This window comes from Quercus robur, chromosome 7 (assembly GCF_932294415.1).
Source record: "Quercus robur chromosome 7, dhQueRobu3.1, whole genome shotgun sequence".
NCBI classification, from domain to species: domain Eukaryota; kingdom Viridiplantae; phylum Streptophyta; class Magnoliopsida; order Fagales; family Fagaceae; genus Quercus; species Quercus robur.
In genome coordinates this window covers 26549374-26693552 of record NC_065540.1, presented here as the reverse complement: position 1 = coordinate 26693552, position 144179 = coordinate 26549374, and the positions used below count along the sequence as shown (strand labels likewise).

Genomic DNA, 144179 nt, shown 5'->3' with positions numbered 1-144179 from the left:
GGCAAAAGCCCAATATTCCTGTAATTCATTTATGCTATATTTTGACTTCATCATGAAAATTTTTAGATCTTTAATTTGCATCATGTGATAATTTATGTAACTTTTCATCTATATTTTGACTTCATCATGAAAAATTTTAGGTCTTAATTTGCATCATGTGATAATTTATGTAACTATTCATCAATGAATTACAATTATATATAAAATAAAAAAAAATAAAAAAGTAAGAAAACTAAATAAATAAAAAGAATCATCTAGTGCATGCATAGGTCTCTAGGTTTCATGAAGGTTAGAAATTAAAGAAAACAAAGGACATAAAGTGTCCCAACAATTCATGGATGAATAGTTACATCAGTACATTTCTAAAGTGGCAAGCTAATACCATGGTATAGGCAACTAGAAATACTATAGGTTTCATGAATAACTAAAAATGTACTGATAAAGTGGCAAGCTAATACTATGTATAATTTTCCAAATGACATAAAGTGGCAAGCTAATACCATGTATAGTGTGTGTGTATATATATAAATATTGTGGGGGTGAAAGGCCAGGGAGCCCATATCTATGTATATATCGGGCCAAGGGCCCAATTCGAGGACGTTAAACAATGCGAGGACGGGTAAACACTTTCAAAAGGGTCTGTGTTAGTAAGTGAAGAAATGAAATCCGATCAGAGCCACCCTGGGGGTGGTCCGAGGAAGAACCCCTCCTCGGCTGGGCAAGGCCGAGGATAGAGAGTATGGTCTACCATCAAGAGCAACATTCCAGACCATTCCATGGAAGAGGATAGATATTAAGAAGGAACTGGACAAAGGAAAGCCTTGAAATATCTAAGAAAAAGCTGCTATCATTACATTGAATGCTCTACAGCTACCTGAATCGTGCTTTTCAGCCTTACAACTACTCCCAAAGACTTTAGAGAGGGGCTGATGGGACAAGTATCAACACTATCAATCTAAATCTACACATGGACGATGGAAATGAAAGAAGGAGGATAGTATAAAATAGAGGAGAAACCCTGATAGTAGAGAATCGAACAATAAAAGAGAAAAGCACCATAGCAACCTGGGGACCAGACCTGTAACAAAGCTTTAAGAGTAATATTTAAGAATCAGTCTCCTCGGACTCGGCTGTGGACGTTTTTCCTTAGTAAACTTCTGTTATCTTTCTCTCTTTGTCATCAAAATCTATTGGTCTGTTATTTGATTCACTAAAGCCCAGTTTTCCAACCCATTCTCTACAAATTTATTGTTTTGGGCTTTTTTGGGCTTAAGTCCATATACCTATTGGGCTAGGAGCTTAAATTAGGTCCTTACATATATAATAAGAAACTATTACATAATTTAGAAATGTATGTTTTAAAAAAAGTGTAAGCTAATATCATGTATAATTTGAACATCTTCTAAAAAAGTATAATCTAAATTGTATAATTGTAATTATTTATACCATTACATATACACGGAGCTACACACTAGTTGGAATAATAAAACACATGCTTTGAACTAGTTTTTAATAAATCTATTGCTTAGGTATTAGACCCATAAATCTAGGTTATTCTATTGATCTAGGTTTATTGCGATTAAGGATTTCTTACATTGAATAACATGTGCATGCATCGTTAAAACGAATTCCAGCATATGTTAGCATTTGTACATCTCATTAAACTCATGAAAAATAAAATGAAAATCTAGTCCATGTCATGAAGAATCACGTTCATGCTTATTGATGCTCATTTTGGCAAAAGGGCCTAATGACAAGAAGAAGCCCAACAATATAAAAAGGGTGAAGGAAGAAGAATTAGCAAAGTAAGAAAAAATTATTAAACTCGAATGGTAGGAATAATGGTCCACAAGCCTATTAAATAGTAAAAAGACTCCAAAGAAAGCAAATGGGCCCAAGGGAACCCTAGAGAAAGAAGTAGTAAGCCCATAGGAATCATAAGAAGTAGAAAGCAAACAAAGATGGACTGAAGGAGCCCAAAGAAAGGAATTAGTAAGTGGAATTAGTTCAAATGCCAACAAACCACAAAAGTAAAGGATATGATAATCGGGCCAGGGAAGCTCGAGAGATTTAGTAAAAGTCCAAGGGAATGTAAGAATGAGAGGGACCAAGGATGCCTCAAGGAATGAAACGGGCCAAGGATGCCCAAAAGAATGAAACGGGCCAAGGATGCCTAAAGTTATAGAATGGGCCAAGGAAGCCCAAGATGATATGAGAACTGACCCAGCAGAAATACTAGGCAATGTGAACTAAGGGAAGGAATAATACATGGCAGGCCCAATAGAGGCCCAGCAAGCACAAGTTAAGCAATATCATGGCAGAAGCAATGCAATGGCGTGGCAGGAATACCAATTGACCCACAAACCGAAAGTAAAAGGAGACAAGGGCTGGATTAAAGAAGAAAAGGCCCATGCCCAAGCAATACCCAACTTAAAGAAGAAACGAGATGAAAAGAATGAAGACCCAATGACTCATCCAAGCCACAAAGAGTTAAAACGAGCAGCAGAATACACAGAAGGACCAGACAAACCTGCAGACAATGGCTAATGCATGAACACGAAACAAGCCATGGACTCATGTGCGAGTGAAGCACGAACAAGGCTCAGGCACCACCCACTTGTACCCAGCCAATACAGGGGTAGTGGACCATGGGTTAGAGGTAAGAAAGGATATGCTCTGGTGGTGGAGAGAAGGGGGAAGTCTATTCTGGAATTCCCGCTCAAACTCTTTTGGGGGAAATGTCTTGTCAGGATGACATAAAATCCAAAAGAAGGAAAGATGAGCTGGAATGAGTAAGTGCATGCCATAGGAGTTAGTAAGAGAGAATACATAATCCTTATTTGGATGGGAATGCCATGGAAAGCAAGAAAATAAAACAAAACTCCCTTTGCCTGGGAATGGAACGTGGCGCAACCAGCACAGGGTAGTGATGGTGGTTGGGCGGCCAGTAGACTAGTGGGTGGTTTGGGAAAGACACCCATAACAAGCCAAAAGTAGTTGAGGAGTAAAACGGTAAATCTTATCATGACAAGCAGTATAAAAAGGCCTTAGCCATGCACAGTAAAAAACAAGGAGGAACGGCAGGAAACATAAAAGAAAGAAGAGAGAAATAGAAAACAAAAAAGAGAGAAGAAAAAAAAGAGAGTAAAGAAATTATTAAAAAAAAAAAAAGGAGAAAAACAAAATTGTGAGGAGTGATAGAGCATGCACCAATAGGCTACCCACTTCTCTTCATCTCAATAGCCTACTCTTTAACAAGTTAAAGAATCTGAGATTAAGCCACTTAGGCCCATTTCTCCAAAGTAGGCAATTCCATGGCAGGATCTCCCTGTAAGATTGCCCACATTGGAGATTGGTTCCCTTCTTGGACTTAAACCTGCTAAGGAACCAAGTTTAGCAGACTAATTCCCTTCCTTTCTTTTATCATGATTGTTTAAGTATTAATGTTATTATTCTTGTTACTAACTTATTTATGCCATACTCATATTATCGTGTTTTCCTGTTGCAAAATTGTTTAAATGTTATCTTTGGTTGGCAGCAAGCGCTTTAGTTAGAGTATCTTTTTTATTATCTTGTTATATTATGTTTCTCATGCCATAACGTTTTTATTACAACGTCCCCTGCCACGGGCACGTGACCAAGATCTCTGCAGAAGGGTCCTAGCTTGTGCATAAACTGACTTAAGGTGAGTTTCAATTCAACCAGTCCTGACTCTCCTACCCCAGAATTATTGGGCCACAGTACGGCAAGAGCAGTCCAGCCCGGGATACAAAAAGGCCCACCACAATGCTCATGCAACATCTATAAATCTATGATTAACATATGGGGTTTGCATCTTGGTATTTCCACATGCTCATGCATTCTAACATGATTACATCAATAATATTGCATTTCATATTCATGTTATTTATTCTCTTTTTTTACTAACTTGCTGTAAATTTGGTTCAAGAAAAAAAAAATTAAAAGCCCCTTTAATCATGTGAATTGGGGTAACCGAGTTATTCTCCCTCTCAATTTGTGTTTTGATTTTTTTTTCTTTGTCTAATTATATGATGGGATATAAAGTGAACTATTTATATTTTCTATTATACCGTGGGAATCCAACTTAGGCTGAGCAAGATGGAGCTTAACACTTTGTCAGCTCCTACTTAATAACTTAGCCTTCGAACTTACTCTTTAAAATGTAGATTAGAATTTTCTATATAATGCATTTCTTTTAAGGAAAGGTCTTACTACATACTAGTATGCAACAATTGCTGCATAATGGTTTATGTAGCAGCAAAAAGAAAGTAAAATATGTCTAAAAGTCATGTGTAATACACATGATTAGATGGGCCCTTAAACACATGTTGCATTCTTTAATGGACATGACATAAATGTAAAATAGTGGTCTAAATGATTGTAAAATGTAACTAACAAACAACATGAAAAGGTGGCCATGAAAGGCCACCTCTTACTCTACCTTTTGGACTCTCATTCACCTATTTACGTCCCCTTCCCCCCCACAACACACACAGTTTCTCTTTTCTTTTTCTTTTCTTTTTTCCTTTTTGAAAAGAAGTCTGTCATTCATTCATCAACATAGAAAAGGAAATACAACAGAGGTGAGCTAAAGAGCTTAAGAAGTACAAAGCTTAAGAGGGGGGGGGGGGGTCTGGGGAAAGCAGAGAGTGGGGCAATGAAGGAAGAGTTCCTTTCCAGACTTGAGCTAGGCCCGTAGCTTTGCAAGTTGGGCAAGCTCATGAGCTGCTCTATTGTGATCCCATTTCAGATGATGGAGGCTCCAGCTACTGAATTGGAGGAGAGAGCTATGGATTCCACAAAAAATATGGCCAAGGGGTCCGCCTATTTTCTTTGCAATAACTGACTGCACAGTGGAGAGGGAGTCTGACTCAATGACAACACGGGAGATATTCATCTCATGGGCTAAAATGATATCGTTTTCCAGGGCAATGGCTTCAAATGCATCAGGAGGGTAGTAGGCTGGCAGGGGTTTACTTAGCGCCACGGTAATATGACCAATTGAGTCCCAAATAATCACCCCGATGCTTGAAGTTGTACCATCAGGGCTTGTGGCTCCATCCATATTTACTTTATGGAAACCAGATAGGGGGAGAGATCAGTGTGAGGCTTGGTAGCCTTGCTACTGAACTGTGGGTGCCAAGGCACCTTTGAAATCTTTTGCAAGCCGCAAAGTAGAATCCCAAATCTGACCTGGGGGGAGGGAGGTGGATCAAAAACTACCTAGTTTTGATTGAACCAAATATACCAAGTAGTGACAAAAAAAGTCTTAAGGACCTGGGAAGTGCCATTACTGATGACTTAAAGAGTCATATCAACAATGTCCATTTGTCTGTTTTATAGTATGGCAGGCCTACCCGACCAGAAACTCCAAATAGACCTAGGCGTGTCCCAATCAAAAAGGACATGCGAGGTATTTTCAATGCATTGATCACACATGGGATACCTGCCTTCTGTATTGACCCCTCTAGTCCTTAGGTTCAGCATTGTAGGCAGTGAATTCATGCATGCTTGCCATGCAAAAATACAAATCTTTGTAGGCAGGTTGAGATGCCACACCTTCTTCCAAAGTGGAGTTTGTGGGTCACCATTTGAACTTTTGCCTTCATGGTTGGACTCAACAATTGTAAGGGCAACATAATATGCACTTCTAAACGAAAAATCTCCCTTCTTGTTCCCAGTCCATATAAGGTCCATATGTGCATGTCTTCTAGGAGGGAGTAGCTGAGAGGGATGCCAAGTATGGTGTCAGCTTCAAAAGGAAGGAATGTTCTTCTAACGAGGTCAGCTTTCCAACTCTGTCTCTTGGTCAATGAGGGTAGAGACCATAGGGAAATCATTAAAGTCTCGGGGTGGGCTGATTGCTTTGTATGTTGTGGGTGTTGGGAGCCATTTTTCCTCCCATATGTGGATCGTTTTACCATTACCAACCCGCCATCTTGTACCTTGGCAAATCACTTCTAGGCTGCGATGGATACTACATCAAGCATATGATGGATTGCACCCCAATTGGGCATTGAGGACATCGAAGTATGGGAAGTATCTCACCTTGTATATTCTTGAGATCAATGAGTCCGGTCTGGTGAGTAGTCTCCAAGCTTGTTTAGCAAGCATGGCCAAATTGAAAGCTTGGAGGTTTCAAAACCCCATTCCATCGTGTAGCTTAGACTTGCACATTTTCTTCCAAGCAACGCAAGCAATGTTTTACTCTTAATGACGCTACCCCCACCAAAAATTACGCATCATGCCTTCAAGATCATCACATAATCATTTTGGAAGAAGAAAACAGCTCATTGTGTATGTAGGCACGGCTTGAGCAACTGCCTTTATAAGGACTTCTTTACCACCCATGGAGAGCATTTTTTCCTTCCAACCCGAGAGCTTCCTTCTCACTTTCTCCTTTATTTCCGCAAAGACCTCATTCTTGGACTTACCAATAATGGAAGGGAGGTCGAGATACTTGGAGTGCCTAGAGTCTTGCATTGGACTGAGGATATCCAGAACCTCATTCTTTGTTTCTTGGGCTATGTTGAGGCTAAACAATACGGATGATTTATCTGTGTTAATTTTTTAACCCGATGCAGTTTCGTATCTAGTGAAGATATTGGTTAGCTTGTGGCATTCCGTGCTGCTTGCTCTATAGAATAGCAAGCTGTCGTTAGCAAAAAAAAGGTGGCTCACTTAGGGGCACCCTCGGCTAATGGAGATGTCGTTTAGCTCCCTGGTCTGTGTAGCCTGGTTAATAAGGGAGGAGAGGCCTTCGACACAAAGAATTAAGAGGTAAGGGGAGAAGGGGTCTCCTTGCCGTAGACCTTGTGAGGGAGTTATACATCCATAGGCCGTACCATTTATGAGGATAGAGTACGAGAATGTGGTAATGCAGTGTATGATGAGACTAATCCATCGCTCATGAAACCCAAGCTTCTTCATTACAGCCTCAATGAAACCCCACTCAACACGGTCAAAGGCTTTGCTCATATCCAATTTTACGGTCATAAGGCTTTCCTTTCCCTCTCTCTTGTTGTTGAGGTAATGCATAACTTTAAATGCAACCAGGATGTTGTCGGTAATGAGGCGTTCAGAGAGGAAAGCGCTTTGGTTCTCTGTGATAATGTGGGGCAGAATAGCCTTAAGCCTATTGGAGAGGATTTTTGCAATGATTTTATATGTGACGTTGCTTAGGCTGATCAGCCTAAATTCAATCATTTTGGTGGGGGAATTTTTCTTTGGGACAAGAGCAATGTTAGTTCTATTAATCTCAGCAATAGGCATATGAAAGTTAAGAACATTGAAAGCCATATTAGTGACACTAGTGCCAACAATATCCCAGTATTTTTGGAAAAAAATTGCTAACATACCGTCGGGTCCGGGTGCCTTGGTTGGGTGCATTTGCTTGAGGGTAGAGAGGACTTCATCCTTGGTGAACTCTTTGATTAGCTCCACATTCATCTCATTGGTTACCCGAGAAGGAATTGCACTTATCACATCATCAAAACTGCCAGGTTGGGATGAGGTATAAATATCCTTGAAATATTGAATAGCTACTCCTGCAATAGTTTCATTTATGTCATGCCAAGTCCTATTTTCATCTCGAATTCCCAGGATAGTGTTCTTTTTCCTCCTTTCAGATGCCCGATGGTGGAAAATTTTTGTATTACGATCCCTTTACTTAAGCCATTGGACTCTTGATCTTGATTACAAAAAAATCTCCTCACTGTCTAGAAGATCATTAAGATCCTTCCTTAGGCGATTTATTTCGGCCCCATGTCTACCATCAGTGTCTTGAAGGAAAAGGGAATGGAGGGCTTTCCTTTTAGTTTTGATCTGTTTTGGAATATGTCCAAAGATTGAATGGCTCCAACTCGAGAGGTCAGCTATACAATGCTTAAGAGCAAGACCCCCAGGTGTGTTTGTGTCACGGCATGTAATCCAAGCATTTTGGATAATATTTTTGCATTCCTCCTTATGTACCCACATTGCTTCAAAGTGGAACTGTCGCTTCTAGGGGAGTTGTGCATTCACTATATTAGAGATAAGCAAGGCACAGTGATCAGAGGTAGAATTGATGAGGTGGTGGACTCTTGAATTTTGAAAATGGCTTCTCTATTCATCGGTGGCAAGAGCACGATCTAAGGGCATATATATTCTGTCGAACCTCTCTCTCATGTTACACCATGTAAATTCAGAACCATTATAGCCCAAGTCTCTGAAGTTGCAATAGTTTATTGCATTTCTAAAGCCGTCCATTTGATGTTGGGACCTTTGGACCCCTTCCCATTTCTCCCCCATTAAGATGATCTCATTAAAATCCTTGAGGCAAAGCCAAGGGAGTTGAAATTGATGGTGAAGAGAGGTAAGGAGCTTCCATGAGTCATTACTTTTATGAGTATCCGAGTGCCCATAAAAACCTGTGATTCTTCATCTGAAGCAAGAGCTCAATTCAATGACAATGGCGTCAATGTGATGTGGACTGTAGGTTACGATGTCAAGCTTGATATCCTTTTTCCAAATCATTGCAAGGCCACCACTCTGGCTTTTGCTTGGAACAAATAAACAATTTAGGTGGGACATTGACCTTCTTTTCTTTTCCGCTTCTTTTTTATTTAGTTTTGTCTCCGCGAGGAAGACAAATGTAGGATTCCAATGCTGCATAAATTCACACAGCACCCTAACTGTTTAGGGGTTCCCAAGCCCCTGACAGTTTCGTCTAAGGGCGATCATTACTCTCGGCAGTGCTACCACCACCGATATACCATTAGGAGAGGGGGAGGGGGAGGGAGAGGGCCGAGGGGGGGGGGGGGGACATGGAAGAGGCGTTTTTGGACTCTATTTTCTTCGGACTCTAAAGATTCAAAAGTACCTGGTCTTTTAGAACCCACTTCAGTCTTAGGAGCTAGCAACTCGGTGTCTTAGGCCTGGCTATCATCTTGGGCTTTTTGTCCAGCTATTTTCTTAGATTAATCTTTTTTTTTTTTTTTTGGCTGGGTGCTATTGGGTGGGTCGTGCCCCAAGGTGTTGGCATCAGATTTCTATCTGCGTTCTAATTTTGGCCTTAATGGGCTTGTCACTTCTAAGGCTTCAAAGTTGGATGATTGCGGTTGACCCATTCTAGAGTCCAAATCCCTTTTATCTTTTTTAAGGTCCTGGGTGTTGCCAAAGATCACCTTTCCTTGCGAATCACAAGAGTTTCCTTTTCCTTTCTGGTTACGTTTCAAATTTTCTGCCTTGTCCCATCCATCCTAATTTTTCGCCACTTGCAGAAGCAAAGCAATTTGGTTTGTCGCTATGCTTGCCTCTGGAACATTCCCCAACGCTGGATTTTCCTTAGAGATATTGTTTTCCCCAAGACCAACTGACTCGGGTATGCTTGAGTTGTCAGAGGGTACACGATATCCAACGTTTCCGGTTTCCATCTCCGTCGTTGTTTGGGCTTCGCTGCTAGTGATTCGAGTTCTGCTTTGCTCGCCCTTTGAGTTCCAACCAGCCCTTATCCATTCCCCATACTGTTTTTCTATCTCTTGCCCGTTGGTGGTTTCTAAACAGTGCTTAATATCGTGACCGATTCTTCCGCACATAGAACAGAGTGTTGGTAGCCTTTCATATTTGAAAGCTACCCAGTGATTGACACCCTTAGGGCTGGATACATAGCCTCCTCTTTGTAGAGGATTTTTTATGTGAACATCAACTCTTATATTCATAAACTTTGCCTGGTTGGATTGCCAAGAGCATTTGTCAACTTCTAAGAGATTGCCGATTGTGCCTCTAATGTCTTTACCTACCTCTTCATTCATGAACTCAAATGGCAGACCCCAGACTTGGACCCAAAAAGGGGTATGCATGAATACTATGTTTGTAGAAGATAGACCTTTTTTCCAGCGACACAGGAAGAGGAGGTTGTTTTCAAAGTTCCACGGACCGCTCTTTTCAACCCATTCCATTTGATATCTAGATCTGAACTTGAACTGCAGAATATCATTGCCTACCTCGACTATTCTTAGATCAGACCCTAGCTTCCAAGCCGTTTTGAGTGTGTTCTTAAGGGCGCGAACATTCTGTTGACGATCTGAAAGCAATTTTCCGAAAAGGCTTATAAGCATTCTTCAAGGAGAGTGACTAGATTGGTGTTTGTGATTCGTATCTCTTCCCGTTTTTCTTTGGTTAACTTGAGGTTTGGAGGTCATTCGAGACTGTTTCTTCCATAGCAGAGGGGGTGTTGACTACTGCACATAGATTGGGTTTATGGTTGGCCAAGGAAAGACCCTAAAAGAGTAAGGGGAGGGAGTTCTCATTTAGGCCGAGAGGGAAGACTCCTATGAGGGAGAGAGCACAGTTTCTCATGTTTATCTTTTAGCCCTAACGAAGTCAAAATAACATTTTTAGTCCCTAATATTTCAAAAGGAGTGATATTGTGTATTCTTTTTAGTTTGGCTATGTCATCTAAAGGATTAAAAATGTATTCTAGTTAGTTCAATCAGTAAAATTTCTTATAATTGAACAAAAAAGTTAAGGTTCAAACTCCTCGCTTACATCAAAACTGATTAATCTGATAATAAAAAGTAATTATTATCATATAATAGATACTGATGGTTGAATTCCTATTCTAAATAATAATAATAGTAATAATAATAATAAATTTAAAAAAGAAATAGAAAAAGTAGTTGCCGACATATCAACGTGCATTTTAAATATTTCTATACGTTCGAGTTGCAACTGTGCAACAGTACGTTTATTGTTTTTCACTTCTATAATTATCGTTTGCCTCTTTAACCAAAAAAAGTATCATTTGCCTCACTAGTCCAAAATGAAATGTCAAGTAAGCATGGAATGGCGTGCGCAGGACAGATCTGATAATCTTAAATGAAAACAAAAGGGCAAAATTAAAGTGACCAATGAAAGTTGGAGCTTTACACAATGATCCAGAAAATAGTCTCATACTTAATCATACTCGAATTTTACTTGCTCCTCTATGTTATTTTAAATGATTGCTTTGTTTGTTTGCTTTGACGCCAAAAGACATTATATAGAGACTCTCAAAAAAAAAAAAAAAAAAACATTATATAGAGACGTGCAAAGTTGCTACACTAGTTAAAGTTGTCACTCTTTGACAATGATCTTTTCTCATTTCTCTATCCTAACTCATTCGGCCGTCTCTAAAAACATGAATGATCTCACTAGTTTTGGTTTTTGTACTATAGGAAGCAAAAACAAATTCAAAATCAGTTTTTGTATTTTGATGACCAGAAAATTGTACATACTATATTAATTGGCAGATAAAATGTGTGGCTCTAGAAAATGATCATTCTACGGAGCTAAATACCAATGATATGGGACAAAATAATGAAGGATTAATGTAACATATATAATTGGGTTTAAACTTTTGAGTTAAGTGGTGTCTCTAAATGTTATATTAACTACTTAATTGGAATCTCACATTTCACTTCATTAATTGTCTCTATCTAGGGGTAGCAAAATTGGACACGACCCGCAAACCCGACACAACACGACACGAAATTAGTAGGTTATGGGTTGGGGTTTAATGGATTCGTGTCATATTCAGGTTGACACGACTGACTCGTTTAATAAATGGGTTGGGTTAGTGTCCATCACATGAAACCTGTTTGACATGTTTGACCCGTTTATTAAATGACATTTTACCAATATACCCTTCAAACCCTAGATATATAGACTTATTAGTTGTTGTGGTTTATTTTATTTGACATATTATGATTAATTATTTGTGATATTAAGATATGCTTTAATTTTGAATGATTATTAGTAATTCAGTTACTCGTTAGTTTTGAATTCTATGTTAAAAATATTAATTTGTTTGATTTTTCATAATTCATCTCAATTTGGTTAATACTAAAATTAGTTTTTTTTTTTTTTTTTTTCATTTTGATAAAATCTGATAAACAGGTCGACACAACTAACCTGTTTATTAAATGAGTTGTGTTAGGGTTGAGGAATCATGACCCGTTTAATAAACATGTCGGGTTAAGGTTGACCCATATAATCAAATACTCATGAGTCGACATAACACGAATCCGACACGCAAACACAAATGGCCACTCCTATCTCTATCATTGTAGTTTTGTTTTGAAAAATCATTTTAAACATCTTTAATTAGCCCTAACACAAGAATTTAGTTGTTAGTCCCATTTGATCTAAAATATGTTTACTTCGAATCAATTTGATTTGGTGTTAGTGTGATAACTTATTAAGCTTAGTCATGTATATTGCGAAACCTTTGATTTGGTTTGCTAGGTTAGTCTTTGAATTAATCTATTTAAACTATATTTTAGTCTTTCAAGATCCAATGGCTTCAATAGTAACTTAGGCAGTGTTTGGATCCTTTTTTTTCATCACTCAATTTCCGTCACTCATCACTCATCACTCATTACTCATCACTCATCACTCAAAATATCCTACCCGTTTGGCACCATCACTCACTTGTTATCACTCAATATTTTTCACACTGTTTGTAGGCCCCATACCTGTCACTCGGTGCAGTTTTTTTTCTTTTCTTTTTTTCAGTATCACCGAACCCAGTGAAAAAAAAATCCAGATTAGATCATCGAACCTAGTGAAAGAAGAAGAAGAAGAAGAAGAAGAAGAAAAAAAAAAAAAAAAAACCCAAATCAAAAGGAAGAAGAAGAAGAAGCCACCTAGTGTGAAAGGAAAAAGAAAAAAAAGAAGATGAAGAAACGCACGCACCGAACCCAGTGAAGAAAGGAAGAAGAAAAAAAAAAAAAAAAAAAAGATAGTCAAAAGTTGCGGCTAAAGTCTGACAGTGGTTCTCTCCATGTAGTGTTATTTACGGAAATACCATTGAGTTATGAGTTATGGAAACTGAAAACAGTTAAAATGTGTTTTTAGTTTTCATAACTCAACTAAAAAATCAAAGAATTAAGTGATGGCAACAGAGTTATGGTGGTGCCAAACTGATTTCTAGTTATGGGTCCCATCATTTTTGAGTTATGAGTTATAAAAACAGAGATATGAGTTATGGAAATTGATGAACCAAACACCCCCTTAGAATTGAATCTTAGCACTCAATCAAATTTCAATTACATGTTTTTATTTTTCATTGCCACTTGTATTTTCTACAAGAAGTCTTTTTAAGTGAAGCATTTGGCAGTTAGATTCCATTTCAATCCAAATTTCACCTTCAACCATCACTTTGAATCACTTGCAATTAACATTAAAAAATTACTGAGTCTTAGGAAAATTTGTTTTTAACTCAAACAAGTTGGAAGAATAATAATCTCAATGAGTGCCTCTATTAATTAGTATTGTGAGGATTAGTTCCACTAAGATTTAATCTCTTTGAGGACACGTTGCCATTTTTTATTTGCAAAAATCAAATGTTCAAAGAGTGTATTAGGATTTGTATTTATTGATAATTAGCTTGTAATCCTATGCATATGCATAGATACACTTAAAAATCTATAATAAGATGCATAATATAATTCTTATATATATAATTTAAAAACTATTGATAGTCATTTTTATATTTTGTTAATTCTTTAAAAAATTTTGTAAGGATATTATTAGGTATAAAATGTAAATTGTCCATATTTTATTATTATTATTATCTTGAAGCACTTTTTTTTTTTTTTATTTATAATTCATTTATTCTAGACTTTTTAGGTTTTGTACTTAATAACCCACTTAGATGAATATTTATAATATGGTTTCATATTTGATTTTAAAATTAAGAAATAAAACTCTTTAAGAATAAATAATTTAGGACGCATAGCATAAAATTGGAATTCTAATTTAAAATACTTATTTGAGTTTCTCTCAATTTCAACTATTATTATTATTATTATTGTGGGGGCCCAAGAATCTACGGGCCCGGCTCGCTCACTTATAGGGAATCCACAGGCCCCCAAACTAAAGGAGGCCAGGTCCCAAGCCCGAAAGTAGTGAGCTCGATATGGCTCAAAGACACGTCCGAGGACCACTCCGTCCTCGGAAAGCCCAGAACCCCACTGATGAAAATGGGATACAGGCGAGCTTGAGAGGTCAGAAAATATCTCATGGAAATAGTCCTTAATACCCTTCCTTGACATAACACTGCCCCTAACAAAGCCGGGATCTTAGGCTTTATGGATCATCTACAGCAAATTTGGGACTAGACTGATGGGACAGATATCTGTCCCGGAAAGATCGACCCTACACGTGGACGAAGGACAACTAACGTAGGCTAGTATAAAAGAGAATATTATGTGACCAAAGGGGAGACTCCCATCTGGCTTCTGGAGAAAGACTTGATGAAAGTGAGGGTCTGGATAAGACACGCCGGACATCACCTAAAATCCCACCGATGGGTGACCGGGAACAGCGCCCTCACGCCTCGGATCATATCCGAGGAGCCAAATCCTCCTAGATACAAGATTGAAGGGCCTGAATATCCAGCCCGAAGCTCTTCCTCATGTCGGTATGCCTGTAGTCCGGCCCGAGATGCCGCCCCGCGACCCAACGCTGGCCTTTTGTTAAGCCCACTCTCTACAAATATCATTGTGAGGGATTTTCCTTGCGCGAGCCCAACAACGTTGATGGGCCGCTGAAGATTTTGTGTCCCTACAATTGGCGCCGTCTGTGGGGAAGGGCTTGCGCGTTGGCACGGGTGGCGCACGAGTCAGCTCTCCAGCAAACAGAGGCTCACGGGTTTTTCCCATTCCCGGCGACGTACGGTTGTTACTCCGCCATGAGCCACCGCTAGGAGCTGCGCCGTGCACTGCCAACGGAGTGGACAGCTCTAGGGGCTTGCGGCCTCGAGCCAACTCTTCCCTCTCTGGTCTAGGGGCTGACCTTCAAGGAATAAGTCAGTATAGAGAAAAGACTATCAACAACGAAGAACTCTTATAAGTAATGGACAGAACCAAGGCCTTGCATGGTCCTCGGACCCAAGCCTGTGGGGAAACCAAGTACAAAGAGGACATCTTATAAGTAATGGACAGAACCAAGGCCTTGCATGGTCCTCGGACCCAAGCCTGTGGGGAAACCAAGTACAACGAAGAACTCTTATAAGTAATGGACAGAACCAAGGCCTTGCATGGTCCTCGGACCCAAGCCTGTGGGGAAACCAAGTACAAAGAGGACATCTTAAAAGTAATGGACAGAACCAAGGCCTTGCATGGTCCTCGGACCCAAGCCTGTGGGGAAACCAAGTACAACGAAGAACTCTTATAAGTAATGGACAGAACCAAGGCCTTGCATGGTCCTCGGACCCAAGCCTGTGGGGAAACCAAGTACAAAGAGGACATCTTATAAGTAATGGACAGAACCAAGGCCTTGCATGGTCCTCGGACCCAAGCCTGTGGGGAAACCAAGTACAACGAAGAACTCTTATAAGTAATGGACAGAACCAAGGCCTTGCATGGTCCTCGGACCCAAGCCTGTGGGGAAACCAAGTACAAAGAGGACATCTTATAAGTAATGGACAGAACCAAGGCCTTGCATGGTCCTCGGACCCAAGCCTGTGGGGAAACCAAGTACAACGAAGAACTCTTATAAGTAATGGACAGAACCAAGGCCTTGCATGGTCCTCGGACCCAAGCCTGTGGGGAAACCAAGTACAAAGAGGACATCTTATAAGTAATGGACAGAACCAAGGCCTTGCATGGTCCTCGGACCCAAGCCTGTGGGGAAACCAAGTACAACGAAGAACTCTTATAAGTAATGGACAGAACCAAGGCCTTGCATGGTCCTCGGACCCAAGCCTGTGGGGAAACCAAGTACAAAGAGGACATCTTATAAGTAATGGACAGAACCAAGGCCTTGCATGGTCCTCGGACCCAAGCCTGTGGGGAAACCAAGTACAACGAAGAACTCTTATAAGTAATGGACAGAACCAAGGCCTTGCATGGTCCTCGGACCCAAGCCTGTGGGGAAACCAAGTACAAAGAGGACCTCTTATAAGTAATGGACAGAACCAAGGCCTTGCATGGTCCTCGGACCCAAGCCTGTGGGGAAACCAAGTACAACGAAGAACTCTTATAAGTAATGGACAGAACCAAGGCCTTGCATGGTCCTCGGACCCAAGCCTGTGGGGAAACCAAGTACAAAGAGGACATCTTATAAGTAATGGACAGAACCAAGGCCTTGCATGGTCCTCGGACCCAAGCCTGTGGGGAAACCAAGTACAACGAAGAACTCTTACAAGTAATGGACAGAACCAAGGCCTTGCATGGTCCTCGGACCCAAGCCTGTGGGGAAACCAAGTACAAAGAGGACATCTTAAAAGTAATGGACAGAACCAAGGCCTTGCATGGTCCTCGGACCCAAGCCTGTGGGGAAACCAAGTACAAAGAGGACATCTTAAAAGTAATGGACAGAACCAAGGCCTTGCATGGTCCTCGGACCCAAGCCTGTGGGGAAACCAAGTACAAAGAGGACATCTTAAAAGTAATGGACAGAACCAAGGCCTTGCATGGTCCTCGGACCGAAGCCTATGGGGAAACCGAATACAAGAAAGCGTCATCGGAGTCCCCTATGTCCCAGTCAATTGCTCAGATGGATTGCTTAGAAATCATCAGCCTTGGACGATATTCATGCGCTCATCACAGAATACACAACTGATATCTCGGTCAGTTTCCTAAGTTCGATTTATTACAAATTATCGATGTAATACCTGATAGTACTGGTAGATGAGAGTTGGTTAGATTATACTTCAAAATAGCTTTGTTACAAATATTTTCAAAACAACGCATACATAGAGCACATTCGTTCACAAAGTGGTATTGCCCAATAGATCAACGCTTAAAACATGTAAGTCAATTTCCATTTTTATTACAACGAAGAAATAGTACAGAGTACAATGAAAAGCTGGAATCAGCCTACGTCAAAGCTTACTACAGAAGCAAGAAAAAGAAAAATACAAGAAAGCTGGAGAAAGCCGAGGAGGTATGTCGGAGGAAAGGTTGGCTACAGCTCCGAGACCTTATTCTTCCCCCGCGCTCCTACATGCCCATAACTCAGGCAGCCAAAGAAACCCAACTTGAGCCTGGCACCGTTGAAGGAAAGATGCAGGGAGTGGGAAACTGAGGGGCTTTCTCTAAATATTCGCCTGCTGCTAAGCAGAGGCGCTGATGGCGGAGAATCTTTCTTCTGACATACCAAAGTGCTGGCATGAACAGAGCCTGCTTCGGATTTTGACTAAAAGAGGGAGAGACGCCGTTCCCCCTCGGTGGAGATGGAGTACTCTTCTGAACTTGTGCTTCCTGTGCCCATACCTTACTGTTATAAGCCTCATGAGGACACGGCGCTTCTGCGGCGGAGAAGGTTCTTTCTTCCCAACCCTCGCTTTCCACATGTTATGCCAAGAAAGGAGAGCTACGGATATGGGGAGCGTGATATGAGAGAAAAATAAAAGGATGGGTGTATATATAAAACAACCCTCTCTCCCTCCTATTTATTTGAAAAGACAAGATGATGGCAGTCAACTCACGCGGTGTCCCAAGGAACACTGCAGACAAAGTGGCTTTGGCTCAACTTCCAACGTCAACTGCAGTCTAGAGACTCAAGAAGCCTCGTGAAGGCGCGCCTCGATCCCTGGGGCGTCAGAGAAGTACTGCGTGGCCAGAGTTTGCAGAAATGTATCTTGATCCGCGGGTTCTTGGCGTGAAGGCCTAGGGACACCCTGTTTGGCACCTCGGGAAATGCTCAATGAAAGGGAAGATCTGAACTCAAAGTCTTGGACAGAACCTAAGGCTTGCATGGTCCTCGGACTCAAGCTAAAAGGGAAAACCAAGTACTGATGCAGACATTGGTCTCGGACAGAACCTAAGGCTTGCATGGTCCTCGGACTCAAGCTAAAAGGGAAAACCAAGTACTGATGCAGACATTGGTCTCGGACAGAACCTAAGGCTTGCATGGTCCCCGGACTCAAGCTAAAAGGGAAAACCAAGTGCTGATGCAGACATTGGTCTCGGACAGAACCTAAGGCTTGCATGGTCCTCGGACTCAAGCTAAAAGGGAAAACCAAGTGCTGATGCAGACATTGGTCTCGGACAGAACCTAAGGCTTGCATGGTCCTCGGACTCAAGCTAAAAGGGAAAACCAAGTGCTGATGCAGACATTGGTCTCGGACAGAACCTAAGGCTTGCATGGTCCCCGGACTCAAGCTAAAAGGGAAAACCAAGTGCTGATGCAGACATTGGTCTCGGACAGAACCTAAGGCTTGCATGGTCCTCGGACTCAAGCTAAAAGGGAAAACCAAGTGCTGATGCAGACATTGGTCTCGGACAGAACCTAAGGCTTGCATGGTCCTCGGACTCAAGCTAAAAGGGAAAACCAAGTGCTGATGCAGACATTGGTCTCGGACAGAACCTAAGGCTTGCATGGTCCTCGGACTCAAGCTAAAAGGGAAAACCAAGTGCTGATGCAGACATTGGTCTCGGACAGAATCTAAGGCTTGCATGGTCCTCGGACTCAAGCTAAAAGGGAAAACCAAGTACCGATAAAGACACAAGTATCGGACTCAAGCCAAAGGGAAAAATCAAGCACATAAGATAAAACGCATAAGTCATGGACAAAACCCAGGTCTTGCAAAGTCCTCGGACTCAGGCTTCGCGGGAAATCGACTGCCCGAATGAAGAAATTTCTCGGTTTAAACACTGGAAAAGGTTAAGGCTCGCATGTCAGGAAGATGGCAGGCCAACCTAATGATCGTCAACCTAAGGGGGCCATTCATCCGAGGGGTAACATGTCCTCGGAAAAATACTTCTCACACTTTATCGAGCATTCAACACCCATCACTGCTAACTTTAAGATAAGTCTCATTCTTCGCTGGTTGGATTGTTATGATGAATAGTAATCTCTTTAAAGTTATCGTGGCATCTTTTTATCAAGGATTGCTTTGGCCTTAGTTATTATAGATTGAAATGCTATACTATTATGCCGAGCAGCGCTTTCACACTTGTTAAAATATACAAATAAGACATAAGAAATAGAGTAACACTAACTTTTATTACTATGAAAATTTGTTACAACGTACAAAGAAGGGCTCAAACAAGCCTATATAAAAAAATTTTTTTACTGTTAAAACAGTAACAATATCCGTAATACAAATAAGTAAACCATCAGGTGCCTTCTGCATTCGTCTTCAAAGTCTTTCTGAAATCTATGCCTCGGTACTGCTCCTATCAGGGGAAGATCCTTATACAAAAATAATGAAGGAGAAGGAAGAAGAATTGGAACACATGGAAGCACTTCAGCAAGCTCTTGTTACTGAAGAATGCAAGGGCAAAAGAAAATGGAGGATATGAGCGGGAAGGAGGAGAAGAAGAGTGAAGCAATGAAAAGAAAATAAAAGGAGCAAAAGAGGGAGAAGGGGAGCCTTATTAGGTATGCTCGTGAGAGAGCAGATGGAGATGACAAGGGAAGTTTTCGACTCAGTCACACCAGAACTGGGGTGTGACGAGTCCCTGCTTCGGATTTTGGCTAAAAGAATAGGGAAGCCAGTCTTAAGCCTCCGCCATCCTTGCCCAGACCGAGCCATCTCGAGTTTTGTTGGGATATGGCGTTTCTGGGAAAAGAGGGATTTGTTCATGGTGGATTACTGAGAAATAAGTATTATAGAAGAGGGAGCAACCGGAAGGAGGAAATGGACTCTGGGAAGAACGTGAGGGATTCTGATATGAAAAGGTCACCCCCTGTTTTCTCTCTTTATATAGAGGACGAAGAAGAGGGTATGTGACACATTTGGACCCTCAAGGAAATCCAGAGTACGACGCGTCGCTTCGTTCTCCCACACCATCAGTAACCGTTACATCTGGAAGGTCTCGTAAATGGCAAGGGATTAAAGGCACGTTGCGGATAACCACGCGGCATAACGGCAGCGTACGTAAATCTAGGAAAAATGACTCGTAGACCGGCGCATTCCTCGGGGAGGTGAAGAGTCACCAACGTTGATCAAGGGCCGAAATTAAATGAGCCGCAGTTCAGGCTCGGAATTACCGAAACCCACCTCTCCAACCAGGACGTTGGACAGCAGGGTTTCGAGGGGCTATTGTGGGGGCCCAAGAATCTACGGGCCCGGCTCGCTCACTTATAGGGAATCCACAGGCCCCCAAACTAAAGGAGGCCAGGTCCCAAGCCCGAAAGTAGTGAGCTCGATATGGCTCAAAGACACGTCCGAGGACCACTCCGTCCTCGGAAAGCCCAGAACCCCACTGATGAAAATGGGATACAGGCGAGCTTGAGAGGTCAGAAAATATCTCATGGAAATAGTCCTTAATACCCTTCCTTGACATAACACTGCCCCTAACAAAGCCGGGATCTTAGGCTTTATGGATCATCTACAGCAAATTTGGGACTAGACTGATGGGACAGATATCTGTCCCGGAAAGATCGACCCTACACGTGGACGAAGGACAACTAACGTAGGCTAGTATAAAAGAGAATATTATGTGACCAAAGGGGAGACTCCCATCTGGCTTCTGGAGAAAGACTTGATGAAAGTGAGGGTCTGGATAAGACACGCCGGACATCACCTAAAATCCCACCGATGGGTGACCGGGAACAGCGCCCTCACGCCTCGGATCATATCCGAGGAGCCAAATCCTCCTAGATACAAGATTGAAGGGCCTGAATATCCAGCCCGAAGCTCTTCCTCATGTCGGTATGCCTGTAGTCCGGCCCGAGATGCCGCCCCGCGACCCAACGCTGGCCTTTTGTTAAGCCCACTCTCTACAAATATCATTGTGAGGGATTTTCCTTGCGCGAGCCCAACAACGTTGATGGGCCGCTGAAGATTTTGTGTCCCTACAATTATTATTATTATTATCTCTAATTTATTTTAGTTTATATATATATATATATGTCTGTGTGGCAACTGACATTATTATTATATATAGATTATCTCTAATTTATTTTAGTTTATATATATATATATATATATATATATGTCTGTGTGGCAAGTGACATGTCGCAATTTTTAATGTGACATCAGGGTATATGACACATGGTACAACGTGTACGTTTCTAAAATAAAGAAAATGGTACCACATATTCGATTTGATTTTCGCATCCAGTTGAATCGATTTTTACTGAGAGCATAAATTTAGAATTGTTAAATCTGATTGATGTGACAAACATATAAATGAATTTAGATTGTTAACTATGATTGACGTGACAATTTATAATTAGTTTTTTCTTTTTCCAACAATATCATTTTGTTGACATTAAATTGCATACTTTAACCCTTGAATGATGTCGCACATTGAACTATATTGAAATGTGATTTCTTCTAAAATATGTATGGGTTTTGCTAATGTGCGCCTTAAGGACACATAATAATTAATTATTTTTGAAAATATTTTTTAAAAAATTGAAAAAGTATTGACAACTTTTTTAATTCCCAAAAAAATGTTACCGAAAATAGATGACTTAATTGGACCCAATATATATATTTTTTGGAAGTTGGTGTTTGCGATTTCAAAGAAAGTTAATACCAACATCCGTATTCAAGCAGAGGCTAATGCCATTCAATTGGTTGTCCACATTGCTTTAAATTTCTCTTTTTGTAATTGCATTATAGAGAGTGATTGTAAAGTTTGTATAGATGTCATTAAAGCTGGTGGGAAGTTAATTCCCTAGAGACTTTTGAATTATGTGGACTCAGTTAAGAATGTAATTAGTGACTATAGCCATGTATGTTTTAACTGGGTTCATAGGGAGGCTAATCAGGTTGCGCATGTGCTAGCCAAGTGGTCTCTTAGTCAATTTTTTTTTTTTTTTTTTTTTTTTTTTTTTGTTTTGATATGGGATTTGGCCCTCCAAGTTTTGTTAATGTTATCTTGGCTAAGGCATCCCAGGATTCTGTATCTAATGTGGTTCAATACGATTTTAATTCAACAAATATATATATATATATATATATATAATTTTTTCGATATAGTGTCTATTTGGATACTGCTTATTGTTGAAAATTGAAAACACTATAGTAAAATAATTTTTAAATGTGTGAATAGTGCTATAAGACCCATTTTTAATAAAAATTTTGCTAAAAAAAGAGATTTGTGAGTCCTGTAAACAATGCATGGACTCACACACAAAACACTTGACTCTTGCCAATATCCAAACGTTCACATAAAATTGCAGACTAGTTCTAGAATGATGTCACGCATTGGACTACTAAAAATGAGATTATCCTAAACTTATTGTATTCCCTAAAAAGAATTTTTTTTTTTTAAATTAAATAACAATAAAAACCTACCGTATTCCTATTGCTAACAACAATGATATGATTTATAAGTAATACTAAAACTTGTATATATATATATATATATATAAAAGGGTAATACTAAAACTTTAATAGTTTTTTTTAGAGAGTTAATGAATGGATCATAAATTGTAAAATCTTACGATTTCCGCCCCTTCTAAAGAAGATATTAATCGTAGATAAAATGGAATTTTCACAATGACTACAAATCATTATGACGTCCACTCTTGATAATAACTTTTTATTATTAGACCAAAATACCAATCAGTTTTTGATATAGACGATGATTGAATCACAGATCTCTTATTTAACCATAAAAGGTTTTACTAGTCAAACTAACTAGAACTCACAACTTAAAAAGATAAAGATAAAGAAACCAAACTATCAAAGCCACAAAGAAATCATCATCAATCAAAATAGGTAAGAGAACAATATGCATCTTTTATTCATGTGTAAATAATTAAGTAGAATGACAATGCGTGTCATACTTTTGGAGTTAAAAAATTATAAATTTCTATACTATTGTTAACATAGGCGGCTATAACATTGCCATTAGTACCTGCAGAAATATAATGTCTATTTAAAAATAATTAATTTTAATTTTTTTTAAATATAATATTGAAAGTGTTTTAAGGTATACTTGTACTTTAAAAAAAAGATTTGAGATTTTAAAAAACTGACCACAAAGATTTGAGATTTTGGGCCTATTTGGCAAGTAAGTTCTAACACACATTTTCATATTTTAAACAACATTACACATATTTTTACATACTTTTTCACTCACATATATATCAAAAAACACACAAATAACATTACTTAAACTCATTTATCAACCGGACTTAAAAGGTAAATTAGCCTCATAAAAAAAATGTAAATTAGCAAACACACTTTTCTTTTTAGGGCCATAGTAATAAATCATGTTTACAAACAGTAATGATTTTAGAGAGAATTTTTTATTTTGCGAAAGGCCAACATTTAGTAAGAGAAGCAATTGTGCACGTCTGTTTCTTATATGATGGCTGATAAACGAAACAAACAGTCCAATCATTTAAGAGATAAACGAAACAAACAGTCCAATCATTTAAGACAGAGAAGAGAAAGTGAAAGTCAAGTTTGATACCGCCAAGTTGATCAGTGTCTTTTTTTTTTCTCAAAAAACAAAAAAAGTTGAATCTCTTTAAAGTTGGTTTGACGTGTGAGTGAGTGTGACATTTTTTTTTTTGCCATTGTTTGAAATTCCCAACCTTTTGTCAAGTCATTATTCGATCTATTCTTCACACTATCGCTCTCAAACAGGTGGCATCCACTCCTCATGAGACTTGAAGGGCAAGGAAGCAAGTCTCTCGTGCGGAAATAATTATTTCTTCACTTTTGGTTAGGATTGTAATTTGCAAATGAATTTAAATACTTAGAATAATTTGATCTTGGTTAAGGAAAAATTTCATTTGTTTTCTTTTACTAGTAAACAAGTTTTGGAGTTTAAACTCAATTATTAAATAATTCAAGTTCAAATTATATACTATATAATAAAAGTTGGACTTAAAAATTGTGGTTAGGCCAAATATATTCACTAAATTGCAAAAAAAAAATAAAAAAAAAGTTTAGAAGTAATAATTGTGTTACGTGGCTTCACTAAATTGCCTTTATTTTTTTTAGATTTTAAAAATTATATCTATAATATTTTTTTTTTTTTTATTCTTATCTTCTTCTCCTATAATTTATAAGTTTATAAAAATTTTAATTTAATTACAATCCAAATTCTTCATCTAATCCTTTTATTATTAATTTATCTATAATTTCTAAGTGATTTATTTAATTAGCAATTAGAAATCTACTTCATTTATGAGTTATAAGTTCTAGCATTCTAGGGAATTAGAATTTTTTTTTTTTGAGAAACTAGGGAATTAGAATTTTGGTTTCACACTAATTGTTCATATCAACGATAATTTTATATAATAAAAAAAATCATAGTACACGTATACAATTACTAATATCAACATTTAATTTAATTTTTTATTTTTTTAAAACACCTAATGGATAGATAAAAAATTATAATTATTCTTATCGACTTTCTATAAATCTCTATTAATTTTTTAGATAAATACAAAAATTTAGTTGTTGTCATCTTTTGTTTAAGTTACATATGATTCTTAATTAAATCGTGCATCACACGAGCATAACACTAGTTAAATAATATATTTGTGTATTATGAACATGATGCTCGATTTTAAATATTATATTATGAGATTAAATTCTATAAAGACATGGTGTAAAATGCATGTTTTACTTTTCCAATCCTAACATGCCACATCATCTTATCACATATTTAAGAATAAACACAATCGTACTCAATCAATTCTAATACCCATATATAAATCCAACCAAATTGGAAATCTATCGAGATGTTATTAGGTGTGGTAGGATGTATTGAATTTTAAGTAAAATGTTGATGTGGCAATCACTTATTGGATGGTGTAAAACATGGGTTTTATACCCCATTCTTATAGAATTTAATCTCTTATATTATATACTATATAGTAAAAAGTGGGTTTAGAAGTCGTGGTTGCACCAAGTAATTACTCTCACTAATTAGTAAATTAATTATGCATTTTACACAATACAACCCAACTACCTCTAATCTATAAAATTGCCATATATGTGCTACACTACATCATTATCAAATTCTTGGATTTTTTTTCCCCTTAAATTTTTGCCTCATTGTGTTTGCAACACTTAAAAAAAATTTACTTTTTTCCGATAATTAAACGAGATACAAATATCTAGAAGTAAAACTCATTGTTGCAATTCAATTGATTGATTTCAACAAATGGGACTTAGAAGCCGTGGTGCAACAAATTTAAATTCTATTCAAACTAAAAGTCTATTATAAAAAATTCCTAAACTTAAATTCCACACAACAACCCACATTTTCTTTCTAAATAAAAACAACTCACGTCTTGACTAAGGGATAAGATTTAACAATAATTTAAAACAAATTTAAATTATATTAAAACTAAAAGTCTATTATCAAATATTTCTAAACTTAAATCCCACACAACCCACTTTTTTTTCCCCTTAAGTTGCATGATTTAACATCATATCACATTGTGGGGCCCGAAATCTGAGGTTCCAGCCCACTTTGTATTCAGGACCCAAAGCCCAGGCCGAGGAACTTTACTGCCGAGGACGTATGATGAAAGCTCCTCAAAAGCCCAAGGATGTGGCCGAGGACGATCTCACGCTCAACACCTCACAAAACGCCTGAAGAAAATGACAAACTCAATACAAGAGCAGTACAAGGGAAAAAGCTGCTAACACCGTAATGTGGAGCCCTACGTCTGACAAGCCCATACTCCAGACCATGCTATTTAACTTTTCCCAACCACCCCCAACCACTCTGACGTATGGATTGATAGGACGAGTCAATACCCCAAAAAGGCAAAACTTACACGTGGACACTAAACGGGAAGTAAACACTAGTATAAAAGGGAAAGAGAGCTAAAGGGGAAGGGGATCCCCAAAAGATGGGGGAGAAAAGATCCTACAAAAAGAAGAATGGGAAGAATGTGACGCTCCTCGGACTAAGTCCGAGGACTCAAACCCTCCAAGCCACACCGATGCGAAGCCTAGCTATTCTGTCCAAACCTACCTTCGCATAAGCTTCCATGAAAATCATGACTAAACCGCCATCCAACGACCAAGGTCCAGCCTTTCTAGCCCACTCTCTATGAATTATATTGTTCGGGCCTTTTACATATGAGCCCAATGTCATTCTTGGGTCGTTAAAAATCGTGTCCCTACACACATCATATACTATATAATAAAAATTATAATTAGAAACCGTGGTTGCACCAAGTGGCTACTCTCACTAATTAGTAAATTAATTATATATATATTTTTTAGGATATATTTCCTCGATTAAGGGACAATATTTAAATTTTTTTAATTTAGGTAAACTTTATCATTTGAATTCTATTCAAACTAAAAGTTTATTATATATATATATATATAAACTTAAATCCAACACAACAACCTATATTTTCTTTCCATTAAAAAAAAAAAAAAAAAAAAAAAAAACCACGTTTTGACTAAGGGATAAGATTTAACAATAATTTAAAAAAAAAAAATTCTATTCAAACTAAAAATCTATTATCAAAAATTTATAAACTTAATTAAATCTCACACAACCCACATTTTTGTTTGTTTTTCCCCTCAAGTTGCATGATTTAATAATAATTTAAAACAAATTTAAATTCTGTTCAAACTAAAAGTCTATTATAAAAAAGAAATTTATAAACTTAAATCTCATGCAACTCACGTTTTTGTTTTTGTTTTTTTCCTCAAGTTGCATCTTATTAAATTAATATTTTATTAGGATATTAAGCTACAAAACTCTTAACTAAGTGATAAGATTTAACAATAATTTAATTTAGATAAAACTTTATCACCTAAGTTTTAAAATTTTAAATTCTACTCAAACTAAAAATATATTATCAAATTTTTTAGAACTTATATATATTCAACCATGACTTTTCGATATAATCTCTCTTAACCAATAAGTCATCCCTATAATAAAATCTCACTCAATACATCCCATGTTGTTGTATTTTTTTTTTTTTTTAAATGCAACCTACACTTATATTTTAATCTAATAAATTCATCATACTTATTGTTCTTTATGCCAAAGGAAGTTTACTATAAAAAAGAAAAAAATAGCGACACTCATTTAAAACTATGGACACTCATTTAAGTTCTTGGTTCTCTTATGTAAGTTTTTTTTTTTTTTTTTCTTCTCAATTTTTGAACTCTTTTGTATATGTTTCAAATTTTTGGTTTTGGTTATTGTATTTAACTTGTGAGTGTGTTGATTTTTTCAATTAGACAATTGCTAGGAAAAAAAATCAATATTAAGGAACTATTTTATTTATTACTGTTTATGCTGGTTAGGACATAGATTAAACATAACCCAAACAGGAATGATCAAATTCATTGCATATCTCTTTCTAAAAAAAAAAAAAATTCATTCTATATCTCAAATTAAGAAATTAGCACAAAGCACAAAGAGAATTTTAAAATATAAAAATCGATAAACACTAATAAAGTCTAAACTCTAAACAATCAAAATTTAAAGTATTTTTTTTATTAAATTTTTTTACTTATTTTATAAATTATTCTTAATTATTTTAAATTTTTGAGTTTACATATGAATCTTTATCAAGTCGTTCATTGCACGTGAATAATACTAATATTATATATTATATATTTATATGTATACATGTGTGTGTGTGTATAGACTTGATATTGGATTGTGGAAGTTTATAAATAAGTTTATAAGATATTAAATTATTATTTATAATTTATTAATAATATAAATAGTCCATTTTGCAATAAAAATTGTGTACAATTTTCAACAATACAGATCAGTGAATTTATTTTTTATAAGTTTGTAAACACAAATCATTCAATTTAATTAACTCAAACGATAGGTTTTAACTATAAATTAATTATTAATTATTAGCATAGATTTCTGAAAGAGTGAAAAATTGTAATTGTGGTTTTATTATATATGAAAAAGAATAAAATACTTAAGTAATTCAAAAAACTTTTGAGAAAAAAATGGGTGTGATCGTATAATCTAGGGTAATGCCAAAATTACAAAAAAAAAAAAAAAAAAAAAAAATTAAAAATATCCGGTTTGTTCCATATTCACAAAAGTTACTTAACACCATTTGAAAATTCTCTTTCTTCTCTATAATATTTTCCATCTAACTAATATTTATTTATCATTTGTTAACCAAATACTCTCTCACACATATAATTGTTATAATGCAGTCATTGTGAGATATGTACAATCAAGCCAAGCTATTGGAAGTAGAGAACTTAGAGGAAAGAACTTTCAAATTGTGTTTGTTTTTTATGCTTATAAGAAATTGAGTGCATGTTTGGTATTGTTGTTTAAACAACAGTTTTCGTTATTTAAACACTACAATACATATTTTTATAACACTTTTTCACTTATATATATATTTAGAATACTTAAATAACGTTATTATAAATCACTTCCCAAATGGGCTATAATATTTTTTACTACTAGGAATATATGGTATTAACCAATCTTTAGGGATACAGTGTTTTACTCAGAAATCTGATTTGCTGATGATTTGAGGAATATCCAACACGTGTTTAAAATAAGATGGAATATACAATATTGAGCTCGATTTCAAAGACTAGTATAAAGCAAAGTACCTTTTGTTTACTTTGCCTTTGTTTCTCTGCCCCACCTAGGCACATGTCGCTTTCTAGTACAGATGGGACAGCTGGATGGTGCTGGATAGCAATGGTCCTCAATTAGGTTTCTTTTTTAATTATTATTTTTTAATACCATTTTTGTCCTTATATTTTAACATTATTCTCATTTTAGTTCATACTTTAAAATTTTACCTCAGTTAGTCTTTATAATCAAAAAACATTCTTGTTTTTGTTTCTACCATTGTCTCACTGACGGAAATTGTCTACATGACAGATGAAGTGAATTGTTGGCATAGTAAATATTGATATAGTCATTAAAATAATATTCTAAAATTTTTATTTAAACATCTATGCCAGAATATAATTTAAAAAATTAATTTTTCAACTTAACAAAAGAAAAAAAAAAGGAAAAAAAATAATTAAAAACTAAAAACACATTAATTCAGATTTGAGTTCCTCTTTATCAAGAACACACAAGAATACAAACCCAAAAAATTCATAAAAACTTAGAAAATCAAACACAAGAGCACAATACAAACCTAGAACAAAACAAACCAAAAACAAACAAACCCATCTTAGGTCTTAAATTTCTCAACCAAACCAAACAACAAACAAACCCAGTTCAATCCTTTAACCATATCATTGGCAAACCCAACACATCCCCATATTTTAATAAACTCAAAATACCCAAACTAATAGATGCATATAGGCTAATACCCCCCCCCCCCCAATTAAAAAAAAATGGTATACAAAAAAAATTAAGATTTTCCCTTAAATATATATATATATATATATGTCTCTCCTCCTCTAAAATATTTAGATATTGACCTACAAGAAAAGAAATAAATAAATAAAATTCATGCCCCTTTAACTACAAAAAAAAAAAAAAAAAAAAAAATCTGGATTAAAAAAAATCGCGCACAAAATAAGAAACACTTATTTTGTATGTAGTATTTTGTTGAACATGAAATAGATGTTAGTTTTTATTTTCATAAATTTTTTTTGGTTTTAAGCTTTGCCCCCCCCCCCCCCCCCCGGTTCAAATCTTGGTTCCGTCCCTCACCACAACACCCACAATCTCTTCCTCCCTCTCTCCCACCACCATTACTACCAACCTTTGATTTGCAACCACCACATCCATTACCACCAATCTCTACTTCTGTTCCACCACAAAAAACCCACACCAAAGCTCCTCCAGCTTCAATCCTTTGTCGTTGACCACCACTGCCACGAATGGCAATGGGTCTTGGTTCTTTCACCTCAAGTTCTCCACCATCAAGGGCGTGGCTAGAAATTTTTGTTTTTGGGGGGGTGGGGGGGGGGGACTTATGATACTAATTTATTAGCTTATAGAAATTTTCATAAACATAAACAAACACATACATCTATACACACATATAATTTAGTATCCTTCATAGTGAATTCCTAAAGTTTTTATTTTTAATATAAGTTACCAAATTGTCTACCAAAGTAAGTAAAAAAATTTCAATTAAACTAATGAAGTATTCAAAAACATTAATGATCCAAAAATTTAACAGATATAAGAACACATTTTACAATAAAAAATAAATGTGAAGAAAAAAAAAGCATTTTCTATAACTACTAGATCAATTGGACAATTTTTTTAAGAGTATCATTAGATTAGATCAAATATTCAAGGGGGCCGAGTCCCATTTTTGTCTTCTAATAATTAAAATGTTAAATATTTATATATAGTATTAAAATATTTTAAAAATTTTTGGGGGGGTCATGGCCCCCCCACTCATACATGTAGCTCTGCCCCTATCTACCATTGTGATTGGGGTTTATCTAGGCTTGGTTTTTGGTTGATTTTTGAAAAGGTGTTGGTGTTTGTTTGATTTTGGTTTTGGTTTTTGGGTTTCTCATATCCAAAACCGCCAAATCTGAAGTGGCAATTCTTCCTCTCTAAGCCGCCTCTACCTCTGCCACTCTTTCTTCTTGCTTGTGTTCAACGTGGGTTGGGATCAAGCTCAATGGGTGGCAGTTCCTCCTCTCTTTTCCTCTCATCTCTCATGAGTGGGATCGGGCTCAATAACAGAGGAGAGGAAAGGAGAGAGACTGGACACCAGAGAGAGTGTGTGTGTTGGGTGGGTTTAATTTTTTAGGTCTGTGTGTTTATTTTTTAAGTAAAACAAATAGAAAATGTCAAATAAAGGAAAATACTCTTCTTGTGTTTGTGTTTAAATCTGGATTTGTGTTCTTATGTGTTATTGTTCAAGATAAACTCAGATCTCAATTCATGTGAGTTTTTATTTTTAATTTTATTTTTAATTTTTTTTTAGTTCAAAATTTTTAATTAATTTTTTAAATTTAGAATATGACGTGGATTTGACATGGCATTTTTAAATGTCAAATAATTTTTTTAAATATTATTTTAATGGTCACGTCAGCATTTACAATGCTAATAGTGCATTCCGTTTGTTATGTAGACAATTTTCGTTAGTGAAATGACAGTAGGGACAAAAACGAGATTGTTTTTCGATTTTAGGGGTTAAATGCGGTAAAATTAAAAAGTAGGGACCAAAATGGTATTTCCGACTTCTTTTTTTTTTTTCTTTTTTTTTTTTCTCTAAATAATGGTCCTCTATTAGTTTTTTATTTTGCTGAATACTGGCCTACAAATTAGTTGGAGTCTTGGAGACAAGAAAGGCTCTCCATTAAACTGTTAGGGTTTGTGCCCTAAAATCCAATTTAATGGTATGTTATAAATAATTAAATTGTTTAATCATATGAGACTATTTGTATATGAACTAACTGGACATTATCATAAAGTTTTTGAGATGTATTGTATGTGATTTAGTTACAGAAGATATAAACTTGTAAACTCAAAATGTAATTTGTAGTCGGTAATGAAATTAGACATTTCATCTGCGAAGACTATAACATGTCAACTATGATGGTTTGTCTTGATCATGGAAGTAGAGACTTCTAGTTGATGTGTTAGTGTGTCTTAAGTGTGTAAGACACATTGAACTGGAACTGTGAGATTAATTATTCAATTAACAACTGTCACCTAAATAATAAATTTCACGACTTTTATTTTCATAGACTTTCAATTCTTAGAGGATTGTGAACCTAATCATGAAATGTATGTTACTTTGATTTATCATGAGTGAGATCTAATATAACGGTCAAAATCTTAGTATGTTGGGTAATCGCACATAATGTTGAGGGAACACATATTTTCAATATGGAATCTATAATCTCTTTCTATAGAGACATAAAATATCCCCTTGAGATAAGTTTAATGGGAATTAGCTATTCAAGATGCTGGGACCAGCCACTTTAGTAAAGAGTTACTAAAGTTTATATTTAATGAAATAAGATTTTATAAAATATATAAATAACTAAAAGATTAAACCAGGTACTTAAAGAATAAAATAATGATTTACAAAGTGACAGTTTATTATGACTTTGTACAATATGGATGTTTCATGGAGGGTTCAAATATTAGAGTCTTGAGATATAATTTATTAATAAGGCTTAGAGTGCAATTATACCTTCATAGTGGTACTTGTTATATAATTAGTAGTAACTTTGGGCTTATCAAGAGTTGATGGAAACCCGCAGCCTACTGGAGATAGAGCCTTATTTGTCCCTTTGGTCCCATCTCAAGTCACATACTAAAACCCAATTGAGTTGGCCTAAAAGATTAACCCAATTAGATAATCAATTGTTTGTTTAATAAAAGTTATTAAATAAAGTAACTGTTTGGACAGTTAAAACATATGTACAATTAAAAGAAGAAAAAAATGTTTTCTCTTTGATTTCTTTTTGAACAAAAAACGGATGTAAGAACTGATTGAGAGATCACACATCTTGGGCACCATGTGGAATTGGGATGAAGATTGAAGGTTTTCTCAATTCTTGTTTTTGAATTTCACTACATCAAGGTATGCTTTCTATTATTTGTTTTAGGATTCAAGGTTGAATATTATCTCTTATGAATGAAGTAGATCTTTATGTTGCTTCCGCAGCTTATTTTGTTTCCACAGCTTGTTTTGTACGAGATGCAAAACTGGATTATCCAACATAGACAAGTATGGTCCAAATCTTTATAAATAGGAATCAAGCATGGTCCAAATCTTTATAGCATAGGAATGGCCTTGTATTAGTTATTTGGCATTAAAAAAAAAAAAAAAAGGTTCTCAGCAAAAATAAATAAATAAATATTTGGCAAAAAAAAAATGAAGAGGTAGGACCAGGTTTAATTTCCTCCTCTTTTTATTTTATATATATATGAAAACAAAACAATGACCCTATATAATGGAGAGTAGTTAGAATGTTCATGTTTTATCTTCAATATTACCAATAGCAGAATTCTTTGTTTGGGTTTTGTTATTTTACCTACTAAAATATCCTCATACAAATTATTAAACTCTCTAAAATATCCTTATCTTTTAGTTAAATAATTTTAAAATGAAAAACACCAAATGGTTTAAAAAATAATTTAATATTCCTAAGTTTTAGACCGATTAAAAGAGTAATTTATTATTTCTAAGTTTTAGGATAATTTCTTTCTCTTCTCCATTCTGCTTAAAAATTAGGACACTATCTATATCTCACTTTTAAATATTATTCCATGTTACCTTACCTCTTTCTTTTTAAAAAAAATACACATTGTTATTTATGAGTTTGGCTTACCTCAAGTATTTTTTTAATTGGAATCTTCTTTTATTTTAATGAGAAAATGTCATATAACCCACTAATTAAATAAAAGGTGGAGATTAAAACCCACTACCACTTGTTATTTTATATTTAAAATAAAAGGATATGTCCAGTTGAAAAAGTACTGGAGGTAAGTCAAATCCGTTATATATATATATATATATTAGAAAGATTACTTCTCCAATTTGAATTCCAATGCCTTTACATGAAAGTTGGAAAAAAATAATGAAGAGTTTCAATTTCAAATAATTTCTTCTATTCACATCAGCCACTAACTTACGTACAAATAAATAATTAGAAAAAAAAATCATATAGAGAAATACCTTAAGAATTAAGACACTATTTTTATCTCACTTTTAAATATTAGAACACTGAACCCAAAAAACAAGTAAATAAAAAAGAGTCTCATCGCACGTGCAAAGCGCATGTGATGAGGCTAGTGTAATATATATAACTAGTTTGGGTGGTACTTGCATGCTTCTTGAGTTAGAAAATTAAAATAGAACTTCTATTTGAAGAAATATGAAACTATATACTTTAACTTGGAATAACTAATTAACATATGAATAGTTATTTGCCATGATAGTTTCTTAGAATCCATTTGCCAAAGGTAATATCCATTCATTAAAAACTTAAAAGAAATGATGACGAATATTATCATTTGAACTTTGGAAACATAAAAAAGTGTCATTTAATTAAGCTACAAGACTTTTAGCCATAAAAGTCTTTACCTTACCATAAGTATGTTTTATAAGCCAATTTTACTTTAAATAAAACTATGTTACTAAACTTTCAAAAATAATAATTAAAAATTTATTACTGATAGAGCAGAGAAACTACATCAATGATTTATCCACCTTATCTCCTCTTCTCCACTAAGCTTCTCTCTCTCTTTCTCTCTCTCTCTCTCTCTCTCTCTCTCTCTCACACACACACACACACACACACACACACACACATTCCATGCTTGGGTGTCTACAAGGATTGGCTAGTTGGTGGCAGTCATGACACTTGTATTAGTCAAATTGCAGGTTTTGATAAAGGTGTCCACCTAAACTGTGGTCCTAACTCACCCACCCAAACCGTTTAGGCCAACTCAAAAATTGGCCGACCCAACGTCAGTGACGGTAAGCAATAGGTTTCTGCCTCCAGAAATTGAAACCAATGCGTAGGTCGGTTGGCAAGTCTTCACATGAAAACCTAATTCCAACAAGCCCGATCGATCTCTACATTGAAATCTCGTTGTTCTCTAGTCAGTTTTGGTCCAGTCTGATGAGATCCAGTAGGATCTCGTCAACCATCGTCCTCCCTCTCTCTCTTTTAGCCTCAAATCAGGCAAGATTCATGGACTTCTTTCTTTCATTCTTTTGTGCATAAAATTCAAAATTAGGATATATTTTTCCATTTGTCTCCAAATTACTCAAAAAGAAAAATATACTTGAGATATGCTTTTGTAAATGAAATTTTTGTTCATACTTTGAGATTATAAAAAGAATATTAATTATTTTCCATGTGAGGTAAACAGCAGGAAACTATTTCTTTATTGACTTAGTTCTATGATCACAACCACCCAAAAAAAAAAAAATCTAGAAAGTAAGTAAATTTTTTTAGAAACAAGTCATTTTATAAAAAATATTTTATATTAAAACAAATTAAACCATTATTTAACATTTTGTCCCGCAATGCCAACTCCAAAATTTATTTCATAAGTTTTTGACTCTTGTAACGTGTGCAGTCCGCCTGCAAAAAGTAAAATAATGGCGTACCATTCACAAGTTAACATTAATAGTGTGTGTTTGTATTCACGTCCACGTTTTTACTCTGCGTTTCTGTTCTTTTTTTTTTTTTTGGTTTTCGCGCGTTTTTGGAGTATTGCGGTTACTGTTCATTAAACAGTAACCGCAAATGCTGACTTTCTGCAGTGAACAGTGCACATGTGCACTGTTTATGGATCCACAAATTTCATTTTTTATCAATTTTTTCATTAAAAATGGGTCTCACAGCACTATTCACACATTTAAAAATTATTTTGCTACAGTGTTTTCAGTTTTCAGTTTTCAGTTTTAGCAAAATAAGTTCTATCCAAACACACCCAAGTCCACAGCCCGCTCTAACATATAAGCAAGAGAGGGAGTCGCCTAAGGCCTGAGTAAAAAAAGACCCCCTAATTTTGATTAATAGAGCTATTTTTTTTTTCATTTTAATATTATTAATTAAGCCTAAATATTAGTCAATAAATAAAATAGTATTTTTTTACGAAAGAGAAATTTTACGTTCACAATATTTTTCACAATACTTTCATAATAAATTTTAAGCAGCAGGATGTTACTGGCTGTTATTGGTGGTTAAAAAAGTAATTTCAGTGGTGGGTTCAAATTAGAATTAGTAACAATTTTTTTTTTGAGAAACTAGTAACAACTTAACACCTAGGATTTGATGTGAAAATGTCATGAATTTAGCACTTCTAAAAAAAAAAAAGAGCAACACACAAAAAATTTCACAAGATTTTTCACAACAATTGAGTTGGCAAACTTTTACTAGTTCTCATCTAGGTCCATCATTAATATCACTTTTTTACTTACCACTATTAATCTACTACATCAATAGGTGTGAAAAGTTTTGTCAAATTTTTTACGTCTATAGACATTTTCAAAAAAAAATTCTAGGTGGTTCATATTAATTAGTAATTTTGCATCTATCAAGAGAATACAGTTTAAGCTATATTTAAATTATTTTTTTAAAGTCATTTTTAAATATATAAAAGGCCTCAATTCATTTTTCGCCTTAGTCCCCTTAATACATCAAGCCGCTCCTGATTAAGTCATTAATACATAGTCTGAAATTAGATATGAGTTTATTTGAATGTGTCTCTATAGTTTTCTTCATATATAACAAGTGACCTCACAGTCATGCGTGATGCGTGACTCACATAATTTCTGAGAGAAAGATGCCTATGTTTTTATTTATTTATTTATTTATTTTTCAAAGACAAGAAAAAAATGCGTACATAATTTATGTCACAACTTATTAGAATCATGCGACTAGTTGTGAATAATAAAGATATCAGAGTTAGTTGCGTCACAAATTCCACATGGTTGTAAGTTACTCTTTTTTTGCGGCACAAGTTGCGGTATAACATTACTCTTCTTTTGATGAAAGGTTGTAAGATTTTTCGCTAACCTGAAAGGTTGTAAAATTACTCTTATAATATAATTTAAATGATAGATGCATGATCCAATAATATGATACGCGCGCTGTAAATTGCTGACCAGGCTCCTACTCTATTGCTTTACCTAACCATGTCTGCTTTGAATTGAAGCCTTCTGACAACTCCAGCTGTTTCACCATTTCATGCATCTGCTTTTGTATTGTTGTGTATGAATGAACGTGGCCTCTCAATAATCAATAACCTTAGTTGTGAGTTTCAAAAAAAAAAAACCTTAGTTGTGATCGCATTTGAATTGTCTTGGGAGTCGAAGTTGGCCCACTCTAAATGGTATTTCTAATAATGCAACCAATGGCCATTCATTGATTTCCACGGTTCCTAGCTTGCAACTTTCTTCATAGTTTTATATGCATATATGTACTATGATTATTAATTTATTATTATATGTACGATCTTTGTTACTATTCATCATCTTTCTCAAAAGCAAAAAAAAATTATTACGATGTTTTTAATGATGGAAACATCGTGTTCAAATTTTTTCTTGTTGCCTAGAAATATTTTACTGCTTTTTTTAATTCAGACCTTTAGTTTAAAGGGTGACGTTTACGAGAGCCGTATAACATTTTAAAATTTTCTATCTCGTTGTTTAGAAACATTTTATAGTATTTTTTAAATTAAGATATTTAGTTTAGAGGGTCACGTTAACTGGAGTCTTGGGGTATTTATTAATGACCAATTAATTTTTTTTTTGTTATTACTTTTATAAGAAATATAAAAATTTACAAAAGAATTAGTTGATTTTTTTCTCATAAAAAATATTTTATAAATCAATGACCTTAGAACATTTGTTATTTTTTAAAATTTTTTTTTTAGTTTAAACATTCCATCTCTTATTATAACTATCGAATTACACAAAAATAAAAGAGCAAAAATACCATTTTGTTTCCTAATTTAGGTTCATTGGTATTTTCATCCTTACGTTTTGGTCAATCAATTTGATCTATGTATACTTTTAACTTACAACTAATTTAATCCCTACCATTAATTCAATAATGAAATTTGACTACAAGTTGAGAACAACATAAACCAAATTAATTTCTATCTAAATATAAAGACTAAATTTATTGTGATCCCAAAATATAGAAACTTAAAATGGTATTTTTACTAAAAATAAACACATTATTGCGTGCTTCCTATTTTACTTAAGTAATCTTAGCATCACAACTCTTTGTACAATTACTTTGTCACAACTTGGATGAGATGAACTACCAGTTTTCATCTCACAACTTTTTATCAACCGCTTGTCATGTGTGCTAAACTGTGGCATAAAAAAATTGTGGCTGTAAATTTTCTCATATGGGTAGAATAATAAAATTGTGGTCATTATTACCAAATAGATTCGTCTGACGCATGCAATGATGCCAGTTGAAGCAGTCAATAAGATGGTTTCCACATTGTTCTTTAAGTTCAGTTTCTGTTTGGCAAAGGCAATTCATCACATTCTTGATTTATTGCTTCTGCTTCACAAACTCAATCCCAGCTTTCCAGGATTCTTGTTTCTTTTCGAGTTCATCAGAAGTAGAATTTCTTCTTACTCCACCAGGAAACTACTTCTTGATCATTTGTGTTTGCTGATCATTGGTGATAGCTGATAGGTTTGTGAGCAGAATATATATATATATATATATATATATATATATATATACCATAAACCAATATACCAATATTAAAAGGATCAAGTTTTGTAGCTGAAGTGGTTGCATATCAAGCTGAAACATCTTTTTGGCTCGGTTGAGAATGGCAGAGGAGTATAAAGAGAGTCTGTTGAAGAAGAAATACTATGAGAATTGTCCTGGTTGTAAGGTAGAGCAAAACAAAGCAGTGCAGAGAGGTATACCTTTCCGGGAGCTTATTTTTACATGGGTCATTGTGCTTTGCACTGGTAAGTACTCTCACCGCACGCTCTGTATATATTTGTATGGTTTTCACTCATGTTTCATTGTAGACCAAGATGTCTCTGCATTTACAATGTCTAAACTTTGTTTTTATGAAAGCAATTGCCCAGCTATCTTCCACAAAGCCACCTTCAAAAGCCACTCTTATGGAAGAGAGTTTTTTTTTTTGTTTGTTTGATTGTTTGTTCGTTTGTTTTTTTAATTAAATGTGAATGAAAAATAAAAACCAATATACACGAACTATTTTCTCAGATGTTCCTAAATTTTTCTACTACAGTGAGAACATTTTCAGACATGAATATTGTCAGAACTTATTAAAAAGAAAATTGCTGTAAAATTTAGTATATAAATTAGGGACATATGATTTACAGAACGTCAAAATTTTCCTTAAATTTCTACTAATGAAGAAAATATTCTTAGCTACATAAAAGTTAAAACAGCAATAGCGTGGAAAACAATATATATAAACTGTTCATATTTTCTATTTTTTGGAAGGAGGGCCACGAGTTACGGGATTAAAATGGTTCATTTTATTTATTTTTAGGATACCCTGTTTGGGTCAATTGAATTCTTGGGTGCCCTTCTTACAAATTTACCTTCTTACAAATTTACTAAAAGAAATTCCTAAATTTTACTAAATTTTGCTAAAATTTCTCTGCCTATGCAACAGCTTTTTTTTGTTTGTTTCAGGGTAAAATATTTTTAAATAAACAATATTTTGTATTTTATGATGTTTGGTACTTTGGTGCATTCGAAAATTTGTGGACAACAAACATCCACGCAAAATATTTTCTGACCAACTTATGCTTCCTGAGTTCCAAAATAGAGTCTTATTACACTCTTCACTTTGTGTCCCTACCATCACCTTCATCGACACCTCATAGACTAATTGTCTATCATTTATTTTTGTATTGTCTCTTTGGGTAAATGGAAATTATGGAATTCTTAAGGGCCTTCTTAAATATTTTTTTAAAAAAATCTTAGGGGCCATGTGTAATTTTAGGGGGGCTAAACTTTATATGTTGATATAAATATATTAAAAAGTAAAGTTGAGCGAGGGGGTTGTTGGGGACACACATAGGTCCCTACTTAAGCTGGCAATAAAAGGATGCCTTGATATAGATTTGGAAACCAATTGAGCTCCACTAAAGTTACTTTAGTATGACTAATGACTATGACACAAAAATGAAATTGAATTTTTTTTGCCTACTTTAGGAAAAAAACTAAAAGTTAGCTGAATATTAGTGGGATTCATGAATAATACCAAAAATGTAAAATGCAATAAGACCCCTAAATAATAGCAAAAAAAGCTAAAAATTCTTATAATCTAAGAAATTCATGGTCAATACCACTGTTTTCTACTTATTTCTGCATAAAATATTTTGTCAACAAATACATGTTTGGTGCAATAAAAGATTCAGCTTGTGTTTCATACACATTCTTGACCCCTTTCACTCCTTTGCATTTCCATTACTACCAATCTACCATGAACTCCCTCTCCCCAGTGCTTCACTACTTTTATGCTGCTGTTGCCACCTCCCTCCCCTTACTCCTTTGCATCGTTACTATACTCTTTGGTGTAAGTTGTATAGGTACATTGAAGCAGAATTAGTGTGGTTTGACTTGATGGCCTAGCTCCATAGCGAAAATCCCTAAGTGGCTACAACTTTGACATATAAAATTGTCTGTTTCAAGACCCTCATTGGGGGTATATATTTAGTGAGAGCCTAGGCTAATCATACACTAACCCTAAGATATTATACAAGTTAGAACGTGCAATATAAGTACTATTGTATATTAGTACAACTTGTAAATGGACATTGAACTTGGACTGATATCTCATACATTCTTAATTGTGATGCAAGCCTATCAATGATAAAGTATCACTTGTTCCAAAAGGTTAAATTGATAGGAAATAATGAATTTAATCACTTAATTATTATTCTTAAACTTCCCTTTATGTGTGTGCTCCAACTATCAATCACGTTGGGACTAGGCTTTTACATATTAAATAAAAATGTCAGACATTAAGGTAAAGAAACAAAAAAGAAAAGAAATTATCCATGTAACTGGATAAGGGATGCATTTTTTTAGTAGTTTTTAATTTGATTATATGTTTTGCATCACTCATATGAACTATCATAATTCATTGCTCGGCATGATTTATTTGCAATATATATATGCTAATATATCCTTTGTGTTCTTTTCAGCGTTACCGATATCGTCTCTTTTTCCATTCCTTTATTTCATGGTGAGTCTATACATCTTATAATTTATTGTCGCCTTACAAATGGCTCTGAATGAAAATTTGGAGAATATGTATGTTTGTTACATATTGGAGTTGCATGTTTAATTCTTTCCTAATGATTCTGAACATCGATGTGTTTAATTCTACATACTCTATGGTTATGTCATTTCACTACTTTCAATCAAAATAGCAACGAAGATCTCTTCTAGAATGTCCTGAATAAATCATGGCCTTTCAGTTTTAAAGAGATAATGTTATCTCATTATCCTCAATGATTAATTGTAGGGAATTCCATATGTAAGAGATAATAAGGAACATCCTAAAGACATATCCTAACTATTGAAAGCCTTGCAACTCTTGAGAGCATTGGTAATTGTAAAGACTTGCCAAAGAATTTAGGAAGATTTCTTCATCTATGAAGTAGGTTTCTCATACCTATCAATTGAATTTCCTAAGTATAGTTAACATTAAGACCCTTTCATGCAAAGTAAAGCTATAATATGCAAGTTTCATTCCTCTCCAACGAAAAATTTGGCCTTTTATGCACTATTATCACTTTTCTTCCGTGAGCTAATTACCTTACAAAGACAAGTTCAAACTATATTTTATCTAATATTTCTTGTCATCTATTTCTTGGTAGGTGTTTGTTTTCATTTTTCTTCTCTAGAAATTTATTGAGTTGAATCTCTATGATTGTGTATTTGAGAGTCTGTCACCAATTAATCAGAATTTGAGACGAAGAGAAAATAATTTTGTTTCAATCTTGTGTGCTTATTCTTCCTCTCTTTGGAACTCAAGAAATCAGACCTTTGATCATCAAAACTTGACAACCTTTTGAACTTCAATTGTTACACTCATTTGTATATGATAGAACTTCTTAAGAATTTTTATTTGTAATTTCTACTTGCAGATTAGGGATTTTAATATTGCAAAAACAGAGGAAGATATTGGCTACTATGCTGGTTATGTGGGTGAGAATAGTTTCATTACTGAATCTTCATTTGTAGTACATTAAAATCTTGATATTCTGGTGCCTCAAGAAGTAGTCCTAACAAACTGCTCAATATCTTGAAGGGTCTTCATTTATGCTTGGAAGAGCTTTGACATCTGTTCCCTGGGGAATGGTGGCTGATCGCTATGGTCGAAAACCTGTTATAATTATAGGGACTGTCGCAGTGTTAGTACACACCACTATTACCCAATTAATATATTTGCTAATAAAATTTGAATGTTTTCTCCAAAATGTCTAAAATGTCTGTTTGTTTGTATATTTTTTTTTCCTTAGGGTAATTTTCAACACTCTCTTTGGCCTTAGTGTAAATTTTTGGATGGCTGTTACTACAAGGTTTCCTTCTTGGAAGTTTGAATGGCTTACTTGGACCAATAAAGGTACAATTTCAGTATTGTATATTTCTTTCACGTGGTAAGGAAGTACTAGAAAGTTGATTGTGTTCTCAAATTTTAACAATTTATTTGTTGGTTCGCTTAATCCCGTTTTCCAATATGTGCATACATTAACTTCCTCCATGTTACCAGGCATATGTAACAGAAATTTTCCGTGATGAATACCAAGCTTTAGGAGTATCAACAGTAAGTCTTACTTATGTGTATAATGTATGTTGAGTTCTTGAAAGTGGATCATATCAACAAAACTAAGAATTATGACTAACATCAGGTTAGTACAGCATGGGGCATAGGATTGATCATTGGCCCAGCTTTGGGAGGATTTCTTGCACAGGTACGTTTATTTCTTGTGCTGTTGTAGACGTCCCTTTTTTGCACCTAGTTACTATGCTGAATGAATAAATAAAGTTTCCATTTGACCAATAAGAAAGAGAGGTTTTTGTTTTGTTTTGTTTTGTTTTGTTTTTTGTAACATAAAAACGAGTAAAATCAATGAGAATTAATAGCTTACCCAGTCGACATTGTGTAAAGAAGTGAGAGAGAGGACCAACTACATTTTCAATTTTTTTGTGTTCTAGTATTTATAAAAAAATTCATTTGGGAAACAAAAAAAAAAAAGACTGCCTTTAAATGGAAAAATGAGAATGGAAGTATAATGTATGAAAAATGGAAAAAACAATTCATATATGTGGTTAAAATTCCACAAATTTGGGTGTACATATCATATTAACACCCAGCTTGTAAGAAGATTCTTCAAAAAGATTGTTATGCTAGAAGACTTTAATATATGTGATAGTTAGTTGCGTAATCAAATTTCTCTATCTTCGTACATAACTTATTTACTCTGCTGTTGTTGTAACACAATTTTGTCATTCAGCCAGCAGAGAAGTATCCCAACATATTTTCCAAAGAATCTTTTTTTGGGAGGTAAGTGTATTTTTTTCAGTTGAATATTTTAAGAAAGATGCAATTGAAACTTCTCACTTCAACATTTTTACTGTTCCTTGACGTTTTATTTATGTGGTTATGATGCAGATTTCCGTACTTCTTGCCTTGCCTTTGTATATCAGTTTTTGCGTTATCAGTCTCTGTTGCTTGTATCTGGCTTCCGGTATATATTATAATTTAGTTCTTATGAGATATTTTAAAAAAATATTATTATTAATTGTTTGCGTCCAATTCTTTTGTTTTAGTTTTCGTTAGCATATATATATTTGTGGCAATGAGTTCTTTGAAAATCTTGCTGTGGCGGATTTTTACATTTTCAAAATCTAAACTTGATTCAAAATTTCAAGCAACCTGAGGAGTTGCAGGAAGTTCATTTTCAAAACTTCATATCTTTCTCTAGCCTACCTCATTATGTTTAGATAGAACTTGCTTGAGTTTTTTTTTTTTTTTTTTTTTTTTTGTTTAAAAAAATTATTGGTTATCTACATATTCTTTTCCTAAATGTGTGGATTTTTTCAGGAAACATTGCACATGCATAGTGGAAATAGCATATTACCTGATGACTCAGATGAAGCTTTAGAAGCAGGATCCTGTGAACCTAATGAAAAGGGAAAAACAGTAGAAACAGAAGAATGTGGTCCAATTCCTAAGAAGAGCCTCCTGAGGAATTGGCCTTTGATGTCATCTATCATTGTCTATTGTATCTTCTCACTTCATGATATGGCTTACACAGAGGTATCTCTCATACCTCTTTTCTTAAACTATATTTATTTGTATTTTGTTGGATATTGGTCGTCCATTATCACATTTCAGTTGCTATACTTGCATATTTTTGTCCACTAAAACATTTGGTTGGTTGCTGTTTTTGCAAGAGTACATAATGTGCATATCAAATTCTATGCTTATAGTTTCATTTTGTAATGTGCTATGAAGTTCTAGTTTGGTATTACTGATAACCAACACTCTCCTGTAGATATTCTCCTTATGGGCTGTCAGCCCTCGGAAGTTTGGGGGTTTGAGCTACTCAACTAAAGATGTTGGTGAAGTTCTGTCAGTCACAGGTATATTCTTATACTAATATATATCATTTTATATTAGTTGTGTAATTAATTTCATTTTCTTCTTCTATTTTTTCTTCGCAAAGGAATTTTCATCACATTTTAAAGTTCTATATGACGGTTCATGTATGTACATCTAGACATATAAAGTTTCTAGTGTTTATAATATGTGAGCGGCTATAGTTTGCCAAAATAATCTGCTAGATTTTTGTACATAACTGAATTCTTAGAGGTACTATCATAACTTCCCCCGAGACTTGTGCTTGTAATTTGTAAGAATATACTTATTACCTAAAATCCGGCTCATTTGTGTCTCTCCCTATCTCAAAAGTAACAAGTGTCACTGATTAAGAGTGTTGTGTAGCTCTTGAACAGAACAATATGTTATGCATAATTTTACATTAAAAGTTGTTCCTCTCTTTACTTCAAAGGTGCTTGAGACTTGAACTTTTACAATGTTTCCTTTATATTTTTCACACTATGAGACAACAATATGACATTTGAGAATGGTTAAGAGACTATATTATTAATGTGAGGCAAATTTTAAATTTGAATAATGCTAAAAGCTTTTCTTTAATACTTTTCTGTTAATGTTTTAGGTTTTGGCCTACTTGTTTTTCAACTTTCTTTATATCCGTACATGGAGAGACTTTTTGGGGCCATAATGGTATCTCGCATTTCAGGGGTAAGTTTCCATAACTCCATAGTAGACCTGCACTTCACTTTTGTGTCCGCAGTGTATATAATCTTGTTTTTCCACGCGTTTTTGGACTGCTTAATCCCATATGCAGGTTTTATCCATACCCGTGCTAGCAAGTTACCCATTGATAGCCACATTGAGCGGGCTTACCCTTGCCTTGGTGTTAAATTGTGCTTCTGTGATCAAGAATGTCTTATCTGTAAGTGCATATACATCTTCAAGATCTCTTTTTAATTACTAATTCACTACAGCAGAATCGAGTATGATTAACAGAGTTATATGAAGATGCTGAGATAAATTTTGATTACTAGAAATTATGCTTATGATAGTATTATAAGCTTTGTTTTTAAAGACTAACTACTGGCTTAATGCGAATTATTTAGATAGACATTAGATTGAAATAATTCTGTCAATGCATAAAAAATAAATTGTACATGTTCTGCTATAAGGTACTATGCCGATGCACAGATTAATGTCAGAAATCAAATCAGCATTTGTTATGTTACTATATTGGATCGAAGATTTTTTGTTGTGTTCGCATTTTCTTGCTACCCATTATAACTTGGGGAAGGGTATATAAGTTGTAGGAGTTCATGTTAAAACAATGCAGAAATCTGTAATTTTTCCTAAAAAAAGGGAACCATCATCATCTGTGGAGAATGCTTGTTGCTTCATAAAGGACCCTATTATTACTTGCAACAAAATTGTTGCTTTTGAAAAATGTTATTGCATCTCTCTAGTTTCAACATTTTGCTATGGTCCATATCATTTATGGCATGACATGTCACAATCTATTTTATTGTTTAGTTTCGGTTTCATTCCATTTCAGGCCCTTTTGTAGTGGTACTTTGGGTTAAGTAATGTGTTTGAGCTTGGTGAGAGAGTGTAATTAAGTGTGTGCGTATGTTTAACAGTTAGTTTGTTTCTCAAAAAAAAAAAAAAAAAAAGGATTTCATTCCATTTCAACCAAAACTTTCAAATCAATCTTGCAAATATAATGATAAATTGTTTTTTATCCAGATATCTTAGTCATCTTGATTTTCTTGAGCCGTTTGAAATAAAACAAAGAAATCTCTAGGCATTTTTCTAAGATTATAAGCAATTTTAAATATGCTTCAAACAAATGTCCTACAAAAGTTAAGACAAAACTTTGGTAAGGTTACTTTAGTTTTGTACATTAGATTCCCCAATCAAATTCAAACGCAGTTGCATTGAGTTATGAAACAAAAACAACTTAATCTTAACCGAGGACAATTAAATTTGATGTAGCTATTTGTTTGGATTTAATTGGAAACCTAATATAGCGTGAATAAGGTATATACCTAAGTTTTAACCTAAAATTTCAGCTATGGGAGTTGAGGAGTTAGTTTTACCTAGATGTAAGTTAGATGAAAAAGATAGCATTTCGTCATTACCTAGTTGTATGTGTTGCCATTAAGCATACAACCAAATGAACCTACAATTTTTATTTTCATTTATCAAACATTTTTTTTTACATTAATTTTTCTTGTTACAATTATTACATGTCATACTATGTCTATGCATAAATAAATTGTACTTCAATCAACACATGCACAGATGCCCTCACCTCATAGCAATTATGTTATATAGAATTTCTTTACAACCCCACCCCCCCTCCCCACAAAAAAATCCTGAATAGAATGTAGGCAAGTATAGTTTTAACTTATTAATAAGATTATATATTCCAAGGAAATAGGGTTCATAGTCTCCTTTTTCAGATTATGTATTTCTGAACTACTTGATGTTTCCATGTAAGCAGGTGTCCATTACAACTGGCTTGTTTCTCCTGCAAAATAGAGCCGTGGTATTTTTCTTTCCTTATTTTATTTAATGTAATTTCTTTTATTATTGTATATTTAAGTGGTGATTAAATCACAAAATGTCTTATGTCAATTGAATCCTATATTGACAATAGGATCAAGACCAAAGAGGAGCTGCTAATGGCATTGCTATGACTTTAATGTCTCTATTCAAAGCAGCTGGTCCAGCTGGAGGTGGTGCCATGTAAGTGTCGCTTAAATTTCTTTGGCTTCTATTTTTATAGGTGATAGGGAAATTCACATATGGACGATGGATCACAATAGGAGTTTAAATTAATAGGTCAACTAAGAGTTATAAACAATAACCTGAGAAATAAATGAAAATAAAGTTTAGCAAAAAAAAAGGAGGAAAAACAATAGGCGAAAAAGAAGTAGTTTATGGTTAGCACGGTATATCACCATTCATAGAAAAGAATTCTTTTAAGTCACTTTGGATGGGTTCAAGTTACACACATTATTATTGTAATTGATATTACACCACTTGATAACTTTCTATTGGATGCAATATTTTGACTATCACTAAGCTACTGAGGAACAATTGAAGTTTCGATCTTATAGAGTTCAATTTTAGTTCTCAACCCATGAGAGTTCAAAGTTTCCTTTTTCTTATTCTTACAACTACCTAACTTGCAAAATTATCAAGATGATTAGAGATAATCGAGTTTGTGAATTAAATAGTAAATAACATCTCATTAATATGAAATTTGGCATGAGTTAATAAACAACAAAACATGTAATCAAATGGTGAGATTTCAAAATATTAATTATATAAAAAATTTATAAATTGGTGCAACAGCTACAAAGAATTACATGTGTAACTTCATTCTTTTTTTCATTTTTACATTGCCATTTTATATTGATTTTTTTACTCCATAATCTCTGATGGATGCATGATATTTTCTAATTACATCTTTCGTTTGAATATCTTGGTCTGTAGATTTTCATGGGCACAAAAGCGTCAAGATGCTGCTTTCCTCCCAGGTATTACTCAACTACGATTTTGATCCTTTTTTCTATACTTGTAAGCTGAACTGCAAATTTCAAAGGGCAATTCTTTGTCTACACCTCACATTCTGAGGAGATTGTCATTAATTTCATAAGGATTTTAGAAAACTCATGCATAAATGCCCAAGGACGAGAGACTACAACTTTAGGAAGCATAGGGTTTATTTCCGAATGTAGACTCTCCTTTTATAGGTAAATGATGGGAGAGGAGATAGGATTCGAACCACATACATGAGGCACCACAAAGGCTATCACTTGAACCCCAACTCCCGTTATTTACGCTTCAATAAATAAACATAGAAAAAAAAAAGATTCGGCATATTGAATATGTGAAAAGTTTAAGTGTAGAGTTCGATGAGAATAGTAAATTAGTAATCATAGAGAGATCTTACTCGATCCTAACAATTTTTTATACTGAATAACTTCAAAATTTGTGTTGAAATATAGGTGACAATATGGTTTTCTTCGTCTTGAACGTGATTGAAGCAATTGGAGTGCTAATGACATTCAAACCATTTCTTATTGAAAGATGAATTCCATGATCAGAGAGAGATGGCTGTATTATATTCGAGAATAGGGGTAGTCTTGAGCAGTGTCAATATGGTAATATACTACTTGTCAATGTTCGGGGGAAAAAAAAAAGAATGAAATAAACAACTCAATCCCCATTTGTCTTAGGTCATTGAAATATTTTAGAAGTTTTCCTTCTAATTGTTTGTAATCCATGTATTGTTATTAAACAATTATATCATGATTTAATAAGCAATTGCAGCATCAGATTTTTTAATATTGTTTTTTGATGCCTCGATCTCCAGTGGTTTCCTATAGAAGTCATGAAGACAGTCTTGAAGTAGGGAAATGGTAACATAATTGCTGTCAATTAAAACACCAAGCAAAATGGTTTGACTAAAATTTGTGAGTCCATGTAGTAGTACCGGTTATGAACATAGAACCAGTCCAGCGTCCAGCCACTTAACAAAGGCACATGAGTTTTCGAGCTTTGGCACAAATCACTTGTGAGTTCCTTATAAATGGGTTCAAAAAATTAAGTAAATTTTATTTGCTTGATGCAAATGATGTGAGATCATTTTTAGACAAATTGAGATGAGCAAAAATATTGGATTTAGCAAGCTCCATAGTTAGTTCTTAGGATGTCGACCGATTCATACTATTGGAACCCAATAAAATTAAGATCAAGTTATGGCTAAATCCACCTGATGTAAATGATTCCCCATCCCCTAATCCCTAGTCTACACCCATCGGGTATTGATTACTTCAGAACTTTCTGCATGTGCAACTGAAACTTCAGAAAATTATTTTCAAACAAACAACAAAACCAAATCATTTTTCTTGGAAATATTTTCTGTTCCACCTAAACAAACAGAACCTAGAAGTGATTCCTAGGAACCTATAGGCATGATGCTATAGTTATTTTGGGGAAAATGGGCTTTCGCCCTTAATTTTTAAACTATGTAGCAATTTGTCCATGTTTTCAAACTATTTAGGTGTATATCTTTGTTTTGGAAATCGAGTTTCCCTTATAACTTGAGTTTTCTTATTACCGATTGGTATTTCGAGTTTTCTTATTAGTGCCGATCGGTATTAATTGGGAAATTATTAGTACCGATCAATACTAATTGAAATCTAATTAATACCGGTCAGTATTAAGATGATAAAACTCTCCATTGTTATTTGACTAAAACTTAATACTCATCGTATAACAAATACTCAAAAACTCCAGCCATCTAAATGTTGACCAAATAATTATTTATTCAATCTCTAGTTGTTCCTATACGAATTTGGAAACCTAATCATATTATTTCACATAAACTATATTACTACTTTAAACTAAAATTCAACTCAAACACATGGTCAAATCTGATTGGTTATCTTTAAACTTTAAATATAAAATATTCATAATATCTTTAAGGCCAAAACGCAAAACTCACCCTCAAAATTTCACCACTTTTCATTTCAGTCTTCTAAGTTTGGTTTTTGTCATTTCAATTCTCTAAATTTCATTTTTTCTCAATTAAGTCATCCATTAACAATCCGTTAGCTTCTGCCGTTATCCTACCCAAACAATGTTGTTTTTATCAATTATTTAATTTATTATTTATTTACGAATTTTAAGAAAACGTTAATTTAATAAAATAAAAACTAGAAATTGGATTAATCGACGTCTTATTTGGTCCTTGGAGAAAAAAATTGAAAGAACAAAGTTGAATCCCTAGCCTGATACTGAGAGACTGAGAGAGAGAAGGAATGCGAAAGCGAGAAAGAGAAAATAGCCTGGTCTCTAGGCAACTACAAAACATGCAAGCTTTCTTGAGATTTGAGAGTTGAGAGTAAATAAGAAATTTAAATTACAATCACATATCATCATATCGCACAAATCATTAACCAAGCAATTGAAGGAAAAAAATCAACGATCAAATTGATAGCGTTCCCAATAGCTCCACTTGAAATAAAATGTCAAATCTTCACTTCTAATGCCTAAAAGATACATAGATACCACCTCACCGTGAGAAAATTGGTACGTGAATCTGATGCCTAAGATACCGCCTCTATTACTAATAAATGAATTGAGAAAGCCACTTGAAACCATCTAGATACTGCTTGGAGTAGAATGATTCAGCCACAAAAACCTCAAGGGGACGGACATTTGTTGCCAGCTCTACATACCCTTCCCGGCGGTGACATTGATCAGGTGGAGCAAGGAACAACCGTCGTTTTCTGAGCAAGTGGATACATCTCTTGTTGCGCCTAAAATAAGACGCCCTTTCTTCATCTAATTTCTGGGTTTTAAAAAAAAAAAAAAAAAGTTTTCTTAAAATTAAAAAAAAAAAAATTTTAATTTTAATTTTAATGGCAGGAGCTAACGGATGGTTAACAGAGAACTTAATTAAGAAAAAAATGAATCTTAGAGGATTGAAATGACGAAACCCAAACTTTGAGGACTGAAATGAAAAATTGTGAAACTTAGAGAGTGAATTTTGCATTTTAACCCATCTTTAATATCCAGCTGCCATTTACCATAATTTGACCAAATATTCCCTTGCAAGCTGCTTGAGCAGAGCATTAAATGCTCTTCTTTCTCACCTAGATTAAGTCATAACATAATGAGACCTTGACTAGATTTCTAAAACTTCATTAACTATCAATCAATCATTCTATTATTTACTAAAAATGTATTGCAATGAAATCTTGGACCAAAAATATAAATACCCAAAAGATGACACTTTTCCAGCAGAATACCAGCAGTGTGTTCATCACTTGATACATGGCTGAAAGTGACATTGCCAGCCATTTAATGCTTAATCCCAGCAGCCAGTTGCTATATCCAAAACATCAAGATATCCTTAAAAGAGATCTTACCATTTTCAGCTAAATCCAAGAAATAAATTTTGAATATTCTCTCCAGCAGCCTAACATCATCCAGCTAACCTCCTCTACTTCAGCTCCAAGCAACAGTTGTTTTGTGACAGTTGTGATAGCTTTTTTTAGACAGTTGTTTCAGAACAAATGTGACAGTTGATTTAGTAGCCTTGGCATTACAGAATTTCTTTATTTGGATAAAAACCAAAACTAACTAAACAAACTATATTTTTCTAACTAAAATCCCTTCCTTTTTTGCTGGTCTTTCCTACAGCTGAATTGATTTAGTTTTAGACTTGGTTCTATATAAAGAGGACCAAACCACACATTATTATCACACCACAACACCACAACTCTTCCTACACACTATTACCCATCTTATACTCACTCCCTCACTCTCTAATTTTGAAACTTTATCATCTTGCTGCCCATATCTCCAAATACCTAAACATATCTCACTCTTCACGTCTCTTACAATGGAAAGCAACACAGGCCATCATTATAATCTTTCTAGCCGCTATAATATCATCCTTTACAATCTTACAAATCTCTCATACATCTTAGAAATTACATATCTCACAAAGTACCTATACATATCTCTCATACATCTTACAAGTTACATCTCTCACAACTTATCCATACATATTTCTCATATATATTACAAACACATCTCTCACCAAGTATTCATACTTATTACCCATACATATTACAAATACTACATCCCACAAAACATCTATATCTTTTACCATCTCCATACTTCTCAAGATATATCAAACACTTATACTAAAAACCCTTCTCATGGAAGGCATAAACTTCTAATACTAAAACCCTTTTCCTAGAAGGCACAAAGATTGCTTACAAAAGTCCTTCTCATGGAAGGTATTGACTTCTAATACATAAAACCCTTCTTCTAGAAGGTACAAAGACCTTACACTAAAGCCTTTCTCATGGAAGACACAAACCTATCTTACAAAACCCTTTCTTATGGAAGGCAATACTATCCATAACTTCACAATAACTAAAAGAGCATTATCAAAGGAAAATTAATTTAAGTGCATGATAAAGGGAACAAATTTAACCAGCCTCTACACATTGTTGGACATACTCTCTCTCCCTCTAGTTGCACCCATTTTTTTCCCTTCAATCTTGAAGTCATCATGGAAGGACATATCATGGCATACTATCTCTCCACCGCTGGAGTCATTCTGCTGGAATACTATCAACTCATTGATGCTATACAGTTGGAGCTACAAACCATTCAAAGATAAGTGACTGTTTCCATATCTCTAAATTTACATTATTGAGTACATGATTACTTCACCTTTAAATACAAATCACTTTACTATTACATTACTATACACTAATAAATTGATATGTCACTGTTGGACATATATCATTTGAACATAAACCTCTACTGGATATATATTAATTGAACATAAACATCTACTGGACATATTCCCTTGCTGAACATATCCTATTATCTTAAACGTGAATCATACCACAGCTAGACATGGACTATCTTGGACCCATCCCATTGCTGGACATATGACAATTAATTATTCTCGAATATTGGACATCACCCAATATACATCATTATGATCTTTAACTCATCATTCAATCAAAATATTTCACTAAATAGTAAATACATATTACTTTATTCAACTATTATTTCAACCATTATCATGATTCTTAGACTTTAGGCTTTACCCATTTTGTAGGGCTAAAAATATGTTGAAGCCATTGGACTACTTGGCCCAATGTCGAGTTCTAGACTCAACTCTCCAGAAAAATCCAGGTCTAACAAGGTCACCCTTCCAAAGGACAACGTGTGGCTGTGCAACAAAAAAAAAAGGTCCCCAACAAACACTAGGTTTTGTTGGAGTGTTCCATTCTCCTTTTCCTCTCTCCTCTACGCCCTTATTCTTATTCTCTCTCCTTTCTCCTCTAAGCAATTCTCTCTCCATTTAGCTAAAAAACTCAGCACATGCACATAAAGCATATAAATTAAGATTTTAGCAATATTTTGCCAAAGACTCAATTGGGCTTCCATAAGAATCTAGTAATATTCTAGGGACTCACATTGTCACCATTTACATCAAGAGCATCAGCAATCAGCATGAGTTTGTGAAAGAGTATGAAGTCTGAACCACTGAAGTGATATTAAGACTCAACATTAAAGCCAAACCTCTACCTTGACCTGATTTTGGCACAACTAAACAATCCATAAAGGCCCAAACAATAATAAATGTGATCCATACAACTAGCTTTCTGTCTAGTTTAAGTTTCAATTAAGAAAAAGATGCCGAGAACTTTGTGCTTCATAAGCTCGTGAAGGGAAACAATTTGACCGAGAGTTCCCAAGCCCGATAACTTTAAATCGTAGGCATTGACCTTTTCTTGGTGAGACAAAATGTTTTTATACAAGTATGTCACATTTTTGTGTGTGTATTTAGTTTTGTGTGATTGAAGATGTTTATGTTTTACTACGAGAGTCAATTTTGTATAGGAAGCTTTTTTGGTTTGGTGAGAGAAACAAAATATTTCAGTATAGGTCGATACCGATGTACCATTTCAGGATTATCGCTATTTATATATTTCTATGCATATGTATACATATGTATTTATTTATGTAAATATGAATTTATTAATAATTATGTTTATCAACATAAAATTTAAAATTCACATAATTTATAAGCCTAAAAATTAGCCAAGTACATTAACCAATATTTAGCTTAAATAACATATCTTTTTTAATATCAAAGTTTAAAATTTTAGCTTTTTTTTATTGTACTGACCAAAACGCCAATACCAGCTAAAACACTCGAAATATGCTTGGTACAACTTGTTATATTTTTGGGTACATTTTAGAAGAGTATTATTATTGGTTTAATGGTCGGTATAGTATATTTTCTCGGTACGACTGATATTAGTACAATATTGATTTCCATATATTTTATACTTTTACTCATCTTACAACGTATGTTAATGCTTTTAGATAGGGATAAGACATATAAATAATGAGTTGTTTAGATGGAAGTGAAAGAATGTCAAAATTTATCTAGCGTAGTAGGATGGAGTATTCCAATATGTTGTAGGTTCTAAGTCAAGCAATGTTTGTGGACTGTCTTTATTGACTTCAAAATTGACCCTTGGTGAGGTCCCGAGTTTAGAGGTGTGAGTTAAGTCTCTACCAATCATAAGATTTTTTGTGTGATTGGTCACCTAATATCTAATTGATTTTATTATTGGCCTAGGTTTAAAAGTTTGTGAGGTCTCCTATTCTAAATTAGGTGATAAAGTAGCTATAAACCATTAAAGTCGGTTTGAGGATTTATTTATGCGCATGAAAAGTGTTAGGTACCTTGTGTAACATTCTTCTAACACTGATTACCATATCAATATATATTTTTTTATTATTGATTATTCTAAGATCATTCGCATTAGTCTGAACAAAAATTCGTGTCTATTTTTGTATAAGAACATAATTAAAAAAAAAAAAAATTACATAACCACTTTTCAAAAAAGCACTCACATCAGATTATCTATTTTATAGTACATTTCATTATAATATTATTTCTTTATAAATTTTTTATACTCAAATCATTTCTCTCTCTCTCTCTCTCTCTCTATTATATATATATATATACACACACGGTTACTATAGCAACAATCTAAATTTACATGAACCAATGTTGGTTATTGGAGCTATATGTGCAAAATTTACCTTTTATGCTATTACACATTAACTGATATAAGTGCTCCAACAATCTATTACATAATGATAATAAAATCACCTATTTATGAATATTATTAAGATAGCATAGATTTTCTATTTTATACTACATTTCATAATAATATTACTTATTTATAAATTTTTTTTACTCTCTCAAATCATCTCTCTCTCTCTCTATATATACACACGGTTACTATAGCAACAATCTAAATTTACATGAACCAATGTTGGCTATTTTTGGAGCTAGATGTGCAAAATTTATCTTTTATGCTACTATACATTAACTGATTTGAGTGCTCCAACAATCTATTACATAATGATAGTAAAATCATCTATTTATGAATATTATTAAGATAGTATCATGTTCCTATGATGCCAATGTGATTTCGGTTAGGGAGGAGCCTCATCCAAGACGGGGTCCAAAGTTCAAAAGGGTATAAAGATGTATCGGTGACTCAGATACATCTTTGGGCTAGAGTTTAGGAAATCTCCTTCTTGTAGCTTTTGAAAAGTTGGGAAACTCACTATAACTTTTTCTATAAAAAGAAAAAAAGAAAAAAAAAACATTCTATGTCTCTTTGGGAAGTTTCTTGGAGTTCTAGATTGTATTCAAAATCTTATGAATGGTAACGAATGCCCTAAGAGCATTGGTTATGGTGCATTCAATACTTTACTAAATAATGTTTTTATACATTGTTTCTATAAAAATAAAGTCAAACTATTTATATATATATATATATATATATATATCCAAAAAAGCACATACAAACAAAAAATATTTGTGCCTGTACAAGCCAATGAATCATTAACTCGCATATTTTATTTTTTGAAAAGTGTTTGCACATTACAGCTCATAATTCAACATTTTTTAGTCTTTAACCTTTTTCCTTAGAACACTTGTTAACATGACCCATTTATTTATAGTATTTGTACATTTTGTTGTTTGCTTATTGTTTCGACAAAGCATCAAATGTAGGTGGCTCTAAGTAATGGTATAGGATTCCCTCCAATCGAATGTCCCCAATATAAGACGTGGTATTTTAAAATAAAATAAATAACACATGTCTCACATCCTTCTAAAAATGAGAAGTAATTAGAGGGGATACTTTCTCAGAAGTAATAATTATTTTTGCAAGCTTTTAATCTCAACAAATAATAACTAGTTGTTCAATAGACAAGTAAATTTATACTAGCTTGGTCCACCCAACTATGCAAGATATTCAATGTTCTGATGTCCACAAGCTAGACTAATTTTGATTGAGTTGGGGAAAATGACCTCGGTTTGGCGACATAGTTTTAAAAATCAGAATGTTCAAATAATAAAAAATGGGTATAGTTCTCGATTTTTACCAGACCGGTTGAGGGTTCGATTCCCAATTGAACCGATGAGTTTGATTCAATTTTTAAAACCATGGACTTAGTGCATTCACTTTATTATTTAAAAAGCAAAAACTCTTTGTTAATGGTCATTTTCGCGACAAATTTTATGGTTCAACAAAAGTGACTAAGCCCAATTGCTTAGCAGGTCCGACTAATATATTTTATCAATGTATTCTGCTTTGTTGCATGGCCCAAGCCCATGTGAATGGTTAGAGAATTGAGTAGGACTAGTTTCAGTGGGTGTGGGTTAGTTCCCATTGGACTCTTTATATAGGCCCATCCCGTACATGCCACGAAGTGGGCTAGGGACGCTGGGGGCATTTAGGGCCCATAAAGGAGGACCAGTGTCATAAATTTCTACCCCAGATTTGGCTCCATGCTCTAGGTGATTGTGCCCGTAATTTTCAGCTCAACTCTAGTTTTCCACACCAAGGCACAGCTGACTCTAAGAAAAAGGCTGAACAGCCTAGCCCACTTAGCCACCCAAATGTAGTTTTCCAAGGCCTACAAAGACCAGAGACAGCAGCTATGAAGAAAAAACAACTTTGTTTCCAAAATCATGCAAAAAGCAAGCAAAACCTTTCCCTAAGCATAAAACATAATACACCAAGTCATAGAAATAGCATCTGAAAGGTCCAAGGCCTTCCTCCTAACTAAAAAACTGGTCACAAGCATCCCTTAAAGCTTGATATAAATATGCATCACTAGCCCACAAGAAAGGGGAACGTTTTTCCCTACAAAAAAAATCCCAAAACTTTGACACAAAAGCCCAGTCAGCTACCCAGTGTATGGAGGATTTGAAGGCTTGGAGGTGAAAATACTGAAAGAGGGGAACTCTCCCTCTCTTGCTTGGGACCTCCCTCAATTTCTTCCTCTCGGTGACTGCGGGCTGAAATTTCTGACTTATGAATATATAGTTTCTGCACTTTCTTGTGTTTTCATTTTTGTGTTGGTTTCTCTTTCCATAAAGCATCATTAGCCTTTGTGTACCTCACATTGCGAATTTTGGGCTTGGCTCTCTAAATAATTAATGAATTTAACGAACCTAAGGGGAGTTTTGGGCTCATTTATACAATCTCGGCCTTTGTCGCAAAACATCCCCAACACTCTTCAATTTCTATATTTTGGTCATATTTTCAATTTGGCCCTTGGTTTTCACACCTTTCATTTTGGACATTATATTTTAAACTTGCAATCATTTTAGTACCTATTGTCATCTCACTTACAGAAAACACTATTTTTAAATTAGTAATGCAGTACATTAGTAATATAAGATTTTCTGTAAATGAAAAGGTAATAGAGACCAAAATGATAGCAAATTTAAAAATATAAGAACCAAAATGAATGTTATAGTCTCACTTCAACACTAAAGTTGATAATGTGTCGTCAATGTGTCTTTTCAAACGGTTTTTGTTTATTGTCCTTGTCCAACACTTTAAGATTCAGCATATTTATTATATGAAAAGTTTAAGAGTGGAGTATGATGAGAATAGTAATCATAGAGAGATCTTACTCGATCCTAACAAATTTTGAGACTGAGCAACTTCAAAATTTAGGTTGAAATATAGGTGACAATATGGTTTTCTTCATAAGGCAATTGGAGTGCTGATGACGTTCAAACCATTTCTTCCTGAAAGACGAATTCCATGATCAGAGAGAGATGGCTGTATTATATTTGAGAACAGGGGTAATCTTGATCAGCGTCAATATACTACTTGTCAATGTTTTTAGAAAAAAAGAATCATAGAAACCATTCAATCCCAATTTATGTCTTAGGTCACTGAAATATTGTAGATGATTTCCTTCGCATTGTTATTAAACAATTATATCATGATTTATTAGAGCAATTGCAGCATCAAATTTTTGTGATGCCTCGATTTCCAGTGGTTTGCTGTCAATTAAAACACCAAGCAAACTTATGAGTCCAAGTAGTAGTCCGATTATGTACATGGAACCAGTCCAGCCACTTATCAAAGGCACATGAGTTTTCGAGCTGTCGCACAGTTCACTTAAATGGGCTCATAATATTACAAGTAAATATTATTTGCTTGATGCAAATGATGTGAGATCATTTTAAGTCAAATTGAGATGAGCTACAATATTGGATTTAACTAACTCCATGGAAAAATAGACTTTAACATGGTAAATGGTCCAAAGGCAAAGATTTATTCCCATGTGGTTTGGTTGATATCAACGCCCTGAGTTCGATTGAATCTACGGGAACACAAAATTAGTTCTTAGGCCACCCGTTAATACTATTGGAACCCGATAAAATTAAGTTATGACTAAACCTACCTAAAAAGATCTGTACTTCCCCATCCCTTATACCCTAAACTAGGCCCCTCAGGTATTGATTACTTACCAAGTATTGTCATGGTCATGCCCTCCATCTACCTCTCCTCTACTCCAAATCGCCACCGCTACCACCTTCCCCCAATTGTCCAATTCTCCCACCATCATCTATCGACTTTTTGTGTTTTGTGTTTTTTTTTTTTTTTTTTTTGGGGGGGGGGGGGGGGGGGGGGGGTAATTGTAACTTTGGATTTTGCTGTGCAAATAAAAATTTAGAAAATTATTTTCAAGATTCCAACAAAACCACATAATTTTTCTATAAAGTATTTTTATTCCACTGAACAAACTGAATCTAGAAGTGATTCCTTGAAACTTACTGGCATGATGCTAGTAGTTATCTTATGCTTTTCATTTTGCTCTCTAGGAATTCCATCAAGTGCAACCAGTTATGTGAGCATTAGTTCCCAACCAATTTCATCAATTCCCCAATCTTTTACAATCCCTAGCCCTAATTCCAAAAACCCAAGAATCTTCTTCAACATACGACTGCTACATCAAAGACTAAGAAGTGGCAGCATACAAATGCATTGGAATGCTAGGTTTCATTGGAGTGTTCAATTATAGGAAACAACGATTAAACTCAATATGCTGGAATATGTCCCTCTACAATGCTAGGGGGAGGACATGGAAGACACCAGAAAATCAAATACTTGAGAGGATTATAGTCCTTGGTATTTATAGAATGATTACAGAATCAACTGTATGTAGTACATGCAAAAAAATATACTGGTTTCACAAGTATCTACTAAAATTAAACATGTGAGACTGCAAGAATCAGACAAAAGGCCATTCTTTTTTCTGATCTCAAAAATACAAGCAGGAGCTCCAATCCTCACACACCGTTGCAATAAGCTTCCAAGAGCCTTTCAAACAGGAAATCTACCAAGTAGGGACCACTAAATTTGAGGTATAATAAGTGTAAAGGAAGCATGGTGAGGCACATAATTTGACAAGAGCCAACCCCAAGAGTGAAACATTGATTGCCTGCCACTAAAACTTGGACCTCAGTGGTTACAAATCAATCATCACTTCTTTTCGATGCATGGATCCTATTAAGGCCAATTTAAAATTAATTCCATTAATTTTTGGGTCATAAGGCTCAAGATGTCGATTCTAAAACCACAATTATGATAACAATTGAATGAAAAGTATATACTAAGAAAGCAATTCAGTATGCAACAACCATAACAAATGAGGCAATGTTTAGGAGCCTTAAAATACATCTAGAGTGCAAAGGTACCAAAGAGAACTAAAATTGCAGAGTTCTTGACTAAATGGAGCTAATAAAAGTATGCTGAATTTACTCATACAGAGAGAGAGAGAGAGAGAGAGAGAGAGATAGAGGGAGGGAGAGAGAGAGAGTGTGTGAGAGTACCGAAATCAATTTCCATGCAGTTACACTGCAGAAATTGCTTGATACCCTTCATCCTCCAGAAGTTTTGCTATCGAACTGTCTCCTGTCCTCAAGATTTTCCCATCCTCCTAAAAACCACAGATTGAAATAATTATATTGTGATTAATCAGGGATTTAGAAACAGTTTCATAAGCTGTTTACTATTTACAACCTTTTCAATTGCACAAGGAGTGCCTTGGCACAGGAACCAAAATCTGATTTGTGACCATATCAATATATCCACTTTAGTGCATAATTTGGTGCATGAAAGTGATGAATCAATTTATAGATCAACAAAATCATAATAAAATTGAAAAGAAAGCACTAATTTTTCAATTCTAATGGAAATCATTTCTTTACATGGCACTTGAAGAGAGTCCATATAGAATTCAACCATTGGTTTTATTGAGCCATCATCAAGGCTATAGCAAAAATCAAAGCTAGAGTTGCAGCTTTGAATGGTTGAGGCGTTGAGCCAACTTAGAGGCCAACCAAACCTCAACTTGAGGGATTCTGCCACTTATCCCAACCTTGCACAATTATCCAGACCATAGTTAGGCTCATTTTTAACAAAATTGTGCTAAATTTTCTTAGATACACGCAAGTCAAAGCTTCATATTGAATGCCATGTAAGATTTTATAACTCTTCTTCTTTTTTTACATAATAGTCCCATGCCCTACCCAATCCCCCACATCATGGCAAACCCTAAACCCAAAACAAAATTAAGTAATTCTTGAAGATCTTCGAATGACTTACCATAACATGTATATATGTAGGCTTTATGATATTCAAAAGTCTTGCATAATGAGTAATCATCAACACAGAATTCTTTGGAGTCAAAAGCCCATTCACTGCAGCTGCTACGTCTCGAAGTGCATCAACATCCAGTCCAGAATCAATTTCGTCCAAGATAGCCAAGTCTGCACCCAGAACCTGCATATAAAACAGCATATTAATATGAGAGAGATTGAGTAATTTATATAACTCAAGATATGCAACAAATCACAAGTTTAAAAAAAAAAATTAACACAGATTTTATACTCCTGTGTACACCACGTGCACCTAGGTTCCTTCTCATAATTGCATCCACATCATTTTAGCCTTCCTGAGAATCCTGACCCTAATGTAGGGTCTTAATTTCAAACTACTTCAACTGTTATAAAAGGTAAAGTTGACTTCACTAAAGCCAGAACATACCATCTCCTAATTAATATAATGGCACCCAATACTTATTGTCAAAATGTTAAAAAGAGAACAAAAAAATCTAGTTTCCATCTTATAAGGTCAACTTTGCCTAACTAGATCACAAAAGAACAAATTTACAAGAAGAAATCCATAAGGTCCCATTTAGTTGGGGTGATTTTAAGGGGGATGGAAAAGGGGGAGGGAAAAATCGGTGAGAAAATGGGGGAGAGGTTTGTTTGGTTGGGAGAGGAAAGGGGACGGGATTTTGGTGGGGGCCGCAGTGATTTCTCCCTGGGCCCACCAAAATCCTCTCTCCCCAATTTGGGGAGATTTGAGGAGAGAAAATAGGGGAGGAGAGGGATCTTGAAAAAACACAAAAACTACAAACCCCCCCCCCCCCCCCAACTGTGCCTTTCTTTATTTATATCAAGTGGTGGGTTTTCTATTTTTAAATCAAACGGTGGGTTTTGGGGTTTCTTTTTTAATCAAAACTTTTTTTTTTGGAATTCAATGGTGTCTTTCACTTCTAATACAATATATATATATATATATATATATATTGTATAATGGAATTATGGAAAAGTTTATTTATTTTATTTAATGATTACGAAAAAATTATTTCTTATATTATGTATTAGAGAGGCATAGGAGTAACTTTATACAAACTATATTTTCTATCCTCTCATTTTTATTCTCAACTAAACAAAGGAGTTTTCCACCCCTTTACTTTTTCCATCCTCCAACCAAACACACTAAGGGAAAATTAAAATCTTTTCTATCCCCCCACTTTTTCATCCCCCAACCAAACGAAGCCTAAGAGAATTGGCCAAGTATGATTATCCTCCAAAAATAGGTCCCACATGGATACAGAGACAACAGATCTTTTCTCTAACGTCCCATTGTGTCTTATATCAAAGACACAATGGGACGTTAATTCAAAAAATTAGTAGTCTGGATAATATGACACAAGATGAAAGATAAAATAGAAAAATATTCTTACTGCAAGTTGTAAAATTTCATTCCGCTTCCTTTCACCACCACTGAATCCTTCATTTACATTTCTATTAAGAAAGTCTGCCTTCATATTCACAAGTTCAAGTTTGGGAAAAATGTAACCATAGAACTGCAAGGACAAGAACAATGTCAGTGATTCAGTAAGACAGCAACAATCACCCAGTTACTTTGTATTCCATCTCATTAATCAGAAACAGAAGATCTATATAGTGTAAAAATGCACACAGATGCAAAGGAAAATATATTAATTTATCTAGAAAATCCAAATTCTCATATATACACATCTAAGCTCTGTATTTGATCAGCCATACAATTGTAATCGAATTTTCCAAATTGATGAGCTGATTATACATAACAGGGAGACAAAAGGTCACCAATTAATTTTCTATATCATCTAAAAGGTTTAACCAAGAAGATTCTGATGCAGGAGCATCTGCATTAGTGCTTTGCATTAGTAATTGTAGTTGGCACTGTAGTAGCATGTGATAAGTCCACTAGCAGTGCAGCAGCTGGAGGTTGGTTCGTGCAGTGGTTCAGCTAGGGTTCCCAGGCTGATGTAGTGCTAATTTGCAGCTAAATAGATAAGTTTTCATGGTTACAAATACCACTTGTTGTAACAAAGGTAGTTACGCAGCTGGTTAGTTAGAATCCAGCCAATCAGATTGCTTGTAACTGTCTGTTAATTGCAGCAGCCAATCATATAGACTTGTAACTAATAGTCTGCTACAGAGTTGTAAAGACAGGTCTGATTGCATGCATTTAGCCTTAGCCTTGTGCTATTTCAGGGACTGCTTTCTCTGTGCAGAGTTGTTCTCCAATAAGTTTCTCTAATCAACTCTCACTAGTCTACACAGCAAGCATTAATAGCCTACATCAGATTCCCAAAAGAATTTCCAAAGAACAAACTATAATGCCATTGTTGTAGCTTTTGTCCTAAGTATCATATATGATGCAAAGGAATTCATACTCATCTCCTTCCATTAAAATACTAGAAAATTTAATTCAACTAAACCTTAAATAAACTGGGGTTTATGATATATCTTGTCAACTAATTGGGGCGGCTCACACGCAATACAAGCAATATATACTGATTTACAGGATTAAGTACAACCATCAGATTCTCAAGTCTCTGTAATAGCTTCTTTAGAGCTTAAAAGTTAAAAGTACTTCAGTATTGTGAGGCAATGAGTTTAAACAAACTTAGTTCTGCAAAACAAACCTTAGATGTATTAAGTTGTTAAATATATTTTGAGTAACAACTAATAACCCAAGTCACAGAATGATAGAAACACTTATTCTTATCATTTTTATTTTTATTTTTATAGATACAATAGAATTAGAACCTATGGTTTCCGCTTTATAGGTGATAATTAATTTGGTTTTTGGCATAGGCGGAATTCGAACTCAGTTCCCTTATCAGTTGATCTAACTAGAACCCACAATAATAGAAACATATTTGTAAGTGAAACAACATGTAATGCAAATGGAATATTTGAATTTTGGTATATAACAATAAAACGAAGACAAAGACAAAGATAAAGATGAAGGCAATTGCTGATAACTAAACCTCAATAGGTCCAAGCTCAGGCAGACCAAGTTTTCTTCTCCTAGCATTATAAGCCATATTGAGAAAGTCAATATTGTTGACACCAGGAATGGCAACTGGGGATTGGAAGCTCATAAAGAGTCCCGCAAGCGACCTTTCCTCCGGTTCCATCTCCACCAAGTTCTCCCCTTTGAACACTACACTCCCTCCCGTCACTTCGTAATCCGGATGCCCAACAAGAACCTGCATACATTGTACAACATCTCACTCACACTTTTTCTTTGTTCTAAAAATGCAAACGCTGCTACAAAATTGACGTGACAATGAATATAATCGACCCACTTCCAACGCATAATAAATATCTAAATTACATGTTTGCGATATAAACTGACGTGACAATGAATGTGATTGATACTACTTTAAATCTAAATTAAATTCTCGTGATCAGTGACACATCAATTTATAAACTAAACTAACCTTGGCCAATGTGCTCTTTCCAGAACCGTTCTTTCCCATAATTGCGTGAACCTATTCATAAAAATAAATAAATAAATAATTAAATGAATGAAAATTAAAAAAAAAAAAAAGAAAAGGATTGGACACAGACCTCTCCTTCATAGATTGTGAGGTTAACGCCTTTGAGAATTTGTTGTTTGGATTCAGCAATGACGGCGGTGAGGCCTTTGACTTCGAGGAGGAGCTTCTTCTCGTTTTGGATATGGGATGATTCGGGAGAATCGACGGCGGAGAGTGAGGCAGAGGCGGTCAAGGAAGAAAGTGACAGGCGGTGGTGGTTAGAGCGGGGACGGAGGGCAGGGAGTGTAAATTTGAGGCAATTTGGGGGCGAGAATTTGAGAAGCGAGTGCGAAGAAGAAGAAGAAGAAGGAAAAGGGGAAGGTAGCGATGGAGGAGGAGTATGAAGGGAGCAACGGACGGGTAGAGCCATTGATGAAGAACAAGAGAAGACGACGCTACTGTGTAAGAGCATCCACAGCAGTGGAGCTAAAAATTTAGCTTTTTAGCTCCACCAAAAGTTACTTTATCTATTTTACCTATATACATGCTGCAGCAGTGGATCTATTTTAGCTTTTAACACAATAAAATAATATAAACATCACAATAAAATAATATATCCATTACAATAAAATAATATATCCACTACAATAAAATAATATATCTTATACAATAAACAACAACCACAACCACCTTCAACCGCCACCGCCGCCACCATCGCCGACGACTTTTTTTCCACCGCCGTCGTCGCCGTCGCCGCCGCCACCGCCACCGCCACCGACGACTCTTTTTCCGCCGCCGCCGCCGCCGCGTGATAGCAAATAATCGTCTAGTGTTATATTTTTTTTTAACCCCAAATTATACTCATACATTTTTTTTTAGTAAAACAATTTTTCAATTATCATGATAACGTATTTTGTGTTTGTTCATTACTGCTTATGGCATCAACACTAGTATTGAGCCATGCTGCCACTAAAAGTTTATCTTCCTCTACGGTAAAATTAGAACCCCGTTTTCCTTTTGTAGAAGAGGTATTTTCAACTTGTGGTGGTGGTGGAGGTGAAGAATCAGAAACTGACGTAGGAGTATTTTGAGACGTTCCCAAAAATTGAGAGTCAATTTCTATATCCCCGTTCATGATACCCGTGATAAATGTTAGGTCTCTACGTAACTCTGTGTCCCTACGTGACTCCATAAAATTAGAAAATATATATAAACTTCCCTGCACACAGAAAAGTTCCAAACTAACATTTATATCGACACAACAAATTACATAGATAAATTACACAATAAACTTACATTTATATTATAGAGACTTTTTTTTTTTTGATAGGATATATTACAGAGACATTTATATGAGCCATGAGTCAATTTTGGTTTTATGCAACACAGGAACGTGGTTTTGTGCACACAATTTACACTAACAACAAAACATAGCTTTCCCGCACAAATTCACACAACCAATTCCAAGGGCACAGAGACCACAAATTCACACAAAGAGACCACATAATCCAAACAACCAATTCCTGCAAACAGAAAATTCCCAATACAGAGTGCACAGAATCCACTCAACAAAATAAACACAAAATTTCCAAACACAAAATTTCCAAACACAAAATTTCCAAACACAAAATTTCCAATACAGAGACACATAATCTACACAACCAATTCCTGCATAATCCACACATAATCCACACAAAATTTCCAACCACAAAATCACACTAAACCCAGAACAGAAAAAACAGAAAAAACAGAAAAAATCATGTGCACAGAGACACAGAATCTACACAACCAATTCCTGCATAATCCACACATAATCCACACATAATCCACACAAAATTTCCAACCACAAAATCACACTAAACCCAGAACAGAAAAAACAGAAAAAATCATGTGCACAGAGACACAGAATCTACACAACCAATTCCTGCATAATCCACACATAATCCACACATAATCCACACAAAATTTCCAACCACAAAATCACACTAAACCCAGAACAGAAAAAACAGAAAAAACAGAAAAAATCATGTGCACAGAGACCAAATAACAGAAAAAATTCAGTACAAAAGAAAAGAGAGAGCACTGACCTGAAGTGGATCGGCTGGGACGGCGACGGCGACGGCGACGGCGTGGGCTGGGCTGGGACGGCGACGGCGTGGAGAGCTTGATGAGTGAGAACCGAGCTTGCGACGGCGACGGACGGCGACGGCGATGAGCGAGGGAGATGAGTGAGGGAGATGCGGCGGCGGCGCGGGCTGGGTTGGGCTGGGACGGCGAGGGACGGCGTGGGCTGGGTGGTCTGTGGCGGCGACGGGATGAGTGAGGGAGATGAGTGAGGGAGATGCGGCTGGGACGGCGTGGCTGGGCTGGGCTGGGACGGCGAGGGACGGCGTGGGCTGGGTGGTCTGTGGCGGCGACGGTGATGATTGATCTGGGAGTTGAGAGTGAGGGACGGTGATGCTGAGTGAGAAGGAGTTGAGAGTGAGAAGGAGTTGAGAGTGAGGGAGAAGGAGACGGTGAGATAAAATAAAAGAATGAAAAAAAGTGAGTGGAGGGATTATTTTAATCGGTTGATAGATTAAAAAATTATTATTTTTTTTTAAAGATGAGTGCTACAGTGCACATCTATTTTTAGATGTGCACTGTAGCAATTCAGCCAAATTTTATGGCTTTAGCTCCACTGTTGTGGGCTTATTTTGCTATAGTGGTGGAGCTAAAATAGCATTATAGCTTTTTAGCTCCACTGCTGCAAATGCTCTAAGTAGTATACATTATGACTAGTTGAGCCTATTTGACTTTTAATTACTTAATTCTCTGTCTCACTCTAACGGGTCATTCCACCATACCCCTCTTTTTCCCACCTAAATCTAAACCGTTAAATGAATGAAAATTTGATCCGAACCATTCATTTAATTTGAAGTTTACCGGTCAAACAAGTTATATATATAAGTAAAATATCTAAAACAACCCAGTATTCACTGTGCGCTTCTCCTTCTCCTTCTCAGAAACAAATTTCTCTCTGTGCTTCTCCTTCTCAAAAACAAATTTCTTTCTGTCACGCTTCGGACTCTGTCACGCTTCGGACTCGGTTTATCTGAAGAACCCAGAATTCGGCTTCTTCTTCTCTTACTAATCAACCACAAGAACCCAGGGCAGCTAAACAAAACCCAAAGAAGAAACAGTATCGGCCGGCGACGATATTTGAAATAGGCTTGTCTTTCACTTTCTGTTTCTCTCAGACGAAGTTGATTTTACTACTAATATACAGATTATTAAAATTTCTTTGACTATCAACGCATGATTTGTCTTTAGTTTTATTTATTGTAAGTAATCCCTAATGCTATTAATTGATTTGGGTTTTTATTTTTATTATTTTGATGATAGGAGATTTGGGTGTTGTTTGTTAAAAGTTGATTTGGAATTTCCTCCTATTTGAGAAACAAAATTTCAATACCATGATTGCTGTTTTCTTTCAACTATTTAGGTCCCCAAGTAAAATTTCAAATACAGTATTGCTATTAATTAGATCTTTTTTCTTCATGTTCCCCATATTAATTTCCCTGTTATGCTCACTTTCTTGGTACTAGTCCTTATATCAGTGAGTCTTGGAATTTAGCACACGGGTCCAGAAGTTCCATTGGACGATGAAGTTATATATGTAGACACTGTTCTGGAAAAAAATTGGCATTGAAGGTGAAGGTAAGGCCCCGCCTCAATTCTTCTAAATGAATCTACATTTTTCTACCTGAACTCCCATTTCATATTTTTTCTTCGTATAAATTTTGGAATGGTCATTGTTTGCAAAATAAATTTGCTGCACAAATGAATTCAAAAGCTTTCTCACGACTTTATTCTATGGAAGCAGTTTTTTTAGAACCCTTGGAAAATTACACTTCCGAGATCAAATAGATGTTGATGTACTATGATTTTTCCCTTTTAAGAATTGTACTCAGTCTCGACTGATTAACAAGTGCATGAAAAAAAAAAAAAGCTTCATTTTGTTTTGTCCAACCAATGAATTTTCCATTGATTAGACTATTTACTCCTTGGTGGTTGGTAAAAGTGTCATGTATGCTTTGTAGATTTGGTGATGAAGAGTTTATTTTTAGAAGTCAATTACACAATTTGTGGTCTTTTTACCAGACTAGCAAATATGTGTCTTCCTTGTAGAATATTGAGTACAATGTGATAAATTATAGTTTTTAGTTTTAATGTGGTAAAGCAAGTACTCTTAACTATTTTGGCAATCTCTTTTGGCTTAGAAGCAAAATATATATTATATTGAAGATTGTGTCTTGAATAATAAGTGCTGGAGTGGCACTTCATCTTCAGGTATATTTTATTAAAGATTGTGTCTTGAGTAATAAGTGTAAGTGAGTTGGTTGTATTTTCTGCAGATTAGTTTTTGGATCTTGGTGGGAAATCTGATGCCTGTTGGCTATATACGGTATGTTTCAGACCACGCTAGTGATTTAAATTCCTAATCAACATTTTTATGTGGTATCTAATTTTCTGAATGTGCTGGAATTAGATGCTAGCTATGGTTGGATAACAATTTGATCATGGAGATGAAATTTGTGGAGTAGTTGTCAATGTCAGAGCTAGGCAGGAAAAAATATCTCTATGGCTAAAGAATGCTACAAATATAAAGCCTAGGCAACTAGCATGTTTTGTTCACATGTAAATATAATATTTCAACACTAGAGGAATTACATGTTTTGTTCACATGTTTTGTATAATCACATTATTAAGCAAATGTAATCACATTATTAAATTTAATCCATTTTGTATATAACACTAGAGGAATTATTATACTTAATATTTATACTGCAATATAAGCATATATATAAAGCCTTAGTTGTAAAGCTTGAATATTATATGCAAGAGATATGTCCTAAAGAAACAATGAAGCTTCTCCATGTCAAAGCTACCGTTGTCTAAAGGTTCTTACGTACCAATCATAATGAAGTCTGGACTTATGTTTGTGTCCAGGAAGCTCTTTTCATGAACAATCTTTGTTTGTGTTTGTATTCTAGCTGTAAATTGTTACATGCCAAAGTTGGAACAAAAAAATAATAATAATAATAAAAATACAACCGTTATTATCAAGCTCCACTCTAGAGAGGTAAAAAACAATCTCATAATTGCCAATAGCTGTAAATTGTTACATGTAACACTTATATTGAACCACATGACTCAAGTACACATGTAAGACCCTATGTTTTAGTACATAGTATCTGATATCAACCTCAGTTGTTTATTATGCTACAACAAAACAAAGTTCTAGCCCACTACCAAACATCAAAAAGAAAATACATTGCTGCATATATGTAGTATTGTAGTTCCACAAGAGAGCTTTCCTTTTTTGTTGAGCAAGCCAATCAAAAGCTTTAGTCAACTGAAACTGGTTGCATGTTTTCAGCTTCTTTCCTCAAGCTTTAGTCAACTGAAACTGGTTGCATGTTTTCAGCTTCTTTCCTCAGCTCTTGAAACAGGACAGATGACAAGTATCGCTCCCCAAAACTTGGATGAATAGTCTGAAATTCAAACAATCAACAGCCATTTATGGGCATTAATACTTGAATCAAATTGGTTACATAAGAACATAAACACTAGAGATGTTGATAATAAAGAACACCATTTGCTTGTGTTGATTGAATTAGAAGCTTTTTCACAACCAAAACTGGTGATGTGTAGAGAAATGAATTTCGGAAACAGAATTATTTTTTCAGAATATAACCTTATTCACATTTCATGTATAAATCTTGTGAATTAAAGAAGAATAAGATAATAGACAAATAAAGTTGATCTTTATAATTTGTTTGCATATCCTGAAGCTATCTTATGCAAAATCAATTGGCTCTGATGAAAATAGTTTAAGGGTATTAATCATAACATGATACAAACCAAATGGAATTAGAATATATGTTTCTCTTATTACCACAATAAGTTTGCCCTTGTTCTCTGGAATATTAGCGAGTCTGAGTGCTGCAATTGTATTGGCTCCAGATGATATTCCTACCTGCATTAACCAGGACGATCGAAGTTATAAAATGCGTAATAGCATTCCAGATATCATCTTGTTGGGTCCATCTGGGGGTACTAAAAAGATGTTACTGAAGCACAGAAAGCGTTCTCCAATAGCATCAGCTGATATAATTAAGTTGTGAGCACCCATGAAAGTGTAGAGATAGATATGCTTCAAAGAGTTATTTGAGTAATTACCATAAGTCCCTCCTTCAATGCTAATTCCCTGGCCATATTTACTGCATCTTCGCTACTAACCTACCAGATAAGTTTCAACATGACAATTAGGGAAAACCAAAACTATTAGCAAGAATACTATATTCTTTTTAAAATCTTTCTGTCATTGCTAACAGCATCATCAACAACACTTACCTCAAGAACTTTTTCCGTTACATCCATGTCCAAAATATCTGGTTTGAACCCAACCCCATTGCCAGTAATCTGATGAGGACCTGATTCAAAATTTCAACAATATTAGAGTGTTAACTTCTCTTACCAGGACAATGTTATCTACAAAGGCATAGATAAACTTGAAAGTTACAAAGTCTGTATCTTCATTACTTTTATAGTCTTCCATTATTAGATATCAGCTGGACGAAAAAAAGATAAATTTGAAAATTTTCCAACTTTGTTCTCTTCAAAGGTTATAAAAAAAAGGAACTAGATAAGAAAGAAAATAGCATGAATTTTACCTGGTTTACCACCATTCAATACGTTACTTTCTGCAGGTTCTACTCCATATATCTACAAGAAATCAACTAAAATATTAACAAGGAATGAAACAGAATTATAAGGGTGAATGTGGGCAAATCATGAATCATTACCTTTACATTAGGATTTTGGGATTTAAGGTACTGTTCGACCCCAAAGACAGTGCCTCCACTACCAATTACCATGACAAAAATGTCAACTTGTCCATAAGTATCTTCCCATATCTCAAGACCTATAGTTTCAAAATGCACCTGTTTTCCATTTTAAGGTCAATCACATATCCACCATCCACTAAGCAGGAGAGGATGAATAATGTATATACCAGATTCGAATTGATTCTAAACTATATATAATTTAAGATAATTATGTAGCATAGAAAATTTTATCCTACATGATGCCAATAAAGACTTTTCAGTTACAGGAGAAAATTAAAGGCAGGATAACTACCAAGGTGTTGGCAGGATTTAAAAATTGCTGGAGCATGAAAGCATTTGGTGTAGATTCCAAAAGATCATATGCCTTCTTAACTATTCCCCCCATCCCCTTGGTGGGATCAGTGAGAATTAAATCAGCTTAAATGCTCTTATAGTTACCCTCCTCTCCAAGCTTGTGTAAGAGGGCATGGTAAGAACCGTTTTGTATCCTTTGAGGGCTGAGATAAATGCCATACTGATCCCCATATTTCCTGATGTGGGCTCTATCAAAGTTATCTAACATAACATTTATACTAAATTAGACAAACCTGAAGCTGCAGTATAAGTTTAAGACAAAAATATCTTATAACAAGGGAAAAATAAATATATCACTAAGTTAAGTATTCAGCTAACCTTCCCAGGGTAATTAAGTTTTTCTTTTCAGCATCCACAATCATGGCATGTGCTGCTCTATGAACAGAAATAAACAAAACAATTATACATTTTAATCATAAAAATGTAGTCAGTAATATGTGTTTTAAACTGTAATAACAAGAAATATATGCTAGTAAATCTATCATTATGAGGAAGAAAGAAGATACCTGTCTTTGATGCTAGCAGTAGGTTGCATCATTTCTTGCTTGACAGCAATATAAGCTCCACAGCCTTCAGTGACTTTGTTAAGATATACAAGAGGAGTTCGGCCAATGAGCTGAAGTTGGTTACAAAAAATAAAAAAAGGGTTTCATTCTATTAGAAAGTGATCACAAGCATTGTTTATATATGAAATTTCCAAAATATCAAAAGATGAATATTTTTTTTTCTTTCAAAGAACTAAACAGGAAAACATAATATTTCATTGCATAAGAAATATTGCTTCAACTAAAACAAATAAGTTATCATGTAAATATGCAGATATTGACATTTGTGAGCATACATTTGATAAGCCACCAAAAAATAGTGCAAATGAGAAATCTGATCTCTGATTAATCAGCTGAAGCTTCAAATATCCTTTACCACTGTCTTTGTACTCAGGACTGGAGTAGTTTGCAAACTGATACTGCAAAAGAAGACAATCCAATTCACACTTTTAGCTCCTTTTCTATGTCAAAGGAGGTGAATTTACAAGAAATGAGAGAGAGAGTCATTCTTAGATTTCAGGGGCATTATAGTCATTTTCTATGTTCTAATGGTATTTTGATCATTTTGTAGGTTGCAATGGTATTTTTTTTTAAAAAAAATGTTAGAGGGAATTGAAGGAGTTTTGGTCATTTTTTAGGTACTAAGGGTAGGGGTGTGTAGCAAAATTGCCAACCCACCAAAATCGACCCGACCCGACCCGACCCAACCCAACCCACTAGGTTAGGTCAATTCTTAGGAGATGGTGGGTTGGGTTGGGTCATGAATTTTTTTTTTTTTTTTTTTTTTTTTTTTTTTTAACAGTGAGTCGGGTTAGGTTTGGGTCATGAGATTTACAAACCTGCCTAACCCAACCTAACCCATCTATATTTAATATATTTTTAAATTAAAAAAATATTTTATATATATATATATATATATATATATATATATATATTTGCCCCTCTTCCTAAATAAACCCTGTACATTACACTACTAAGATATGGGAGAATGCATATGTGGTTGGATCTGGACCCTACACTTGGAATGGCTGTGATTGTGAGTAAAGGAAGAGGAAGCATTGGCTAAAAGATCCTATTCTTGGTCCGTGCCAAATGCGTGACTACTTTAGGAAGTAAGATATGCACCTAACATGGGACTCAAGTACTCACGAAAAAGGAGATAGTGACTTTCTAAGGTCAGCAACTATAGGGACAACCCTTGTTGGTTGAATGCATGTTGGACTACCTTAGAGACACATGTATCATTTACAGTACTCCTGATGTCCCTCTCAATGTTCATGACTTGTTTCCCAAGCAGTGGCAAAATCACCTACCCACAAGTCTCAGTGCCACGTTGGCATAATCTCTATCCTCTAGTCAACTTTCCATATCACAACTATGGAAAGGTCCAAAATAGAGAAATGATGACTTGACACCTATCTTTGTACTTAGCCATATTCCTCAAATTATAAGAGGAACATTAAGCTATATTTTAGGGTAAAAACCCTAGTAAATATTTGAAGAAGAGAGTAGAAAGTTGATAAGATAGGAAGGTAGAAAACAAGGTCTCTCTTTAAGGAAGAACACCTTTATTGTACAAGAGTGACCTCTTTTTCCCACATAATACAAATTTGAACAAAGCAAGAACATTCAATTTTTGCTCAAACCGTGGTTTCTCATCCCTTTTCCTAGGGTTTTCCATGTACATCTTGTGTCCTTTTTACGTTCTTGCTATCACTTTCTTCTTCTCTAACATGTGTCATGTCAAAGCAAGCATCCTTGTCACTTAAAACTTTTTCATGTAAATATACTATTAGATAACTTATTTTATTCCTTTATATAAGCTCAAATCTAACTTGCACATATAAAACCCAAACCCTAAGTTTATCTTATATAGTTTGTGTTTGTTTGCCGTTATGCTTATGATTATTTGGTTATAAATTTTCTTTTAATTGTAGTGGTGTTGTTCTAATGCTCAATTTAATTATAATGGGAAAAAAAAAAAGTTGTCCAACCCATGAGTTCAACCAACCCAACCCGACCCACGTGGGTTAGGTTGGGTTAAGTTGAACCCTTATGATGGGCTAGGTTGGATTTTTTTTTTAACCCGAAATGACCCACTTAACACAACCCGTTTAACTCGTATAACAAATAAATATTCATTTTATTTTAGATTTGTCAAGTACCTTTTATATCCTACATATATTTTAAATTTAAAAAGAAAAGTGAGTAATTACAAAAACTTACAAGGGATATAATTGGTAATTGGAAATTGAAACTTTACAAACCCTAGATCTCTAAACCCTACAAACCCTAAATTATTTCTAGATGGATGTTATATTTAATATTATGCAGGTTGAAATGGGTTGTGTTACATTCATATCAACCCAACATGACTCGTTTATTAAACGTGTCAAATGGGTTGGGTCAAGTCAACCCATCTTATTAACAGATCGGGTTAGGGTTAAAGGATCATGACACGATTATTAAATGGGTCGGGTTATGGTTGAGTCATTTAGTCAAATACCCTTATCTCAACACGACACAAACCCGACACGCTAACCCGAATTGACTCTCTGTTAAATTTCTAATGGTATTTTTAGATATTCTCTATGTATAGGGACCATTATGGTCATTTTCTTTTGTAAGGGTAGTTTGGTCATATTTTAGTTTCATGGTTATTTTAGTAATTTTTTTTTTTAGATTTTATGGTAATTTCAGTCATTTTTTAAGTTTCAAGATTATTTGGTCAATTTTGTTTGTTTTAAGGGTGTTTTGGTCATTTCCTAGTTTTCATGGTTATTTCAGTCATATTTTGGGTTTTTTTTGGTAAGTAGTTTTTATTATTATTATTTTATTTATTTTAGTTTCAGGGTTATTTTGTCATTTTTTAGGTTCTAAGGGTATTTTGGTCATTTTTTAGGTTTCATCGGTATTATGGTAATTGGTGAGAAAAAAAAAAGGGAATCATTGAATTTGACAAAAGTACTACCGAATGTGAGAATAGTACGGTCAAATGTGATGTTAGTATTGCCTAATGTAATAATAGAACCATCATTTGCAAGAAAAGAATAATTGAATCACCAAACGTGACAAAAGTACAGTCACATGTGATTTTTGGTACTGCACAATTTGAAAATGGTACCATTAAATGTCAGAAAAAATACGAGTACAACCGAACGTGGCAAAGGTACAATTTTGTCTATTTTGGCACACTTAATAAAATTGAGAAAAGAGAGGTTTGGTTAAGGGTACATATTCGAAATCATAATTTAAATTTATATAGATGACAAAAAGTAATATTGTATTTTAATTGTTTAATTTAATGATTTGAGGTATCTGCCAAAGGCCTTGTAACTGAATTGACACTTCCTCATGCACAAAGTGTTTGGGGGGTTTAGGGAGAAAAGAGTTTGAACTGCAGGTTAGAAGCATGTTGTAATTATCTCTAAAAAAAAAAAGATTTGTTGTATATTTTTTTATGTTCTTTTTTCCCTTCTTACCTGATATTAATATTTTAGTTTTTGAGTGAATTACACAATTTTAGTGTTTTGATATGTTATAATTTGAATTTGAAGGCAAATTTCTAAGTCACACAGAAATTAGGAGAAATGGATACACACAAAATGAATAATTTAAAGGATCGCGAATGCAGGAACAGCTTCTCACCTCCAAAGCTTTCTCCTTATCATATATAAATTTTGGCAACTTCCTCAGCAGATCTTTTCTGTCAGCTCCAGCAAGTGCCTTGCTTATCTGCAAAAACTAAACTAATCAGTACTTCAGCCTAAAAACATTTTGAAAAATAAATAAATAAACAGTACATCTAAGCTGTTAATTGTACGAACAGTATATAAATCACATCAATAGCCCAAAAGTGAATCAATAGCCCAATACTTACTGATGCATCACATGGCTGTTTAATTAGGCCAAATAATTACATACATTTACATATTTCTTGATACGATGACTTTAAATGAAATATTTTTACTCTATAGGCTCAAAAATGTGACAAAAACACATGTATTACTCCAATTAATTAGAACCTAAGGAGACAGATGCACAACATTCTCATTACAAAGCCACTAACAAAGATACTTGCACAATTTGGTTTTCCATCAAATAAACCAGATTTTAGATCATTAAAGTGTCAAAACGAACACATACACCACTCTACTTAATTGATAACCTAGGGAAACACAGACACCCAAGACCAAATAAGTTGGATTTCAGTAGGTATATTTTCTCAAACATCTTCAGTGCATTTCACAACTCAAACCATAGCAGTAACATAGGGAATGAGAAAAAACTGATCCATTGTGACAAACTTCAAACTAAGAAATTATTATCAAGCTAAGAATCATAGTTCTGTTTCAGTGAAAGAAACTAAGGAATAAGAAATGGATACTCTTAGGCAAAGAAATCTAGATCAGAGGAAAAAATCATAGATTTAGTATCAACATTTCCAAAATGCCAAAGCTAAGAGACCCATACACACAACAATTACAAGAAAACCCATATTCATTCAATCACAACAGATTTAGCCATATTGCAAAGCCCCAATTTTCAAACTCAAGCAAAACCATCAAGCTTTACACTCAACAAGAAAACCCATTAATCAAGCTAATAAAAAAAAGTCCAATTTCCATACAAATAGCATCACAGTTTTAGCATAAAAATCCAAAAAAAAAGGCAAAATACATAGAGATAAACTAAAACTCTATGAAGCACTTCAACAAACATCTTCAATGCCCACCCAAAAACCAGCTTTTAAAATGCCAATAATAACAGTTATTGCTAATACCAGAAATCCAAACAAGAAAACCCATTCATCAAGCTAATCAAAACTTTAAAAAAATGTTATTCATCAAACTAATAAAAAAAGGAAACAAAATGAGTGTCAAAGGGGTTTCAGTCTTGTCTAAAAGGCAAAAAAAAAATTGAAAAAAAAAAAAAAGAGAATGAAAATAAAGAATAAGAGAGCTGGACCCGCGACCACCAGTGGTTGTGACACCGATGAGAAGCACCGCCAACAGCGATAGGTGTGAGTGGAAGCAGAAGCTCGGCCACGGCTGGGCTTGAGAGAAGAAGAAAACAGAGAAACCCAGATGAGAGAGAGAGAAATAGTGAGACGAGGAGAATGCCATAGCGGTAAGCATCACCGGTTATGGTGAGGGATTTGGTGGCTGCTAGCTATAGCCATGGAGATTCAGCCATAAACAAAGGTTTGGTGGAAGATAGAAATATTTTGAAATTTTTTTGGATCTGATGAGAAGCTTAGGCAGGAAGTAGTGAGGAGAGAGCAAATTGAATTGGCAAAGAGCTGAGCACACGGATTGCCAGCCTGGTATGATGAGGTGTCAAGTAAACTAGTCTTTAGATGAAATGGATGGCTGAGATTTGTGGGGTATTGCAATACCTATGGGATGTGAATCCATTTTTTATTATAGGAAAGCGCAGCACAGTGGTACTACTCAATGTAAAGATAGTACCATTAAATGTGAGAGAAAATAAGACAATAAGGAAATGTGATAAAAGTGCAGTGACATGTGATGTAGGTGCTACATAATGTGAAGATAGTACCATTAAATATAAGAAAAAAATAAGGAAATGATTGAATGTGACAAAAGTATAATTACATATGATGTTAGTACTGCTCAATGTGAGGGTGGTACCATAAAATATGATAAAAAAAAAATAAAGGAACTATCGAATGTGACAAAAGTACAGTCACATGTAATGTTGGTACTGCGCAATGTGAGGCTGGTACCATAAAATGTGAGAAAAAAATAAGAGAACCACCAAATGTGACAAAAGTACAGTCACATATGATGTTGATATTGCGCAATGTGAGGATGATACTATAAAATGTGAGAAAAAAAAAAGAAACCATCGAATGTGACAAAAGTACAATCATATGTGATATTGGTACTACGTAATGTAAGGATGGTACCATAAAATGTGAGAAAAAAATATGGGAACCATCGAATGTGACAAAAGTACAGTCACATGTGATGTTGGTACTGCGCAATGTGAGGATAGTATCATCAAATGTGAGAAAAAAATAAAAGAACTACCGAATGTGACAAAAATACAGTCACATATGATCTTGGTACTACGTAATGTGAGGATGGTACCATAAAATGTAAAAAAAAAAAAAAATAAGGGACCATCGAATGTGACTAAAGTACAGTCACATGTGATGTTGGTATTGCGCAATGTGAGGATATTACCATCAAATGTGAGAAAAAAAATAAAGGAACCACTGAATGTGACAAAAATACAGTCACATGTGATGTTGGTATTGAACAATGTGAGGATTATACTATCAAATGTGAGAAAAAATAAAGGAACCACCGAATGTGACAAAAATACAGTCACATGTGATGTTAGTACTGCGCAATGTGAGGACGGTACCATCAAATGTGAGAAAAAAAAAAAGAAAAGGAAACCACCGAATGTGACAAAAATACAGTCACATGTGATGTTGGTACTGCGCAATGTAAGGATGGTACCATCAAATGTAAGAAAAAAAATAATGGAACCACCGAATGTGACAAAAGTACAATCACATGTGATGTTGGTACTGCATAATGTGAAGATGGTACTATCAAATGTGAGAAAAAATAAGGGAACTACTGAATGTGACAAAAATACAGTTATATGTGATGTTAGTACTACACAATATGATGATGGTACCATTAAATGTGATGTTTTGGTAACCTGATATAGCAGGTTGCCTATTAGTGGGTATCGTACCCCAACAAAAAAAGGAAAGGTACGCTAGAATTACCCCACTCTAACATCTCTCCCTCCCTTCTTCTTCTTCTTCTTTCTTTTTCTTTCTTTCTTTTTTTTTTTTTTTTTTTTTGGAAAAAAAAAATTATTTTCTCAATTTCACTTTTTAATTTTAATGAAAAATAATAATAATTTCATTAATTCATAATAGGACATACATAAAGTAAGATAATCCATAATGATTTTTGTTTATCATCAAATCAAGATATTAATTGATTTCTTTTTTTAAAAAAAATTACTAATTGATTTCTTTTTAAAAAAAAAAATTACTAATTGATTTTTTTTATGTAGATCAGATTTGAAATTGACTTTAGCAGATGAGTTAACCATAATCCACTATCCAAATTTTACAACCTAACTTATGTTTAAATTGTTTTACTAATTTCTATTTAAAAAAAAAATTATTGTTTTACTAACTTCTAACATGTTATGGAAAAAAAATGTTTAGTGACAAATGTGCCACATAATTGGCCTCTAGTATACGTAGGGCTGTCCATCCAATCCGACAAACCGACCCACCCGAAGATTCCGACCGAATCCAACTCGAAAACCGGCCGACCCGATCAAGTCACCGGTCGGCGGCGGATCATTTGTTCCAAAAACTTACTCCGGCGGGTCGGTCTCGGTTTTCCTCCCAAAACCCGAAAAAACCCGATCCGACTGATGTACTAAGAATTTCAAGCAAAAAAATTCCAGAATCCGGCGGGATTTTCCAGATTCCAGCAAGATTTTCCAGATTCCGGCCTCAAATTTCCAGATTCCGACTTCAAATTTTCAGATTCTGGCAACAAATTTTCATATTTTGGCGACTTATCAAGTAGATCTATTGATATTTCGTCCAAATCTAGTGAAATCTCACCGGATCTAGCGAGATCTCACCAGATCCGGTTAGATCTCCGCCGGATTTGTCGTTTTTTCGCCTGAAATCAACTATTTTGACTGGATTTTTCACCGTGGACGGTTCCGACCGAACCGACCGTGTTCCCGGCACAAAATCGACCAAGCTGATCCGACTCCCTCGCCGGTCGGCGGCGGATTAGGATTTTCTCAACCCGATTCTATCGGGTCGGTCTCGGGTTGGGCACAAACCCGACCCGGACCAACCCGTGGACACCCCTAAGTATACGTGAAAAAACATCACATATCTAAAAGAAAAAAAATTTTCAACCTCACAAAATCAAGTAAATCTTATGCTTAGAAGGCCTATTGTAAGGCCTTTATCACTATCAAATTAACAATCTCCTTCTTTTTTATAATAAATAAATAAATAACAATCCCCTTTCGGCTGCAATATCATAGGAACAAATACTCCATGTCAATTCCAAAGCTCCAATAGCCACCAAAGGTTTAAGGGCAAAGCTTGAGTTTGGTTCGTCCAATGTATTGGACTTGTTGTGATGATGAGACTAAAAGTGAACATGTGTTACCATTATGACATAAGGGATTTTCACTATAGAAGAAAATGAAAGATAAATTTAATTCTATGCAACATTTAATTTTTAAGGATTTCATTGTAAAAGATACTAATTTTTGTGTGTGTATAGATGTATGTGTTTGTGCATGTGTATGGAAGCTTGTATAAACTAATAAATTAGTAACACAAATCAGCCCCCCAAAAGAAAAAATTCTGGCTCCTCTCTTGGCTAGATGATCCAAAACAAAGGCAACTAAGTGCGTTATTTGATTTCTATCTTTATCTATAAAAAAAATGCGATACTTGAGCCCTAATAAAGCCATCTACCCATATTTGATTCGGAACAAAATAGCCTAACCTTTGATGCTTCACACCATGAGAAACCACAATTCCCTCTCCATGTCTACTTCAGACTAATAAATCAACATCGGCACTTAACACTATAGACAAACCTTGATAGTGATGTAATCCAACAACAAGTTGAAAAATGTGCAAGTTGTGGTAAAGTGTGTGGGAAAGTATGTGTCCTTAGAATGGTTGAGATTTAAAAGTGTGTGAAATCTCCTATCCTAAATTAGGCAGACAAATTTCTACAAACCATTTAATTAGGTTTAGTGATTCATTTATGTGCATGCAAGGATGCTTTTGATGTCATTTTTATTATTCTAATAATCTATTACATAATGATGATATGATCATCTATTTATGAATATTATTTAGATAACATCATGCTATTATCAGATATCATCTTCAGAAATTGGGTTTCAGTCATCAGTGGGTAAGTTTGATAATGCAATGTGTCAAAATGGTCTCTTATAGTATACTAATCAATGGTGCTCCAATGGAAAGATTCAATCCTATAAGAGGAATCAGATAAGGTGATCCGTTATCTCCTTATTATGCTATGCACAAATATTTATTGTCCCCACAGTGCATCAAATGCTAGTGTTGGAAGTGATAATTTGGGTGAGTTTGGTTCAGTTTTTTGTAAAAGTGCATAATGAAAAAGTGGAGTTTTCAAAAAGTGCATAATTGAAGAAGTGCATTTTCAAAAAACTGAGTGTTTGGTAAAAACTGTTAAAAAGTGTTTTTTGAAAAAACTGAGTGTTTGGCTAGCACTTATAAAAGTGCTAGCCAAACAGTGCATCAAATGCTAGTGTTGGAAGTGATAATTTGGGTGAGTTTGGTTCAGTTTTTTGTAAAAGTGCATAATGAAAAAGTGGAGTTTTCAAAAAGTGCATAATTGAAGAAGTGCATTTTCAAAAAGCTGAGTGTTTGGTAAAAACTGTTAAAAAGTGTTTTTTGAAAAAGCTGAGTGTTTGGCTAGCACTTATAAAAGTGGCAGTTTGAGGGATAAATTACCAAAAATGACAATGTATATATAAGAGCGTCTCCAGCAGGTTAGACAAATTTTTGTGCTGTTTGGACAATCAACAGTGACATTTATCTTTTGCCTATCCACTTTTTTAATTTTTATTTTGTAATCAAATTTATTCTTTTTTAATATTTATTTTTCTTTTTCTATTCATTCTCAACAATTATATTTTTCAACAAAAAGTGTAACATCCACAATATTTTTTGCAATATTTTCACAAAAATCATAACAAAATCTTATATGAAAAGTTGTTACTAGTTCTAATTTGAACCCATTACTGAAATTATATTTTTACTCATCAATATTAGCTAATTATTTAAAATTTATTGTGAAAATATTGTGGTAATATTTTTAAATTGTGATTTCTAATACTTTGCCTTTTTTTTCCTCCATACGTTTCCTTTTCCCTTTTTTTTTTTTTTTTCTCTTGTATTTTATTCACCACACACGTGTAGTCCACATCCTCTCCTTTTTCCCACACCTCCACTTTCCAGAAGGCTCTCATTCTTTCATTCTTCCCTCTTTCCTCTTTCCTTTTTCCTTTTCCGTTTGTTTCCAGAAGGCTCTCTCAATTCCAAAGCTCTCCGGCTCTCTCAATTTCTTCTCTCTCATTTTTTTTTTTTTTTCACTTGATTTCCAAAGCTCTCCACTTCCGCTTCTTGACTTATATGAAGCAAATTGCTCGCGGACCTGAACTGAAAATTGAGAAGCCTCACGACTTGAACTGAACACTGTGGGTTCGGTCTTTCTTCGTCTTCCTCTTCTTCTTCTTTCTTTCTGTCTTTCTATGTGTTTGTGGTTGTTTGGCCGTGGGTTTGGCCATGGGTTTGTGCTATTTGATTTTTGTATTTTTGGATTGTGGTTTGTGTTTTGGGTAATGATTTTTCTGTGTGTTCTTTGGGTTGATTTCTCATGGGTATGGGTTGGTTATGATTTCTCTGTTCTTTGGGTTGATTTCTCACGGAGAGGGCAGAGCAGAGAGACTTACGGAGAGGGTAGAGCAAAGCAGAGAGAAGAGATGGAGGCGTCGTGCAAAGGGAGAGCAGAGATGAGAGATGAGGGGCGTGAGAGAACTGAATAATTGATGGGTATTTTTGTAATTCTAATATTGCAACGGTAACCCACCCAAAACGTGCATTGCACATTTTCATTTATGGACCCTCAGGGGTCCATAAAAATTTCCGCATTTCTCCTTATTTTTGGTCTATGCCTAAAACGCAACTTTTATCAAAAAGTTGAGCCCAAAACGCATATTTTGGTTTGGCTTTTTTCAAAAAGCCCTTTTTGGGCTCAAAATGTGGAAACAAACGGGCACTTTGTCTATACAAGCTTTTAATTTGAACCAAATAATAAATTAGTTTTTCAATCATCAAGTTAATTTTTTACTAGATTAGTCAACCCAACTATGCAAACCAAACATCATATGTATGGGTGGGAAAGATAATTTTGTTGTCGTTCTTGCAAAACAGCTACAAACGCTAGTTAAGAAGGCCAATAGCACTTGTGAGTCAGGGACTCATGGCTTATAGATTCAACCGTGGCTCCATGAATGCAACCAAACTAACACAAAATTACAGCACCTTAGTACCACTACCAATATGATCCATGAAGTATCGTTAAGCATTTTCAGATCATGAAGTCAGGGCCGGCTCAACAAAATTTGGGGCCTAAAGCAAAAATTTTATATGGGACCTTTTTATATGTAAACATTAATTGAATAAAATTATATAATACTAATTAAATTAAGACTAATTTGATGTAAATACAGAAATTGATGAATAATACTAGCTAAACTAAGGTTAATTTCAAATAGAAGATTGAATATTATAGTTGAATCAAAAGGAACTTACTTTAACTTGGATATATGACTATGCATAGTTAAGTACAGTTGTAATCTAAATTTTAATTTTATATATTCTTTTTAAGAAAAAAAGATAGATATTATTTGATGTGTGACTTAGTAGGAGATTAGTCATCATTGGTGATTTATCATATTTGCAGCATTTTATTTGAAACATCTTAGGGCTTCAATTGGGTTAAATTTTTATTGGTCTCCTATTTTAAAAGCCTTGTTAGAAATGAAAAAGAAAAATACTAAAAATACTACAAAATGTTCACAACAAATGTGATTATGACTGTAATTGATGAATTTTAACAACTTTATTTATTTGTGTTTAAATTACTTTTTTATGTGATTGGTGATATGTCAGTTAAATCTATAATAAAATTTATGGTATTTTTAGTATCACTCTTAAAAAAGAGTACCAATTATTTAAAAAATGTTATATTTTTATAAAATTTTGGGTCTTTTACTAAGGGAGATGGGGCATTTTTTTAGTAGGGAAATTTTTTATTTGTTGTGGGGCCTTAGGCCTAGGCCTTGAGCCGGCACTGTATGAAGTTATCAATGTATCAATTACTACCAAGCTCTACAATCATAGTTTCAAATGCCAGCTTAAGAGGCAAATAATTAAAAAAGAAATATGAGTGTACATAATACATATCAATTTGAGTTGCAATTTGGCCTCATCCTCCATCATCCGAATGACAATATATGCTGTGCCAATTCATTCAAGGCATTGTATGTTGAACCATCCTCACTCAGGCAAAGCTCAGCTTTGTGCTTTAAATTCTTTGCTCTCTGTCTTATCTCCACCCCTTCAATTTCCACCATTAGTCTTCTTATAGCTCTTTCTATTTTCCCTCTCTCCAAATCACCCTCCAATTCCAAGCCTACCTTCCATACACTACACACATACTTTGCACTCAAACCTTGGTCCCCAAAATAGGGTCGATATAGCATTGGAACTCCTTCACAAACACTTTCCAGTGTTGAATTCCAACCACAATGGCTCCAAAACCCTCCCACTGCACCATGTGCCAAAATTGCCTTTTGGGGTGCCCATTTCACAATGCAACCTCTTCCTTCTACTCTTTCTTTAAAACTTTTTGGCAATAGCTCAATCCATTCCAACCCGCGAACTGAACCAGGTCTAACCACCCACAAGAAAGGTTGCTTACCGTTGGCTAAGCCCCAAGCTATCTCTACCAGCTCTTTCTCATCCATGCTTACCATGCTACCAAAGCTTATATAAATGACAGACTTGGGAGCTTGTTTGTCAAGCCAGGAAATGCAACTAGAATCTTCATTCAGGAGTGAACTAGAGGCAGATGGAGCTAGTTTATGGAAAGGGCCTAAGGAAAAAACTGGAGATGGGAAATGTTTTTGAACCTTTGTCAGTGTTTGTTGTTCAAGGAAGTGCACCGTGTTCACTATTATTGCTGAGGATTTTTTTGTTGCATCTGTCACTGTGGCTCTCAGCTCCAATATGGGAGTTGGGATTTCTGTGGACTGTGGATCCTAGTATGCCCTTAAGATCAAGGGACTGAAGCTCAGGCACTGGGGCTTGAGCCAGACTTTCTGTAACAAAAAAGAAAAAAAATATTAATGTCGTGACATGATCATAATTGTTAGTGTATAGCTTAGACTAGTTTAGCCCATTGGGCTTAGCCCAGTATACTGTACTTGTAGTTTACTCTTTTTACTTGTACTGCACACATATCTAGCCTATATAAGGCTCTCTATTGTACATTGTTATATACACATCAATATACAAACTATTCAGTTTATAATCTTAACATGGTATCAGAGCCATTCCTCTGACTTTCTGGTTCCTGTGGACATCTCCGGCGTTCTTCCGCTGCCCTCGCCTTCATCCAGTAGCCACTGTCAGAAGCGAGTCACCGCCGTCACGCCCACAGTCCCAACAACTCTCGGATCTTATTGTTCTGCTCATCCAACTGTCAAAGCAAAGGCATTGAGTGACAGAACAGACAATCCCGAGCAAAACCCAACAAAGAACGGCCAGAAACAACCTCACACGCGCCGCCACGCGCCGCCTGAAGTTTCTGCCTCACGAACACGCGCTCCACGCGCCGCCACGCGCCGCCACGCGCTGCCACTCTCCTTCACGCGCCCCACGCGCCGGAACAGACGCCCTCCCACGCGCTCCACGCGCTGACACGCGCCCCACGCGCCAGCTTCGTTTCTGGATCTGCCACGTCAGCCCTAGCGTGACGTCACACCGCCCACGTCAGCACACGTCATCAGTTGACTTGACCAGGCGCCCGTTGACTTTGACCTTTGACTTTGACCGTTGACTTTGACCGTTGACCAAGTCAAAATTTTTCAACAGGACCTGTCTTGCTCAGTTTTTCGCGTAGATTCTGATTTTGGGCTCCGTTTCTGCATTTGAGGTATCTAAATCTCACTTTTTGGTCATTTTCTTCATTATGGCTCAACAAAGTGAACGAGATATCATACGTCCTATCACCATCATGTTGGATGGTCCTACTAGCTATCATGCATGGTCTCAGAATATGACCGTCTTTCTCAAGGGTCGTAAACTGTGGAGATATGTGACTGGTTCAATTCCTAAGCCAGTACCAGACCCTAAGTCCAAAGCCACAGCTGCTGAAGAGTCTTCCAAGACTGCTGTTACAACAGATGATTATGAAGAACGTCTAGAGGAATGGGAGAGTATTCAGAGTAAGATCTTATCTTGGTTTATCAATACCTCTATTCCCTCCATTCATAATCTTCTTCCTCGTCTTGAAACTGCTGAGGCTGCTTGGAAATTTTTGGCCGATCGTTATAACTGCACTAATGATTCAAGCTTAGAGTTTCACATTGAATCAAAGCTTTATCAAATGCGCCAAGAGACAGGTCAGTCTATTTCTGATTTTTATTCTCAGACTTCTACTATGTGGGAACAACTCTCTGCTGCAGATCCTCCACTGGTATGTTCTAAGGACATTGAGCTCTTTGTCAAATACCGGGATCGCCGTAGATTTATGCACTTCATGATGGGTTTACGTGAGGATTTTGAGCCTACTAGGGCTTCTCTACTTAGCCGGTCTCCTACTCCTTCTCTTGATGCTGCAGTAAAGGAGCTCATTTCTGAGGAGAATCGTCGGCCTACTTATCACATGACATCATCTGATCATGTATTGGCTACACCCTCACCACAGCCTCCCATTGTTGCATTCACTGCTCCTCCGCGAATAAACTCCGGGCGTCCCACCTCTCAGTCTTCCAAAGGTATTCACTGCAAGTTTTGCCGTGCTAAAGGCCATGACATCTCTGTTTGTCGTAAGCTACAGAAATTTGTGCAAGAACAGAATAAAGCTTCTCTTCCTCAGGCAGCTGCTGTATGTCCTTCAGATCCATCGGTTCCTACAGGTCCATCTTTGGCTTCCTCACTTACTACGGCTGATATTGAGGCAGTTGTTCAACAGGTTTTATCCCGCACTTCCACTGCCCTCTCTGTCACCTCAGGTAAACAACCTTGGTTTTTTGATACTGCATGTTGTAACCATATGACTCCTGATGAATCCCAATTTTCTGATAAGGCACCCTTAGAACATCCAATCACCATTTACACTGCTGATGGAACTCTTATGCCTGTTAGTCATAAAGGAACAATCTCTTCTCCTTGTTTATCCCTTAGTGACACTTTTCATATTCCAAAGTTATCCCTCAATTTGCTTTCTGTTGGTCAACTTTGCGAATTAGGCGTAGATCTTCTATTTACTAATCATGGTGTGGATGTGCAGGATCCCCGGACGGGTCAAGTGCTTGGGACAGGCCGTAAGGTTGGTCGCATGTTTGAGGTTCATGACTTGAAGATTCCTTCACAAGTTGTTTCTGCAGCTGCTACCACTGCCACCTCCTCACCTGATCTATGGCATGCTCGTCTTGGTCATCCATCCTTATCTCGTCTTCAATTATTAGCTTCTCAAGGTCATTTAGGTTCAGTTCAGTTTCAAAAATTTGATTGTACTTCCTGTCATTTTGGCAAACAAACAAAATTGCCCTTTAATAAAAGTGACTCCTTTTCTTCTGCCCCTTTTGATCTTATACATTCTGATATTTGGGGTCCTGCACCTGTTCCCACTGAGGGGGGATCTAAATATTTTGTCATATTTGTGGATGATTTTTCTAGGTATACTTGGATTTATCTGCTTCACCATAGGTCTGAACTTGTGTCTATTTACCAAACATTTCATAAAATGATTGAAACACAGTTCAATCGCACCATTAAAGTCTTTCGATCAGATAATGCTCAAGAATATAATGATAAATCTTTCCTATCCTTTTTAGACAGACATGGTACTCTTCCTCAGCGGTCTTGTCCTTACACCTCTCAACAAAATGGTCGTGCAGAACGAAAACATCGTCACATTCTTGATGTTGTCCGCACCCTTCTCATTTCTGCCTCTCTTCCTGAGCGCTTTTGGGGTGAGGCTGCACTCACTGCTGTGCACACCATTAATCGTATTCCTTCACCAACTACACACAACAAATCACCATTTGAGCTTCTCTATGGTCAAACTCCTGACTACTCCTCTCTTCGGGTTTTTGGTTGTGCTTGTTTTGTCTCTCTTCCTGCTCATGAACGAACAAAGCTCCAACCTCGTACTCGTCTCTGTTGTTTCCTTGGTTATGGTGTGTCTCAAAAAGGGTTTCGCTGCTATGATCCCATTTCTCATCGCCTTCGTGTCTCCCGTCATGTTGAGTTTTGGGAACATCGTCCTTTCACGAGTCTTCAGCAGTTTCCTACATCTTCTTCCTCAGAGTCTCCCATTTTTACTGATCTTTTCCTCCCTCTCTATCCTGAACTTGTGGAGGATTCTTCAGCATCGACTGCCTCTCCAGACGACTCATCTCCGGTTCTGTCTCCGGCATATGACCCGCCTGTATTGGATCCTGTGGCACCACCCTCTCCTGAGTCTCCTATTGGTCCTGAACTTCGTCGTTCCACTCGGGTAAGCATTCCTCCCCCTTATCTCACTGATTATCATTGCTCTTTTGCTCTTGCCACTCTCTATGAACCTCACACCTATCGTGAGGCTCATACTGACCCTCTTTGGCAGCAAGCTATGAATGAAGAACTAGATGCCCTTCATAAGAATCACACTTGGGATATGGTTGATTTGCCTCCTGGTCAGTCTGTAGTAGGTTGTAGGTGGGTTTACAAGATCAAGACCAAGGCTGATGGATCTGTTGAACGATACAAAGCTCGCCTAGTTGCCAAGGGCTTTACTCAGGAGTATGGTATTGACTATGAGGAAACATTTGCTCCTGTTGCTCGTCTTACATCTGTTAGATGTCTCATTGCTGTGGCTGCTGTTCGCCGTTGGCCTCTTTATCAAATGGATGTGAAGAATGCTTTCCTCAATGGAGACCTCCATGAAGAAGTGTACATGCAACCACCCCCTGGCTATCCACACTCAGGCAATCAAGTTTGCCGCCTTCGCCGTGCTCTTTATGGCCTCAAGCAGGCTCCTCGAGCTTGGTTTGAGAAGTTTAGCTCAGTTGTTGCTCAGCAGGGTTTCACTTCGAGTCCTCATGACACTGCTCTCTTTGTTCGACGATCCTCTGCTGGTATCACTCTTATTCTTCTTTATGTTGATGATATGATTATTACTGGAGATGATTCTGCAGGTATCCGCTCTCTTCAGAACTTCCTTAGTCAGCATTTTGAGATGAAAGATCTGGGCACTCTCAGCTATTTTCTTGGGCTTGAGGTTACCTCATCCTCTGATGGATATTATCTTTCCCAGGCTAAATATGCTTCTGATCTTCTCTCCAAAGCCGGTGTCACTGATAACAAGACTGTTTCCACTCCTTTGGAATACAATGCAAAGCTCACACCCTTGGACGGTGAACCTATATCCGATGCTACTCGCTATCGTCAGTTGGTTGGCAGTTTGATCTATCTCACTGTTACTCGTCCGGATATTTCACATGCCGTGGGTATGGTTAGTAAGTTCATGGATGCACCTCGTTCTGTCCACTATGCTGCTGTTCTTCGGATTCTTCGATATGTCAAAGGCACACTTTATCATGGTCTGCATTACTCCTCTCGATCTTTTCTCGAGCTTCATGCTTATTCAGATGCTGACTGGGCAGGTGATCCGACTGATCGATGCTCTATCACAGGTTTCTGTTTCCTGTTAGGTACTTCTCTGGTATCGTGGCGCAGCAAGAAGCAGGATGTGGTTTCCCGTTCCAGTACTGAGGCTGAGTATCGTGCCCTTGCCGACACCACTTGTGAGCTTGTTTGGCTTCGCTGGCTCTTGGCTGACATGGATGCTCCACAGCCCACTGCCACTCCTCTTTATTGTGACAATCGTAGTGCTATCTACATTGCTCATAATGATGTCTTTCATGAACGCACTAAGCATATTGAGATCGACTGCCACATCACTCGCCAGCATCTTAAGAAAGGAAATCTCAAGTTATTCTCCATCTCCTCTGCTGACCAGCCTGCTGATATCTTTACCAAGACTCACCCGCCTGGTCGTCTTCGAGATCTCATATCCAAACTCCAGTTGGCTTCCTCCTTGCCACCTCGAGTTTGAGGGGGGATGTTAGTGTATAGCTTAGACTAGTTTAGCCCATTGGGCTTAGCCCAGTATACTGTACTTGTAGTTTACTCTTTTTACTTGTACTGCACACATATCTAGCCTATATAAGGCTCTCTATTGTACATTGTTATATACACATCAATATACAAACTATTCAGTTTATAATCTTAACAATAATAAAGAACAATTATCATAAAAATTAAAAAAAAAAGGATGTCAAAAATTTAAATTATGTTATATCTATTACCAAAAAGGAGCATTTTAATTTTAATTTTTTTATATTTTATTATTATCTAGACACATGAAAAAAGGGATTAGAAGCCCATATGAGAATTGTTAGTTGACAATTCTGCATTTCATACAAATGTGATCTATTACCTTGGATTATCTGTGAACTTAAATAGTGAACTCCACATAATCATACTAGTTAAATTAGAATTATATACAGAGTTAACAGTTAATCATTTATCAAATGTTTATGTCAAGATAGAGGAATAATTCCTAATTCCCAGTTAAAATTCCATGTCAAAACTTTAGATCTCAAAGTGACTACCCGTATTCAAGATAAAATTTCTCACTCAAGTATTTCAGTTTTCTTTTCTAATATTGTTCTGCTTCAACTATACAATTAGTTAGAAATCTTAGCTAGCTATGACCGTATGCGAAGAAAAAAAAATTACAATAGCTTCAAAAAACCTATCTTTCTCATGTAAAGTACCAAATTAAATCATCAAGTTAATCAAGTCTAATATGTTGAATAAACTCATCAACTATTTGGTATAACCATGGACACCATGCTTTCAATTTTTGTTAGCCTTTTTCAACAGTACTGCATGTATACTATGTTACCTCACTTCTTCCCTTAGCAGAATTAAGCATGCTCTGTACCATTGAATAACTCAATTCAAATACATTGTCGTATTGACTATTAAAATACAATTTATATTTTCTAATGACAATTAAATTCAATAAAGCTACCTGTTTAAATTTAATTGAAGAACTTAATTAATGTACTTTCACCTAAAGGAATTGTCTACCCCAAAATTAAAGCTTTCAAATTCACACGTACCTGGAAAGGGAATATAGCCTTTCTCATGATGAGCATCAGGAAAGACGGCAAACAAAAGCAAGGTGGCAGCTGCACTTGTACGCACATTAATCCCAGGAAGTTTCAAATTGTTAGCCACAGCTTGAGCAAAGTGCATGAACCCATCATAAACAACACCGGCAATCCGATCATGTGGATCCTCTACTTTCATCATCTCCTCCATGTATTTCTGAAATGGAGCTTCACAATTACTATTAAGAGCCGATATCGCGGCCATGAAATTGGAAGGTGAAAAATTGGTTTTAGACAAGCCATCTGGTATTGATACAAAGTGAAATTCAGGATGATTTTCATGGTTGGGAGAGTTGAATTGAGGGTGTGCTATGGTGATTGAAAAGCCCTTGGAGTATAGGATTGTGGCAAGTTGAAGCATGGGATTTATGTGGCCTTAGAATGGATATACTACAAGCACCAACCGGTGGCCAAGCTTTTTAGCTTCTTGCTTCTCCATTGATGATCACTTTGCAGCTTGTGGGAAATTAAGGCAATCTTTTTGTTTTGTTTGCAAGTTGCAATAGACTAGAAAATGGCCACGACTGGAAACCAGTTACGTCATTTGGATATTAATTTATACAAATGAATTTGGGTTGAATTGTCATGGTATGTATCTTACGTACGAAGAAGTTTTCAAGAGTTGAGTTTTGACTTTTATTCATTTATATGTATTTCCTACGTATGCACTCACATCAACTCAACACTTCAGATATTTTGATTTTTCTGCCTAAAGCTTGGAGAGAAGGGATTGAAGAAAGGGTTTTGACTATTTCACATATATGATATAACAGTTTTCACATTCTTTCATGTCATGGGATAAAATGTGAATTCTTAATGTGAAGGTGTGGACATTCCTATGAACTTCCATATTGTACATTTCGTTACTGATATAAAGTTGGTGTGATTTTGCCCCTAAAATACTAAATTATTGTAGATCAGAGTTATCTAATAATTTTTGCACTTAGCATCTTATCTATGATTCACAAAGCAGCATAAATTTTATCTTTTCGAGGTTACCAATGATTTCATTTCTTTATTAAATTGAAAGTTCATCTTTACAAAAGATTTTTACAATAACCCAAAGTTTCTTTAACATTTTCATATTCAGTATTGTTAGCATACAAGCCCATTTGATTGCACTTAAAAAAAATTACAATTCAATAGGTATAATGAAGGATCTGAATCGGTACTGCACCGTTTATGGGAATGCGGGGTTGCGCAAGACGTTTGGGCAAGCAGTAATATTGGAGTGCAGAAACGGGAGACGAGTCAAGTTGATATGGTGCAGCTGCTCGAAGATTTGCTGGACAGAGTTTCAGGGGAGGAACTAGAACTGTTTCTGGTTCAGTGTTGGGTTATATATGGAACCAACGAAATGCTATTTTGCATGGGGGAAAGTTGCAGGACCCACAGCGACTGAATAGGAGAGCAGAAGACTATTTGAAAGAGTTTAGAGAAGCCCAGAACCTCTTGTCAGTCCAGGCATCCGGTGGAGTGGTGCAGTCTCGGGTTTCAGGGAGTTCGCCATTGGGTTTGCTTTACAAACTCAATTTTGATGCAGCAGTGTTTGAAGGGATTAGCGCCTCAGGTTTTGGAGCAGACGTGCCGTTGAGTTTGTAATGGAAGCTGGGTTTAGAGAGCTAATAATAGAAGGGGACAACGCCACTGTGATGAAGACCATTATGTCATCAGAGGTCAATTTTTCTAGGCTAGGACATATTTATGAGGACATAGGCTGTATAGTTTTGACTCTACAAACTTTTTCTTTTAGTTGTGTTAAGCAGATTGCCAACTCCGCTGCGCTTGCTTTAGCAAAATATGCAAGACTGGTAGTTGATGAGGTTGTTTGGTTGGAAGAATCTCCACCACCCATTCTGGAAGTTTTGTATCTGGATAATTGTTATTTCATGAATGAATGATCATGGTTTTCACTTCAAAAAAAAAAAAAAAAAAAAAAAAAAAAAAAACTTAAGACTTAAATGACAAATAATTTTTGGGCAAAATTACAAGACTAAAATGATCAAATTCAAACTTAAAGGACCAAAATAATTTTTGGACATAGTTGGCTGGTGTAAATTTGTATTTTTACCTAAATTTTAATACACATCAATATACAATGAATTCATTCTCAATTCTAACAAGGACCATAATATCTTTTATTTTGTGAATTATCTAGGATTTTGTTATCACGACAACTATTAAATTGAAAGGATAAGAATATCTTTTACTTTTTCTTTCCGTAACCTTCCCTCTCCTTATCTCATCTCTCTAATACCTCATACCCTTCCTCTTCTCTCCTCTCTCGTTTACTTTTTTCTATGAAAGTTATAATATTGTAGCTTATTTTCAAAATCTTTAGTGGTTCATGTCTTGTCTCTTTCTACTTTTAAGTAGAAATCTTATTTGATAAGAAGGTTTTTTTTTCTTTAAAAAAAAAATTATAATAGGATTGGTTAATTGAACCATAGTTCTTGTGACTCCCCATTACTCACAATCAGTGGAAACTCAGCAAACATTTCCTTTCCCTTTCTTCTCAAGACGGTTGACCACTTTTTTTTAGTGTCATTGCATGGAAATAAGCATTAAGAACACTAATTTAACATTGAAACAACTTACAATGATCACAAGGTAAACTAGGCAAAATCATACACAAAATTTATGGTACTGACAACACAGTACACAGCCATACACACATAAAATACAGCACTTAGTTTACCATGCAGAGTCATAGACTCATGGCATAGCTACAAGCATACAAGAAACAATTTGTTAAAAACAAAGCCAGACTAGGCAAAAGCACAAAATCTGGTAACTAGTCCAACAAGATGATGCGTCCTAATTTGCATCTTATTTATTCAAGATACATAGTTTCATGGATTTATTCATTTCCTTTCCATAGAAATCAGGATGTTGAAATTCTTTGTCTTCTCCATGGAAAGATGCTCACCGATACGCCCTGCAAACCTCTCAAATAAATCATCTATAATTGCCTCTCTAAAGTGATCAGCAAGCAAGGATTCTGAAATCGCTCTATAGCAACGTGACACATTTTGTCCACATGTAAACTTGTCGAACACGTAATTTTTGTTTTCCTCGTTGTCATTGCCATCCAAATTGACTTCAAATGTTTCCAGTCGATCAATAACAAAGGATCCCTCTTTTTCAACAATGGTTTTTACTTCTTCGATGAAAGGTGAGTAGTGAGGCAAATTGAACGTGTCGATATCAGCCTCTTCAATTAGCCCCTATACACATAAAATTGTGGCCATTATTTTACTTTTTAAGTGATATAATAAAACAAAAAAATTATCACTTAGTTAGAAGAATTAATTTTAAATTTTAATTATCAAAAGGTTAAAGAACTAACTTCAGCAGCCATGTCAAGGAGACACTTTGCTAGCAGCTCCCAAACGAGGCAACAATCTCTACTAGTGGGATCTTTGATACTCCTACCAATAAAGGTTAGAATCATTTGCCCTCCAAGTTTTATTTCATCAGCACGAGAGCGAAGTAAAAGTGAGAAATCACTCTGAAATTGCTCCAAGTATGCCTCAAATACATTGTGAGGGCTTGTCTTCCCATGTATAGGTTCCCCTTATTATTGTTAATCCCTTGAGGTACCTAATAATTATAAAATAAAAACAAATTTAAAGAAAAGAGAGAAAATGCCATTACCAAAATGAATTATGAAAATTTGAGTATGAATTTTCTCACCTGTACATTTTGTGTGCATTATGAAATTAATAATTATTTGTTTAAATGTGACAATTTATTCTCATATTCTACAAATAGTAAAAATTACTTAGCACTTCGTATGAGCATCACAAATCAGATCAAAATTTTCTCCATTTCACATAAAATGGAAGGGAAAATGAAGGAATGATTTATTTTTCTCCATTTCACATAAAATGGAAGGGAAAATGAAGGAATGATTTATTTATTTTTTTGTGTGGACGAAATGAACAATAGAATGCAATCTGATTTCTGGTGGAATTATCCATTGATCAAAGAAAAATTACCTTTTCTTTTCAAATTAATAAGATCATAATATAATACCAAGGGGTTAGTTAGTGGTTCTTAAGGCCTCATGATATCCATGAGATTTGGGTTCAAAACCTCTTGCCAGTACCTTAAGACCACCTCCATGAAATTTCCCTCTATATACTTGAAAAGGTTTGGATATTCTCATTTATAAAAAAGAAGAAAAAAAAGAAAAAGAAGAGTACATAGTATAAAATAGTAATTATGTTTTAATTTCTATTTATTTATAAAATCACTAATACAACCAAGGGAGAATATTACAATCCTTAATGTGCCGCCATTTGCTGAAACCCTTTTGCATGATAGTATTTCAACTTATGATGTTTGCTACATGCTAATTGTTATTTATCATTAAGTCAAGATATTAATTGGTTTTTAGTGTAGGCGGAAGTTGAACCCTAAATTTTTTGTTTAACAACAATGAACTTTACTAGACTACTATATTCAATGAATTACCTGCTAGATGTATACTCAATAGGAAGTGTAGAGGATGTTGTACAACATAGACCAAGGTGGCTAAACATTGTTATTGTTAGGCGCTCAAGGATGTGGAGCCTGTTTTGAACCGTATCTTTTTGAAGCACGGCTTTTTTAAGCCACATTTTTTTAAGGTACATCTTTTCCTAACCAATCATTTTCAAAAAGTAAAAAGAGAAAAAGTCAAATCATACCAAACAAACACGTAATCCCATAAATGTTTCTCAAGCATGACAAATTGAGAATAAGTGGATTGCTAAGGGCTTGTTTGGTTTGTGTTAAGGTTGTATTCTTTTTTTATTTTTATTTTTTGTACTCATATTCTATACTCAAATCTTGTACTCATTCTTTGTTTCCATCTATTTTTTTGTTTGGTATTATTTTCTACTTTGTCTTCCCCTTCATTTTTTATGACAACCACCAACCAACAAATATATATATATATATATATATATATAGAGAGAGAGAGAGAGAGAGAGAGAGAGAGAGAGAGAGAGAGAGAGAGAGAGAGAGAGAGAGAGAGAGAGAGAGAGAGAGGTCCGTGATAGTGGGACCCACAAATTTGATTTTTTTATGACAATGCCATTGTATTCATTTTCAAGAAAATGAAAACACAAAAAAGTTGTATTTTTTTTTTTTTTTTATTCAAATCCAATTTTTTTTTTAATACTAAAAATGAAAACTGAATACAAATACAAAGCCAAACAAGTTTTTTAGTGGTGGGTTCCACAAAAACTGAAAATAAATATTAAATACACAACTTTTTTGCTTAAACCAAATAGATCCTAAGGTTGCCTTGAGAGTAGACATGGCAAAAGGGGTTAGAATTTTTTGACCCGACCCAACTTGACCCGAAAAATACCCAAGGCAAACCCAATTTTTTTGACCTGAAGTAAAACGGGTTGACCCGTGACCTGACACATGTTTTTTTGCGGGTCAACCTGACCGGACCCGACCCATGACCCAATCCATTTTTTAAAACTTTTTTTTGGTAAAAAAAATAAAATAAAGACAATATTGATTTAATTATTTGTTTTGAGATTTAATGAAACAATTGAGACATTTACATATCTGCATGCAAATAAATTGAAAGATGAATGATTGAGCATTTGTACTAAGTAAAGATTTTTAGATATCAAATAGTAAAGTACATGCCAAGATAATTTGGTTACAGTAGTGTTAAAAACATAAATTTAAAATTGTAGACATGTGTAAGAAACATTCATAAGTGTAAAAATAGTGAAGCCAAAGTATCAAATTAGCATAAATTATGAATGCTTAGACGTATTTTTCAACAATTTATGTCCAAAATAAACGACTTTTTAAAATAAATTACGATATTTCCCAGAGTGTGTGTTGCATAACAATGTTATGATATTCATAAAAGAGACTATGTATAAATAAGTAAACAATCAAACTTTAATGTATATTCTCAAATTAAAATAGAGTGCCAACCACAATTGATAATAGATTATAAAATTAATTTTCAAGATTGTAAATTTTTTATATGTTTTTATTCTTTGTCAAATAGAGTTATCCAATAAGTCATTTGTCAAATATCTTTTATTTTGTGAATTATCTAGGATTTTGTTATCACGACAACTATTAAATTGAAAGGATAAGAATATCTTTTACTTATTCTTTTCGTAACCTTCCCTCTCCTTATTTCATCTCTCTAATACCTCATACCCTTCCTCTTCTCTCCTCTCTCGTTTACTTTTTTCTATGAAAGTTATAATATTGTAGCTTATTTTCAAAATCTTTAGTGGTTCATGTCTTCTCTTTCTACTTTTAAGTAGAAATCTTATTTGATAAGAAGGTTTTTTTTCTTTTAAAAAAAATTATAATAGGATTGGTTAATTGAACCACAGTTCTTGCGACTCCCCATTACTCACAATCAACCTAGTCTCTTCTTCTTGAAACTAGTCTCTTCTTCTTCAGCAGTCAACCTCATTTTTTCCAACTTCGAAACTACTTCGTCTGCCATTGTTACTAACAGACATCCAACAGGGCCTAATGGAAAAGAAAAGAAAATAAAATAATACCCTAAGGTCTAGCCTAGGGAGGGAGACCTCGTTCAGTACGAGAGGAAGCACTCCTACAGAGAGGAGAAAAAGTCCTTGTTTATATTCAAAACTCCTTTCAACATTAAATTTTTAGTTTTAATGTGAATAGCATGGGATACTAGGTGGTCTTTTGCACTACCACCCTAAGTTAACTAAAATTTACTTTAAAAAAAAAAAATACTACCATAATCACTTCTACTACGACACATATCATTTCTTCTTAAAGAGAAAATGATTATAATCACTTTTCATCAATCACTATTTTTTCATTTTCAAGGAGCTAGTCAAACTTTATTTTTGGTTTCCCATTTATTTGTAATTTATAATTTTGTTAAAATTTTATAAAACATTTATTTGTATGTTATAACAGTTGATTCCGTTGTGTATATGAAAAGACGGTGATCTTTTCATCTTCTCCAATCATTTCTTCCGTTGTAACTTTTGTAACACTTGATGCTTCTAAATTTTTCATGTTGGATTTGATATGCCATATGTGATGTGCACAACATGTTAATCGGCTTGAGATAATCCAAGATATACACTACCTGGCTAAAGCTAATAATCCGCATATTCGATGGTTTGATGTTCAATCAAACTACCCTCAATAAGTATGTCACTCCCGCAAGTAGTCTCACTTTTACTTATAAAAGAAAAAATAAAATAGTTTAGTCTTACATTTTTTTTTTTATAGTATTTTACATGTATCTTTCCAAATGCTAATGTGGACACTTATCTCTAGTGACATGGCAGGTAATGAGCTATTATTAACATACCAATAACATGATGGAAATGGGGCTTCAATGTGATGGAAGCTGGGTGTGTGTAGGTTCTAAGAATGGCATAGTAAAGATTTGGGATTTGAGGTAAATAGATTTTTTTTCCCAACATATATAAGGTGGATTTGTTATTATTAAATTATTATATTATGCCCTTTTTGTTTAATATTATTTAGAGTTACTTTCATATATATATATATATATAAGCGGAACTATAAAATTTATTATTGCTACACTCCTATTGAGCCACCTCATCCACCACATCATTATTCTTTTTATTTTTATTTTTTACCTTTAATTTTTTTTGAAAATATTAAATATATAAATAAATTTTTTTACAAATTCATCTTAGATAGTCTTAATTTTACATATTCATGTTCTTTAATTATGATGTTATAACTAAATAATAAATCAATGACAAATCAAAACAAAAAATAGTCTATACATATTTATCTTTAGCGGATTTAACTTTATATATAATTTTGCATTTACAAGTTTATTTACTTTAATTTAGATGTTTATAACTAGAAAATAAAATCAACGAAGAATTAAAAAAAAAAAAAGTGTCCATAAAAAGTTATTCACAAGTCTTGCTTAATATTTGATGGTAGAAAATATATAACTAAACAACTGCCTTATAGGAGGAATCAGAATCAAGTGATTGTTGATCACCTGCTAGAGGTTTGTACTTAATGGTGTTTGTTATTGACCTAATTCAGAGAAAAATCATATCATAATATGTCCTATTTTGTGTTGTTATCAGATTTTAGTTTATTTTGAAAAGAACAAGATAGTTTGGACAATATGACGAGGAATAGTTTGTGCAGTTGAAAAAGATGGTCTTTGTGTAGTTTCCTTTCACTGTTTGTAAATATTTTGTTTAACAAACTAGTAGCAAATTATTATGCCTTTATTCAATGATGTTCCAAGGTACTTTTTTTTTTTGAGAAAGACGTTCCAAGGTACTTGAGTAATTGTTTTAAGCGTTTATGAATATCTAATATTACTCCTCATCATTTTCTCTTTAGTGTATTTTTAAAGATTTTTTAAAGAAAATAAATTCAATTTTGTGTTTAAAATTAATTATTTAACTATTTATTATTCACATATTGGATTAGATTATGGCAATATTTACATAATACTTCTTCTTCTTTTTTGTTAAAATTTTCCTCTATTTTTTCCCCTTTAAAATTGTACTCTTGGTTTATTGATTTATTTTTATATTATTAAGGAAAAAGAGTTAAAATCATTATGTATAAAGCTATAGCCAGCACTTTTACTTAGAATTGGCCACCTATTTCTATTGAATAACTTCAAAACCTTATTAAAATTTTTGAAATTGATTGTGCATTGGATCTTTGGTTTGATAACATCAAATTTGATATGTTTTATATCCGTATTAGGAAGGAGTTTGATTATGATGTGAGTTTTATTTTTACCTTTTTTTTTATTTATTTTAAATTGTACTTTTGTTGAATTTTATTAATTTTCCTCTATTTTTATTTTATTTTATGATGTGAGTTTATTTATTTTTATTTAAAGATTAGGAAAAAATTATTTCTTATATTATGTAATAGAGAGGCATAGGAGTAACTTTACACAAACTATATTTTTTATCATCTCATTTTTATTTTCAACTAAACAAAGGAGTATTCCACCCCTATACTTTTCCATCCTCCATCCAAACACACTAAGGGAAAATTAAAATTTTTTTTATCCTATCACTTTTTCATCCCCCAACCAAACGAAGCCTAAGAGAATTGGCCAAGTATGATTATCCTCCAAAAATAGGTCCCACGTGGATATAGAGACAACAGATCTTTTCTCTAACTTCCCATTGTGTCTTATATCAAAGACACAATGGAACGTTAATTCAAAATATTAGTATTCTAGATAATATGACACGAGATGGAAGATAAAATAGAAAAATATTCTTACTGCAAGTTGTAAAATTTCATTCCGCTTCCTTTCGCCACCACTGAATCCTTCATTTACATTTCTATTAAAAAAGTTTGCCTTCATATTCACAAGTTTAAGTTTGGGAAAAATGTAACCATAGAACTGCAAGGACAAGAACAATGTCAGTGATTCAGTAAGACAGCAACAATCACCCAATTACTTTGTATTCCATCTCATTAATCAGAAACAGGAGATCTATATAGTCGACTAAATGTAAAAATGCACACAGATGCAAAGGAAAATATATTAATTTATCAAGAAAATCCAAATTCTCATATATACACATCTAAGCTCTGTATTTGATCAGCCATACAATCGTAATCGAATTTCCCAAATTGATGAGCTGATTATACATAACAGGGAGACAAAAGGTCACCAATTAATTTTCTATATCATCTAAAAGGTTTAACCAAGAAGATTCTGATGCAGGAGCATCCGCATTAGTGCTTTGCATTAGTAATTGTAGTTGGCACTGTAGTAGCAAGTGAAAAGTCCACTAGCAGTACAGCAGCTGGAGGTTGGTGAGCTTGAGGTACGTCAAGTACGTCGTCTCTACAAACCCTAACCCTCCGAGCCCCGCACACAATTTGTCAGTCCAATTGGTAGCAATCGCAGACGCCGTCGTTTCAGATTCAGATTCAGAATCTTGACCCGGTCCCGGAGATAAGCAATTCACGGAAACCACCAGTGGTCTCGGACTCGGACTCGGACCGTGACACCAACCATTCTTGAGAAAATCAATTCTGCCTTGGCTTTGCGAGAAATAATCGTAACGAGAGCGAGACACGAACGAAGAAGGAGACGATAAGCTCACCAAGCTCGCCATTATCAAGTTCCACTTCTTTGAGTTCACGAATCGCTAGCTCAATCTCTCTCGCTGAAAATAGAGAACGACCCTTTTTTTTTTTTTTTTGTTTTTCTGGGAAGGGATAGGCCCAAGTCTAAATTACAATGTAATTAAAAGCCCATTTTTGGCCCAAGATTACTTGGGCTCAACCGTTTCAGGGAGACTGATCCAAATTTATAAATTGTGCTCTCTTTTCTTTTGGATTAAAACGGCCCAAGTATTTCCTACCAATGAAGATAGTCAATTTCGTACTAATTAGTATTAATAGTCTGCTACAGAATGTAAAGACAAGTCTGATTGCATGCATTTAGCCTTAGTCTTGTGCTATTTCAGGGACTGCTTTCTCTGTGCAGAGTGGTGTTTAATTTTCTCTAATCAACTCTCACTGGTCTACACAGCAAGCATTAATAGCCTGCATCAGATTCCCAAAAAAATTTCACAAAGAACAAACTATAATGCCATTGTTGTAGCTTTTGTCCTAAGTATCATATATCACGCAAAGGAATTCATACTCATCTCCTTCCAGTTAAAATATTAGAAAATTTAATTCAACTAAACCTTAAATAAACTGGGGTTTAAGATATATCTTGTCAACTAATTGGGGTGGCTCACACGCAATACAAGCAATATATACTGATTTACAGGATTAAGTACAACCATCAGATTCTCAAGTCTCTTTAATAGCTTATTTAGAGCTTAAAAGTTAAAAGTACTTCAGTATTGTGAGGCAATGAGTTTAAACAAACTTAGTTCTGCAAAACAAACCTTAGATGTATTAAGTTGTTAAATATATTTTGAGTAACAACTAATAACCCAAGTCACAGAATGATAGAAACACTTATTCTTATTATTTTTATTTTTATTTTTATAGAATACAATAGAATTAGAACCTATGGTTTCTACTTTACAGGTGATAATTAATTTGGTTTTTGGTGTAGAGGAATTCGAACTCAGTTCCCTTATTCAACGATGGGGGATTTTATCAGTTGATCTAACTAAAATCCACGATAATAGAAACATATTTGTGAGTGAAACAACATGTAATGCAAATGAAATATTTGAATTTTGGTATATAACAATAAAACAAAGACAAAGACAAAGATAAAGATGAAGGCAGTTGCTGATAACTAAACCTCAATAGGTCCAAGCTCAGGCAGACCAAGTTTTCTTCTCCGAGCATTATAAGCCATATTGAGAAAGTCAATATTGTTGAACCAAGTTTAGTGATGTAATCCAACAAGAAGTTCAAAAATGTGCAAGTTGTGGCAAAGTATATGGAAAAGTATGTGTCCTTAGAATAGTTGAGATTTAAGAGCGTGTGAAATCTCCTATCCTAAATTGGCAAACAAGTTTTTGCAAACCATTTAAGTAGGTTCAATGATTCATTTATGTGCATGGAAGGATGATTTTGATGTCATTTTTATTATTCTAATAATCCATTACATAATGATGATATGATCATCTATTTATGAATATTATTTAGAAAAACATCGTGCTATTATCATATATCGTCTTCAGAAATTGGGTTTTGGTCATCAGTGGGTAAGTTTGATAATGCAATGTGTCAAAATGATCTCTTATAGTATACTAATCAATGGTGCTCCAATGGAAAGATTCAATCCTACAAGAGGAATCAGATGAGGTGATCCATTATCTCCATATTATCCTCTGCACAAATATTTTATTGTTCCCACAGAGCATCAAATGCTAGTGTTGGAAGTAATAATTTGTCTTTACAAGCTTTTAATTTGAACCAAATAATAAATTAGTTTTTCAATCATCAAGTAAATTTTTTACTAGATTAGTCAACCCAACTATGCAAACCAAACATCATATGTATGGGTGGGAAAGTTAATTTTGTTGTCATTCTTGCAAAACGGCTACAAAGCTAGTTAAGAAGGCCAATAGCACTTGTGAGTCAGGGACTCATGGTTTATAGATTCAACCGTGGCTCCATGAATGCAACTAAACTAACACAAAATTACAGCACCTTAGTACCACTACCGATATGATCCATGAAGTATCGTTAAGCATTTTCAGATCATGAAGTTATCAATGTATCAATTACTACAAGCTCTACAATCATAGTTTCAAATGCAAGCTTAAGAGGCTGCATTATGCAAATAATTAAAAAAGAAATATGAGTGTACATAATACATATCAATTTGAGTCGCAATTTGGCCTCATCCTCCATCATCCGAATGACAATATATGTTGTGCCAATTCATTCAAGGCATTGTATGTTGAACCATCCTCACTCAGGCAAAGCTCAGCTTTGTACTTTAAATCCTTTGCTGTCTTTCCTATCTCCACCCCTTCAGTTTCCACCATTAGTCTTCTTATAGCTCTTTCTATTTTTCCTCTCTCCAAAACACCCTCCAATTCCAAGCCTACCTTCCATACACTACACACATACTTTGCACTCAAACCTTGGTCCCCAAAATAGGGTCGACATAGCATTGGAACTCCTTCACAAACACTTTCCAGTGTTGAATTCCAACCACAATGGCTCCAAAACCCTCCCACTGCACCATGTGCCAAAACTTCCTTTTGAGGTGCCCATTTCACAATGCAACCTCTTCCTTCTACTCTTTCTTTGAAACTTTCTGGAAATAGCTCAATCCATTCCGACCTCCGAACTGAACCAGGTCTAACCACCCAGAAGAAAGGTTGCTCACTGTTGGCTACGCCCCAAGGTTGGTTCGTGCAGTGGTTCAGCTAGGGTTCCTAGGCTGGTGTAGTGCTAATTTGCAGCTAAATAGATAAGTTTTCATGGTTACAAATACCACTTGTTGTAACAAAGGTAGTTAGACAGCTGGTTAGTTAGAATCCAGCCAATCAGATTGCTTGTAACTGTCTGTTAATTGCAGCAGCCAATCAGATAGACTTGTAACTAATAGTCTGCTACAGAGTTGTAAAGACAGGTCTGATTGCATGCATTTAGCCTTAGCCTTGTGCTATTTCAGGGACTGCTTTCTCTGTGCAGAGTTGTTGTTCACCAATAAGTTTCTCTAATCAACTCTCACTAGTCTACACAGCAAGCATTAATAGCCTGCATCAGATTCCCAAAAGAATTTCCAAAGAACAAACTATAATGCCATTGTTGTAACTTTTGTCCTAAGTATCATATATCATGCAAAGGAATTCATACTCATCTCCTTCCATTAAAATACTAGAAAATTTAATTCAACTAAACCTTAAATAAACTGGGGTTTAAGATATATCTTATCAACTAATTGGGGCGGCTCACACGCAATACAAGCAATATATACTGATTTACAGGATTAAGTACAACCATCAGATTCTCAAGTCTCTGTAATAGCTTCTTTAGAGCTTAAAAGTTAAAAGTACTTCAGTATTGTGAGGCAATGAGTTTAAACAAACTTAGTTCTGCAAAACAAACCTTAGATGTATTAAGTTTGTTAAATATATTTTGAGTAACAACTAATAACCCAAGTCACAGAATGATAGAAACACTTATTCTTATCATTTTAATTTTTATTTTTATAGATACAATAGAATTAGAACCTATGGTTTCCGCTTTATAGGTGATAATTAATTTGGTTTTTGGCATAGGCGGAATTCGAACTCAATTCCCTTATCAGTTGATCTAACTAGAACCCACGATAATAGAAACATATTTGTAAGTGAAACAACATGTAATGCAAATGGAATATTTGAATTTTGGTATATAACAATAAAACGAAGACAAAGACAAAGATAAAGATGAAGGCAGTTGCTGATAACTAAACCTCAATAGGTCCAAGCTCGGGCAGACCGAGTTTTCTTCTCCTAGCATTATAAGCCATATTGAGAAAGTCAATATTGTTGACACCAGGAATGGCAACCGGAGATTGGAAGCTCATAAAGAGCCCCGCAAGCGACCTTTCCTCCGGTTCCATCTCCACCAAGTTCTCCCCTTTGAACACTACACTCCCTCCCGTCACTTCGTAATCCGGATGCCCAACAAGAACCTGCATACATTGTGCAACATCTCACTCACACTTTTTCTTTGTTCTAAAAATGCAAAACACCGCTACAAAATTGACGTGACAATGAATGTAATCGACCCCACTTCCAACGCATAATAAATATCTAAATTACACGTTTGTGACAATGAACGCGATTGATGTCACTCTTAAATCTAAATTAAATTCTCGTAATCAGTGACACATCAGTTTATAAACTAAACTAACCTACTCAATATTGTCGAGTCATCCCACGTCCGTAAGTTGTGATATTGAGAAGGGGTTTATCACTTGCTCCGCGACACTAACTGTTGTTGCATGCAGTTTTGGTATTCACTTATCTCATCCCCTTCCCCTATATGTGTGTGTTTCAAAAAAAAAAAAAAAAAAAAAGTAACTAAACTAACCTTGGCCAATGTGCTCTTCCCAGAACCGTTCTTTCCCATAATTGCGTGAACCTATTCATAAAAATAATTAATTAATTAAATGAATGAAAATTAAAAAAAAAAAAAAAAAAAAAAAAAGAAGAAGAAGATTGGATATAGACCTCTCCTTCATAGATTGTGAGGTTAACGCCTTTGAGAATTTGTTGTTTGGATTCAGCAATGACGGCGGTGAGGCCTTTGACTTCGAGGAGGAGCTTCTTCTCGTTTTGGATATAGGATGATTCAGGAGAATCGACGGCGGAGTGGGAGGCCGTCAAGGAAGAAAGTGACAGGCGGTAGTGGTTAGAGCGGGGACGGAGGGCAGGGAGTGTAAATTTGAGGGAATTTGGGGGCGAGAATTTGAGAAGTGAGTGCGAAGAAGAAGAAGAAGGCAGTGACGGAGGAGGAGTATGATAGGAGCAGCGGAGGGGTAGAGCCATTGAAAAACAAGAGCCGCCACTGCTGTTATGTGTCTACAATATCATAGGAACAAGTACTCTATGTCAATTCCAAAGCTCCAATAGCCACCAAAGGTTTAAGGGCAAAGCTTGAGTTTGGTTCGTCCAATACATTGGACTTGTTACGATGATGAGACTTTTACTATCACGACAGAAGGGATTTCACTACAAAAGAAAATGAAAGATAAATTTAATTTTATGCAACATGGCCTGTTTGGTACATAAGTTTAAATAACAGTTTTTAGTTTTTTTAAAAATACGTATGGGTGAAAAAGTATGTGAAAATACGTGTAATGTTATTTAAAAACTGAAAACATGTGTTTAAACACATGTACCAAACAGGCTTCTTAGGATTTCATTGTAAAAGATACTAATTTTTGTGTTTGTATAGATGTATGTATTTGTGCATATGTTTGGAAGCTTGTATAGACTAATAAATTAGTAACACAACTTGGCCCTCCAAAAAAAAAATTCTGGCTCCTCTCCTGGCTAGATGATCCAAAACAAAGGCAACTAAGTGCATTATTTGATTTCTATCTTTATCCCAAAAAAAAAAAAAAAAAAAAAAGTGCGTTACTTGAGCCCTAATAAAGCCATCTACCCATATATGATTCAAAACAAAACGACCTAACCTTTGACGCTCCCCACCATGAGAAACCACAATTCCCTCTCCATGTCTACTTCAGACTAATAAATCAACATCGGCACTCAACATTATAGACAAACCTTGATAGTGATGTAATCCAACAAGAAGTTGAAAAATGTGCAAGTGTTGGTAAAGTGTGTGGGAAAGTATGTGGGAAAGTATGTGTCCTTAGAATAGTTGAGATTTAAGAGTGTGTAAAATCTCCTATCCTATATTAGGCAAACAAGTTTCTACAAACCATTTAAGTAGGTTCAATGATTCATTTATGTGCATGGAAGGATGCTATTGATGTCATTTTTATTATTCTAATAATCCATTACATAATGATGATATGATCATCTATTTATGAATATTATTTAGATAATATCATGCTATTATCATATCGATGTCTTCAGAAATTGGGTTTCAGTTATTGGTGGGTAAGTTTGATAATGCAATGTGTCAAAACAGTCTCCTATAGTGTAATAATCAATTGTGTTCCAACAGAAAGATTCAATCCCACAAGAGGAATCAGACAAAATGATCCTTTTTCTCCTTATCTCTTTATCCTCTACACAAATATTTTATTGTTCCCACATAGCATCAAATACTAGTGTTGGAAGTAATAATTTGTCTTCGCAAGCTTTTAATTTGGGCCAAATATTAAATTAGTTTTTCAATCATCAAGTAAATTTTTTACTAGATTAGTCAACCCAACTATGCAAACCAAACATAATATGTACGGGTGGGAAAGTTAATTTTGTTGTCATTCTTGCAAAACGGCTACAAACGCTAGTTAAGAAGGCCAACAACACTTGTAATGGTTTATAGATTCAACCGTGGCTCCACGAATGCAACCAAACTAACACAAAATTACTGCACCTTAGTACCACTACCAATATGATCCATGAAGTATCTTTAAGCATTTTCAGATCATGAAGTTATCAAAGTATCAATTACTACCACACTCTGCAATCATAGTTTCAAATGCAAGCTTAAGAGGCCGCATTATGCAAATAATTAAAAAAGAAAATGTGAGTGTACATAATACATATCAATTTGAGTTGCAATTTGGCCTCATCCGAATGGCAATATATGCTGTGCCAATTCATTCAAGGCATTGTATGTTGAACCATCCTCACTCAGGCAAAGCTCAGCTTTGTGCTTTAAATCCTTTGCTCTCTGTCTTATCTCCACCCCTTCAGTTTCCACCATTAGTCTTCTTATAGCTCTTTCTATTTTCCCTCTCTCCAAAACACCCTCCAATTCCAAGACTACCTTCCATACACTACACACATATTTTGCACTCAAACCTTGGTCCCCAAAATAGGGTCGACATAGCATTGGAACTCCTTCACAAACACTTTCCAGTGTTGAATTCCAACCACAATGGCTCCAAAACCCTCCTACTGCACCATGTGCCAAAACTTCCTTTTGGGGTGTCCATTTCACAATGCAACCTCTTCCTTCTACTCTTTCTTTAAAACTTTCTGGCAATAGCTCAATCCATTCCAACCCGCGAACTGAACCAGGTCTAACCACCCACAAGAAAGGTTGCTCACTGTTGGCTAAGCCCCAAGCTATCTCTACCAGCTCTTTCTCATCCATGCTTACCATGCTGCCAAAGCTTATATAAATGACAGACTTGGGGGCTTGTTTGTCAAGCCAGGAAATGCAAGTAGTGTCTTCCTTCAGCAGTGAACTAGAGGCAGATGGAGCTAGTTTATGGAAAGGGCCTAAGGAAAAAACTGGAGATGGGAAATGTTCTTGAACCTTTGTCAGTGTTTGTTGTTCAAGGAAGTGCACCGTGTTCACTATCATTGCTGAGGCTTTTTTTGTTGCATCTGTCACTGTGGCTCTCAGCTCCAATATGGGAGTTGGGATTTCTGTGGATCCTAGTATGCCCTTAAGATCAAGGGACTGAAGCTCAGGCACTGGGGCTTGAGACAGACTTTCTGTAACAAAAGAGGAAAAAAATATTAATGTCGTGACATGATCATAATAAAGAACAATTATCATAAAAAATTAAAAAAAGGATGTCATAAATTTAAATTATGTTATATCTATTACCAAAAAAGAGCATTTTAATTTTTTTAATTTTATCTAGACACATGAAAAAAGGGATTAGAAGCCCATATGGGAACTGTTAGTTGACTGTTCTATATTTCATACAAATGTGATTTATTACCTTAGATTATATGTGAACTTAAATAGTGAACTCCACATAATCATACTAGTTAAATTAGAATCATATACAGAGTTAATAGTTAACTGTTTATCAAATGTTTATCTTGTCAAAACTTTAGATCCCAAAGTGTCTAGTCCTATCCAAGATAAAATTTCTCACTCAAGTATTTCAATTTTCTTTTCCAATATTGTTCTGCTTCAAGTATACAATTAGTTAGAAATCTTAGCTAGCTATGACCATATGAGAAGAAAAAAAAAATTATAATAGCTTCAGAAAACCTATCTTTCTCATGTAAAGTACCAAATTAAATCAACAAGTTAATCAAGTCTAATATGTTGAATAAACTCATCAACTATCTATATCTATATCAAATCTAATCTAATCTAATCTAATACAATATATAAAAGCAGAAGCTTTTAACCAGGTGTTGACACGTTAGGAAAAATGGCCCCTTCAAGAACTGACATGTGGAGGGGTAATTCTTTTAAAAAATTCGTACGGTGCGTCTGAAAGACTCACTTTCAAACACCAACCCGCTCATTAGAGTCCTCTTGGTATAAAAGGAAATTAACTGCTGAAGACAAAAAAGAAAGATTGCTACACGGATAAAAAAACGGAGAAAGAGAGACTGAGAGACCGAGAGAAAAGAGAGACAGAGAAATAGAGAAGCAGAGAACGGAGGAGAGAGAGATCGAGAGATCAAAAACTGCACTCTCTAAAAACTGAAACCCAAAACACACAATCATCCATTCTTTCCATTTGTTAACACAAACGGCCCAAAAGAAAAGATTTTCCCTACCGATGAAAAAGAAAAAACAGAAGCCCATTGAAAGATTGCTTCACGGAGAAAGGAGAGAGCGATCGAGAGAAAAGAGAGACAGAGAAATAGAGAGGCAGAGATAGAGAGAAGGGTGCCAACAAATCTTCTGCCATCATTGTAAGGGCGCCTACCTTGCGATACAGAGATGAGAAGGAGACAGATATTGAGAGAACTACCACCGGTAAGTTTTTTTTTTTTTTTTTTTTTTTTTTTTTTTTAATTTTAAATTTTAAATTTTTATTTTCTTAGATCTGGGTATGGGTTTAAAATATGAATTGGTTTTGAGAAATTTGGTTGGATTGATTTTTATTTAGGTACTTGGGTAACATTAGGTTTTGATTTGATTTTTTGAAATTTGGGGGTTATATATGGTTTAGGTTTGGAAAGGGCAAAAACAGAGAAATAAGAGAGAAGGAGAGAGTTCTCCGTTCCCATTTATTTTTTTCAATTTCTTGGGTTTTGTTTTGTCGGTTATTGTTTTTTTGGTTAGAATTTTGTTCGTGTTTGACAGTTTTTTTTTTCTTCGTTTGCCACTGAAATTAATTTCTGAATTGTTTTTTTTTTTTTTTCTTTTGTTTCTCCCTCCAGTTGCAGAATACCGTTTCCCTGTGCCGGATAAAGACATTGGGACTTCTGCAATAAAAGAATTAAAAGGTACAGTTAGATTTTAATTTCTTTGGTTCTTGCTAGAATTAAGATCCTTAATGAATGCAAAGATTGAAGTGTTCTCTTTACATTTGAACTCACATGACTCAATTTGGATTGTGACTTATCATGTTTAAATAAGAAAAAATAGATTTTGAATTGTAACGTAATTAATATTTGCATTCATTGTTACTATTTGTCTTTTACCATATGTTTGTTTGATGTCTTTGAGTTACATTAGGTTTTGATTTGATTTTTTGATTCGTTTTAGTTTCTCAATATACTAAAAACTTTTGTGAGTATTTAGATTCAATTAATTTTGTGTTTGATTTTGGTTTAGTTTTAGGGTATTTATAATTGGTTTTGGATAATCAAGGTTTAGAAATCTTGAAAGCATTGGTGTCTGATGTTTGCTTCATCTTTATTGCGGTAATTGTGCACTTCTAGAGGACTTTTTTTTTTTTTTTAAAATAATCAACTTATAGAGGACTTTATAACAGTTATTTTTTCACATAAATTTGAGAAGGGTTAGATGAATTTCTCAAAATTGGCTGTTTAAACGAAAGATGGCAGTGTATTGCGGCACAATTTTAAGTCAAAAGAAGAGTTAAATAAACCTGTTTTAATATATGGGTTCATGCTCTGCACCCATCTCCTCTTTGCAACATATATGGAAGGTTTGCATCATCTCACTGTTTCTTCTCCTATTCGAATTAGCATCTTCAATATATCTATGTTTTAACTTAAAATCTGATGCTTATACTTCAATTGTTTTTCTTCTTGAAATACTCTCTATGCAGTTTATTAAGTACTCTTTATGCAGTTTAGAGTTTACAAATACAAAAACCCACAGAAAAAGTAATGAGAGAGAGAGAGAGAGAGATGGTAGTAAGGCACAAAGGGAATGGCATAGATATAAATCTTAGACCACCACCACAGTTGGTCTCCAACCATTGAAATTGAGCATTAAGTATGATTTATGCTTGGGTATTTGGTTGGATTAGGCATTTGGGTTAGATTTGGTTTTGATTCAGGTATTTGGGTTCTCCATGCTTGGCATCGACTTCATCAGGTCACTAAATCTCTCTCTTTTAACTGAATTGTTGTGCTCTCTCTTTCTCTTTCTCATTCTCCTTTAAAAAAAAAAAAAAAAACACAGATTATTAGCTTCTTTGAGAATCTCAGGGACTCTGCATGGGATGCTTTTTTAGTGCACGAGGTTTTGTTGAATTCTCTTTTTTGTTTCCATAGAAAGTAGCATCTTAGAGATTTTTGCTGCAAATTTCAAAATTAAATGAATTTGAATTTTGGGTTTCTATGTGGTCTTTTAAAGTTTGGAATGATTCTAGGAATATAGGACTGAACTAGAAGATCAGCGTGGTCGACCTGTCAAGGTAATAAGAGAACCTGCATTTGGGTTTTCTAATTTATAAATTTTTTATGGTGTAGTTAAATTCTTAAAAAATACTGTTTGGGATTTTTATTTTATAAATTTATTATTGTGTAGTTAGATTCTTTATAAAAAAAATCAGTAAGAATTTATTTTTGACACAAAGAAACACAATTTCTGTTAATTTGTTAATCCATATCCAGATCTATGTAAATACAAATGGATCCCACAGATCTAGAATTGAAGCCAAACACACAATCTGCTTGTGACATAAAATTTGAGGAACAAATGCTTAAGTGTCATGAAGAAAGTAAAGGCTTAAGTTGATTTTTTTGGTGCAGGTGGAGTTGTCCAAATCTCTAGGTAATTGGCAGTGATCTTGAGTCCCTAACATTAGTCAGGTAAAATGTGTAGGGACATAACTAGAAGTCTAGGGTAGTGTGTTTGATACATGTGCAGAGGCATATGTGTTCATGACTTTTGCTGGATGTTAAAAGAAGCTACATGATTTCCTATGTAGATACAAGTAGCTTTCCATCTTGGGCTTAACATTTGGAAAGTCCAAAATTAACTTTGTTATGCATGATGGATATATTCCGGTCCATGTCCTGAAATTAGTGCTTATAATGACACACACATTTTCTAATACAAATAGATCAACCACCAACATTTCCCCTATACTTCTCTCTAATTGCAGATGGCAATTAATAAGAGTAAATTTATAATTGGTGGTTCAGCGAAATCCCACAAATCAAATGAATGAGTTATCATACTTCAGATCTTCTTAAAGTGGCTTTCTTGGATAGAATACCTTTATGGACCTAATATACATAGTCAGTAATCTCCAGACCAAGAACAATCAATTCCCAGAGTTGCAGAACTCTATAATCACTATGAATGGCAATAGAGTAAAAACTAATATTACACAATCATATATAACTATACGCACCATAACTGCCACACAAAAAAAAAAAAAAAAAAAAAAAAAACCTAAGTGTCAAGCTTCTATTATGTATAGCTTCTATTATGTATGGCTACAGTAGGTGAGGTTAAGTAGTGTATTAACAGTTGCTCATAATTTTGCAAGAAGTGTAACCCAACAGTTGCCTCCTTTAACTAAAGAAATTTCACCTCTTGGCCAAATTTCTGGAGCTCTTTGACATAAGAAAAAAACAAATTCCTTTTGTTTTATGCCTTTTATCTATTTTTTACTGCCTCTTCTCTTCCCTTCTCAAAATTTTCATCTGCCAAGCTCTTATATAACTAGAACAGAAAATTATCAATCTTTGAACTTTTTTTTTTAATTATTTAATATCACCTTGGTTGGATAATGGTCCTCAAAGACTTGAAGAAATTTCCAATAATCACATTTTCGGCACCTATCTCACTTCAGTCAATTGTGCATCAAGTGTTTCTCAAGATGGAAGGTTGGCATGCCTATCCATTGAAGGTTATCAAGGTTAGTATTTTATCCTCTTAAGTTTTGTCAAGCAGCCTAAAAAATTAGGATTATTAGCATATAACATTCTTTGAATATGTTTGAAAAAATTACTACCAAATTTTGTCACTACCATTACTTTTCTTGACTAATATGAATTTTTTTATGAATTGATTTGTCCTCCAACATGAATCATGATTGCAATAAAGTTGATTTATGAATGAAAATTCATAGTCTCCTTTTTAAAATTTTCTTTCAGGCTTTACTATGGCGTTTGATTACTACAAAGGCAATGCTTCAATAATTGATGATGTATTTCCAACACTTGGATTAAAAATTCATGGTGACAAAAATGTCCCTTATGTGGGACATTTTTAGGGTATTAGTTCTTGGCAGGAATTCAATGAATTCTAGAGAAATACATAATGAGAGTTCCAAGTAGAAGACTTGGTCTTGGTGCCAAAGAATATATTTCTCAGTGTGTTTGGCCAAAGAAAATGTATATTAGAAGCTTCAAGGATGATGAGAACTCATTATAAATGAATTATTACACTTTTGTTAAGAAGTTGAACAATGGTGAGACATCACCCTTTCATTCTCTTTATAAAGATGTTTGTGGTTAAGCAAAAATATCTTCCTTCTAAACTCTATTCCATAGTGATACAATGATTGGAAAATTATGCGCTGGGCATAATTTTTGGTGGTTTGCATACAAGACTTTACTACTCTTAGGAGCACTATTGGGCATATTTGTTAAAACATCAATACCATGTAGCTCCTTGACAATTAGTATCTTTGTTGTAGCTAGCTGATAATATTCAATAATTACATTGAGGAATGTACTTCATAATGATTTGGAAATTTAAGGATGATTTTTTTGCCTCATGTTGATGAAATATTTAGTTTTGGTATCTATTTCTCAAACCATTTATTGCTATATAGGAGTTAGGTTTCTTCTAGGAAAAAAAAAGAGGATTTAGTTTAGTACTCACAAACCAATCCAATTACATGCTCGCTCTCTTTCAAAGGATGTGAAATTAATAATTGTGCATATAACTTAACAAAAATAATTAAATAATCGTGAATTCACCTATGCAACACATACATATCATTAAGTAAATATATGATAAGTGAACCTAATTAAGTAAATGTTTTACCACGTGTCATAAAAATTAGATAAACTCATAATATTCAAACTTAGTTATCATAAACTTAGTTACTTATTCTAATTATGAATTATTGTTTGTCGAAGTTACTTATATAAGCTTCTACCCAAAAAAAAAAAAAAAAAAAACCTATTATTTTTCTTGAATAATAAATTCTTGGAGTAAAAAGACACTTTCTTTTTACTTGAGTGTTGTGGTAAAGGAATATTATATTTTTTTCCTAAGAGATCTATTTAAAATTTTGTTGAAACGGGCACAAATTTCAAGATTAGATTTTGAAATCTCTATAAAAAAAACTCCTTGAATTTAGTTTTTTATTTTTCTTGCAAGTAATTATTTGCCTTTTTTGTATTATCTTAATATAAAATGTTTAAATTTTCAGTAACCATATGTCTTTTTTAATAAATAAAAGTATCCCGCACATTGTGCGGGTTATATGCTAGTATATATAATAGCAGAAATGGAGAGAAAGTGAGTTCCTACATTACATTTAAGGAGAGGGTGACAAATAGGAAAAAAGACTCCTTTAAAAACTGACACATACACAACTTTAAGTTAAAATACTCGCACGGTACACCGTTTCAGTATTCTAAAGATTTTGACTTTTACTTCTACGGCCTTTGAAAGCCTCTCCGCTGTTTCCATTTGTTTTGCAAGGGTAAGACCGTCTGACAGTGATAGTGTATATTTTAAAATAAAAAAGGGGTTAAAAATAAGATTAAAAAAAACGTCACAACTAAAAAAATCTAGCCCCTTCACATCAGTCTTCTTAACATTTTCTCTCTCTAAAAAAACCCTGGCGATACTGTGATAGAGAGAAAGAGTAGGAGAAAAAAAAAAAAAAAAAAAGAGAGAGAGAGAAATAGAGAGGCAGAGAACGGAGAAGGAGAGAGAGATCGAGAGATCAAAAACTGCAGTTTGCAAACAAGAATGGAAAGATGTCTCTCACTTCCTGTCAAATTTCTTCATCTAACTGTCCGCTAATTTCTTTCCCTGGAATAAGAAGAAGTAAGGAAGATGAAGCGTCAAGAACGAAGAGGAGTCAAGAATGAAATAGAGGGGCAGAGATGGAGAGAAGGGCGCCACCCAGATCTTCGGCCATCACCGTAAGCCTCCACTCACTACCCGACTATCGGAATCGGAATCACTACTGGTATAGCTCTATTTTAAATTTAAAATTTTAGGGTTTTTGGTTTTTATTTGGAGAACCAATTGGGTGTTGATTATGATTTAAATTGGTATTTTGGGTTAGATTCGGTTTTGATTAAGGGATACGGACATAGAAGAAGCAAGCAGAGTTTGTAGGCGCCAAGAGAGAAGAAATATCTATGGCTGGCCATTGCCTGTTCCCTCGCTAGACTTGGGCCATCGGAACCGCAAGCACACATGAAGGAAAAACTATGACCATACTCCACCCAGATCGTCGGAATTGGCACCGGTACAATTTTTTTTCCCATTTTTTAGATTTGGCCATTTGTGTTTTTTTTTGTTGATATGTTTAGATTTGATTCGTTTTTGTTTCAGGTTTTTGGGTGCTTCTATTTCTAATCTTTATGAAAACATTGAGATTAAATAAGTATAGGATTGAAATCATTGGGTATTTCCGTTTCTAATATTTATTTTCCTTTTTCAATCTTATTTTAGGTCTTTCTGCCGGAACATCATACACCCAGATAGAATCCGTAAGGCACAGAGAGACAGGCCGCCGTATACCTATAACCGGTAAAGTTATTGTTTTTGGTTTTTTCCTTTTCGTTTTCAAATCTGGGGTTTGAATATGATTTAGGTTTGAATTTCTTGGTTGGATTGGTTTAGATTTAGCTATTTCAATTAGATTTGGTTTTGAGTTAGGCTTCCATTAGCATGCCACTAATAGGTAATTTGGCCAGTTGTTAATTTTTAACATTTTAAATTATTGTTGTGTTAGTTCTGGCTTGAATTAGATTGGTTTGGTTTTGAGTGATCATTTACGAAATTCATTACAGTTAGTATTTTTCCTCTTTTGAAAATTGAGACTGCTAAGTTTTTGAAATTGACAGCACTGATCAGCTTTGCTATGCCTAAGATATAATCAATATATACATTTTATTATATGCTTACAAATTGTTTGATAAAATTCTGCTGTTTTTTAATTCTAAAATTTATTTTTATTGTTTATAATTTAAGTTTTATGATGTGTATAATTCTCCCAATAGTACCTAAATGATTCAAATCATTGGCTTCTTTCTCCCTCAGGTTTGTATCAGTTTATTTTATAGTTTCTTTTTGTTTGTATGGAATCAATAATTTACTTCTTATTACATAATAATTGTGTTAATTTTGTAATCATTGTGAAACTGAGGGTGGGAGAGAGGGACTTACTTTTAATGTGATATAGATCAAAGCTTAATGAAAGTTTGGGCAATGATGGAGTTATTTTTAGGAGGAGCATGTAATTCAGCAACATAAATATACCTCTGTTTGGAAGAATCTCAACTTTTCAGTTAAAATAGAGTTACAATATTTTGAATATGATGATTGTTTTTGTAATATCTCCTGTTTAAGGCTCTAATTTTCTTTTTCTCATACAGGTGGTGTGTACATGGGAAAAAGGGATTTTGACTCTGATATAGAATGCTTCAGATTTTTTCTAAATCTGGTGTTATTAATGGCAAGGCACTGTTGACAGGCTTGATTGTTCTGTTTCTAAACATAATAATAGCTGTTTGTTCAGGAGGCATTCTATACTGTTGGTATTGGAGTTTGGATAAGGAATGCAACTGATGTCTATTTTTCTTAAATGGCACTCTGTTTTTGTTAGAGAGGTTCTGAGGGTCCCATGGTCTAGATTTTTGATGATTATGTGGAAATACGATATTGTTTTCTCTACAAGATTCCAGAAATTATCATGTAGCTTTTTATTTCTGCTGTTGCACTTGATGTGATTAATCAGTGCTTACCTTTGGAATCCTGATGTGTTGTTGCATTGTTATCCTTCATCTCTATATTTTGTGTGTATATATATATATATATATATATATATAGTAAATTCATTATTTAGTTTTTTGTTTTTTTGGTTGGTTGTAATTTCAACACTCTTTTTGCTATAACATACAGCTATTTAGACAATTAATTCATTTGGTTTCCTTACATGTTCTGTGTTGATTTCTCAGTTTATACAGTTACTTCTTTTCATTTGTAACATGACTTAATAATGTAGTCACAAGAGCAAGCCTATTTAGGTCCTTATTCATGTGATCAATGCTACTTTGTTGTTGCTTTCCTACTTCTTAATGTTGCATATTGAAAACAAATTTGGGAATGTTGAGTGAACTTCCATTATAAAAAAAAATAAGGAAGAAAAATTAAACAAAAGAGAGATCCAGAAGAAGTGGATGAACTTTATAGATGTTGGCTAATTTTGTTTTAATTAGATTTTTTTTTTTTTTTGGTTGGGGAGCTGTATTAGTGATTGGGTTCTACAGGGTTATTAAAATCAGTACTAGGTGTTCGATGAAATCCTGCAAAGAACTTGGGATAGCAAAGGTTACGTTTGGGTTATTCTAAAACAAAATTAGAGGAACTGGATTGAGTTTATTAAAAATTAAAAATTATCCCGCGCATTGCGTGGGTTAAACACTAGTTTGGTATAACCATGGATACCATGCTTTCAATTTTTGTTAGCTTTTTTCAACAATACTGTATACTATGTTACCACAGTTCTTCCCTTAGCAGAATTGAGCATGCTCTGTACCATTGAAGAACCCAATTCAAATGCATTGTTGTATTGACTATTAAAATACAATTTATATTTTCTAAAGACTATTAAATTCAATACTGCTATGCGTTTAAATTTAATTGAAGAACTTAATTAATGTACTTTCACCTAAGGAATTGTCTACCCTAAAATTAAAGCTTTCAAATTCACACGTACCTGGAAAGGAAATATAGCCTTTCTCATGATGAGCATCAGGAAAGACGGCAAACAAAAGCAAGGTGGCAGCTGCACTTGTACGCACATTAATCCCAGGAAGTTTCAAATTGTTAGCCACAGCTTGAGCAAAGTACATGAACCCATCATAAACAACACCGGCAACCCGATCATAATAGAAGGGGACAACGCCACTGTGATGAGACCATTATGTCATCAGAGGTCAATTTTTCTAGGCTAGGGCATATTTATGAGGACATAGGCTGTATGGCTTTGACTCTACAAACTTTTTCTTTTAGTTGTGTTAAGCGGTGTGCCAACTCCGCTGCGCATGCTTTAGCAAAATATGCAAAGACTGGTAGATGATGAGGTTGTTTGGTTGAAAGAATCTCCACCACCCATTCTGGAAGCTTTGTATCTGGATAATTGTTATTTCATGAATGAATGGTCATGGTTTTCACTTCCAGAAAAAAAAAAAAAAAAAAAAAAAAAAAAAAAAAACCTTGAGACTTGAATGACAAATAATTTTTGGACAAAATTACAAGACTAGAATGATCAAATTCAAACTTAAAGGACCAAAATAATTTTTGGGCATAGTTGGCCGGTGTAAATTTGTATTTTTACCTAAATTTTTATACACATCAATATATAATGAATTCATTCTCAATTCTAACAATGATCATAATATCTTTTATTCCATGAATTATCTAGGATTTTGTTATCACGACAACTATTAAATTGAAAGGATAAGAATATTTTTTACTTATTCTATCCGTAACCTTCCCTCTCCTTATTTCATTTCTCTAATACCTCATACCCTCCCTCTTCTCTCCTCTCTCGTTTACCATTTTGTATGAAAGTGATAATATTGTAGCTTATATCCAAAATCTTTAGCGGTTCATGTCTTGTCTCTTTCTACTTTTAAGTAGAAATCTTATTTAATAAGAAGGTTTTTTTTTTTTCTTTAAAAAAGGAAATTATAAAAGGATTGGTTAATTGTACCACAGTTCTTTTGACTCCCCATTACTCACAATCAGTGGAAACTCAGCAAACATTTCCTTTCCCTTTCTTCTTAAGACGGTTGACCACTTTTTTTTAGAGTCATTGCATGGAAATAAGCATACACATAAAATATATGGTACTGACTACACAGTACACAGCCATACACACATAAAATACAACACTTAGTTTACTATGCAGAGTCATAGACTCATGGCATGGCTACAAGCATACAAGAAACAATTTATTAAAAACAAAGCCAGACTAGGAAAAAGCATAACATCTGGTAACGAGTCCAACAAGATGATGCGTCCCAATTTGCATCTTATTTATTCAAGATACATAGTTTCATGGATTTATTCATTTCCTTTCCATTGAAATTAGGATGTTGAAATTCTTTGTCTTCTCCATGGAAAGATGCTCACCGATACGCTCTGCGAACCTCTCAAATAAATCATCTATAATTGCCTCTCCAAAGTGATCAGCAAGCAAGGATTCTGAAATCGCTCTATAGCAACGTGACACATTTTGTCCACATGTAAACTTGTTGAACACGTAATTTTTGTTTTCCTCGTTGTCATTGCCATCCAAATTGACTTCAAATGTTTCCAGTCGATCAATAACAAAGGATCCCTCTTTTTCAACAATGGTTTTTACTTCTTTGATGAAAGGTGAGTAGTGAGGCAAATTGAACGTGTCGATATCAGCCTCTTCAATTAGCCTCTATACACATAAAATTGTGGCCATTATTTTACTTTTTATGTGAGATAACAAAACAAAAAATTATCAATTAATTAGAAGAATTAATTTTAAATTTTAATCATCAAAAGGTTAAAGAACTAACTTCAGCAGCCATGTCAAGGAGACACTTTGCTAGCAGCTCCCAAACGAGGCAACAATCTCTACTAGTGGGATCTTTGATACTCCTACCAATAAAGGTTAGAATCATTTGCCCTCCAAGTTTTATTTCATCAGCACGAGAGCAAAGTAAAAGTGAGAAATCACTCTGAAATTGCTCCAAGTATGCCTCGAATACATTGTGAGGGCTTGTCTTCCCCATGTATAGGTTCCCCTTATTATTGTTTATCCCTTGAGGTACTTAATAATTATAAAATAAAAATAAATTTAAAGAAAAGAGAGAAAATGCCATTACCAAAATGAATTATGAAAATTTGAGTGTGAATTTTCTCACCTGTACATTTTGTGTTCTTTATGAAATTGATAATTATTTTTTTAAATGTGACAATTTATTCTCATATTCTACAAATAGTAAAAATTACTTTGCACTTCATCGCAAATCTGATCAAAATCCTCTCCATTTCACGTAAAATGGAAGGGAAAATGAAGGAATGATTTATTTATTTTTTTTTGTGGATGAAATGAACAATAGAATGCAATCTGATTTTTGGTGGAATTATCCATTAAACAAAGAAAAATTACCTTTTCTTTTCTACTTAATAAGTATATAACTATCGCGCACTCTTAGTATAGTGGTCGCTCTAGAAGTATAAGTGCTTGTGAGGTGTAGGGGGCAAGGACCGAAATTCAAGTTTTCAGGAGGAAATTTCATACACATATACCCTTAGATTATGTTAGAGTAGAATTTCTATCTTGTATATATATATAAAAAAAAAAAAAAAGTACATAATATAACCACAAGAGGTTAGCTTAGTGGTTTTTAAGGTTTCATGATATTCATGAGATCTTGGGTTCGAAACCTCTTACCAGCACCTTGAGGCCACCCCCAAGAAATTCCTCCCTATATACTTGAAAAGGTTTAGATATTTTTGTTTGTAAAAAAAAAAAAAAAAAGTACATAATATAAAATAGTAATTATGTTTTATTTTTCATTTATTTATAACATCCCTAATACAATCAAGGGGGAATATCACAATCCTTAATGTGCTGCCATTTGCTGAAACCCTTTTGCATGATAGTATTTCAACCTATGATGTTTGCTGCATGCTAATTGTTATTTATCATTAGGTTAAGACATTAATCGGGTTTTTATGTAAGCAAAAGTTGAACCCTAAATCTTTTGTTTAATAACAATGAACTTTAATAGCTGAACTAGCTGAAATCCACAATTAAACTACTATATTGAATGAATTACCTGCTAGATGTATATTCAATAAGAAGTGTAGACGATGTTGTACAACAAAAACCAAGGCGGCTAAATATTGTTATTGTTAGTGCTCAAGGATTTGGAGCCTATTTTGAACCTTATATTTTTCAAGCACGGCTTTTTTAAGCCACATTTTTTTAAGGTACATCTTTTCCTAACCAATCATTTTCAAAAAGTTCAAAAAAAAAAAAAAATTATACCAAACAAACACGTAATCCCATAAATGTTTCTCAAGCATGGCAATTTGTGAATAAGTGGATCACTAAGGGCTTGTTTGGTTTGTGTTGAGGTTGTATTCATTTTCTATTCTCAAATCTTGTACTCATATCTCCATGATAATATTGTGGATCATATAATTGAGTTAAATTAGTAATTAATCAATGCAATGTTTTTAGTTTTTGATATATTTCAAGTGGGGAAGGGGATTCGATCTTTTGGATATCTCCATTGAACCTTAAAGGTCATTGACCAATTGCAATGCAATGATATTTTTGAGTGTGAATATGCTGACCTTTGAGTGTGAAAATCCAGGCTTTTGCTAGGAAAGAGCCTGCCATAGAAGGACCCTGGCATTCCCGCTATGAAACATGGCCCTACATCGTTGCCTTTCTCCTTTTTCAACATAGCATAAAAGTCTGGCAGTAATTTGAAATTAGTGTTGAATTCATTACTTGGAAGGTCATTTAGAAACACTGTGAGCTCAGGAGGAGAGTGTCCAGTTTCTCGGCACAGTCCGACTATGGCATCAATCATTTCGTACGGCAATAGACTTTCATTGCAAAGATAAAATATATATATATAAAGCCCGTTTCTCACACTAAAGTGACATGAATGCCATCACCATATCTTTAGTTTGTAGAAGAAAAGATTACAAAAGGCCCGTTTCTCATCTGGGAAAAAAAATGGCCCGTTTCTCACACTGAAGTGACATGAAGGCTAATGCCATCACCATATCTTTAGCCTGCAGAAGAGAAGATTACAAAAGGCCTGTTTCTCATCTAAAAAAAAAAAGTGCCCGTTTCTTACGCTAAAGTGACATGAAGGCTAATCCCATCACCAAATCTTTAGCTTGTAGAAGAAAAGATTACAAAAGGCAGAACAGAAAGAAGAGACAAATAAGAAAGAAAGAAGAAAAAAAACACCCACTCTCTGACTCTCTCCATCTTGATTCCAAAAAAAAAAAAAAAAAAACTCTTTTTAGTTGGCTCACTCATCAATTGGTGTTGGCAATAGACTTGGTGTGTTCACAGATCTTCATTTCAGGTTCGTTTTTTGTTTTCTCCTCCTTTGCCTCTTTCGTCTTCTTCATGGTTTGTTGTTGGGTGTCTGGGTTTTCTTTTTTTTTGTTTGTTGAAGAGGAGTTTGCATTGCTCATTGCTGCTGAGTAAAGAGTACAAGCAGTGCCAGCCTTAGAGTAAAGAGGAAAGTGAACTCTTTTTGTTTGTCCTCTTAGATTTCTTTAGATTTCTCTAGAAGCCAATGGAATGGTCCAGACCCACTTAAAGAAATCTAAAGTATTACACGTTTTATCTAAAGATTTCTCTAGATTTCTTTAGTCTTACACATTTTGTTTTGTTGTTTTGTTTTGTTTTATTTATTTATTTTTTAAGAAATCAGATTTAGTGGGATGGAACCATGAGGGATAGCAGGCTTGTCTTAGTCTTAGTGAATCACGTTGAGTCCTACATATTTTGCTAGTGGGCTAGTCTTAGTGGATCCAATCAAGTTAAGTTCTACACATTTTGCTAAAAAAAAAAGGTTTATTGCTACAAAAAAAAAAAAAAAAAAAGAGTATTGATAACAAAATTATAAATTTAGAATAATTTACTTTGTATTAATATTAATTTTAATTTTTCTGTGCAGGTTTAAAGTGTAAAGTGATCATATTAAGTAAAACTGCAATTGTGCTTTTGATAAACCAGGTTCTATTGTTTTATACATTAAATTTATATTATTCTAGTTAAATTGTAATTTTTTTTATTATAGATTGTGTTTCATTTATTCATAAATATTTTTTAATTACAAATGTCTACTAGAAAATATCCATCTGGATATGAAAAACTAAAAAAAAAAAAAGACAAAGAGAAGAACTAATTGAATCTCAAAAAGGAGATATGGACAAATTTATTACTAGTAAAAAAAAAAATCTTGCAGAAAATTTGAGTGAAGGTTTCATAAATGAACAAGAAATTCATCAAAAAGAGTTAAAAGATAATAAAAATATACAACAAAATGATAATAACGAAGGTGCTCATGATAATGTTCAAACATGTAATGTCACCATTCTTGATAATGAAGCTCAAAATAATTTAGAGGAGAGTGAAAATATTAATGATCAACCTAATTATATTCCTACAAATATTTTTGATCCAAGTCAATGGAAAACTATTGATATAAAATTAAGAGATTTGTTAGTAGAAAATGGTCCAATAAGAGTTGATGATCTAAACTTTCCTATAGATAAGAACTCTAGACATTTTTCTACTACGCATTATATTCGAAAATTACCAAAGTTAGTGTATTCGAAAGACCTAGATAAAGTATTTTGTTTTTGTTGCAAGTTGTTTAATTCAAAATCTAATACAAATCAACTAGCTAATGGAGGAACTAAGGATTGGAAAAATATTAGTTCTATTCTTAAAAATCATGAAACAACCAATGAGCATATTACTAATATGAGTACTTGGATTGATTTAGAACTAAGATTATTGAAGAATAAAACAATTGATAAAAATGTCCAAGAACAAATTAAGAAAGAGAAAGATCATTGGAAAAAGTGTTATTAAGAATAATATGGTAAAAAATCTTGGTAAAAAAAATTTGGCATTCCGAGAAAAAAACAAAAAGATCTATCAAGAAAATAATGGAAATTTTTTAAGTATAATTGAAATGATTGCAGAATTTGATCCAGTAATGCAAGAACATGTTCAACATATTCAACATGGTGCAATCCATAATCATTATCTTGGACATAATATACAAAATGAAGTGATACAATTATTAGCAAATGAAATTAAAAGTAAAATTATAAAAAAAGATTAAAGAAGCAAAATACTTTTCATTTATACTTGATTGTACCCCCGATGTAAGTCATCAAGAACAAATGACTCTCATACTAAGATGTATGGATATTTCAATAAGTCCAATAAAAATAGATGAACATTTTGTGGAATTTTTAAAGGTAGATAATACTTCTAGAAAAGGTATTTTCAATGAAATTATAAATGCAATAAAAAATCTTGAACTTGATATTAATGTTGTACGTGGACAAGGATATGATAATGGATCTAATATGAAAGGGAAAAAACAGGGGTACAAAAAAGAATTCTTGATATAAATCCTAAAGCATTTTACACACCATGTGGTTGTCATAATCTCAACCTTGTCTTATGTGATATGGCTAATTCTTGCCCTAAAGCTATATCTTTTTTTGGAGTAGTACAACGTATATACACACTATTTTCTTCTTCCACAAAGCGATGAAAAATTTTACAAGATAATGTGACAGGTTTAACTCTTAAGCCATTGTCACAAACACGTTGGGAAAGTCGAATTGAAAGTATGAAAGCAATAAAATTTCAAGTTTTAGAAATAAGAGATGTTTTGTTACAATTGGTAAAAACAAGTGAAGATCTCAAAACAAAAAGTGAAGCTGATTGTTTAGCAACATATGAGATCGAAAGTTTTGAGTTTTTGCTAGCTATGACTATTTGGTATGACATATTATTTGCGGTTAACTTTATTAGTAAAAATTTACGATCGAAAGACATGCACATAGATGTTGTTATAGATCAATTAAAATGTCTCATGTCTTTTTTAAAAAAATATAGAGAAGATAAATTTACATCTGCTATGAATTCATCTAAAGAAATTGCAACCAAAATAGAAATAGAGTCTATATTTCGTGAAAAACGTATAATTCGTAGGAATAAACAGTTTGATGAGATCATGAGAATGTCAATGATGAGACAACACAATCCGCTGAAGAATATTTTAGAATTAATTATTTTTTATATATAGTAGATCAAGCTATTTCTTCAATTGAAAGTAGGTTTGAACAATTTCAAATATATGAATTTTTTTTGGGTTTTTTATTTAATTTTGAAAAACTAAAATCACTAGATGATGATAGTTTGAAAAAAAAATTGTTTTAATCTTGAATGTTTTCTCACACATGAAACTTATTCCGATATTGATGGCTTAGATTTATATTCAGAACTAAAAGTTTTAAAAGAAGTTTTGCAAATAAATGATAACTCTCTAATTAATGTACTAAATTATATAAAGAGGCTAGAATCTTTTCCAAATGCATGTATTGCTTTCAGAATATTACTAACTATACCTGTTATAGTTGCTTCCGTAGAAAGAAGTTTTTCAAAATTAAAATTAATAAAATCTTATTTAAGATCAACTATGTCACAAGAAAGATTAAGTGGATTAGCTATATTATCAATTGAAAATGAAATGTTAGTGGAACTTAAATGCAAAAATTTAATTAGTAATTTTGCCTCTCAAAAGCAAGAAAAATAAATTTTAATTGAAAAAAAAATATGAATTTATAATTAAATATAATAAAATGCCCTGTTTAAAGCTTTCACCTAGAGCCCCCAAATTCGTTGAGTCAACCCTATCCACACCATGAGAAACCACAATTCCCTCTCCATGTCTACTTCAGACTAATAAATCAACATCGGCACTCAACATTATAGACAAACCTTGATAGTGATGTAATCCGACAACAAGTTGAAAAATGTGCAAGTTGTGGTAAAGTATGTGGGAAAGTATGTGTCCTTAGAATAGTTGAGATTTAAGAGTGTGTGAAATCTCCTATCCTAATTTAGGCAAACAAATTTCTACAAAACATTTAATTAGTAAGAGTGATTCATGCTATTAACATATATCATCTTCAGAAATTGGGTTTCAGTTATCAGTGGGTAAGTTTGATAATGCAATGTGTCAAAACGGTCTCTTATAATATACTAATCAATGGTGCTCCAATGGAAAGATTCAATCCTACAAGAGGAATCAGATATGGTGATCCGTTATCTCCTTATTATCCTCTGCACAAATATTTTATTGTTCATTTCTTCCCACATAGCATCAAATGCTAGTGTTGGAAGTAATAATTTGTCTTCACAAGCTTTTTATTTGAACCTAATAAATTAGTTTTTCAATCATCAAGTAAATTTTTTACAAGATTAGTCAACCCAACTGTGCAAACCAAACATAATATGTATGGGTGGGAAATGGCTACAAACTCTAGTTAAGAAGGCCAACAGCACTTGTAAGTCAGGGACTCATGGTTTATAGATTCAACCGTGGCTCTATGAATGCAACCAAACTAACACAAAATTACAGCACCTTAGTACCACTACCAATATGATCCATGAAGTATCGTTAAGCATTTTCAGATCATGAAGTTATCAAAGTATCAATTACTACCACGCTCTACAATCATAGTTTCAAATGCAAGCTTAAGAGGCTGCATTATGCAAATAATTAAAAAAGAAAATGTGAGAGTGTACATAATACATATCAATTTGAGTTGCAATTTGGCCTCATCCTCCATCATCCGAATGATAATATAAGCTGTGCCAATTCATTCAAGGCATTGTATGTTGAACCATCCTTGCTCAGGCAAAGCTCAGCTTTGTGCTTTAAATCCTTTGCTCTCTGTCTTATCTCCACCCCTTCAGTTTCCACCATTAGTTTTCTTATAGCTCTTTCTATTTTCCCTCTCTCCAAAACACCCTCCAATTCCAAGCCTACCTTCCATACACTACACACATACTTTGCACTCAAACCTTGGTCCCCAAAATAGGGTCGACATAGCATTGGAACTCCTTCACAAACACTCTCCAGTGTTGAATTCCAACCACAATGGCTCCAAGACCCTCCCACTGCACCATGTGCCAAAACTTCCTTCTGGGGTGCCCATTTCACAATGCAACCTCTTCCTTCTACTCTTTCTTTAAAACTTTCTGGCAATAGCTCAATCCATTCCCACCCGCGAACTGAACCAAGTCTAACCACCCACAAGAAAGGTTGCTCACTGTTGGCTAAGCCCCAAGCTATCTCCACCAGCTCTTTCTCATCCATGCTTACCATGCTGCCAAAGCTTATATAAATGACAGACTTGGGGGCTTGTTTGTCAAGCCAGGAAATGCAACTAGTATCTTCCTTCAGCAGTGAACTAGAGGCAGATGGAGCTAGTTTATGGAAAGGGCCTTAGGAAAAAATTGGAGATAAGAAATGTGCTTGAACCTTTGTCAGTGTTTGTTGTTCAAGGAAGTGCACCGTGTTCACTATTATTGCTGAGGCTTTTTGTTTTGCATCTGTCACTGTGGCTCTCAGCTCCAATATGGGAGTTGGGATTTCTGTGGATCCTAGTATGCCCTTAAGATCAAGGGACTGAAGCTCAGGCACTGGGGCTTGAGCCAGACTTTCTATAACAAAAAGGAAAAAAATATTAATGTCGTGACATGATCATAATAAAAAACAATTATCATTAAAAATTAAAAAAAAGGATGTCATAAATTTAAATTATGTTATATCTATTACCAAAAAAGAGCATTTTAATTTTTTTGTTTATTTTTATCTAGACACATGAAAAAAATGGATTAGAAGCCCATACGGGAACTGTTAGTTGACAATTCTACATTTCATACAAATGTGATCTATTACCTTGGATTATCTGTGAACTTAAATAGTGAACTCCACATAATCATACTAGTTAAATTAGAATTATATACAGAGTTAACAGTTAACCATTTATCAAATATTTATGTCAAGATAGAGGAATAATTCCTAATTCCTAGTTAAAATTACATGTCAAAACTTTAGATCTCAAAGTGACTACCCTTATCCAAGATAAAATTTCTCACTCAAGTATTTCGATTTTCTTTTCCAATATTGTTCTGCTTCAACTATACAATTAGTTAGAAATCTTAGCTAACTATGACCATATGAGAAGAAAAAAAAAATACAATAGCTTCAGAAAACCTATCTTTCTCATGTAAAGTACCAAATTAAATCATCAAGTTAATCAACTCTAATATGTTGAATAAACTCGTCAACTATTTGGTATAACCATGGACACCATGCTATCAATTTTTGTTAACCTTTTTCAACAGCACTGTATACTATGTTACCACAGTTCTTCCCTTAGCAGGATTAAACATGCTCTGTACCATTGAAGAACTCAATTCAAATGCATTGTTGTATTGACTATTAAAATACAATTTATATTTTCTAAAGACAATTAAATTCAATACAGCTCTGTGTTTAAATTTAATTGAAGAACTTAATTAATGTACTTTCACCTAAGGAATTGTCTACCCCAAAATTAAAGCTTTCAAATTCACACGTACCTGGAAAGGAAATATAGCCTTTCTCATGATGAGCATCGGGAAAGACTGCAAACAAAAGCAAGGTGGCAGCTGCACTTGTACGCACATTAATCCCAGGAAGTTTCAAATTGTTAGCCACAGCTTGAGCAAAGTGCATGAACCCTTCATAAACAACACCGGCAACCTGATCATGTGGATCCTCTACTTTCATCATCTCCTCCATGTATTGCTGAAATGGAGCTTCACAATTACTATTAAGAGCCGATATCGCGGCCATGAAATTGGAAGGTGAGAAATTGGTTTTAGACAAGCCATCTGGTATTGATACAAAGTGACATTCAAGATGATTTTCATGGTTGGGAGAGTTGAATTGAGGGTGTGCTATGGTGATTGAAAAGCCCTTGGAGTATAGGATTGTGGCAAGTTGAAGCATGGGATTTATGTGGCTTTGGAATGGATATACTACAAGCACCAACCGGTGGCCAAGCCTTTTAGCTTCTTGCTTCTCCATTGATGATCACTTTGCAGCTTGTGGGAAATTAAGGCAATCTTTTTGTTTTGGTTGCAAGTTGCAATAGACTAGAAAATGGCCATGACTTGAAAACAATTACGTCATTTGGATATTAATTTATACAAATGATTTTGGGTTGAATTGTCATGGTATATATCTTACGTACGAAGAAGTTTTCAAGAGTTGAGTTTTGGCTTTTATTCATCTATGTATTTCCTACGTATCACTCACGTCAACTCAACACTTCAGATATTTTGATTTTTCTGCCTAAAGCTTGGAGAAAAGGGATTGAAGAAAGGGTTTTGACTGTTTCACATATATGATATAACAGTTTTCACAATCTTTCATGTCATGGGGTAAAATGTGAATTCTTAATGTGAAGGTGTGGACATTTTATGAACTTCCATATTGTACGTTTGGTAGTGTAAAACAATAAATAGACTAAAAAAAAAAAAAGGATAATTTCGTTACTGATATAAAGTTGGTGTGATTTTGCACCTAAAATACTAAATTATTGTAGAATACTTCAAAGTTATCTAATAATTTTTGCACTTGGCATCTTATCTATGATTCACAAAGCAGCATAAATTTTATCTTTTCGAGGTTACCAATGACTACATTTCTTTATTAAACTGAAAGTTCATCTTTACAAAAGATTTTTACAATTACCCAAAGTTTCTTTAACATTTTCATATTCAGTATTGTTAGCATACAAGCCCATTTTATTGCACTTAAAAGAAATTACAATTCAATAGGTATAATGAAGGATTTGAGGGAATTAGAACTCTAAACATTTCAGTTGGAAACATCAGAATTTACCAATTGAGTTATAAAACTCATAGCTATTGTATTCTTATTTGTCCAAAAATCATTTTAGTCCTTTATGATTGAAGTTGGTTATTTTGGGTGATTTTTGGCAAGGTTACCAGACTAAATGATTCTTTAGAGAAATAAAATGATTTTTGACAAGGTTACTAGAATAACATGATCAAAAACTTGAGACTTAAATGACAAATAATTTTTGGGCAAAATTACAAGACTAAAATGATCAAATTCAAACTTAAAGGACCAAAATAATTTTTGGGCATAGTTAGCCGGCTAAAATGTGTATTTTTACCTAAATTTTTATACACATCAATATACAATAAATTCATTCTCAATTCTAACAAAGACCATTCTTTAGTTCTTCATGTCTTGTCTCTTTCTACTTTTAAGTAGAAATCTTATTTAATAAGAAGGTTTTTTTTTTTTCTTTAAAAAAAAATTATAAAAAGATTGGTTAATTGTACCACAGTTCTTGTGACTCCCCATTACTCACAATCAGTGGAAACTCAGCAAAAATTTCCTTTCCCTTTCTTCTCTAGACGATTGACCACTTTTTTTTAGTCATTGCATGGAAATAAGCATTAAGAACACTAATTTAACATTGAAACAACTTACAATGATCATAAGGTAAACTAGGCAAAATCATACACACATAAAATATATGGTACTGACTACACAGTACACTGCTGTACACACATAAAATACAACACTTAGTTTACCATGCAGAGTCATAGACTCATGGCATAGCTACAAGCATACAAGAAACAATTTATTAAAAACAAAGCCAGACTAGGCAAAAGCATAACATCTGGTAACTAGTCCAACAAGATGATCACTACAAAAAAAAGGTCCTCTGGCCGCGTTTTAAAAACGCGGCTATATGCCAAAAAAACGTGGCTATAGCTTATAGCCGCGTTTTTTTAGGCTGCGGTTCAGAATGTGGCCTAAAACCTGTGACTATAGGACTGATGGTCCTATAGCCTTATTAATTATAATGTGCTTTAGAGTTGAGACACCTATGTTAAGACATTAATTTGGATTAGACATGAGAGAGAGAGAGAGAGAGAGAGGTCTTTAACGGTGCCTAGTGCCAATTGGTTTTAATAATTATAACATCTCACTAAACCCATGACCAAAATGCTGATCATTCATAAATTAAATTGATAGAGAAAAAAGTGTCATTCTCATCATGGAAACTATAGGGATATTCTATGCATGGAAGATAAACTGATAATATTATTTGAATAGTACTATACTCGTTATTATGATGCAAGATTCTGTTTTGGAGCTGGTGAGTAAGCCTTAGTATTATTAGTATACTAATTCTCATCATATAGTATAGCCTAGGGGCCTGAGGTATCTTCTATGTTAAATTTCTTTTGGTGGCACAAAATTTACTAAAACAATTGATTGGATTTAAATCACCAACACTCCTGGTTTTAATGGAATCAATAAACAAGAACAATTATGTTAAAGGTAAAAATCAGTTCTAGAAAGGGTGCAGAAACTGGAAGTGGTGACACAACCAAAAAGGAGATGGTGTTCCATTGCAGCTTACAAACAAAGGACTGTGGGTCATGGAGAACTCGCCTCCTCTATGAAGAAGAGTGATACACAAGACTTTGAGAAGAAAATTTTAACAATTAGAATGAATTCACTTTTTTTATTAGTAGTTCCAAAAAGCTACAGTATGAGAAAAACTATACCGTGCGAGAAAAAGGAGAACTTGAAGATTTAGAAGCTTTGAACCAAACATTAATAGTGAAGGAGCGCAAGAGCAATGATGAGCTGCAAGAAGCTCAAAATGAATTAGTTAATGACCTGAAAGACTTAGCTAGCCGTGCTCATATTGGCGTTAAGAGAGTGGGAGAACTTGACAGTAAACCATTCCATGAAGCAATGCGAAGAAAGTATAATGAGGAAGAAGCAGAAGACAGAGCTTCAGAGCTATGCTCATTGTGGGAGGAATATCTAAAGGACCCTGACTGGCATCCTTTGAAAGTTATTACAGTTGTTGGGAACCATCAGCAAGTTATGGATGAAGAACATGAGAAATTGAATGATCGGAGGAAAGAATTGGGTGATGAAGTTTACAATGCTGTGACAGCAGCTTTAATGGAGATAAATGAATACAATCCTAGTGGGCGGTAAATAATATCAGAATTGTGGAACTATCCAGAGGGAAGAAGAGCTACACTTGAAGAGGGGGTCATGTTTATATTGAAGCAATGGAAAGTAGCTAAATGCAAATATAAAGAATTTCTTTTTCTTAGTATGTACCGGATGAACTTAATCTTAGACATAAAAAAAATAAAAATAAAAAGGTCTTATGTAATAAATATTTTAGAATAATAGAAGAACGGTTAAAATATATACATATATATATATATATATAGCTTATATGCATGCATTAAACAATCTAACATATTAGACAAACTGAGGACCTCTGTTATAGGTAAAACTATGTCACATGTAATACACTAGCAATACATTTTAGTTCAAAATTAGTAAACGACAGAACTAGCAATAGAATAAGTTCAGCTTAAGTGTAGCAAATTATAGTGGAATACTTTTTGCAGATGTTATATCAGTTCAGTAGCAACATTGATAAAAAGCTTTAGGAAATATTAGGATAGAGTTTGGAAATTGAAGCCCCACTTCAAAAAGAAAGTGTAGCAAATCCACTCTAACCATAAAATCTTCATACTAAGGTGAATGTGTGTTGTCACAACAGTCACTATAATAAATCCTTTATTTTATAGTTGGGTGGGAAAAGAGAAAAATGAGATGATGTTTTAATTAATCTAACAATGTGGGATTGATCTCTATTTATTTATTTATAATTTGATAGTTACAATAGGGCTCAGAGTGATTTGAACTTTTGATGTTTCCATTAAAAGTACAAAGAAATGTCATTTGGGCTATAAAGCTCTTGACAGATCAATGGCTACCAAGCAGTAATAAAGTTTGAGCTAAGAGTGCTTTATTAATTATATAAAGAAAAAGCCAATGGAAACATGCACATGTATTGCTTGTGCAATCCAATCTTATTTTATGTAAAAAAATAAAATATTCAGTTTAGTACAAAATATTTAAATGAATATGATTTACAAGTACGTATATGATGATATTGATACAAATCTAATAAGGAGAAAATGTGAATAGATTGGTAGGGGTTTTGTATCTTTTACAAAAGTTGTATAGGTAGATTGATTGGACTCTTTGTGGTCCAACATATCCGTAATATGCCACGTGGGGGGAGCTTATACCAATCGAATTAAGCCTAATCTAGATCTAATTCTGAAAAAGCAATTCTTTTGAAATAGTTACAACTTTAATGGGTGATGCCTTAATAATTTAATCAAATCCTCTCTACCTAATCTACCAATTACAGAAAAAGGGGATAAGAACTCTTAACAATTTAGAAATGCAATATAAATGTCATTTTTTTAATCTTTCTAGACCTCTGACCCTTTGAAAAGTCAGGTAAGTAAAATGAAACAGAACCAGAAACACATACAAAGGCATGAATATGTCATTTTACCCTTATTTCTTAAGTGTGATTATGGGTTTAAATACTTATCTTTTGTTAGGTAACTTAATAATATGTGTATTAAGCTTGATTAGTTATTATCCATTCATCCTCAATATCATCATCATCATACTATATTCTTAATGTATAAGATATTGAATGATAAACACTTTCTAGAGTGAGTGAAGTTAGTTTCTTATCTTACTGTTTCTATCATAAGTTGGTTTTAGTTGTAAAGTACAGGTTAAACTTGGGTCAAATGTTATTTTTGTTCCTAAAGGTTTATTTTGTGGTATTTTTTGTTCCTAAAGTTCATATTTGGTGCCAAATTCATCTTTCCGTCCGTAAACAATCATTAGCCATTAAAAACTATATATTGTTTATAATACTTAAACTATGAAAATCATTTAAATAAAAAGCCACACTAACACCTAAGATTTTAAACATAATTGAATCACTAAAGTGGAGCTCCATCAATGGTGAAAACCAGACAAAGTGTACCCATATCACAAAATATACTCTAATCACTCTTGACCACATGAGACCTAAAAACCATTAAACCTAAGATAGATATTGATGTAAAAGTTTACGGTCAAGTTCAACTCCAATTGGCCAAAGTCCAAGAATTTAATAAGCGGAGTACTTAAAAATTTAAATAATTCTGTCCATGATAGATTATTAATTGCAATTTGGAAGTATGCTTAAAATTAAATTGGGATGATTATGTTTTCAAACACAGAATGAAATATTTGCTAAGGTGGGGTTTCAAATTTGATGGTTGTAGTTACCTAACATTTCCTGTCTTCATCTAATGAATGGTGATAGAGATTAAACAGGTGGTCAAGGCAGCCCTAACCAAAGTACTCACGTAAAGACAGTGGATCGATCCAGATAATAGACAAAGAACATTACAGAGAATCCTACTATCTGGACTTTACTTGTAAAGCATTAATCATTTATAAAAAAACTTTAGATTTTTTTATTGAATACTTAACAACTGGTTCATTAAGAATAACCAAAAATGTGAATTAAGAATTTAAAACGTAGCATAGCAGTCAGAAGTCTGCGTTTCTATAAGAAATGAGATTAACAATTGTTTTTTGGTAAAGGAAAACTCTTTTGCAGTGGTTTAAATTAACTTTAGAGATTGAGCTATGTGAAACAAATTGTATTGATAAGGTTGTTCTAAAAGCAGCGCCTCTATTACAAAACTCATTAACCCTAATGAAGTCTACTGAGCTAAAAACCCTGCAACTTGAATAAATATTTTATGACCAAAAGATTAATAAAGAATGAAAAAGGAAAAGAAATCTTGAATCCACATCAGATCAAATCTAGTTTTCTAGTTTATCTGCTTGTTCCCAAACAAACTAAGATAATTAAACTAAGAATTGTGCAAATTCAGAACATATTAATCTGCTTTACAAAGTGATATACCAATAATTATGTACCTCAATGAAAATTAGATATCATAGAAACTTTGCCCACAGACAGCTTAGTCAGTTCAATTTCTAGCCATTGTCTTAAAAAAGGGCATCTGTTAATTTCTGAAAAGAAACGGAAACAATTTCAAAATAAAACAATTTCAAAACCCTAAACTTCAAATATAATAACATCGAAACAAATAAGAAACAGAAAATTGAAAACCCTAAATTCGAAACCCTAAACCCGCTTTGCCCTAACATTCTATGACTTTTTGGCTCAAACTATCAAATCATTTTTACTTATCACATGTTCCACTCTACTTTTTTTGTCATAGTATTTTCAACAAAAAAAAAAAAAAAAAATCAATCAACTTATTTTATTTAAGTTTTTAATAAAAAAATTAGATAAGTTGTTTCCAAATGTACCTAGAATTCAAATTACCCCTCCCAACTTAAGACGTATTATAAAAACAAAGGGTACGATTATACTTACTAAACACAATTAGTTATTAGACAAAATAAACCAGTAAAAATATACCCAAAAAAGAAAAGGAAAAATGAAAATAAGCTTATCCAATGAGTGAGAAGTGAGAACCACGTTTATAGAATTCATTGGGCTTTCAAAAAGCCCATTAATCTCTAAAGGAGCACTGATCCCATCATCATCATCATCATCCAGGACTATATTCTACATATCATTACCAATGCCCTTTTCGCCCCCTTTATGTTATTAAGAACTTCTACTTCAATCATTGTCCAAAGCAAGAAATTTTTATATCATGGACAACCGGAGTTGGCTGCTAGTGCACAGAACCAATGGGCCAAATTTAAAGTCACCTATGTAGGACGTGTTGATATAGTTTAAGGAGGAATTTAGACTCTAAGCAAAAGATGGAATTTGACTACCATGTTTTACATACAATTCTTTAAAACTTCACTTCTTGTAATTGCAATTTCACAAGTATACTTTAGCTTCATTTTTCAGCAAAAGGCTGAATAAATTGGTGCTAAACAGAGACAACTGAGAAACTAATAGGGAGAATTAAAAGAAAATCAGAAATATTAAATCTTTTTTTTTTAATGTTTTGGTAATCCTAATTTAAATCTCTTTCACATATTTTTAGAAATGGACCCAACATTAGCAAATAAGTGCATGATGCATGTGGAAAATGATGACCAAGAGAACAACGCTTGTGGAATATGAAATTTTGGTCCAGTCTCCAAGTGGCAATAAGAGAGAGATGAGGGGACCTAAAATCCATGGTCCAACAACAATAGGGTGTTCAAATCTTCGAGATTACTCATATGGGCCCAATTGAAATTTTGAAAACCCAAGATAAAATCCCTCTTATCCAGTTTGTTTGCAAGAAAAAATCTATAGGAAACAAATAAGAAACAGAGAATTGAAAACCCTAAATTCGAAACCCTAAATTCGAAACCCTAAACCCGCTTTGCCCTAAATTTCTATTCAAATCAAACACAGAACTTAAAACCCTAAATTCGAAAATTGAAAACAAAAAATAAAAACATAATTACCTCTCTTAGCTTCCCTCTCTTTCTCTTCGGCTCTTTGGGTTTCGCTCTCTCTTTCTCTGCGAATTAGCCAAAGATTTGAACGGTTAAGAGGTCCAACATGAAAGGTTTGGAAGTGGAGGGTGAGGGCTACCTTGAGATCAGAGAGATGGAGGGTGAGGGTTGAGATCAATTGGAGATGGAGATGAAGGGAGAGGTTTGAGATCGATTGGAGATGAAGGGAGAGGCTTCAAATCGGGCTTCAGAGATGGAGGCCGATATCAAATGGGTGGAAAATTATTTTTAGTTTAGCATTTATACCAATCCTAAAGCCGTAGTTTTAACCCGCGGCTTTAGGCAAAACCTGGGGCTGCGTTTGAAAAATGCGGCCCCATCCCAAACTAAAGCCGCATTTCTAAAACGCAGCTTTAGACGAAATTTAAAGTTGCGTTCAAAACGGGGCTTTAAGGTTCATTTGGGCCGCGTTTTTTAAACGGGGCTTTAGGATGGGACTTCGGCCGCGTTTTTATCGATAAAAAACGCGGCCTCAGAACCTGTCTATGGCCCCGCATTCAAAACGGGGCTTTAAGGTTCATTTGGGCCGCGTTTTCTAAACGGGGCTTTAGGGTGGGACTTGGGCCGCGTTTTTTGAGAAACGCGGCCTCAGAACCTGTCTATGGCCCCGCGTGGAAAACGGGGCTTTAAGGTTCTTTTAAGCCACGTTTTTTAAAACGGGGCTTTAGGATGGGCCTTGGGCCGCGTTTTTTATGGCCGCGGCTTAAAAAACGCGGCCCAAGGCCCCCGCGTTTTGTAGTGGATGCGTCCCAATTTGCATCTTATTTATTCAAGATACATAGTTTCATGGATTTATTCATTTCCTTTCCATTGAAATTAGGATGTTGAAATTCTTTATCTTCTCCATGGAAAGATGCTCGCCGATATGCTCTGCGTACCTCTCAAATAAATCATCTATGATTGCCTCTCCAAAGTGATCAGCAAGCAAGGATTCTGAAATCGCCCTATAGCTACGTGACACAGTTTGTCCACATGTAAACTTGTCGAAGACGTAATTTTTGTTTTCCTCGTTGTCATTGCCATCCAAATTGACTTCAAATGTTTCCAGTCGATCAATAACAAAGGATCCCTCTTTTTCAACAACGGTTTTTACTTCTTCGATGAAAGGATTGTATTGAGGCAAATTGAACGTATCAATATCAGCCTCTTCAATTAGCCCCTATACACATAAAATCGTGGCCATTATTTCACTTTTTAAGTGAGATAACAAAACAAAAAATTATCCCTTAATTAGAAGAATTAATTTTAAATTTTAATTATCAAAAGGTTAAAGAACTAACTTCAGCAGCCATGTCAAGGAGACACTTTGCTAGCAGCTCCCAAACGAGGCAACAATCTCTACTAGTGGGATCTTTGATACTCCTACCAATAAAGGTTAGAATCATTTGCCCTCCAAGTTTTATTTCATCAGCACGAGAGCGAAGTAAAAGTGAGAAATCACTCTGAAATTGCTCCAAGTATGCCTCGAATACATTGTGAGGGCTTGTCTTCCCCATGTATATGTTCCCCTTATTATTGTTTATCCCTTGAGGTACCTAATAATTATAAAATAAAAATAAATTTAAAGAAAAGAGAGAAAATGCCATTACCAAAATGAGTTATGAAAATATGAGTATGAATTTTCTCACCTGTACATTTTGTGCGCTCTATGAAATTGATAATTATTTGTTTAAATGTGACCATTTATTCTCATGTTCTACAAATAGTAAAAATTACTTTGCACTTCATCGCAAATCTGATCAAAATCCTCTCCATTTCACGTAAAATGGAAGGGAAAATGAAGGAATGATTTATTTATTTTTTTTGTGGATGAAATGAACAATAGAATGCAATTTGATTTTTGGTGGAATTATCCATTAAACAAAGAAAAATTACCTTTTCTTTTCTACTTAATAAGTACATAACCATTGCCCACCCTTAGTGCAGTGGTCGCTCCATAAGTATAAGTGCTTGTGAGGTGTAGGGGGTAAGGACCAAAGTTCAAGTTTTTAAGAGGGAGTTTCACACACATATATCTTTAGATTAAGTTAGAGTAAAATTTCTATTTTATATTAAAAATAAAAAGTACATAATATAACCTCAAGAGGTTAGCTTAGTGGTTTTTAAGGCTTCATGATATCCATAAGATCTTGAATTCGAAACCTCTTGCCAGCACTTTGAGGCCACCCTCAAGAAATTCCTCCCTATATACTTGAAAATGTTTAGATATTCTTGTTTGTATAAAAAGAAAAGAAAAAAAGAAAAGAAAAAAGTACATAATATAAAATAGTAATTATGTTTTATTTTTCATTTATTTATAACATCCCTAATACAAACAATCAAGGGGAAATATCACAATCCTTAATGTGCCGTCATTTGCTAAAACCCTTTTGCATGATAGTATTTCAACCTATGATGTTTGCTGCATGCTAATTGTTATTTATTATTAAGTTAAGACATTAATCAGGTTTTGGTGGAAGTAAGAGTTGAATCCTAAATCTTTTGTTTAACAACAATGAACTTTACTAGTTGAATTAACTGAAACTCACAACTAACTATTATGATGACAGTTGGATTCAACATCTATGAACTGCGTTTGGCTTTTTTTTTTTTTTTTTTAGTCGTGATTGTTGACTTTTTTGTGTGAACAGTGCACGCTAGTGGGTTTCGTGCACTGTTCACAAAACCCATAACCCTCACTTTTCAGTAAATTTTTCATTAAAAATAAATCTCACAGTACTATTCACATATTTAAAAATTATTTTGCTACAATATTTTTAATTTTCAGTTTTTAACTGTATTCAAATGACCATTATGGAATGAATTACCTGCTAGATGTATACTCAATAAGAAGTGCAGAGGATGTTGTACAACAAAAACCAAGCGGCTAAATATTGTTATTGTTAGTGCTCAAGGATGTGGAGCCTATTTTGAACCGTATCTTTTTGAAGCACGGCTTTTTTTAAGCCACCCTTTTTTAAGGTACATTTTTTCCTATCTAATCATTTTCAAAAAGTCAATAAAAAAAAATAAAAATAAATAAATAAATAAATAAAAAAAAACCAAATTGTACCAAACAAACACGTAATCGCATAAATGTTTCTCAAGCATGGCCATTTGTGAATAAGTGGATCACTACGGGCTTATTTGGTTTGTGTTGAGGGTATATTCATTTTCTATTTTTATTTTATGTACTCATTTTTTATACTCAAATCTTGAACTCATATTTCCATGATAATATTGTGGATCATATAATTGAGTTAAATTAGTAATTAATCAATGCAATGTTTTTAGTTTTTGATAAATTTCAAGTGGAAAAGGTGATTTCGATCTTTTGGATATCTCCATTGAACCTAAAGGTCATTGACCAATTGCAATGCAACGATATTTTTGAGTGTTAAGATGCTGACCTTAGAGAGCCAATGCACACTATAAGAAGAATGAACAAAATCCAGGCTTTTGCTAGGAAAGAGCCTGCCATAGAAGGACCCTGGCATTCCCGCTATGAAACATGGCCCTACATCGTTGCCTTTCTCCCTCTTCAACATAGCATAAAAGTCTGGCAGTAATTTGAAATCAGTGTTGAAATCATTACTTGGAAGGTCATTTAGAAACACCGTGAGCTCAGGAGGAGAGTGTCCAGTTTCTCGGCACAGTCCGACTATGGCATCAATCATTTCGTAGGTAACTATAAGTGTGTTGGGTCCTGAAGAGCATCCCAAGTCTGCTACGGAAAAATAACGAGGAAAGTTTTCCTTGCTATATAAAGCTCTGACAGTGCCCTCCAACACTGGTCTTACCTTGGATATCACTGTTTTCTGAGAGATATGCAAGATGGAAAATCATTTTTTTAACTACTACATAAACATAAAATCATAAATGTGAACATTTTTTTTCAGCTTTGGAAACAAGTTTCTGTTGTGTGTGTTGAAAAATGCTAGTAACACAACAAAACTCACAACTTGCTTACTTGGTGAATTGTGACAAAAGTTATAAATTTTGTTGTGATACTAGCATTCTTCTTAATAGTACGTACACTATAAATAATGATCATCATGGCTAGCTTTAAAATGTATGGCTACATAGGAAACTCTCTCTAAATAGTTGATTCCATAAAAAGAGAGGTAAATTAAGTGAGAGTGAGAGAATTACTTGAAGTGCTGAGTTATGGGAATAGCTATTTTCTCCTACTCCTGATGTCATGTGAAAAACCTTCTCCACTTGCAAGACATGGCCATGTCCATTTTCATGGATTGAATTATGGGCGTTGCTATCCATGTCTTCCTTGGTGTAGTAATTGGTCTATTCAACCTGTATTTATAGGTGTAATACTTGAAAAAAAAAAATTAAAAGGAGGGGTGTTTAAGTAAATCTATTTATGGGATTAATTTTATAATTAATATTACTAAGAGGATTTTTAGAAAATAAGGTCAAAATCATACTATATATAAGTTAATTAAGTCAGCATATAATGATAGATATTTTGAGAGAAGAGATTACTCAAAATATTCAAGTAAAGAATGATTTATTGCACACTTGAGATAAGAGCCTAAAAATCCTTTTCTTATCAAATCTAAACTTTATTTAAAATTAAAGTATTTTTTTATATGGGCATTTTGGTCAATAATAAAACTATTTAAATATTTAAGAATTTTAATAATGCAAACTAATAAAAGTTTAGATTTATATTTCGGTAAATTGGACGTCAGGGTCCTACAGATTTTTCTATGCTCAGTATTTTAATATTTTTTTAATATACACTTTGTTGTGATAAGCGTATTTTGAAGCTGCAAATTTTAGGCGTAACGGGTCCAGGGTCAGGTTTCTAGTATTTGTTTAAGAAACTGTACCCGAATTTATGGAATTGGGAAAAAACCAAAAATCTAGTAAGTATAGGTTTAGGTTTGAGGTCTGACAAGTTAGGAAAAAAAGAAAAAAAAGAAAAAAGAAAAAGGAAAGAAAGGTGTAAATGTAAGTGTAGTACTTGAAGATGGCCCGCGTGCCTTGTCTTTACTAGTGACTAGTGTGACATAGTACCAGGAGTTATAGTCTTATAACTTGGCATTAATGGTGGGAGGAATATATATATATATATATATATATATATATATATATTATGATTATGTAGGATTTTGGTGTGAGATCATAGTCGATAGTTATTAAATATTTTTAGTAGTCTCTCTTCTAGCTTTCTAGTTGGGTACCATTATAAGTCTTTCTTAAATTAGTTGATTATTGAGTAAATGGTGCTTGTAAATTATTTGTGTTATCTAAGGATTTTAGAGGAAGTGTTAGGGAGAAGTTCTTTTGTAGTAAACTAGCTGAGGTAAGTAACCTTCTCCTAATTGATTTTATTTTATTTATATTACTGTATTTTAACTACTGAATTTTGTTTATAAATGTTACAATTTTATTCAATTATTTTAGTTACATTGATTTAAAGTAAAGAATAAAGAATTATCACAAATATATTTGATTAATGAATATATGATTTTATATATATATATATATATATATGTATGTATGTATTTGGATGAAATATATTTTTATTTGAAATATGATTTGATATATATGATTTTAGAAAATCTGACTATGTTTTGACTTTGATACTCAGCTAATGGGAGTTATTCATTGGTACTCTGATACCCAGTCAATTGGAGTTATTCATTGGTACTAAAACTAGTTCTATCTGAGGTATCACGAACCTATCGTGTTTCTAGACCCAACTAATGGGAGATATACATTAGCACGAGACTAGTTTCATCTGAATCTGATGCCTAGTCATAGGGATATAGAGTGACCATAGTTGTAAAGATTGTTAAGAATATGAATTATGTTTGAATATTTGAACTGTTTTAAGTCCTTGAAACTGCTTATGTGTTTTTGGAACCTATTGTAAATTATAGCTTTCATATATGGAAAATTGATTTCTAATCAATCTATGATATATTTTTAAGATTAAAATATTCGATCTATGTGCAACTTTATTATTTTACAAATCTATTTGCTTGGTAGAACTTATTAGGACTTTGGTTATTTATTGAGTTGTCAACTCACTCCCCTCTTTACCCTTTCAGATTTTGATCAGGAAGAGTAGCATGTGTTTGGGCTTCCGCTGGGATGTGCGTATGAGTGAAGTTTAGGAATCATTGGAATCAGGTTTGGACTTTTATGTTTAATATTGTCTTTTGTTTAGACTTTAGTCTCAAAGATTTAGTTTATTTTCTTTATGATGTTGGAAGATTATTGTGAGTTCCAGTTGGTTCAACTGGTAAAGTCTCTGATGGTTGTATAAGAGATCTTGGGTTCAATCCTCACCTACACCAAAAACTAATAGGTGTCTTGGTCTGATGATATAGAGCTATCACTAGGAGCAGACACCATAAGTTGAAATTATCTTTCAAAAAAAAAAAATGTAAACTTTAGTTGAAATTCTTTAGTTGTTAAGAAAGTCTTTTACACTTGTAGGGTGTAAACTTTATAAGTGGGTGATTGTTGTCACCCTAGCTCTTACTGGGTTTAAGGCATGACAATAGGAGTTAGTGATGCTTCCATGGATTGAAATATATTTATATTAAAAAATAAAAAATAAAGTTCATTTTGCACGATTTCATTACAAAATGCATGTGCATAATATTTGGACAAACCCAAGAAGTCACCCAAAGGGTACACATTAACCGGACCTTATATATATATATGTAAGGACTGAATTTGGATTAGACCTAGTATAAGATTGAGTTAAAAGCCCAACAAACCCAAACAATGAATTTGTAGAGCGTGGGTGAAAGAACTAGTTCTACTCTAGAAGAAAGACAATAAAAGTTGCTGATTTAAGATCATTAAATACAAGATAAAAAAATCTGTCCTCGGCACGGCCTGAGAAGCTTATGTTATAATGTCTTGTTGATGAATAAAGTTACAAGAGTTCACAGTATTATTACAAAGATTTCTTGATTTTTTCCGATTCCTTTTTTTAGGCCACCTTCCCATGCTATATACTACCATCTTGGTATCATCTCTACCATATACGTATAGGTTAGATTTTAGGAACTCCTTCTTGTCCCATTTAACACCTCCCAGAACCATCAATTAGTAGCTGCAAGGCTGTTTAACCACTGTTCAGGTATCACCTCCACATTAATGCGGCTAGAGAGTTAGTTGGGAGGCATTTAATGTGGAAGTAGCAGCTTTTGAAGATATTTGTTGCCTCCTTTTGCTCATCCTTTATCCAATGTCCGACTCTTAGTTGTGATGCAACTTTGAAGGATGTCCGGGATGATAAGACATTCTTACTGGCCTCGGATCTCCGTTTTCGAGATGACTTTTCTCCTCGGACGTATTTTGGACTATCACATATAATCTTTATTTCTTCTTCTTATACCATTCCCATTATAACCTTATTTGACCATCCTCAGATTGGTTGATATCCTTGGATTGGGCCATAGGCCCAATTCATACAATTTTAATAGTACATTCTGGATAATTGGCCCCCACAATATATATAATTTCTTTTTACCCTTTAAAATAAAATTTTGAACACTCTTAACTCTAAATTATTTTCTAGGGGGTTAGTAAGAAATATAAATTATACAAAATTTGTTGGAAAAATAGTATGTGGTGAATAAGAAATTGACATTTAATATGTTCACTTGAAGATGTTATTAAAAGTGGTGAAAATCCTGAGTCTCACATAGGAAAGGAAAGAGATAGTATACAAGTTTATATGCTCATGGGCTGGACATT

The 144179-nt window shown here is 34.4% G+C and overlaps 6 protein-coding genes, 2 long non-coding RNA genes and 2 pseudogenes across 24 annotated transcripts; 4 read left to right on the top strand and 6 right to left on the bottom strand.

The window, feature by feature from the left end:
* Positions 1-9260: 9260 nt before the first annotated feature.
* On the bottom strand, positions 9261-10118 carry LOC126691221 (uncharacterized). The gene has a single exon (XM_050386282.1). The coding sequence runs from the start codon at positions 10116-10118 to the stop codon at positions 9261-9263; it is 858 nt and encodes a 285-aa protein (XP_050242239.1).
* Positions 10119-37649: 27531 nt separating this feature from the next.
* Positions 37650-48302, top strand: LOC126692959 (protein ZINC INDUCED FACILITATOR-LIKE 1-like; annotated as a pseudogene).
* Positions 48303-57487: 9185 nt separating this feature from the next.
* LOC126692964 (ABC transporter I family member 6, chloroplastic-like) lies at positions 57488-105920 on the bottom strand. 5 transcript variants are annotated; one of them, XM_050388799.1, is made up of 8 exons: positions 66101-66457; positions 64105-64560; positions 63975-64025; positions 63519-63740; positions 61938-62060; positions 60509-60685; positions 59734-59840; positions 57488-57636 (listed from the first exon to the last, which is right to left on the bottom strand). In XM_050388799.1, exons 2-7 carry the CDS (start codon positions 64483-64485, stop codon positions 59754-59756), a joined length of 1041 nt encoding a protein of 346 aa, XP_050244756.1. In that variant the 5' UTR covers positions 64486-64560; positions 66101-66457; the 3' UTR covers positions 57488-57636; positions 59734-59753. The 5 variants fall into 5 exon arrangements, with proteins under 5 accessions (XP_050244756.1, XP_050244753.1, XP_050244757.1 ...); XM_050388796.1 differs by lacking the exon at positions 57488-57636 and adding an exon at positions 59009-59407 and having other exon boundaries at positions 66101-66455; XM_050388800.1 differs by lacking the exons at positions 57488-57636; positions 63519-63740; positions 63975-64025; positions 64105-64560; positions 66101-66457 and adding exons at positions 59009-59407; positions 104825-105046; positions 105448-105498; positions 105588-105920.
* Positions 66539-68864, top strand: LOC126692969 (uncharacterized). Of its 3 annotated transcripts, none has more exons than XR_007645163.1 (4): positions 66539-66557; positions 67601-67712; positions 68411-68460; positions 68545-68864. It is a non-coding gene; the product is annotated as an uncharacterized LOC126692969 (long non-coding RNA). The 3 variants fall into 3 exon arrangements; XR_007645162.1 differs by lacking the exon at positions 66539-66557 and adding an exon at positions 67322-67336; XR_007645161.1 differs by lacking the exon at positions 66539-66557 and having other exon boundaries at positions 67434-67712.
* Positions 69191-71905, bottom strand: LOC126692965 (bifunctional L-3-cyanoalanine synthase/cysteine synthase 1, mitochondrial-like; annotated as a pseudogene).
* Positions 84846-87275, top strand: LOC126692963 (uncharacterized). Its single transcript, XM_050388795.1, has 2 exons — positions 84846-86709; positions 86988-87275. Exons 1-2 carry the CDS (start codon positions 85665-85667, stop codon positions 87023-87025), a joined length of 1083 nt encoding a protein of 360 aa, XP_050244752.1. The 5' UTR covers positions 84846-85664; the 3' UTR covers positions 87026-87275.
* On the bottom strand, positions 90806-91724 carry LOC126692967 (UDP-glucose iridoid glucosyltransferase-like). The gene has a single exon (XM_050388801.1). It carries the CDS (start codon positions 91283-91285, stop codon positions 90821-90823), a length of 465 nt encoding a protein of 154 aa, XP_050244758.1. The 5' UTR covers positions 91286-91724; the 3' UTR covers positions 90806-90820.
* Positions 105921-107449: 1529 nt separating the features above from the next.
* Positions 107450-132959, bottom strand: LOC126692960 (UDP-glucose iridoid glucosyltransferase-like). Its single transcript, XM_050388792.1, has 2 exons — positions 128600-132959; positions 107450-108503 (listed from the first exon to the last, which is right to left on the bottom strand). Exons 1-2 carry the CDS (start codon positions 129087-129089, stop codon positions 107626-107628), a joined length of 1368 nt encoding a protein of 455 aa, XP_050244749.1. The 5' UTR covers positions 129090-132959; the 3' UTR covers positions 107450-107625.
* On the top strand, positions 109306-117145 carry LOC126692968 (uncharacterized). 10 transcript variants are annotated; one of them, XR_007645158.1, is made up of 8 exons: positions 109306-109737; positions 110145-110210; positions 111551-111595; positions 112985-113050; positions 113289-115348; positions 115448-115633; positions 115840-115917; positions 116766-117145. It is a non-coding gene; the product is annotated as an uncharacterized LOC126692968 (long non-coding RNA). The 10 variants fall into 10 exon arrangements; XR_007645156.1 differs by lacking the exon at positions 111551-111595; XR_007645154.1 differs by lacking the exon at positions 111551-111595 and having other exon boundaries at positions 112935-113050.
* Positions 119437-140783, bottom strand: LOC126692961 (probable jasmonic acid carboxyl methyltransferase 1). 2 transcript variants are annotated; one of them, XM_050388793.1, is made up of 5 exons: positions 140589-140776; positions 139847-140254; positions 137738-137992; positions 137336-137616; positions 119437-119546 (listed from the first exon to the last, which is right to left on the bottom strand). In XM_050388793.1, exons 1-5 carry the CDS (start codon positions 140712-140714, stop codon positions 119465-119467), a joined length of 1152 nt encoding a protein of 383 aa, XP_050244750.1. In that variant the 5' UTR covers positions 140715-140776; the 3' UTR covers positions 119437-119464. The 2 variants fall into 2 exon arrangements, with proteins under 2 accessions (XP_050244750.1, XP_050244751.1); XM_050388794.1 differs by lacking the exon at positions 119437-119546 and having other exon boundaries at positions 137226-137616; positions 140589-140783.
* Positions 140784-144179: the final 3396 nt, after the last annotated feature.

Coding starts and splice junctions, on each gene's coding strand:
- LOC126691221 (XM_050386282.1), bottom strand. CDS start 10,118: ATGCTTATAAGCCTTTTCGGAAAATTGCTTTCAGATCGTCAACAGAAT.
- LOC126692961 (XM_050388794.1), bottom strand. CDS start 140,714: ATGGATAGCAACGCCCATAATTCAATCCATGAAAATGGACATGGCCAT. Junction 140,255..140,588: donor CCCATAACTCAGCACTTCAA/GTAATTCTCTCA, acceptor CATATCTCTCAG/AAAACAGTGATATCCAAGGT. Junction 137,993..139,846: donor GTGTGCATTGGCTCTCTAAG/GTCAGCATCTTA, acceptor TATAATTATTAG/GTACCTCAAGGGATAAACAA.
- LOC126692964 (XM_050388799.1), bottom strand. CDS start 64,485: ATGCTCTTACACAGTAGCGTCGTCTTCTCTTGTTCTTCATCAATGGCT. Junction 62,061..63,518: donor CTGAGCTTGGACCTATTGAG/GTTTAGTTATCA, acceptor TTGTCCTTGCAG/TTCTATGGTTACATTTTTCC. Junction 59,841..60,508: donor CTACATATATACATGTTATG/GTAAGTCATTCG, acceptor TGTGGTTTTTAG/GAGGATGGGAAAATCTTGAG.
- LOC126692963 (XM_050388795.1), top strand. CDS start 85,665: ATGGCTCAACAAAGTGAACGAGATATCATACGTCCTATCACCATCATG. Junction 86,710..86,987: donor TGCCCTCTCTGTCACCTCAG/GTAAACAACCTT, acceptor GTGGATGTGCAG/GATCCCCGGACGGGTCAAGT.
- LOC126692967 (XM_050388801.1), bottom strand. CDS start 91,285: ATGCTTCAACTTGCCACAATCCTATACTCCAAGGGCTTTTCAATCACC.
- LOC126692960 (XM_050388792.1), bottom strand. CDS start 129,089: ATGGAGAAGCAAGAAGCTAAAAGGCTTGGCCACCGGTTGGTGCTTGTA. Junction 108,504..128,599: donor AGGCTATATTTCCTTTCCAG/GTACGTGTGAAT, acceptor CTTTTGTTACAG/AAAGTCTGTCTCAAGCCCCA.